The sequence below is a fragment of the Oncorhynchus nerka genome, linkage group LG10 (genome assembly GCF_034236695.1).
Source record: "Oncorhynchus nerka isolate Pitt River linkage group LG10, Oner_Uvic_2.0, whole genome shotgun sequence".
NCBI lineage: Eukaryota > Metazoa > Chordata > Actinopteri > Salmoniformes > Salmonidae > Oncorhynchus > Oncorhynchus nerka.
In genome coordinates, this window is record NC_088405.1 from 48459526 (window position 1) to 48585128 (window position 125603).

The 125603-nt window shown below is 41.9% G+C and overlaps 3 protein-coding genes and 1 long non-coding RNA gene across 6 annotated transcripts; 1 reads left to right on the forward strand and 3 right to left on the reverse strand.

Moving 5' to 3' along the window:
• Window positions 1-17371: 17371 nt before the first annotated feature.
• On the forward strand, window positions 17372-18278 carry LOC115135420 (uncharacterized). The gene is made up of 3 exons (XR_003864500.2): window positions 17372-17583; window positions 17746-17852; window positions 18083-18278. It is a non-coding gene; the product is annotated as an uncharacterized LOC115135420 (long non-coding RNA).
• Window positions 18279-26314: 8036 nt separating this feature from the next.
• On the reverse strand, window positions 26315-28861 carry LOC115136388 (transcription factor Sox-19a-like). Its single transcript, XM_029671976.2, has 2 exons — window positions 27835-28861; window positions 26315-27561 (listed from the first exon to the last, which is right to left on the reverse strand). The coding sequence occupies exons 1-2, from the start codon at window positions 28488-28490 to the stop codon at window positions 27249-27251; spliced, it is 969 nt and encodes a 322-aa protein (XP_029527836.2). The 5' UTR covers window positions 28491-28861; the 3' UTR covers window positions 26315-27248.
• A 13102-nt stretch (window positions 28862-41963) lies between these two features.
• On the reverse strand, window positions 41964-78676 carry LOC115135421 (eukaryotic initiation factor 4A-I). Of its 2 annotated transcripts, XM_029670098.2 has the most exons (11): window positions 78570-78673; window positions 68279-68336; window positions 67905-68037; window positions 67145-67284; window positions 66289-66457; window positions 64434-64543; window positions 52343-52486; window positions 48253-48390; window positions 47455-47544; window positions 47005-47084; window positions 41964-42946 (listed from the first exon to the last, which is right to left on the reverse strand). In XM_029670098.2, exons 1-11 carry the CDS (start codon window positions 78590-78592, stop codon window positions 42802-42804), a joined length of 1230 nt encoding a protein of 409 aa, XP_029525958.1. In that variant the 5' UTR covers window positions 78593-78673; the 3' UTR covers window positions 41964-42801. The 2 variants fall into 2 exon arrangements, with proteins under 2 accessions (XP_029525958.1, XP_064879551.1); XM_065023479.1 differs by lacking the exons at window positions 41964-42946; window positions 47005-47084; window positions 47455-47544; window positions 48253-48390; window positions 52343-52486 and adding an exon at window positions 53519-53947 and having other exon boundaries at window positions 78570-78676.
• Window positions 78677-98216: 19540 nt separating this feature from the next.
• On the reverse strand, window positions 98217-121256 carry senp3a (SUMO specific peptidase 3a). Of its 2 annotated transcripts, XM_065023480.1 has the most exons (12): window positions 121111-121256; window positions 120199-120423; window positions 116044-116729; window positions 115360-115539; window positions 103352-103466; window positions 102938-103085; window positions 102553-102600; window positions 102228-102305; window positions 101827-101964; window positions 101164-101247; window positions 101022-101072; window positions 98217-99495 (listed from the first exon to the last, which is right to left on the reverse strand). In XM_065023480.1, the coding sequence occupies exons 3-12, from the start codon at window positions 116678-116680 to the stop codon at window positions 99385-99387; spliced, it is 1590 nt and encodes a 529-aa protein (XP_064879552.1). In that variant the 5' UTR covers window positions 116681-116729; window positions 120199-120423; window positions 121111-121256; the 3' UTR covers window positions 98217-99384. The 2 variants fall into 2 exon arrangements, with proteins under 2 accessions (XP_064879552.1, XP_029525959.2); XM_029670099.2 differs by lacking the exon at window positions 120199-120423.
• Window positions 121257-125603: the final 4347 nt, after the last annotated feature.

The following is a 125603-nucleotide window of genomic DNA, read 5'->3' on the forward strand; positions in this document are numbered from 1 at the left end:
GCCGAGCAGCCTCACAAGCCTAAGATCACCATGCGCAATGCCAAGTGTCGGCTGGAGTGGTATAAAGCTCGCCGCCATTGGACTCTGGAGCAGTGGAAACACGTTCTCTAGAGTGATGAATCACGCTTCGCCATCTGGCATTCCGACGGACTAATCTGGGTTTGGGGGATGCCAGGAGAACGCTACCTGCCTGAATGCATAGTGCCAACTGTTAAGGATTGGTGGAGGAAGAATAATGGTCTGGGGCAGTTTTTCACGGTTCAGCCTAGGACCCTTAGTTTCAGCTTGACAATGCCCATGTGCACAAAGCGAGGTCCATACAGAAATGGTTTGTTGAGATCAGTGTTGAAGAACTTCTCTGGCCTGCACAGAGCCCTGACCTCAACCCCATCGAACACCTTGGGGATGACTTAGAACATCGACCGCGAGCCAGGCCTGATCGCCCCAACATCAGTGCCCGACCTCACGAATGCTCTTGTGGCTGAATGGAAGCAAGTCCCCACAGCAATGTTCCAACATCTAGTGGACAGCCTTCTCAGAAGAGTGGAGGCTGTTATAGCAGCCTCCAGTCTCATATCAGTGCCCATGATTTTGGAATGAGATGTTCGACAAGCAGGTATCCACATACTTTTGGTCATGTAGTGTATCTTAAGCCATCCCTTTAAATACGGTGCACCTTTTAGTTTGAGTTTTGTTGACAGACTCACTAGAATATAATGAGAGAACGGGTTCAGAATATTATGGACAAATGAAAGAAGAAATCTATACATATGCTTATACGTCTTCGTTTCAGCACCAATTGGTAGATTGAAAAATACTCTGTTCTTGTAGAGTATTTAGGGATATGAAAGTATCATACATGTATATTATCAGATTTGGAAAGCCTTTACAAACGAAATATATTGATGAATCAAAAATACAGTGGTTTGACTTATCCTGGAACTTGCCATATTCAGGTCTTCAACCCATGGTAATGTTGGAAGATTAGTGTACATATAATTATAAAAGGGAGAATAGTGTAATTCAGCCACTATACCCTCGTCTATTGCCTGCACTTGCCTGCACTAACCATCTAGTTCAAACTGTTACGGCTATGTTCTCCGCTCCATAACAATGTCATTTATGTATTATTATCAACTGTTACTAATGATCCTCACCAACAACCATGGCCGTGATGGCATTTAAAGAGGAAGCAAATGAAGTTAAACAAAACAATGTAATTCAATTGAATGATAATGTAGGCGTTACCAACTGAAGGTACCTAACAGTAAATTGGAGCATTGGCCTGTAACCAAAAGGTTGCTAGTTTGAATCTCAGAGTCAACTATGCCCTTGAGCAAGGCACTTAATCCTAATTGCTCCAGGGTCGCTGTCAATTATGGCTTATCCCTGGCCGTTACCCCACTCTCTGAGGGTGTTTTAGGGGAGGGGGATATGCAAAAACATATTTCCATTTCACACCACACACTTGTACAGGTTAAACACTTGTACATGAGTGAAACGGGACAAATATAAACATGCCCTATTTGATGTGTTGTTATCAGGTCTAATGATGGTCAATACTGATAGTGGCTAATATTTAACACAATAGAAAAAGGAAACAGAGAAATAGAGTAGACTATGATTAAGACATTTGAGAGTGCCCATCACTGCAAGCAGTGGCAACCAGTCATTCAGAGCAAGTGGGGCAAATTAATACTAATTTGTTTGCTAACAATATAACAAAAAAATGTCATTGAGTTAATAAAGCTACATACAAACATGGTCTCTTTTTTGCTTTCTTGAGTAAGGCAGCTCCAAAATGCAGGTGTTTCAGCCTAGCTCAGTGCTTTCTGTGGTGGTGGTGGTGGTGGTGGTGGTGGTGGTGGTGGGGCAAGCCAGCAGAAAATACAGAGCGTTGCGCCTGATTGGCTCAGTTTTCTGTCACTCATGGGACAGTACATCACCCACAAGCCTAAGGTTAGAGCACGAAAATGTTTGCCCCTTGCGTTCTGCCATAGAGTTATATTGGAAGTGCCCATCCAAGCAGGCTCAAGGTCATCGGCCACAGAATGACATCAAATCACAGCTTTGATTGGACTTTCAAAGTCTTAGCTAGCAGTCATTATCATAAATCAAGTCGACAATCTACTGGCAAATCCTTTCTAATCCATGTCATATGAAGATAAATAATGAAGCGAAATTATAGATAAAACGTATCGGTGCTCATCAGCCATTGGACATAAATATTACACAACAAGTTGGAAATCGCAAATTCAACGATGAGTCATCTGGAAGGAATCAGTGGCTAACTGCAAGCAGTGCAAATGAATCAGTAACAGTAGCCTCCTATTCAATGCAGCTGTGTGTTTTTTCCCACCATAGATGCAGAGAATGCCAGACGTTGATGACAAAGTTTGATGACAAAACCGTCGTGCCAACTTCATGTTTAAGTGAGCACAGCACAACAAGGTGAGTCCAAAAATGTCTTGTATGCTGCTGCATAAATGATCTAATATGCAAGAGAGATATGTATACTGTAGCTAACAAAGTAATACTAAGTGTATGTTGTGTAGTAAGACATTGTTGTTAGTAGCCCATGTGCCTCACCCTAATAATTTGGTCTATTTTCACCTCTTAATTTCGAGGCTGAATTAATTGTTTCACTGCCAGATAAGGCTCCGCTGATAGCCAGGTGCAGCGGTGGTAAGGATTCACTCCATTGTGCTGGAAAGAAAGCTCTGCCTTTGGGACAGCTTTATGTAGGGCCTAACAGTTTGTGGGCTTGCTCGTACCTATCTTTCCGATTTGGTCCTGCAGTACATACCTACACGTACGCTACGGTCACAAGATGCAGGCCTCCTTACTGTCCCTAGAATTTCTAAACCTCAACCTTTAAGTCTTTATTGAAGACTCATCTCTTCAGTAGGTCCTATGATTGAGTGTAGTCTGGCCCAGGAGTGTGAAGGTGAACGGAAAGGCACTGGATTCTTGCTGTCTCTGCCTGGCCGGTTCCCCTCTCTCACTGGGATTCTCTGCCTCTAACCCTATTACAGGGGGTGAGTCACTAGTTTACTGGTGCTCTTCCATGCCGTCCCTAGGAGGGGTGCGTCACTTGAGTGGGTTGAGTCACTGACTTGATCTTCCTGTCTGGGTTGACGCTCCCCCTCGGGTTGTGCCGTGGTGGAGATCGTTGTGGGCTATACTCGGCCTTGTGTCAGGATGGTAAGTTGGTGGTTGAACATATCCCTCTAGTGGTGTGGGGGCTGTGCTTTGGCAAAGTGGGTGGGGTTATATCCTGCCTGTATGGCCATGTGTGGGGGTATCGTCGGACGGGGCCCCAGTGTCTCCTGACCATCGACCTGCTAGCAGACTCTGCGCCTCCGCGGAGCTGCGTCTATTCCCTGTCGGTGGCTAAAACCAAGGTTCTAGAGAGGAGTACATCCAGGAGGCTTATCAACAGGGTTTTATCTGTCCATCCACCTCCCCTGCATCAGCAGGCTTCTTCTTCATGGCCAATAAGGAGGGTGGTCTACGTCCATGTATCAACAACAGAGGTCTTAACTCCTTCACCACCAAGTACCGCTACCTTCTACCATTGGTACTGGCCTTCATTGACAGCTCTGTGGGGCCTGGTGTTTTACTAAACTGGATCTGCGGAGTGCCTACAATATGATCCGCATCCGTGAGGGGGATGAATGGAAGACAGCCTTCAGCACAATGTCTGGGCATTATGAGTACTTGGTGATGCCTAATGGATTAGCCAATGCTCCGTCAGTGTTCCAGGCATTCGTGAACGAGGTGTTCTGGGACATGCTTGGGTGTCGGGTGGTCGTGTATATCGTCTACATCCTGATCTACTCGGCCACCTTGGAGGATCATATCGCCCATGTCCGGGTAGTCCTGGGACTCCTGTAGATTCACAATTTATCATGTGAAATGGGTGATGGACATCCACATATTAATAGATACCATACGAAACGGAACACACCATACTAAATGGAGTGTCTCGGATTTACGTACAGAATAATATGAAATGCTCTGAGACCAGTATGGTCCTACTCCCGACCAAAAGACTGTGACTTGTCTGATAATCAATCAATGTGATTTTGTTTCACTAAATCTCGGTCTGTATGTTTGGTTAATTGATCTCTGGTTAGACAAGCAAATGTGGTAGCTTATTTATTAGTTTGCTAATCTATCACTGGTAAGAAACATTTAGCATGGGAAATGTAGCCTAAATCAAGTGTATTATTTATCTATTGACTCACGGAGTAGCCTTATATAATCTTATATAAGGCCTAGGATATTTTCCTATACATGACAAAATACAGATATAACATTTCCCCCGTTTCTCTGCGATAACTTGTATTGCTGCCCATATGAGAGCTTCGGTAAAGAATGTGTGATCAACAAACAGTATGAGAGTAGATATGGATATTTTTTTACTAAACAGAGTTGGTCCCCGTTAAGATACCTTGATGTTTAAACAATTTTCTCTCTTCATCTCCCCGTTATTCATGAGCTGATTCGCTATCTGTATAACACAGGAGGTTGGTGGCACCTTAATTGGGGAGGACGGGCTCATAGTAATGGTTGCAATGGAATAAATTGAATGGTATCGCACTCAAACGCATGGTTTCCATGTGTTTGATACCATTCCATTCACTTCATTACTAGCACCTCCTGTGCTGTATAGGCCTAATCAAGAAATAGATTTAGCCAAATAGGAAATATTCTGTCATTTGTTATAGGTTATCTAGCAAGCTTAGCAACTTTAATCATATGACCTACTCATTCAAGGATTTGACTTTATTTGTACTATTTTCTACATTGTAGAATAATAGTGAAGACATCAAAACTATGAAATAACACATATGGAGTCATGTTGTAACCAAAAAATGGTATTCAAATAAAAATATATTTGAGATTTGAGATTCTTCAAATGGCCACCCTTTGCCTTGATGACAGCTTTGCACGCTCTTGGCATTCTCTCAACCAGCTTCATGAGGTAGTCACCTGGAATGTATTTGAATTGACAGGTGTGCCTTCTTCAAATGTTATTTGTGGAATATCTTTCCTTCTTAATGCATTTGAGCCAATCAATTGTGTTGTGACAAGGTGGTGTAGGGGGGTGGGGGGTTATACAAAGGCACTAAATGTCTTTGCTAGGTAAAGCTCCACCTTATCTCAGCTCACTGGCCACCATAGCAACACTCACCCGTAGCACGCGCCAGCAGGTATATTTCACTTGGTCCCCAAAGCCAACACCTACTTTGGCCTCCTTCCTTTCAGTTCTCTGCTGCCTATGACTGGAACGAAATGCAAAAATCACTGAAGTTGGAGATCTCTCTCACTTACTTTAAGCGTCAGCTGTCAGAGCAGCTTACCGATCGCTGAAGCTGTGTAAATAGCCATCTGTAAATAGCCCATCCAACCAACTACCTACCTCAAATCCATATTTGTTTTTCTGCTCTTTTGCACACCAGTATTTCTACTTGCACATCCTCACCTGCACATATATCACTCCAGTGTAAATTGCTCAATTGTAATGACTTTGCCACTATTGGCCTATTTATTGCCTTACCTCCTTACCTCATTTGCACAGGCGGTATACAGATTTTTCTATTGTGTTATTGGCTGTACGTTTGTTTATCCCATGTGTAACTCTGTGTTGTTGTTTTTGTCGCACTGCTTTGCTTTATCTTGGCCAGGTCGCAGTTGTAAATGAGAAAAATATTTGGTAAAAGACCAAGTCCACATTATGGCAAGAACAGCTCAAACAAGCAAAGAGAAACAACAGTCCATCATTACTTTAAGACATGAAGGTCAGTCAATATGAATCATTTCAAGAACTTTGAAAGTTTCTTCAAGTGCAGTCGTAAAAACCACCAAGCGCTAAGATGGAACTGGCTCTCATGAGCATCGCCACAGGAATTGAAGGTCCAGAGTTAACTCTGCTGCAGAGGATTACCAGCCTCAGAAATTGCAGCCCAAAGAAATGCTTCACAGAGTTCAAGCAACAGACACATCTCAACATCTTTTCAGAGGAGACTGTGTTAATCAGGCTTTCATGGTCGAATTACTGCAAAGAAACTGCTACTAAAGGACACCAATAATAAGAAGAGACTTGCTTCGGCCAAGAAACACGAGCAATGAGCAATGGACATTAGACCGGTGGAAATTTGTCCTTTGGTCTGGAGTCCAAATTGGAGATTTCTGGTTCCAACCGCTGTGTCATTGTGAGACACGTTGTAGGTGAACGGATGATCTCTGCATGTGTATATTTCCCACCGTAAAGCATGGAGGAGGAGGTGTTATGGTGTGCGGGTGCTTTGCTAGTGACACTGTCTGTGATTTATTTAGAATTCAAGACACACTTCTGCAGCAATACGCCATTCCATCTGGTTTGTGCTTAGTGTAAGGGCAATGACCCAACACACCTCCAGGCTGTGTAAGGGCTATTTGACCAAGTAGGAGAGTGATGAAGTGCTGCATCAGATGACCTGGCCTCCACAATTCCCTGACCTCAACCAAATTGAGATGGTTTGGGATGAGTTGGACTGCAGAATGCAGGAAAAGCAGCCAGCAAGTGCTCAGCATATGTGGGAACTCCTTCAAGATTGTTGGAAAAGCATTCCAGGTGCAGCTGGTTGAGAGAATGCCAAGAGTGTGTTGGCTATTTGAAGAATCTCAAAAATAAAATGTATTTAGATTTGTTTAACACTTTTGTGGTTACTACATGATTCCATGTGTGTTATTTCATAGTTTTGATGTCTTCACTATTATTCTACAATGTAGAAAATAGTAAAAATAAAGAAAAACCCTAGAATGAGTAGGTGTCCTATAACTTTTGACCGGTAGTGTATATATATTTATTGTTTTGTACCCATTGCCTAATTTATGAAGGTCAATAACCATGTATTTCTTTTGTTTGCGAGTTATTTGCTTTCCCCATGGGGATGGGATGACAAATCCATTTTACATGCTTGTTATATTCTTTAAGAGTCTAATGATGCACCCGTGCAGCATAATAAAAAAAATCCCCATCAAAATCAGTTTTAGATAGAGATATCCGTTTTAGATACAGATATCAGTTTTAGATACAGATATCAGTTTTAGATACAGATATCAGTTTTTGCATGGGCTGCGTCTAAATCCGCAGTATCCGCCTATAACTGTCGGCCTTCCGCATCCACAGTCAGACCATGAGACATCCCGAAAATCGGTCTTCTCATGAAAATGCCTGTAGCGTCTGAAGTCAGTAACGCTTGTTAAAATAGTACTATAAACTACCCAGCTAACAATTCTAGGGAGAGAGAACATTTTTGTAATGTTTCCTGTAATGTTCCTCTAATGAGTATCCAGTTTTCTGTTAGTTAAGGCAACATTCTATTTGACAATGTTAGCAAAAGCCTTCTGAGAACCTTTTTAGCATGTTTTGGCATTAGAGTTGGGGGAACATTCCCTTAATTTTAATGTCAAACAGAACATACCCAGAATGTGGTTACCATGTTCTCCGAAAATATAATATTAATGTCCTAGACTCATTTCATGAGACATTGCAAGAACATTCGTATGTCCATTTTTCTGAGGGTTAGGAGAATATTCCATCAACGTCACACAAAACATACATAGAACATGGTTGCCATGTTCTCATAATATTAAGATATTAATGTTCCAAGAATGTTGGAACGTTGCATGAACATTCCTGTGTCCAACGATGTTTAAAAACACAGGACATTCTGTCATGGTCCCCTGGAGATTTTTGTCTAGTTGTCTATTTTTTGGGACGTCGCCTGATGATCTCAAAGAAACCTTCTCAGCCCAAAAAACGAGTTTCATTACATATTGCCCCTTGTTACTGTTGCAGAGCCCATCAAGGCCCTGATTGGTGAACCACTGATCCTTTCACAGGTCTTCGTCTGTTGGCAAGGTCAGAGACACCCACACACGAAAACAGTGCTTTCAACTTACATATTTGACATATGATTACATTGTGCATGTTCATTTATACATTATTTATTTTTTCAACATTGAGCCCAATTCAGACTCAGGAAATGTATGTCTACCTGTGCATGCCTTTCCTATGCACTTCTCAATTAAGGGCACAAGGCGAGACCCAGATGCAGACACATGAGGCAGATGGTTGTAGTCTTAGATGTTTATTAATCCAAAAAGGGGTAGGCAAGAGAATAGTCGTGTACAGGCAAAAGGTCAAAACCAGTTCAGAGTCCAGTAGGTACCGAAGGGCAGGCAGGCTCGAGGTCAGTGCAGGCAGACTGGTCAGGCAGGCGGGAATGGAGTCCAGAAAACAAAGAGAAGAGAAGAGAAGAGAAGAGAAGAGAAGAGAAGAGAAGAGAAGAGAAAAAGGAAAGCAAAGAGAAGAGAAGAGAAAAAGGAATGGTTGACTTGACAAACATACAAGATGAACTGGCACAGAGAGACTGGAAACACAGGGATAAATAACCTGGGGACAATAAGCGACACCTGGAGGAGGTGGAGACAATCACAAGAACAGGTGAGACAGATCAGGGTGTGACATCTCAGTAGTTGGTATTCAGACTTACCTTACGCAGGTGCGTAACATAAGTTTCCGGCGTGGTTCCCTTGCGAGCGCTGTATAAATTTAATTAAACTAATTCAACCAAGTTCCTGGCCAACAGATTTTCTCTGTAGTTTTCATTCAGTACATTTATCTAAACCCACTCTTTAAATTTGGTGGACATTTAAAATACATTTTCTTGAAAGACTCATAAATAATAAATACATAAAAATAATATATTACGGATCAATGAAAGAAAGCCATGTAAATACATATACTCTTAGTGTACAAAACATTAGGAAACATCTTTCCATGACATACTGTAGAGACTGACCAGGTGAATCCAGGTGGAAGCTGTGATTCCTTATTGATGTCACCTATTAAAAGGGGAAGAGACAGGTTAAAGAAGGATTTTTAAGACTTGAGACAATTGAGACATAGATTGTAAACTCAGCAAAAAAAATGCACCTGTGCAACAGTCGTTAAGACACTAACAGCGTACAGACGGTAGGCAATTAAGGTCACAGTTATGAAAACTTAGGACACTAAAGAGGCCTTTCTACTGACTCTGAACGTGCCTTAGGCATGCTGCAAGGAGGCATGAGGGCTGCAGATGTGGCAAGGGCAATACATTGCAATGTCCGTACTGTGAGACACCTAAGACAGCGCGACAGGGAGACAGGATGGACAGCTGATCATCCTCGCAGTGGCAGATCACGTGTAACAACACCTGCACAGGATCGGTACATCTGAACATCACACCTGCGGGACAGGTACAGGATGGCAACAACAACTGCCCGAGTTACACCAGGAACGCACAATCCCTCCATCAGTGCTCAGACTGTCCACAATAGGCTGAGTGAGGCTGGATTGAGGGCTTGTAGGCCTGTTGTAAGGCAGGTCCTCACCAGACATCACCGGCAACAACGTTGCCTAAGGGCACAAATCCACCGTTGCTGGACCAGACAGGATTGGCAAGAAATGCTCTTCGGTGACGAGTCACAGTTTTGTCTCACCGGGGGTTTATGGTCGGATTCGCGTTTATTGTCGAAGGAATGAGCATTACACCGAGGCCTGTACTCTGGAGCGGGATCGATTTGGAGGTGGAGGGTCCGTCATGGACTGGGGCGGTGTGTCACAGCATCCTTGGACTGAGCTTGCTGTCATTGCAGGCAATCTCAAAGCTGTGCGTTACAGGGAAGACATCCTCCTCCCTCATGTGGTACCCTTCCTGCAGGCTCATCCTGACATGTCCCTCCACCATGACAATGCCGCCAACCATACTGCTCATTCTGTGCGTGATTTCCTGCAGGACAGGAATGTCAGTGTTCTGCCATGTCCAGCGATGAGCCCGGATCTCAATCCCATTGAGCACATCTGGGACCTGTTGGATCGGAGGGTGAGGGCTAGGGCCATTCCCCCTAGAAATATTCCGGGAACCTGCCAGTGCCTTGGTGGAAGAGTGGGTTAACATCTCACAGCAAGAACTGGCAAATCTGGTGCAATCCATGAGGAGGAGAAGCACTGCAGTACTTAATGCAGCTGGTGGCCACACCAGATACTGACTGTTACTTTTGATTTTGACCCCCAGACCCTTTGTTCAGGGACACATTATTCCATTTCTGTTCGTCACGTCTGTAGAACGTGTTCAGTTTATGTCTCAGTTGTGGAATCTTGTTATGTTACATATACAAATATTTACACATGTTAAGTTTGCTGAAAATTAACACAGTTGACAGTGAGAGGGTGTTTCTTTTTTTGCTGAGTTTATATGTGTGCCATTCAGAGGGTGAATGGGCAAGACAAAATATTTAAGTGCCAGGCGCACCGGTTTGAGTCTGTCAAGAACTGCAACACTGCTGGGTTTTTCATGCTCAACAGTTTCCTGTGTGTATCAAAAATGGTCCACTACCCAAAGGACATCCAGCCAACTTGACACAATTGTGCGAAGCATTGGAGTCGACAAGGGCCAGCATCCCTGTGGAACGCTTTCGACACCTTGTAGATTCCATGCCCCAACAAATTGAGGATGTTCTGAGGGCAAAAGGCGGTGCAACTCAATATTAGAAAGGTGTTTGTAATGGTTTGTACACTCAGTGTATGTATTTATGAATAATAAAACAAAAAAAATGATTTGGAGAGCTTTTACACACAAAATATATTGGTAAAACTTGCCATATTCAATTATTCAATCGATTAAATATTGGAAGGTGAGAAAAGTGTACAATAGGGGTTGAACAGTAGTCTATATATTAGTCTATAAATCTAACCTAATAATCATCACTAATCATGGAACTGTGATGACAACGGTCCAGTCGTTGTGAACCGTACACCAGGCTCCAGGTTTAAACTGCTACAAATGATCTGCGTTCCATAATGATTCAAATAGGCTACATGTCCCAAATTATTCCACAACTTGTAATACGTTTTTCCTAATATGATCCGATATTTCTAGTGATCCTCAGGAACAACCATATGAACGTGACAGAGGAAAGAAAGGTAGACTAATGATGTAATTGAATGATTTAAAATGTAAAGAAACTAACATTAAAGTGACAGTAATAAGCGTGTGTGGGTATAACTGATGGTGGCTGCCGATAGTGGCTAATATTTAACATGATACAAATTGTAAAAATCACAGTGAAAAGCCTGGGTATATAATTAAAACATTCTAAAAATCCTAAATCAACTCGGCAGGTTTAGCACCACACTGTCATTTGCGCTTGGCTACTATAGCTTGGGTCTCCAAATTTTATCCCTGCAAGTTGTAAGGCCAGCCTTTCATAAACTTCACTGTGGGAAAGGTGATATGTTGATATGCTTCAGTTGGCTGTCTCTAGTGCCGTGTGACTGGTTTCACGTCTCCAGCGATCATAAGGTAAAAATAGATCTAAAACAACTGTCATTTATATTTACAATCCCCTTATCCAAACAGCTTAGCTCTTATCAATTTGTAAATTACCATGCATTTAGAATTGTGTTATTTCTATATGAAAAAATTAAGTAGATGCTGTTCCACAGTTTTCTCAAACGTATTAATCGTTTCATCGCGTGTAAAGGTGGAATTATGAAGGAATTAAGTCAAGGTCAGAATATGTCTGTAAACACACCTCTGCCACACCTTCATTTTTTAAATCTACACCTCAAGGGACCGATTGACACGAGTTAAGCATGCATAAATGGAATGCAATTCTTTTTTTATACACTTTTCTCTGGGTATTCTGACCTTGAACTTAAGCATGAGAATAGCATGCTATTCTCCCGCTTTTCATTTGGGGTGGAGATCAAATAAATAAATGAAGGTGTGGCAGAGGTATGTCTACAGATACACTTTGTTCTGACCTTGACTTAATTCCCTCATAATTCCACTACCTTTACGTGCAAGGAAACCATGAATAAGGTTTAGCTAACCTTGTGTTTCCTAGTGGAAAAAGCATCTACTTTATTTTTACAGATAAAAATAACACCATTCACTGCCGTTTACAAATTGATAAGAGCTATTGATAAGAGCTAGGTAAATGAGTAATACATTTGGATAAGAGAATTGTAAATATAAATTACACATGTTTTAGATCTGTTTTACCTTAACGCTGGAGACAAATGTGAAACCAGTCATATGGCAGCAAACTGAAGCATATCAACTTTGCCGCAGTTGTAACATCGACACATGGGAGTCAGGAAGCAAAATGTCTGGACATGAAAACTGAACCATTGCTGCCTGAAGAGTGATGCGAGGGAGTGCTAGATAAAGGGGGAGTAAGTAATCAGGGTAGTGATGGATTCCAGGTGTGCCTCATGAAGGGGCGCAGGTGTGCATAAAGAGGGTTGCCAGGTGTGCATAATGATGGGTTGCCCCCACCCCTGACACGCAACTCGAGCTGCAGGACGAAGCCGTCGAGGAGCGGGCCGGATGGCGAAGGTGGAAATCTCGGATGATGTTGGGATCTAGAATGTCGTACACCGAAACCCAGCACCACTCCTCTGGACCATACCCCTCCCAGTCCACCAGGTACTGGAGCCGACTCACACGACATCCAGGAGTGATCTGACGGCATAGGCGGGGCTCCCCTCAGTGTGTTCAAGGGAGGCGCAGGGGTGTTGGGCCTGAGAAGGGAAACATGAAAAGATGGTGAGATCGTATAGTTAGTGGGGAGTTGTAATCTACCTCGTTGACCCTCCGGAGTACCTTGAACAGCCCCACAAACCGGGGACTCAGGTTCTTACAGGGCAGGTGGAGTGGGAGGTTCCTGGTAGAGAGCCAGATGTGATCGCCAGAATGGAACATGGGAGCCTCACTGCGGTGGCGATCCACCTGCTCTTTCTGACGGCGGATGGTGCACTGGAGTCTCAGGTGGGCATCGTTCCATACCTCTTCTGCACGTCTAAACCACTCGTCCACCGCAGGAGCATTGGTCTGGCTCGGATTCCTCAGAGCCAGGGCCGGTTGATAACCCAGAACACACTGGAAGGGAGTCAGCTCGGTGGAGTGTCGCAATGAATTCTGGGCAGATTCAGCCCAAGGAAAGAATCGGGCACGCTCCCCCTGCCGGTCCTGGCAGTGACCCCTCAGGAACCTCCCCAGCTCCTGGGTCATTCTCTCCACCTGCCCGTTAGATTGAGAATGGTACCCGGAGGTGGGGCTGACCATGACCCCCTGCTTCTTCATGAAAGCCTTCAGTCACGTGACGATATCCCCCGGAAGGCCATAGTGCTGGAAGACCTGCTGGAACAGTGCCTCAGCAACCTGGAGAGCGGTAGGGAGATCAGACAGAGGGATGAAACGCCATGATTTTGAGAATATGTCCACAACCACCAAAATGGTGGTGAAACCATCAGAGGGGAAATCAGTGACGAAATCAATGGACAGATGAGACCAGGGACGCTGAGCAACGGGAAGTGGAAAGAGTTTATCTGCTGGAGCATGCCGGGGAGATTTAGTACATACTGAACATGAGTTGGCAAGTTGTGCAACGTCCTGCGCCAAAGTGGGACACCAGTATTTAAGAAAGTGATTGAGCGGTGCGGGTGATACCTGGATGTCCAGCAGCGAGGGATGTGTGTGCCCAGGTCAGCAACCAATCTCCGATCCCCTTGGTGACGTAGATGCACTCCAGAGGGCAGGTGGCAGTAGCGGCCCTCTCCAGAGCCTGGCGGATGTCCACATCTACGTCCCAAAACACGGGCCAACGATATGGAAGGACTGATTGATGGGCTGGTGGACACTCACAGGACCCTCACCGACGTGGAACCACAGGGTGTGGGAAAGCAGGTCTTCCGACATCCTGGTCCCCGGGCGGTAATCCTCCTCTCTGACCAGGAGATGGTGGGTGGCTGAGGATGACTTTGTGTATGGGTGCGATGATGAAGAAGGGAAGGCTTTCCTGGTGCTTGTGTCCCACTGTGAGGGTGAGTGGTGCTGTGACGTGAGTAAATGTGCTGGATCCCAATGGTTGCATATCCAGAGCTTGGACAGGAAAAAGAGAGGAGAGTTTGTAAGAAGTTGTGTTCAGGGAGGAGTCAGGAGCCTGGTTGATGAAGTTCCCAGCGGCACCGGAGTCCAGTAGAGCTATAGAGACAGATGAGGGAAAGCCAGCCAGTGAAATTGAACCCAGAAAGTTTTTGGCGGAAAGAGATGATGGAATACCCTAATGACGGAAGGCCACAGGGCCGCCGCTCTGCTCTAGAGGACCCCGGGTTTGGACGCACCGGGCACCGCTGAAGCTGGTGTCCCTCCTGGCTGCAATAGGGACAGAGCCCCAGCTCTCTCCGGCGACGCTGCAGAGAGGTGCGTGACCCCCACCTCCATGGGTTCTGCCACAGGACAGTCATAGGAGCGAGGCAAGTGGCGAGGTGGACACCGACGCTCCCAAAGAAGGTTATACGCATGGATGGCCATCGAGATGAGAGCGTCCAAGGATAGGTTGCCATCTTTGACATGCCAACTCCATCTGGATCTCCTCGCGCAGTCCACTGCGGAATAGAGTGTGGAACGCCGGCTCATTATATCTGCTGGAGGCTGCCACAGTCCGAAAGGTAGGGCGCACTCCACATCAGTCTGGACACCCTGCTGGAGTTGAAAAAGTTGCTAATCTCCCTCTCTGCTCTCTGGAGGATGGCCCTGAACAGAGTCATGAACCGCTAATAGGAACCCAACTCTTCCGCTCCTCTCTCCCAGACTGACGTAGCCCACTCCAACGCCTGTCCGGTCAGCTGGGAAATGACCATGGCAATCTTGGTGGGGGCTGCCGTCTGGTAGGGGAAATAGAGGGAGCACTGGAGTAGGAAGCCACTGCATTTCGAAGGAGTACCGTGATAAGTCGGGCATCGCTGACCTGGGCGGACGGCTGGGGGACTGGCTCACTTTGACGACCGAGGTATGGAGAACCTCGCTGGTGGAGTCGAGGCGGTGGAGAACGTGGAGGACCTCCTCCATGGTTGTATCCAGTAGAGCCAGCTGGTTGCAGTGTTGGTGTAGTAGATGACCCTATTTCTCGAATGTCTGAAAGATGGTGTATTCTTCCATAATTTCTGATGCAGTATTTTGTAACCAGACGCAAGGAGTCAGGATGCAGGTGCAGATGGTGAGTTTAATAATAACGAACATTGAGAGTTACAAATCAAGAGAAATGTCTGGACATGAAAACTGAACCAATACTGCCTGTGGAGTGATGTTAGGGAGTTCCTAGATTAAAGGGAAGTAATCAGGGTAGTGATAGAGTCCAGGTGTGCCTCATGATGGGGCGCAGGCATGCGTAATGAGGGTTGCCAGGTAAGCGGGAGTAGACGTGACAGCAGTAAAGTTTAGGAAATGCTGTGGCATTATGCTGAATTTTTATTCAGACCTTTTAATAAGTTACCCATACTGCCAAAATTATTGTTTAGATAAGCTGCTGTTTTGATACAATGGCAGAGCCACGTATCAACCGGAGGGATGGTATGGTAGAGATAATTAGATAACACTTTGTAGCATACGGAATAACTAACTTTTTAAAATGTTTTATTGTTCACGTTGTGTTATTTGTGCACAGAATAATAGTAGACAGAAAACAGGCTTAGAAAAACGCACATGAGTACAGGTAAAAGATTGGATACAGTGTTTACCTATTGTGTTAATGACTATAGGAATAACCCCCGATAAAGATGGGTTATCCCCATTTGAGAAAGTATTTGGAAGACCATATAGAATGCCAGAATTAGGAAGGCCGGAACACGGTGTCGTAGAGACAGAAAATACTAGCAGAACACATGAGGAAACTGTTCAGTAAACACACCCGTTTTTTATGCCCAACAGGAGAACTACAGAAGGAGATTACACACAAGATTCTGCCAGGAGACTGGGTCTGAGTCCAATCACTAAAGAAATAGAACTGGAAGCAGTCACAGTGGGAGGGGCCATACCATGCTCCTGGTGACAGCCTTTGCGGTGAGAATAGCTGAAAGTGCTACCTGGGTTCATATAACACATTGCGGGAGGGTAAGACACGCTGACACTGTCGAAAAATCACAGAGTTAGGAGAAGAACCGAATACCAATAAGGTTCGGAGGTTACCTCTCTAACGAAGATTCGTTAGAAGTGAAAGTGTGGGTTGGTCTCTAGCTGGTGATGTATTTTCCGGGAAGGGGTGGAGCTTTACAGGAGTACTGGTCGGTCTGAGCTGTCTGGTTGTGGGAGCCATATTCTTAATACACCACGACCCACCCGAGAAAGCAGGGGGTAACTTGACCCAGTGTAGAAGATGAGGATGTTGTAATAACAAAATACAAACGATCACTTAATCTGGGTAAACAGGAAGTGAGAGTAGAGCTAGGGAAGGATGTCTCAGTTGAGTTCTATGTAGACCAAATGGGGTCTCTGACCCCTTGGCAGTCTAGAACTATGAGCCTTTATGGAAGATATCTGTGCAGGTCCCTGTGTAGTTCATGGAAACAGGTCATAGCTGCCAGAGAGAGAGAGGGCTATATAAATCCACATACCCAGTATGGAAGAAGATGGAGTATAGTGAAGGTGAAGGTTTTTTGACTATTATCCGGAGCAAGGGAAGTATTGCATAAAGGTACAAATTACCATTAAAAACATAAAGAGGATCTCGGGTTATGCCCCTTCATCCCTCTTCTCTAGAGCACAAGCTCCCTTCAGTTGTGGAATGTACTTTAGGCCAGGAGTGAATCAGGGATCAACTGGTGGTCTGTCCTACTGCAGGTCTATGCCATCACAGGTCCTGTACTCTTTTGCATCACCAACAACTTCCCCCTCGAGTATGAACAATCAATTGACAAACCATTGTATCTTTATTTGCTCCACGTCTGTCTGTTTGTTGCACCGAGCCTGGGCAGAGACTACTCATGTCGATCCAGAGTTTGGCCATGAGCTTCCTCATCCAACACTACAGTAGTAACACCCTCAAACGTATGACCACTCCCCTCTGTATACATGTGTGCTTCTAATGTGCATGAGTCCCTGCCTACAGATAACATTTTAAATCAATACTGGTAATTCTGAAATGTTTTTAACACAAGCATCCGATCAGATAAAGTTTGGCAATTCACCACCCCATTTGTAAAAGGAACAATATGTCAGCCATGGGAGTACAACATAAATGGTTCATGCCTAACAGTTTATTTTAGGCTACATTTCACAGGAATAATGTGTTTATGTTCTGTACAGTGGCTGTGTCCTAACTGTCCTTGTTTCCTGCAGGTGTGTTGTTAATCTTGGCCTACAGTGGTGTGATGTTGCTCCTGACCTCTGCGCTGACCTTTTCTCTGGTCCATAAACATTTAATCTCTGCAACGCAGGCCTCCAGCGCGCTGGCTGTTGTTGCTAGTCGGGTATGATACCATACAACGCTTTTATTGTCCATTTGCATGGAAATATAATCAGCTGGAAGGCTTCTGGCAGTTGCGGTACAGTCAGCAGATGGTATACTGTAGGAGCTGGCCTATGTGATAAGAATGCATGTGCAAATGTTAAGCAGGAGAAGAAGTACAACATTTGATTAGTTTGCTGCAAAGGAAGGCAAGGCTTTTGGGTCTTTGTCAATGGTGAGAAAACAAGCAAGGTAACTGCTTATGTTAGGTCATAATAAACATGTGTCTGTAGATGTTTACAGACTGACTGCTAAGAGGAAGCTAACTGCATGTGTTGGGTTATAATAAGTTGCCTATATTGACTTGTACAGACTGGCTGCTGAGTGTTTGTTATGTTGGGTGTGTTTGGCCAGGTGATCAAGACAGGAACTACTGCCATGGCAACAAGGGCCAGCTGTCACCTCTGTCTGTGTTCCTGGTCTTCACTGGTTCACTGGCTGTAATCTTCACCTCTCTACGGGTACACACACACACACACTTAGAAAAAGGTGAAAGCAGTGTTTCTCTGTTTGTATTACTCTTATTAAAATAATCCCTATCATCACATCCCTTTCAAATCCTCTTTGTATTTGACCCTGTTCTCTCATTTTACTCATGCGTCTCTGTTCCCTTCTCACTCTCTTCCTCATCATTTTCCTCCCTTATCCCCCTCATCTCTCTCTCCTCCCCTGGTCCTGTCCCTCTCTGTAGGAGACTGGAGACTAGATCTCTGTCTCCACTTTGACCCATGTGCCTGTCACTGCTGCAGACCTGGCGCCAGAATAAAGTGAGATCGGTGAGGGGGCAGTTGAAATCGGGCACAATTTGGGGGGATTCTTGCATTGGAATGACATTGAATTCCGCTTAATGACGCTACACCCCAATAAACAAAGTTCAAATGCTGAGACTACGAGAACATTGATTGAGTGCTTTTGAGGTGACAGGTAGGCTACAGATTTCGCTGCAATCTCCACTGCGCTGTATCAGCACAACGGTCAGTGACCTACACACTAAAGCAAGGCTGTTTTGGTAATGAATATAATGGACGGATAGGGTAATCGGATAGGGTAATTCACCTATTACAAACAACCTATGTGAATGCAGCCGTGCTTTACCAAAATAATGCAAACAAGGTGCTGAAAGTCGTAGCCTAGTTATTCATGCATGCAAACAAAAATACTGAATAGCCTTATTTGGCTTAGAATACAGACACAACTGCGAATGAATGAATGCAAACAAAACGGTGGTACCCAGTAGGCCTAGCAAACAAAATATCAGATTATGTCATGCATTTATCAATCTATATTTAGGCTAGTTACATTAACAGTAAATAAATGCAGTAAACAAAGGGTGACTGGAGATACAGATAAGTAAACTACAGTGAGATGCAGCCTTGCACAGCTTTCTTGACAAACAAATAGGCCCACTTCGAACATGGAAAACCATGCCGCTCATGAGTACAGCAACACGTTGTGATATGGCACAATTACACTCCTGTGGCTCAAATTCAACCCACGTAAATTCAACCCATCAATTAAGCAATGCCAGCCAAACATAAACACGTTTCCAATACGTGCAGTTCAATTTACAACTACGAAAACCAATAGGCTACCAAGAACTACAATAGAATGTGGCTATTCATATGCTGAAACATACCGCTATACCCAGGGGCGTAATTTGGGTTCTTGCGTTGGAATTCTGCAGTAATTCCAGCCACTCTCTTGCTAGCCTAATGACAATAACGCTTTTTACAGCTAGCTAAGAAGCTACCTAAACTCTGTAGTGGTAGGGCGTGAGGCAGAATTGAGTGAAGCAACTTCAATGGTAAACGTGACCCCCGATCTTATTAATCAAATATTATAGGCGGAGGCGTATTATTCCCTTAGCCTACCCAAGTGACTTCCCATAGCCCCTTTACGCACACTGTGGCGCGCTCTGTCCATTGTGCTGACACAGCACATCGGAGATACAGGTTTTGCGCCAACCTGTCATTCAATCATTTGAACTTATTTGCTATTTTCATATAGGTACATACAATTAAAACTGAGGGTGCTAAGCCCTCAGCTGCCTGCTCCTGGTGTTGCAAGACTGGCAGCACTAAAGACAAAACTGAGTAATAGTCAACCACAACTCAATCCAAGGACCTACTGTTATAGTAAATGGTACCAAATATTCAATGTTACTTCAATCACATTCCTTCGTGTGCGCATGCTTGTTTTGAGGTGCTTTTATGGCAAAGTTTAGTCCATAACATTTCAGGTCACAAAATATAATACTCTATATGAACCGTACTTGTTCTGTCAGTGAATGTTTTGTTGCTACGAGACAAATGTACTGCGATTCTCATTCATGCCTCTAGAGAGAGACAAAGCACAATGTTCATGTCATCTTGAGGAAAGCTTCAGCAGAAGTATAATCTTCCAATAAAAATAACACAAATATTGCAATTTTTTCTTTTCCATTGGCTCATATATGGGGATTGGGTTGTTGACTTTTCTTGTAATTAAAACTGTTGAATTGATTATCGTACTTGTCATGTTTTTCCAACTTCTATGAAGATTTTAACCCACTCAACCCTAACACATCTCCAAGTTTATACCATCATTGTAAAGCCGTAGTTATTTTCTAGCTTTGACAAGTAATTTCTGAAGATTATAATTTAATGTGATTAATTCATGTCTGTCCCTCCATTTTTAAGGTCAAACCTATTACGTGAACTAAACTCTCATTTTAATATGGTGAAACTATTCCTTTAAAAAATAAAATAATCTGAACGTAATGGTCAAATCAGTGTAAAAGCAGTTGAGCTGGTTTTACTCTTTTTGGCCAATTTCTGTTTTCTGGTGGAAAACTGAACTCGTTGAGCATAACATATCAACCCTGTTACCCATAGATAGGTTTTTAACCATTTTAAAAACATTGAAGCAAGTATTCAATTGCCCCTCCCTGTTGAACACAAGTTTCCATTTCCTCTGTCACAAGGTGATTATTAAATATATATTTTTATGGCTGTTTTTCAGATGAGAACCTCAATCGTGTTACTTTATTGGCACTTACTATAGTAATTTTGTTTATTTAAGCCCTTGAGATGGGAAACCATGTTTTTATGAAGTGGTACATGTGCTCTTTATGACAATGTTAAAATTAGGTCAAATTAAAAGTTTATTTTGACCAAGTTACTCTAACCAAACTGTACTCTATTACTGGACTGACCCTACAGCAATCAGGTATTTGGCATCATGGCCAGCTTTACATTTGAATGCGCTAACATCCTAGGTCCAGTGACGTGGAGGAGTAGTAAGGATCGGAGGACCAATGCGCAGCGTGGTACGTGTTCATGCTCTTTATTAAATCAAGCAAACACTGAAACAAAACAATAAACGACACTTGAAATAACTAACCGAAACAGTTCCGTGTGGAACACACAGACACAGAAAATAAACACCCACGAAACACAAGTGGGAAAAGGCTACCTAAGTATGATTCTCAATCAGAGACAACTAACGACACCTGCATCTGATTGAGAACCATACCAGGCAAAAGCAAACACAACATAGAAAACGGAACATAGACAAACCCCCCTAACTCACGCCTTGACCATACTAAGACAAAGACATAACAAAGGAACTAAGGTCAGAACGTGACAGTACCCCCCCCCCCCCCAAAGGTGTGGACTCCGGATGCAAAACCTGAACCTATAGGAGAGGGTCTGGGTGGGTGTTTGTCCGCGGTGGCGGCTCTGGCGCGGGACCTGGACCCCACTCCACCATAGTCTTTGTCCGCCTCCTCAACCGCCTCCGTGGCATCTCGGCAGCGCCGGAGTGAAGGACGACTCCGGCAGCTCCTGACTGACGAACGGAACTGGCAGCTCCTGGCTGACGAACGGAACTGGCAGCTCCTGGCTGACGAGCGGCTCTGGCAGCTCCTGACTGACGAGCGGCTCTGGCAGCTCCGGACAGACGGGCGACTCTGGCAGCTCCTGACTGACGAACGGAATTGGCAGCTCCTGGCTGACGAGCGGCTCTGGCAGCTCCGGACAGACGGGCGACTCTGGCAGCTCCGGACAGGCGGGCGACTCTGGCAGCTCCGGACAGACGGGCGACTCTGGCAGCTCAGGACAGACTGGCGACTCTGGCAGCTCAGGACAGACGGGCGACTCTGGCAGCTCAGGACAGGTGGGAGCACCTGCAGGAAGGAGATGGAGAGACAGCCTGGTGAGGGGGGCTGCCACCGGAGGCCTGGTGCGTGGAGGAGGCACCGGATAGACCGGACCGTGGAGGCGCACTGGAGGTCTCGAGCACCGAGCCTGCAATAGACCGCACTGGGCTGTGCTGGCGAACCGGGGACACCATGCGTAGGGCTGGTGCCATGTACCCCAGCCCGAGGAGACGCACTGGAGACCAGATGCGCTGAGCCGGCTTCATGGCACCTGGCTTGATGCCCACTCTAGCCCGGCCGATACGATTTTTGGGGCTGCCTCTCATCCCTGTTGCGCTGCCGTGCTAGCTCCTCATAATGCCGCCTCTCGGCTTTCGCTGCCTCTAGCTCTGCCTTGGGGCGGCGATATTCCCCAGCCTGTGCCCAGGGTCCCTTGCCATCTAATATCTCCTCCCAAGTCCAATCCTCCAGGTATCGCTGCCTCTCGTCACCACGCTGCTTGGTCCTTTCTTGGTGGGTGATTCTGTATCTGCACTAGACAGAACTGTTTCGGTTGCGTTCGTTCACTTTGTTGTTTTTGTTCAGTGTTCATTTACTTTATTAAAAAGATGGACACTTACCACGCTGCACATTGGTCCTCACCTTCTTCCACCACCAATGGCCGTTACAAGCTGGTTTTTTATTATTATCTGAATATCAAATCATTTCTGGGCAACAATCTTACTGTGATTGTTTTCAATTACAATGCTAAAAAAGAAACAAATAGCTACTTAGCAAAGAGCAAAGACCAAGTAATACTTTTGCTGGGACTATCTGAGTGGGGAGGGGGAAAACTGAAAAACAGCTGTTTTTGGCAGCGGGTTGGAACTCTCTTTCTTATTGGTCTAACTGATTTACCGCATGGGTATGTCACCATAGAAGGCCAAAACTCCCTCCCACCAAAACAAGCAGAAATTTCAGGCAGTCTTTTCAAACAGCTCTTACACTAAATTTTCACAGTATTATTCCAACCTCATAGTGTGGAAATATATATAAATCATGTTTTTGACTGCACTAGGCCTTTAATGAGAAAGGTAGTGTCACTGTGTGGGTGCAAACATGTAATGATCTTATTTGTTTGTGTGGAAGGCTGTGGCAATTGTTGTTTTTTCCACCTGGGGAGGTCATCTTGGGAGGTCTTCATTTGAAGTTAAGCTTCATATCTAGACTGGCTCATATCTGCTGGAACTCTTGAAGCCCAATGTGTTGTCCTGTCCTTATCTACCTGTACAAGCTCATGTGTCTCCAATCTCTCTGACGCATGAATGCGTCAGTGAGTTTCTATGCCCTTTGCGCTGCTTTTTGATGTGCTGTGTACAGACTCACCCTTCACAGCTCTGATCTAAGGATCTTTGTGTCCATGTCCCTGCGGCCAATACTTGTCCACGTTTTTGTTCAGTTAGGGTTTCCAAAAGAATATTCTATTTTCAGGACTGTAACGCGTTAGAATTCAATTAAGAGACAATTCCATGAAAGTGTGTATACAAAAGAACATCTAAGCACAGCCAGCCTTTCTAAGGAATCAGTTGAGTGCTGTGAAAGTTTTTGGAGGGATCAACTCAACAAAACAAAAAAAGGATCTGTTTGCGTGCCTGAACAAAACGTGGGTTTACCGGTGCATTCATTTGAGGAACACCTGTGCTAACTCCCCGCCATGTTTCTTGGGCGGGAATTGTGAGTTGTTGACCTCGATGTGTTGGCTTTGTGTGGTGTGGCACGTCATGGGGAGACTGAGAACTGGATAGACCAGTCCAGCCCAACCTTAGGGTGGTCCCTCTCTCTGTGAGAACTAAAGTGTGGTGGTGGTGGGAGGGGAGCAATGACTTTACACTGGAAACACACCTTACAATGCTTATAGAATGGGGGTAGAAGATAATTGTCAGAGTGATTCATTTGAACAAAATCAGCCCAGTTTTGGGGGTAAGAGATTGTCAACAGTACATCGTTCCAGCTGGTTATTCCAAACCAAAATCTTAACCATCATAAATTTAGTCAACCCGACAGTCACCAGCTTTCTCTGAAATCATTTACGTAACAGGAATCGATTTATTACTGCTTCGACACATCTCATCAGTTGCCAGTTGATTGCCAAATGACGTGTAATTTAGCTATTTTGTGGAGTGCTTGAGTGTTTTCACCTTGTTCTTGTAGAAAATGGAGATGACTGTTTGCTTTGACCAGCTAATGACTTCTGAGGCAAAGGATTACTATGTGGGAGCCAGACACAACATCTTTCCCTATCTCCACACACACACACACACACACACACACACACACACACACACACACACACACACACACACACACACGGCTGCCCATGCCACTTGTCACACACACACACACACCCTGATCTTTGGTGACTGTTCACACAAACACACATCCACCCCTCTTGTGACACACACACACACACACATTCTACTAACACACACACACACACACAAACATTCACACACTCTCACCTGCCACACACACACACACACACACACACACACAAACGGCTGCCCATGCCAGCTTGTCACCCGTGACAGAGCACAGCCCTGATCTTTGGTGACTGTTCACAGTTGTGGTAAAATATGCTGCAGATCCAGCCCCCTCTTGTGACATAGCACTGAAGCGTGGCAGCCATTCTACTAACGCAAGAAGACGCCCACTCAAAGCATTCACCTGCTCTCTGCCTGCCTGCCACCAAAACATTGTTCATTATGACTTGGGTAAAACTACCTTGTCTGCCCAATGCACATGGAAGTGGCTCTTGCTTTTACAAGTTTTATTCATTTCCTCACTCTAACCCCCAAAAAATGTTTAAAAAAACAATTGAACAAGTATTTGAAATTAAAAATGTACTATAATAAGTGTCTATTAAGAACCAAATATATTAACAGGGTTGATAACTTCATCTTAAATCAGCCATGAATCCCCTTGTGACAGGGGGAATGGAAGCTTGTCGTATGCAACAGGGAGGGGCAATTGAATGCAAGCTTCACCAAAAAAACCACATTGTTAAAACATTTCTAGCCTGTCTATGGGTAACAGGGTTGACGTGTTACGCTCGACCCACTCAGTTTTCCACCACAACAACAAAAAAACAAAAAAAAGAGTAGAACCAGCTCACCTGCTTAACACTTATTAGCTCCTTTTGTAAAATAAATGTAAAAGGAATATTTAACCATATTAAAATTAGATATTCAGTTCATGTAACAGGGTTGACCTTTAAAATGAATCACATTAAACAAATAATCATCAGAAATGACTAGGTCAAAGCCACAGGATAACTAGGGCTTTACATTGATGGTGAAAGTTGGAGAAATGTTGGTGTTAAGGTGGGTTAAAATCCTCCTAGAAATCAGAGGATGCACAGAGGGACATGTCTAAATGCAGAATTTTGGCACTTTAGCAAGTCTTTATTCATATTTTAAAAAATCACATATTGAATTTTTCCATGTGGTTTATATTATAATTCAAGGTAGCCTAGTGGTTAGAGAATTGGACTAGTAACCGGAAGGTTGCAAGTTCAAAGCCCTGAGCTGACAAGGTACAAATCTGTCATTCTGCCCCTGAACAGGCAGTTAACCCACTGTTCCTAGGCTGTCATTGAAAATAAGAATTTGTTCTTAACTGACTTGCCTAGTTAAATAAAGGTAAATAACAGGCTTTTAAAATTCAATATTTTTTGCACAATTTCTACTTTGCACTAATTTGAAAGAACAGACCAAATGTGAAGAAAAAAATTGAGAGCAGATATGAATGCCTTCTGTCTAGATCTTAACCGTATACCCCCTTACACACACATTGTGTTTTAACATCATCTGTTTGCGAGACTCACAGATCAATGTTTAACTATCAATTACATATTATAACATTTTTGTATTGTGCCGTCTAGGCCTACATAATTTTACATCTACAAACGAATGTTGGGTTGGTAGATTTAGAGGTGTTTTGCTATGATGCAAGAGGACAAGAGTGTCTATGGAATGGCATAGTCATTTAACTGGAGGGGGTAGTTTGGTGACAGGGGTATCCCTTGGTAACAACAACCTGTGGAAGACTGCTCGTTGCTAAGAGATTTCTTCAGAAAAGTGGACCCCCCCTTCCTCCAAGAGTACAGATTACATGCAGAATCGCACTCCGTTAGTTGACATGTTCCTAGTTGCCCCAATTAAGACAATCTTTTTCAAATAAACTAACTTTGTCTTCAGCTAAGGAAATGGTTTTGTCACAAAAGTGTGTTGTCCGTTAATATGAATCCATGTCCTACCCTACGACATTCCCTAGCCTAGTTCGACTAGTCAGTCAGTGATGTGATGGCAGACCTTATTTCCATGAGAATGGTGAGGGGCAGGGAAAGGGTTAAGCCTGGACTGTGGGATAAGGAAGAAGGGGCACTCAATGCAACGCTAATTTTCTGCCCCATGGGGCACCCAGAGAAAAGAGGACAAAGCCAGCCATAAGACACGCTGAGAACCACGGTTTACTGTGTGCACCTGCATGCTCTAAAGCAGCGAGGGAACAATGAGATTTACCGAAACGGGTAATTATGCTCGGGAGTTGGATGGCTTTCCACTCTCCTTTTCTGTTGGGAAAGAGAAGCGGGCAAAGGCCTGGTGAAAGTTTAGACTATCTCCATGTTAAATCATATAGGCCTTGAGTTTATTCTACGGTTGCATTGGAAGACATCAGTTATGTTTTATGTAAATGGTGTTAGTTTTAGGAATTTATCATAGGCACATTATGTGACAGTAGAAAATAGAAAAATAATAACACTTTATTACTTTTTTTTTGTTTTACATCATTCTTGTCAAGTGACTTGAAATAACAATACCCTTACTATAAGGGTATTAATAAAACATGAATTCAATACATTTCACAACGGTAAATAAGGCCTAAACCTCAGAAAAGCAGCATCGATTTAAACTAAACAATAACAAAAATCCTCAAATATCAGTTCAGTTTTGTGTTTCAAAAAGTTGTGGGGAAAAACAACTGCTATTTAACTTTTATATAAATTACAGGGTGTGTAGACCCATTTAGAGGTAAATTCATTTTCTGAACGGATACAGAAATGGCAGTTGTCTGAGAGAAACATTTGAGATTGTCAATGTCGAAGCCATTTTGTTCAGAATTCACAAAAACAAAATGTCATACTTCCACTTCAACTTTTCGAGTTCCCATTGCAGTCATTAATACTCTTTTAGATGGTAGGTTTAGAGAAATAGCAGAATGGGACAATATCTGGGGTTTGGAATCACTCATAACCATCAAGGCATTCCAACTGGAATGTACACTGAAACCACTCAACCATTCAACGACCAATGATGACGACATCGTCATCTTGTCACAAAATATTGTCTGTGTCAGTGAGGGATCTCATCTTTGTATTAAAATTACTATTATTTTCTTTCTTCAATCCCGGCACATTTACTGACCCCATTGGGCTGCCACCAGTCAATGCCAGCATATCAAGTCAGATCACGTTGTTTGCCAACATCCATCTTACTGGACTTCCACAATAAGTGTCAGACCCTGTAGGTCAGATGTGGATAAGGGACCAACAAGAGTCAGGAGGGGAGTCGACAGCACTTCAACCAACATGATACACGGTTGATTGAATCAGTATAATGTCTCAGTTCAGAGGTGTGCGAGTTGGTGAGTGAGTTCATCTTAGAGGTGTGTGAGAGGGAATTCAAAGGTGGGTGAGTGGAGCTGACCCTCCCAGGTAATGCTGCTGGATGTTTGCTGCAGAGACAGAGTACCCTCTCTGGGCCTCTGAGGCATCTCCCCCAGGCATGTACATGCTGATCATGTCCCTGAGATGGTCTCCCTGGACCTGGATACCACGCTGGGTCTGGTGCTGCTGGTGGGCCTGGTGGTGGTGCTGCTGCAGGGGGCTGTGGGGCCCGGTGGGGGATGGGGACATGCTGTGGCCATCAGACTGCTGCTTCACCATGGACATCACTGGGCTGACCTGCTGGGGGCTGCTGTTGTAGGACATGGGGCTGAGGGAGAGAGATTGGGTTACTGATCAATTGAGACAAACTAATGAGAGTAACTATTTGACTTCAAAAAGTCACAAAAGGGTCACTGACCAAAAATAAATGGACAAGATGGAAATAGACTATTAGCGCCAATAAAACCACCTGGCCATGGGTTTTGTATATCCAAAAACAGTTTAGGCCTATAACTGCCAATGGTACATAGGAAAGAAAATATTTCTGAATAAACTGTAGACAGCCATTAAAATCATAGAAAAAGTAACAATCTAGACTCACCTGTATGCGTTGGCACCATTCATGTAGGCTTGGGCCTGGGCCATGCTGGACTGATACTGAAGTGCTGACAGGTCATAGCGGTGAAGCTGCTGGCTGTAGCCGAGCGCCTCGCTCTGCATCGCCGCAGTGTAGCCCCCTGTGTGGCCCCAGCCATATGCGTCCATTCTGGGGTTTCCAACTTGTCCCTGAGCCGCGGACGCACTCAGCAGGTGGTTACCGGCCGACATCTGATACTGGGCGGCTAGAGTATTGTTCTTCGGCATCGGTTTGGTTTTACGACGGGGCTTGTATTTGTAGTCCGGATAATCCTTCATGTGCACCGCGCGGAGGCGCTTAGCCTCGTCAATGAAGGGCCTTTTCTCGGCGTCTGTTAGAGATTTCCACGCGACACCCAGCCGTTTGGATATCTCAGAATTGTGCATTTTGGGATTTTCCTGAGCCATTTTCCGTCGCTCACCGCGAGACCAGACCATGAAGGCATTCATGGGCCGCTTGACTTTGTCCATTGGGTCAGGTTGGATTGTCGGTAATTTGGAACCTGTGTGGCCGCCCTCGTGCCCCCCTAATCCGTTCGCAGGTGGCATTCCTGTTCCAGGATGATGTGAAGGAACAGAGGACTTGAGTTGGTGCTCTATAATGTTATACATATTTACCATAAACGAAATATACAAAGTTTGAACAGAGCTTTAAAATTACACCGGCTGTGTAATGTCAACCAAGCATCCCAAGCAGAAGTTGAAAACAATAATGATAAAACAAATTGTCAGAGATGGAAACAAAATCGTCGCAAAAACATCCTGCTACCAACTCACGACTTCAGATGGGCTTTAAACTACAATGAGAAGAGAGATACTGCTGTAGAGTTCCTTCTTGAAATAACTCCCTATCCCACTGGTAGCTGGTGATTATAAAACTTCTTCACAAGCAAATCTGCTCCTAACTTCCCTCCCTCCAGCCCACTCATTTACATCACTATAGAAGGGGTGCGGTGAATTTGGAATGCACTTGAGTGAATATGAAGAGAGGCGGAATCGCTGTGGGAGGGAGGGAGGCAGCCCCCCCCCCTCTGCAACGCAAACTTCAAACTTTACTTTGTAAAATGTATTATATAGTTCTTGTTAATTTAAGATAAAGAATACTTTTGTTTCAGGCTTCTCCATAACATTGGCCAACAGACATGTTTAAGACAAGGGTGGGAGAAGGCAGGGAACCCCTCACCCAATTCTCTCTCCAATACAAACTTTAAAAAACGAGTTTACATTTTCAGATTCATCATTCTTATTTACTTAAGGTATATAATTATTTTATTTCAGATATGTCTCTATAATATTGGCCACCACATTAATGACACTTGTTGACAGTAATCAAAATAAGTTTAGGCTTTTCATATCAATGTAATGTCAGAATGACATCTGTAGCATATTTGAACGACCTAATACCATATTACAATGTACAATCCATTGGATTCCATTGTCAAAAGCCTGGTAGGCTTATGTTTTCAGAGAGAAAGTATGTCAACAAAACAAGACCCATTTCACAGTATATACCCCATGCATGGTCCATGCCTCCTCTATCCAGTAGCAGCTCCCTGCGGTTCTAAAATGAGACTAGGTGTGATATTACTAGTAGCTACCCATTACACCTTTTTCTAGTTTCTATGGTCACCACTTTACACCTCCACTGGGGGCTAGGTGTTTGCCCATAGCCATCAATCAGTAAATAGCTCATTCATTATGCTTTGCAGGATTAAGAGTCAGTGCTTGAATTGAGCTGATGCCCACAGGTGTACCGGCACCTCTTACAGGCAATAAAATATGATGACTATTGACACCTACATATAAAGACTACTGGGCCGGCACCCAAAATGAGTACTAGCTGGCACCTACTATTTCAGTCCACTTCAAGCACTGAGTAGTGTGATACAAGTTGAATGTTAGAGTGATATAATCAAATGGGATAATGACAATGTAACAAAAACTATAAACTGGTGAATTACATTGGTATCCAGTTTATAATAGCAATAAGGCACCTCAGGGGTTTGTGGTATATGGCCAATATACCACAACTCCACTTTGTGTCGTGCCTAGGAACAGCCTAGCCGTGGTATATTGGCCATATACCACAACCCCCAGAGGTGCCTTATTGCTTAATAAATAGACCGCAATGTGCACAATAATACCAGTCCCCCTTAGCATCAAGGGAGATTTGGTTGGTTGAGAGATCGATCTGTTAATTTGGACTGAAAGTCCACAATAATATATACATTATCCAATCTATTTGGATGAGCTAGTTCCAATGGCCACAATAACACAGCCATTAACCAATTTATTTGGACTGGTTCCAATGACCAAGATAATATAGCCATTATGCAACTTATTTGACTATTTGTACTTGGAGTATGCCTCTCCCATTGTGCCAGGGTCATTATTTTTGTGAGTAGAAGATAAGGGAAATAGAGGAAATACAAGTATGTTTCCTGGTGTTGTGGTGGTGACAATCAATTCAACATTAAAGTGGGCAAATAAAAGACCGACAAGACAGAGGGGGTGAGATTTGAAAGCCTCTATCTAGCATTATATACATAGGGGGAAGAAAAAAAACAGAGATTGGCAATGACAGATTTGAGGCAAAGGAAAATGAAGTGGAGAGGTTGAGGAGAAGAAAGAGGGTAGAAAGAGAGGGAGGCCAAGAAACAGAGAGTAGCACAAACAAAAGGTTGGTGATGGGGGTTGGTGGTTGGAAGAGAAAGTCCTCAGAGACAAGCAGATTGAAAGTCGCTCTATTCATCGCTCTCTCCTCCGGCTCTTCTCATGTAAATGGGCCCTGCAGTCTCCCAGCTATCCGTCACAGGGCAGGGGGACCCAGGCAGGGCCCTTTACGAGCCTCCCGCACACACAATTGCTCTACCAACAATTGGGGTGCCAATGGGGGGTTGGGGGGTCACGGTTGGGAGGCCAATCTTGGTGAGAGAAATAGTGAAGGATGGATACCGGAGAGAGGGGGGGTGGGGGTGGGGGGTGGAATTGGAGGAATGACCACCTACACTGAGCCAGAGAAGTATACATTGGTTTAGGTTGGTTGCATTTAATAACATAAGGAAAAGTTATGAAATGATAACAGGAACCGTGTGTGAGAATGACAAGAGGCTGTTCGATGCCAATTCTCAACTGTAAAAGTTTAAAGGGCGAGGATTTGTTTCTTGATAAGAAATAGGACGCTGACATGCTGTTACCTTCTAATAACTCTGATTCATGTAGATTTGTTCAATTGACACGCTGAGAGATCTTTAAAGGGGGCTGTAGCCTATAGACCTACAACATTTCTAAAGAGCACTTAGGCCTATTCCGGACAAACATAAAGACACACAGCAGAGATAATACAAATTGTAGAAATATACTAGAAAATAATTTCAGAAAAACATGGACTTTATTCACCAGATCCACTTTATGACTGTCAGTAACTCCATTAGTAACTAGTCCAGTAAAACAACGTAAATTTGTAAAAATTCTTACTCCCTTCAATACCTTAAATACCTTCCTGGTGTTGTGGTGGTGACAATCAATTCAACATTAAAGTGGACAAATAAAATACTGACAAGACAGAGGGGGTGAGATTTGAAAGCCTCTAACATTATATACATAAGAAAAAAACAGAGATTGGCAATGACAGATTTGAGGCAAAGGACACTTGAGACAAAGCTGTTGTTCAAAGTCTTTCTGACCTATCTACCACCTTGGGTCCATCTCTCTTTTTTTTGTGGGTGCATTTAAACATAAAAAGTGATTTATAATGTTTTAAAATCTAAATGCCTGAAGGATAGGCACTGCTGAGTGAAGCAGCAACACTGGATGGAAGGCACCCACAATTGGACAGTATTTGGAATCCATCTGGTGGCAGACACAGGTATTTATTTATTCTTAGTTTAACTAGGCAAGTCTTAAGAAAAAAATCTTATTTTCAATGACGGCCTAGGAACAGTGGATTAACTGCCTTGTTCAGGGGGCAGAACAACAGATTTTTACTTTGTCAGCTCAGGGATTTGATCTTGCAATCTTTCAGTAACAAGTCCAACGCTCTAACCACTAGACTACCTGCCTCCCATTGAAAACCCCATTGTCATAATACATTTGTTTTTCCTCTGTGTAATGTCAAACAAGCAGTAACATTCTACATTCTATCCATAAAATGGTACTGGTCAAGCATACTGCTTGTGCATTTCAATGAACCAAATGTGATTAAGTGCACTCTGTGGTGATCAAATCAGTTCCAACTGCAAATATCCAAAGAAGCTGAACATTTTTATTAAATCAAAGACATCCCCACTTACATAGAGCAGAATACAATGTAGAAATTATTTGTTACATTGTTTCTGTAAAAATTATTTCAGCTAGACTACATTTGTATGATAATTGCTGTTGTTTCATTATGTTTCAGCTAGTCTACAACGTCATTATTGTTAACTATGTTTGAGCAGAAATCTTAAAATGCTTGCAGGCAGACTAATTCTGAAATTTTGCCAAATTATTGTCAAACGAGCTGATCTGATTGGTCAAAATACCAATTTGGTGGAAAAAGTTCCGAATTTGGCTGCCTGTGTAAATGCAGCCTAATTTTGCTCACAGTACAACATTTGCCTAGTCCTAGAGACAATCCAAGAATGCATCTGAATACAAAATATATGGGTTTATACAAGACAAGAATGCAATTATTTCTATTTATGCAATAAATCCCCCCTGCATGACCATTCGGATGTTCCAAAAAACAGAATCATTACATCTCTTAATATGGGTCATATTGAGGCAGATCGATTAAGCTGAACTGCAGTGCACAGGTCTATAGCCAGTGACGTAAATGGGTAAAAGCAGTCAGGGAGGAGCACCCTTCTCAAATTGAAGAGTAATCTGCACCGCTCGGTCATGTTGTCAACAAGGCAGCATGATGCATCGTTTAGAAACATACAACATCTCTTTTACACAAAAAACACTATATATACAAAAGTATGTGGACACCCCTTCAAATGAGTGGATTTAGCTATTTCAGCTACACCCGTTACTGACAGGTGTATAAAATCGGCATGCAATGTCCATAGACAAATATTGACAGTAGAATAGCCTAGCAGCCGCACACAAGCCTAAGATCACCATACGCAATGCCAAGCATCGGCTGGAGTGGTGTAAATCTCACCGCCATTGGACTCTTCGAGCAGTAGAGACGCATTTTCTGGAGTGATGAATCACTCCATCAGGTAGCCCGACGGACGAATCTGGGTTTGGTGGATGCCAAGACAACGCTACCTACCCCAATGCATAGTGCCAACTGTGTAGTTTGGTGGAGGAGGAATAATGGTCTGAGGCTGTTTTTCATGGTTCGGGTTAGGCCCCTTAGTTCCAGTGAAGGGAAATCTTAACGCTACAGCATACAAGGACATTCTAGATTATTCTGTGCTTCCAACTTTGTGGCAACAGTTTGGGAAAGGCCCTTTCCTTTCCTGTTTCAGCATGACAATGCCCCTTGCACAAAACGAGGTCCACACAGAAATGTTTTTTCGAGGTCAGTGTGGAAGAACTTGACTGGAGAGCCCTGACCTCAACCCCATCGAACACCTTTGGGGAGAATTGGAACGCCAACTGCAAGCCAGGCCTAATCGCCCAACATCAGTGCCTGACCTCACTAATGCTCTTGTGGCTGAATGGAAGCAAGTCCACACAGCAATGTTCCAACACCTAGTGGACAGCCTTCCCAGAAGAGTGGTTGTTATAGCAGCAAAGGGGGGACCAACTCCCTATTAATGCCATGACTTTGGAATGAGATGTTCGACGAGAAGGTGTCCACAAACTTTTGGTCATGTAGGGTCATGTAGGGTATATGTTTGAATTTTGACATCCGGTTCCGTTGGCATGCATTGAAACGTGTGGCCTTATCGTGGCTTTCTTTTGCAAATTACCATGAATTAATGGACTTATTTCCTAAAATGTATTATTTCCTAATTACTAAACAAAATATTAAGGTGTTGGACATTCATTGTGTGACAAGAAATAACTATCAGGTCTATTATGCTCCAGCAGCTAGAATTTGTGTGTCCACAATTCAACTGTGGGAACATGGAGGCTCTCAACACCAGACAACAGAAAGAGCTGTCCGCTACTATACCAGAGATTGTTCATGAGGAGATTACCTCTGCCCTCGATTTACCACTAAAAATGTTAAATGAATCATTGGCAGTGCTCACTGCTGAAGTGGATAACTTTTTAACTAAAGCGGAAAGTCTGGACATAGCAGCCAATGCAACAGAGGTGCTACTCCGTGACCTGGAAACAGCGCAACCTAAATTGGAAGGGATAATCATACTCCTTAAAAGAGAAAACAGAATAAAACAAAAATGATTTCCTTAAATTCAATGTGCGGGTCACAGGACATGAAACTGCTGTGGAAGCAGGCAACCCAACTTCCTTCATGAGACTGCGGTAAAGTCAGCTTTATATTAAAGATGCGGACTTTGCTCATCAATACCTCTTTAACAGAATATGCCAGGATGAAATAAATGTAATATTCTGAATCACCTGACGATAGTGAACAAGCTACACCCCTTTTCTCGGTTCCGTTCTGTTTTCAGTCCATTTACAGTAATTTCTATGGCAGGGACCATCTTAAAATTGAAATTGGAACCTAGAAAAACAATCACATGACATAGAACTCTCAAGTCAACTGTAATATATCATTTTTTACGATAGTGATTTTCAATCAATTAAAATTTACTTAAAACTTTAATAGCTTCAAACCCATAATACCTTCATGAATATACACATTTTTCTATACATTTTATATAATTGTATGTCTAAAATACTTCCTATACTTCAATAGCTTTCACCCAATACTGACTTGCATGAACTATTGGTCCAGGGACCTCTTCCCTCCAATCCACAGCAATGACTTTTTGACTTTGTGACGGTCTATTTTTTAAAATAATATTAACTGTTTTTACATGACAAACACTTTCCTAAAACTTGAAATGACTTCCATCCCATATGACTTCTACGAATTAAAAAAAGAGGCCAGCTTTCCCTCCGATGGCCATTATAGAGCAGTGTGTCACCATTTGGCTCCACTAAGAGTCATATTAACTGTCGTTTTCCCCCGCTTCATTGAATGTCTTCACTTTGACATGAGGAGCACCGCTTGTCTCCTTTGAATATAATCAATTTGTTATTCGGGTTGAGCCACATGGTCAAGTAGACCCTTTTCCGGCTTACAGACTGGCCATCAGTCGACCTATCTAGTCATCAACGTGCTACGCAATACTTACCAGGAGAAGAGAGAGCCAAGGAATAGCGCTACTATCCGGCATCCTTCACCTGGGGTGGGCATCCTTTTCCTACTGCTTGTATCTGTCCAGCACTCTGAGACACCTGAGAGCAACACAAGAGGGATTACTTGGCTGGGAATCGGATGGTAGCGCCCTCGGCCAATGTATGAAAGCATGAGCTTTGCTGGTTTGAGTGTGTGATCGTGATACTTGTTACTGTTCTATATCTATATCCACAGTAAAACGAGTACTATATCGACATAACCTGAAAGGCCGATCAACAAGGAAGAAGCCACTGCTCCAAAACCGCCATAAAAAAGCCAGACTACGGTTTGCCAGACTAACTGCACATGGGGACAAAAATCGTACTTTTTGGAGAAATGTCCTCTGGTCTGATGAAACAAAAATAGAACTGTTTGGACATAATGACCATCGTTATGTTTGGAAGAAAAAGGGGGAGGCTTGCAAGCCGAAGAACACCACCCAAACCGTGAAGCACGGGGGTGGAAGCATCATGTTGTGGGGGTGCTTTACTGCAAGTTGGACTGGTGCACTTCACAAAGTAGATGGCATCATGAGGTAGGAAAATGATGTGGGTATATTGAAGCAACATCTCAAGACATCAGTCAGGAAGTTAAAGCTTGGTCGCAAATGGGTCTTCCAAATGGACAATAACCCCAAGCATACTTCCAAAGTTGTGGCAAAATAGCTTAAGGACAACAAAGTCAAGGTATTGGAGTGGCCATCACAAAGCCCTGACCTCAATCCTATAGAACATTTGTGGGCAGAACTGAAAAAGGGTGTGTGAGCAAGGAGGCCTTACAAACCTGATTCAGTTACACCAGCTCTGTCAGGAGGAATGGGCCAAAATTCACCCAAATTATTGTGGGAAGCTTGTGGAAGGCTACTCGGAATGTTTGACCCAAGTTAAACAATTTAAAGGCAATGCTACCAAATACTAATTGCGTGTATGTACACTTCTGACCCACTGGGAATGTGATGAAAGAAATAAAAGCTGAAATAAATCACTCTCTACTATTATTCTGACATTTCACATTCTTAAAATAAAGTGGTAATCCTAACTGGAATTTTTACTAGGATTAAATGTCAGGAATTGTGAAAAAATTATTTTAAATGTATTTGCCTCTGGTGAATGTAAACTTCCGACTTCAACTGTATGTGTGAGTATGGGTGTATGTGTGTTGCGAGCAGAAGTCACTTTAGACCGTCCCCTCACCCATACCCAGGCGCGAACCAGGGACCCTCTGCACACATCAACAACAGTCACCCACAAAGCATCGTTACCCATCGCTCCACAAAAGCCGCGGCCCTTGCAGAGCAAGGGGAACCACTACTTCAAGGTCTCAGAGCAAGTGACGTTACCGATTGAAACGCTATTTAGCGCGCACCGCTAACTAAGCTAGCTGTTTCACATCCGTTACATGTACTTCAATAGATATAACCCAATATGACTTGCATGAATACAACCAACTGTTATTGGTCCAGGGACCTCTTCCCTCCAATCCACAGAAATACATTTTTGCAGGGTATTAGAATTGGGGTGACATAAAAAAACAAAAAATGGATAAACACTCCAAACAACGTACCTGACCGCTCGGAGGCATCTGCATGGTCCTAAAGCACACCGTTAACCCAATGATGAAGCTGGGGGGGGGGGGGATGACAAAAATGCATATTTCAGAATGTGGGGAAGGACATGTCCCCCCAACCCCAGTGAAAGTTGCGCCCCTGCATTTTTGCCTTTTTGACTTTGTCTATTTTTATCAATGTTAATCGGTTTTACATTACAAAAACTTCCTAAAAAACCTCAATTACTTTCATCACATACAGTGGGGCAAAAAAGTATTTAGTCAGCCACCAATTGTGCAAGTTCTCCCACTTAAAAAGATGAGTGAGGCCTGTAATTTTCATCATAGGTACACGTCAACTATGACAGACAAAATGAGAAAAAAAAATCCAGAGAATGACATTGTAGGATTTTTTCTGAATTTATTTGCAGATTATGGTGGAAAATAAGTATTTGGTCAATAACAAAAGTTTATCTCAATACTTTGTTATATACCTTTGTTGGCAATGACAGAGGTCAAACGTTTTCTGTAAGTCTTCACAAGGTTTTCACACACTGTTGCTGGTATTTTGGCCCATTCCTCCATGCAGATCTCCTCTAGAGCAGTGATGTTTTGGGGCTGTTGCTGGGCAACACGGACTTTCAACTCCCTCCAAAGATTTTCTATGGGGTTGAGATCTGGAGACTGGCTAGGCCACTCCAGGACCTTGAAATGCTTCTTACGAAGCCACTCCTTCATTGCTGGTGTTCTTTGGATGCAACTCAGCATTCTTTGTCCTCCAAACACGACGAGTTGAGTTTTTACCAAAAAGTTAGATTTTGGTTTCATCTGACCATATGACATTCTCCCAATCTTCTTCTGGATCATCCAAATGCTCTCTAGCAAACTTCAGACGGGCCTGGACACGTCTGGCACTGCAGGATTTGAGTCCCTGTCGGCGTAGTGTGTTACTGATGGTAGGCTTTGTTACTTTGGTCCCAGCTCTCTGCAGGTCTTTCACTAGGTCCCCCTGTGTGGTTCTGGGATTTTTGCTCACCGTTCTTGTGATCATTTTGACCCCACGGGGTGAGATCTTGCATGGAGCCCCAGATCGAGGGAGATTATCAGTGGTCTTGTATGTCTTCCATGTCCTAATAATTGCTCCCACAGTTGAATTCTTCAAACCAAGCTGCTTACCTATTGCAGATTCAGTCTCCCCAGTCTGGTGCAGGCCTACAATTTTGTTTCTGGTGTCCTTTGACAGCTCTTTGGTCTTGGCCATAGTGGAGTTTGGAGTGTGACTGTTTGAGGTTGTGGACAGGTGTCTTTTATACCGATAACAAGTTCAAACGGGTGCCATTAATACAGGTAACGAGTGGAGGAAAGAGGAGCCTCTTAAAGAAGAAGTTACAGGTTTGTGAGAGCCAGAAATCTTGCTTGTTTGTTGGTCACCAAATACTTATTTTCCACCAATATTTGCAAATAAATTCATTAAAAATCCTACATTGTGATTTTCTGAATTTTTTTCTTCTCATTTTGTCTGTCATAGTTGAAGTGTACCTATGATGAAAATTACAGGCCTCTCATATTTTTAAGTGGGAGAACTTGCACAATTGGTGGCTGACTAAATACTTTTTTGCCCCACTGTATGACTTCTATGAATGAAAAAAAATAACACACGAGACCAGCTTCCGCTCCATTGGCCATTTTATAGCAGTGTGTCACCATTTGGCTACCTCAAGAGGGTCATATTATCCGCCGTTTACACCACTTCATTTGATTTTTTAACTTGACATGAGGAGGGCCAGCGAAACGGGCCTCGTCTCCTTTGAATATCATCAATTTGTCATTCGGTTAAGCCACATGGCCGGGTAGACTATTATTCATTTTTTGGACTACTTGCAGACTGACCGTCAGTCGACCTTCTAGGGAGGAGGTAAAGGCATTCAGATGAATTCTGTCGGGCTGTATCACAGCCTAGTACGACAACTGCACCGCCCTCAACCGCAAGGCTCTCCAGAGGGTGGTGCGGTCTGCACAATGCATCACCGGGGGCAAACTACCTGCCCTCCAGGACACCTACAGCACCCGATGTCACAGGAAGGCCATCATCAGAACTATGAAACAACACATATGGAATCATGTAGTAACCAAAAAACAAATCTAAATATATTTTATATTTGAGATTATTCAAAGTAGCCACCGTTTGGGGTGATGACATCTTTGCACACTCTTGGCATTCTCTCAACCAGTTTCATGAGGTAGTCACCTGGAATGTGTTTCAATTAACAGGTGTGGCGTGTTAAAACTTACATTTGTGGAATTCCTTTCCTTTTAAATATGTTTGAGACAATCAGTCAGGCGGGTATACAGAAGATAGGCCTATTTGGTAAAAGACCCAATCCATATTATGGCAAGAACAGCTCAAATATGCAAAGAGAAACGAAAGTCCATCATAACTTTAAGACATGAAAGTCAGTCAATGCGGAACATTTTAAGAACTTTGAAAGTTTCTTCAAGTGCAGTCACAAAAACCATCAAGCGCTATGATGAAACTGGCTCTCATGAGAACCGCCACAGGACAGGAAATCCCAGAGTTACCTCTGCTGCAGAGGATAAGTTCATTAGAGTTACCAGCCTCAAATAAATGCTTCACAGAGTTCAAGTAACAGACACATCTCAACATCAACTGTTCAGAGGAGCCTGAGTGAACCAGGCCTTCATAGTCAAATTGCTGCAAAGAAATCACTACTAAAGGACACCAATAAGAAGAGACTTGCTTGGGCCAAGAAACACGAGCAATGGGCATTAGACTGGTGGAAATCTGTACTTTGGTGAGACGAGTCCAAATATGAGATTTTTAGATCCAACCACCGTGTCTTTGTGAGACGCAGAATACGTGAACGGATGATCTCCGCATGTGTGGTTCCCACCGTGAAGCATGGAGGAGGTGGTGTGATTGTGTGGTGGTGCTTTGCTGGGGACACTCTGATTTATTTAGAATTCAAGGCACAATTAACCAACATGGCTGCCACGACATTCTGCAGCGATACGCCATCCCATCTGGTTTGCACTTAGTGGGACTATCATTTGTTTTTCAACAGGACAATGACACAAAACACCTCCAGGCTGTGTAAGGGATATTTGACCAAGAAGAAGAGTGATGGAGTGCTGCATCAGATGACCTGGCTTCCACAATCACCTGACCTCAACCCAATTGAGATGGTTTGGGATGAGTTGGACCGCAGAGTGAAGGAAAAGCAGCCAACAAGTGCTCAGCATATGTGGGAATTCCTTCAAGATTTTTGGAAAAGCATTCCAGGTAAAGCTGGTTGAGAGAATTCCAAGTGTGCAACACTGCTATCAAGTCAAAGAGTGGTTACTACATTCCACATGTATTATTTCATAGTTTTGATGTCTTCACTATTATTCTACAATGTAGAAAATAGTAAAAATCAAGAAAAACCCTTGAAATTAGTAGATGTCCACATTTTTTGACTGGTACTATATAAGAAAAGGTTTGAGCTTTGCCGATATGAGTGTGTGTGGGATACTAGTTACCGCTCCATCCCTTCACACCTTACCTTGTGTTCGTCTCTGTTTGGGTGGCTGTGTGTTGTGAGCGGAAGAGAAGGCACTTTCATTACCAGGCCATCCCTTGTTTACTTGATTCGGGCCTGCACAATTGTCAGAGTGCCCCCTTGCTCTGACGACCGCCAAAGTGGTCTCCCAATCGTGGAAGGGGTTTTCGTTGTCAGGAGTACCAAGGAATGTCAAACCCACTTGACCTGATGTAGCCCCGGGTGGTTTAAGCACCCTCGTCACTCAAAGCCTTTTCCTCGAGCAGATCTATGGAGTACAGCAGGACTCTCTGGCTTACCAGCTTTGCGAAGGCTGCACTTGGTTGTTACGAGTGGGCCACATGGCCCTGGTCCCTACCGGGACTCCCGGAAACTTTTCTAGGATTTCTGGGGCAGTATGGAGATGGTGCGTGATCTTTTTAGATCTAGCCAACTCAAGAGTGTCAAAGGCGAATTCGTATGGCACTGTAACATTGACCACCAAAGCTGCAGCTTTTTTCATTTTTTCATCCCATTCTGTGAAAATAAACTTATCTCCTTGATAACGTTCCATCCGTTGCTTTCGGCTTCTACTAATAGGTCACATACCTTGTTGTGCCTATTTATGCAGGCTCCTTGGATCGACGGGCATCGACCCAGGATGTGTGAACAAGATTCGTACGGGTCTGGACAGCGCCTGCAATGAGGAATCCCTCTCTGGCCTTCCTCTTGCAAGCATCTCCGGGGTGGGATAAATGTTGGCCGTCAACTTAAGCCCTTCGATGTACTGGCCTTGCTTGAATCACACAGAGTATTAGCCAGCCAAGTATTGCTTGTTTTGCCATTACCAAAGGCCTGCGTCCCTATACCTTGAGTTACCAGGCTGATCCATTTCCGCATTTCCTCTCTCCTCCAATCGTACGGTATTGGGCATCGCGGCGTCACTAAGCCGGTTGAGTTGTCTTCGAGGGAGGGCCTCCCTGTGTCACTCCCACCGGCTCTCAGCCATGTTCCCTTGAATACCGATTCCTCAACCGTGCTGCCAGTTATCCTCCGGGTGCACTCATCAGAAGAGTGCCACAGCCAGTTGATCCTTCTGGCCTGGATCGATGGAATTTGGCAGACCAATAATATTTTTATTTGTCAAACGGCAGCCAAGCATCGATGATCATGTCACCAGAATAACTCTCGATATTGGAGAGGAGCATCAAGCTCATCACATTTGCACTTTCACCACCCTGTGAAGTTCATCGTCATTTATTTCACATGTAGCCTAATAAACTGCACACTTTCCCAATGAGTCGTTGTGGGAGGACAACACGTCATCGCGTGACACCCAAGTTTACTTCAATATGATGGTTATTTGGTAGACACTAAAAGATCCCACCTTGTCTAGCGTATTTTGTTGTCTGCATTTGGAAAGTTAACCGGAGAATGTTCTGTTTCCATCAGGCCTGTCATGACATTTTTTATGCAACATGTACTTTACTCGCATAATAAGGTTGGATGAAAACCTGGTTAGTGTCGACACAAAAAAAATCACTGGACAAGTTCATGGAAACATAGCTACTGATTATATTAACATGATAAATAACTGGCAAAACACATTTTTTATTTGGTAACTTTATTGAAGTCACCACCCTTCCCCAATTTGTAAAATGAAACCAAACTAATGAATAAAAAAAGGTGGAAAATAAATAAAATGTTTATACTGGAATTTTATTCCATGTAGTCCATCAAATGTCTTTGCACTCAAAGCAAAACTCCCAATAGCCCCCTCTGTACACCTTCAGTTTCTCCCCCAAAATGCCAACCTTTGTGAAATGTAAATTATACACTTTAGAATTAAATATGGGTAGTTTTATATATTCAATGAAAATATCTACCAACAGCTTGTCTTACCACTCATTAACGGTGTTAAAATTAATAGCTCTACTTTCAAGGAGGCACATGGAGGATTTTTTAAAACATTTTTATAAACAATGTCATCCTTTGTTTGTTTAAAAACTCTCCTGCAGAAAATCTACTGCATATCAGCAATGGAGAGTGATAGAATATAACAACTTCAATGCAAATAACAAAGACTGCAACTGCATAGTGCAATCCCCATTCCCAAAATAAGTTACCATTTCCTATTGAAATGGAGTCCCAAGGGGTCCTTGTATACAACATAAGGACATGAATTCTGCTGCTAATGCAAACATACTGATCCTCGTCTGTGGCCAAGTAAACATACAATTCTAGGTTTTTATAATGCAAGGCTAGCAGGAGAGGTGGTCTCTTTCCTTTAAGCCATAGAGAACCAAATGAATGGGGCTGAGCTGAGGGACCGCAGAGGGCATGGAAAAGGAGGGGAAACCGGGGGTTCCCCTACCCCATTTAAGAGCGCAAAATTGGGATACACGGGAGAGGCTTGGATAGGTGGGAATATAGGTGGGTGATAGGTAGGAAATGGGAGATTTTAGAGAACAGTGAGATGATGATAGTGGTATGTAGACCACCAGCAGGCAGGGCGCCAGGGGCAGGGGGCTCTACTCTAGATCAGGTCAGCCACATTCATGGGCATCTCTTCTACTGTGGTGTTGTAGAACGTCTCAATGTCCCGGAGAGTGCGCTTGTCCTCCTCTGTCACCATGTTGATGGCAACACCCTTTCTGCCAAAACGGCCTCCTCTCCCGATCCTGGCACACAACATTTAAAGACAAGGTTAATATGAACCCTGCCGATCTGCATTTAGAATTAAAACAGTAGTGAAATAAACATTACATGAAACAAACCAGGAGGAATGTGAGCAGATCAATATAGATAACTCTGGAAATGTAAAAAAATAAACAGGAATTCCTGATTCATTCGCTTTATAACTAGGGTGGCAACAAATTCTACAGGTGGAATTCAAACCTGAGTTAAGCACACGGAAATTATACATGATTCCCTTTTAATGCACTTCTCTCTATGCATATTCTGACCTTTAATTTAAGCATGAGAATAGCATGCTATTCACACGCTATTCATTCTGGGGTGGAGACCCAATAACTTAAGTTGTGGCAAAGGCGTCTTTATACGCCGTATTCTGACATCTACCTAATTCCCTCATAATTCCACTACCTTTACGCACGATGAATAACGTCGAGCAACTTGTCGGTTCCAAGTGGAACATCTTTCTTTTATCCAACAGAAATAACACCATTCTCCATGCACTATTGATTAGAGCTAGGTAAATTAGTAAGCCGTTTGGATAAGGGGATTGTAAATAAATCTAAATAAATGTGAAACCAGTCAAAGGGTAGCAAACTGAAGCATATCAACATATCACCTTTCCCACAGTGAAGTTCATGAAATGCTGGCCTTATAACTTGGGGTGAAATTTGGAGACCCGAGGTATAGGCTTCTGTAGCCATGCACAAATGGCAGTATAACGCCAAACCTACAGAGTTTATTTATGATTTCTAGAATGTTTTAATTAGAGTGAGCTCCAAAAGTATTGGGACAGTGACACATTGTTGTTTTGCCTCTGTACTTCAGCACTTTGGAATTGAAATGATACAATGAAGTTAAAGTGCAGACTATCAGCCTTACTTTTAGGGTATTTTCATCCATATCGGGTGAACCGTTTAGAAATTACAGCAATTGTTGTACATAGTCCCTCTATTTTAAAATTCACCTGTGCCTTGATTACTTCTGGAAGTTCATTTTGCACAAAGTTTGTTTTGCATTTCTGGCATTGTTCACTAGCCAACATCAACTTCTTTTTGTTCTAACCTATTGTACAACTTTCTCACCTTCCAGTATTTCATGGATTGAACAATCAGAGTATCAAGATCAAAGTATTTTTAAATCTACCAATTGGTGCTGAAAAGGAGACGAATTTGTGTATTTACATGGCTTTCTTTCATTGATCCCTAATATTCTGAAGCGTTAGTGAGTGTTGAAAAAAAAAAAAGTACAGCAAATTTAAAAGGATGGATTTAGATAAATGTACTGATAACTTTATTGACAATCGTTTCAGCGGTTGAATTAAATTTATTCAGCATTTATTCAGCATGCGCAAGGGGGTAGACAAGTTTTTTTCTTCTGGTTAGGCCATCTTGATATCTGGCTTCCTCGAGACATTTGTGGGCCTTAATTATTTAATCAAACAGCATGCTTAAAGCATCTGACAAGTTCAAATCAAAATCAAATCAAATCAAATTTTATTTGTCACATACACATGGTTAGCAGATGTTAATGCGAGTGTAGCGAAATGCTTGTGCTTCTAGTTCCGACAATGCAGTGATAACCAACAAGTAATCTAAACTAATCTGAACTAACAGTTCAGTAGATATAGTTGATTTTATTAAAGCACAAAGTGTGTGTCTATATATGGAAAAGTACACGTTTAAAAATGTCAACCAATCGATTGGTCGAAAGAAGAGGCTACGTTTGGTCAAGCAATATTTTTGGGGGTCGGGGACAACCCTAATCCATACACCCAGTCACTACAAAGAAACAGGCGTCCTTCCTGACTCACTTGTCAGGGAGGAAGGAAATCACTCAGGGATTTCACCAGGATGACAATAAAGATGTTAAAACGGTTACAGAGTTTAATGGCTGTGAAAGGAGAAAACTGCAGATGAATCAAAAACATTGCAAGAGCTTTGCACACCTGGATTGTACAATATTTGCACATTATTCTTAAATTCTTCAAGCTCTCTCAAGTTGGTTTTTGCTAGACAGCCATTTTCAAATCTTGCCATAGATTTTCAAGCCGATTTTTAAGTCAAAACTTTAACTAGGCCACTCCGGAACATTCAATGTCATCTTGCTAAGCAACTCCAGTGTAGATTTGGCCTTGTGTTTTAGGTTAATGTCCCGCTAAAAGGTGAATTAGACTTCCAGTGTGTTGGAAAGCAGCCTGGACCAGGTTTTCCTCGAGGTGCCCTTCTTTGCGATGCATTGAAAAACGGGGGTGTGAAAAAAGGGTTGTGAATAGCTTACGTTCTGAAGGCACTGTAAATGTATGCGGGTATACCTGACAGTGGCTACTGATAGTGGGCTAATATTTAACACAATACAAATTGTAAAAAATACAGTGAAAAGTCTGGGTATAATTAAAACATTCTAGAAATCATAGGTTTGTTGCTATACTGTAATTTGCGCATGGCTGCAGAGGCCTATAGCTTGGGTCTCCAAATGCTATCCCAAGGCCAGCATTTCATATAAACTTCATTGTGGACATTGCTGCCATATGACTGGTTTCACATTTGTCTCCATCGTTAAGGTAAAATAGATCTAAAATAATACTAATTTATATTTACAAATGCCTTATTTAAACATCTCACTCATTTACCTAGTTCTTATCAATAGCTCTTGTCAATTTGCTTTTATCAATTACAATGCACGGAGAATGGTGTTCTCTATATAAAAATAAAATTCCCCATGGAACTGACAGGTTTCATCGTCCGTAAAGGTGGTGGAATTATGTTGGAATTAAGTCACGGTGAGAATACAGTATCTGTAGACGCAGATCCGCCAAACCATTTCTTTGATATTCAGCCCAAATGAAAAGCGGGTGAATAGCATGCTATTCTCATGCTTAAGTTTAAGGTCAGAATACACATAGACAGAAAAGTGCATAAAAAGGGAATTCCGTTAAATTTACACACGCTTAACTCGGGTCGGAATTCCCCACTAAGGGATTTCAATGGGGCTTTCTCCATTCTGATTGCTTAATATCAAACTAAATACTCAGCATTTTAATCAATTTCTGCACTCCTTTGAGATCATTTCCACACTGCTACATAGGGCTGCACGATATGTGCCCAAAAAATCTCATATTTACCAAAACATTGTAATTGGGATTTAGATCAAAACACTTGGGGGTGAACTGTTGGGATCAAGGCAATAGAATGATTATTCAAATTCTATGGTTACAATATAATAGTGAGCACTTTGAATACACTGTTGTTTGACATGACAACGAATGAAAAAGCCCAGGGAGGAATTATTGTGACAGGATAGGAACCAAAGTGTTGGTCAGTGTTACCTAGGGGACCCTATAATCTAGCTACATTAAATGTTTTCTCTTAGCTACATCATATAGCTAACATTTCCATGCTTCACCTATTCCTCTTTGATTTAGAAGATACTGTTGCACAAAAACAATGATGACTTAGGCCTACACCAGCACTGGTATCAGGCTGTATTAGCTAGTTACGTTTGCTCCGACTCAGTAAATGTATTAGCTAACTGGCGATTAGCATTAGCAGCTAAAACTATACAATTTTAGCAACAACTTGCTAAAAAAGGACACTAGCTGTTTGCACACCGCAAGACACACAACCTAATAGTGTAATTATAGAACGCTTGTGGATTTATATTAAGAAGCAAAGTGGAAATGAGCATCGTTTTCATCAACATCTTGTCGCAAGTGCTGTATTACCTTTATTTATTTAACCAAGCAAGTCAGTTAAGAACACATTCTTATTTTCAATGACGGCCTGGGAACAGTGGGTTAACTGCCTGTTCAGGGGCAGAACAACAGATTTGTACCTTGTCAGCTCGGGGGTTTGAACTCGCAACCTTCCGGTTACTAGTCCAACGCTCTAACCACTAGGCTACGCTGCCGCCCCATTAACCATGCAGACTGAGCGCAAGTGGTCGTAGCATATCACATTTAACAAACCAAACATTCAGGCCTCTGCATCAATACCAGTATATAGTAAAATACGCTATACCGCTCATCCCTAAGGGTCCCTCCTACCTGTGAATGTAGTTCTCACGGTTGGTCGGCAGGTCATAGTTGATAACCAGAGACACCTGCTGAACATCAATTCCTCGGGCCTGAAAGGAGAAACATGATCAGCATTCCTGCAATGCCTGACCTCTAGCTGCCATTGCTTTATTACCCTGAACACTGGTGCAGGCTAGCATAGTCCTGTGTGGATCAGTTGGTAAGAGTGTGGTGATAGCAATGCCAAAGGTTATGGATTCAGATCCAACAGTGATCACATACTAAAAATGTATACATGTTGCCACTTGATTCAAACTTTGTCATCACTGTTCATTAAGAGTAGGCTAATTAAATAAATCATATAGAGCCCACTTACACATTCAATTAATATAATAAGATATTAACATAATTTTACATCCAACATATGAAAAGATTCAGGGCACAACGTGCTCTACCAAGGTAGTCCTGAACTCAACTCACCAGCAAATCTGTGGTGATGAGAACACGGCTGGAGCCAGAGCGGAACTCCCTCATGATCAGGTCCCTCTCCTTCTGGTCCATGTCACCGTGCTGGGGAGGAAGGATGACATTACATTTAGCAGACACTCTTATACCGAGCCACTTATAGTCAGACAAGATAGTTAGCCTGGATCTGACATCACCTTAGTGAATGAACGCCACAAGCATTTCATGAATCTCGATACCGTACCAAGATCAAACAGTTACAAAAATCATAAAAAAGACACAACAAATGCTGATCTATGGGAATCATACAAATGCTGATCTATGGGAATCATACAAAACTGCTGTTCTATGGGAATCATACAAATGCTGATCTATGGAAAATATACAAAACTGCTGTTCTATGGGAATCATACAAATGCTGATCTATAGGAATCATACAAATGCTGATCTATGGAAAATATACAAATGCTGATCTATGGAAAATATACAAATGCTGATCTATGGGAATCAGACAAATAATGATCTATGGGAATCATACAAATGCTGATCTAACCAGATCAACGGGATGTTTTCTGCACAAAGTCTGCTAAATGACTTAAATGTAAATGTAAAGAGGCACTAAGAAGTACAGGAGGAACTTTGTGACAAAGATAGGAACTATCTTTGTCACTAAGTGGGAGAACTTGCACAATTCATGGCTGACTAAATACTTTTTTGCCCCTTTGTATATCCATCACCAAACACATACCTGGGTGTTAGGTATGACAACACTGTGGGACATGGACACAGAGCTGGAGGTGCAGGAGCTCTTACCAGGGCAGAGACAGTAAAGTCCCTGGCATGCATCTTCTCAGTCAGCCAGTCCACCTTCCTGCGGGTGTTGATGAAGATCACAGCCTGGGTGATGGTCAGGGTCTCGTACAGATCACACAGGGTGTCCAGCTTCCACTCCTAACAATGGAAAGGGGGTTGAATTGAGACTGAAGACATGGGAGTAACGTTACTTTATAGCTAAGTAGTGGAGAGGGAGATCCCAGCCACGGTGGAGAGCAGTCTGCTTTCTTGCCAACGAACACCGTTCCTCTAACAGCATGGGAGACGGAGGGAACTCGGGACCCCAAAAACATTTAAAAGGGTGCTTAAAAGGATATAGCTGCACATTATTAGTATCACTGTCGAAAGATTTTTTCAATCAAAATCAACCATCTTGATAATCAAATAATCAAGTACTACAAGTTTAACGAAGGAGAGGCAATCTCTAAACTCCTCACTAGCTATGTTTTCATGAACCTTTCCAGTGATGGTCAACATTTAGAATGCTTGCACAGAAAATACATGCGACAATTGCCTGCTACGGTGCGTTTTCCATTGAAATATCTTGTATCGATAAACTCAGCTGGATGTAATGACGTCACACTTTCGCAAAAACCCTACAGTGTCAAAACAAAATGAAGTGATTAAAAGTGTTACCATTAAATTGCGCATTAATACATTGCCGACAGCCTGTATGCCCTCACACCAGCATACATAGAATGCAAAAATCGACTAATATTTGCCATATTCTAATCATTCTCATGTGTTAACATATAGCCACGGTTCGTGGCATGGTGAAACTTGCACTCCTGTAGCGGTGAAACTTGCCAGCCAACCAGAAAAGAAAAGCGAAGCAATTCCGGCATTCTTTAAAGTCAGTCAATGTCCTGAAAAAAACATTTGTATAGTTCGAAAAAATGATTTTGCAAGCAGTATAATTTAGAACTAAATGTTGAGCTTTATAGTTACGTGATGACACCACGTGCCCCACAAATTCAAAATGGTTCAGCAAAAACTGTTTCCAGCATCATTTGTCACAACAAAGGTTCCACAAAATAAAAATCTACCCCTGTTGAACGTATGTAAAAAAGTATATATATTTTTTTGATCTTTAGAAAATGTTTTCTATCTGCCGTTTCCATTACAGATGTCGCAAAGATTTTAGCTTTTGTCTAATAGACCTGGGTCATTGGAAACCTGCTTACTGATTAGTATTCTACAGTTGAAGTCGGAAGTTTACATACACTAAGGGTGGAGTCATTAAAACTCGTTTTGTAACCACTCCGCACATTTAATGTTAACAAACTATAGTTTTGGCAAGTCAGTTAGGACATCTACTTTGTGCATGACACAAGTAATTTTTCCAACAATTGCTTACATACAGATTATTCACTATCCCAATTCCAGTGGGTCAGAAGTTTACATACACTAAGTTGACTGTGCCTTTAAACAGCTTGGAAAATTCCAGAAAATGGTGTCATGGCTTTAGAAGCTTCTGATTTACATTATTTGAGTCAATTGGAGGTGTACCTGTGGATGTATTTCAAGGCCTACATTCAAATGCCTCTCTGCTTGACATCATGGGAAAATCAAAAGAAATCAGCCAAGACCTCAGAAAACAATTGTAGACCTCCACAAGTCAGGTTCATCCTTGAGAGCAATTTCCAAAACGCCTGAAGGTACCACGTTCATCTGTACAAATAATAGTACGCAAGTATAAACACCATGGGACCACGCAGCCGTCATACCGCTCAGGAAGGAGACGCATTCTGTCTCCTAGAGATGAATGTACTTTGGTGCTAAAAGTGCAAATCAATTAACAGCAAAGGACGATAGAGGAAACAGGTACAAAATTATCTATATCCACAGTAAAAACGAGTCCTATATCGACATAACCTGAAAGGTCACTCAGCAAGGAAGAAGCCACTGCTCCAAAACTGCCATAAAAAAGCCAGACGACACTTTGTAACTGCACATGGGACAAAGATTGTACTTTTTGGAGAAATGTCCTCTGGTCTGATGAAACAAAAATAGAACTGTTTGGCCATAATGACCATCGTAATGTTCGGAGTAAAAAGGGGGAGGCTTGCAAGCCGAAGAACACCATCCCAACCGTGAAGCACGGGGGTGGCAGCATCATGTTGTGGGGTTGCTTTGCTGCAGGAGGGACTGGTGCACTTCACAAAATAGATGGCATCATGAGGGAGGAAAAGGATGTGGATATATTGAAGCAACATCTCAAGACATCAGTCAGGAAGTTAAAGCTGGTTCTTCCAAATGGACAATGACCCCAAGCATACTTCCAAAGTTGTGGCAAAATGGTTTAAAGACAGCAAAGTCAAGGTATTGGAGTGGCCATCACAAAGCCCTGACCTCAATCCTGTGGAAAATTTGTGGGCAGAACTGAAAAAGTGTGTGCGAGAAAGGGGGCCTACAAACCTGACTCAGGTGCACCAGCTCTGTCAGGAGGAATGGGACAAAATTCACCTAACTTATTGTGGGAAGCTTGTGGAAGGCTACCCAAAACGTTTGACCCAAGTTAAACAATTTAAAGGCAATGCTACCAAATACTAATTGAGTGCATGTAAACTTCTGACCCACTGGGAATGTGATGAAAGAAATAAAAATCTGAAATAAATAATTCTCTCTGCTATTATTCTGACATTTCATATTCTTAAAATAAAGTGGTGATCCTAACTGACCTAAAACAGGGAATTCTTACTAGGATTAAATGTCAGGAATTGTGAAAAACTGAGTTTAAATGTATTTGGCTATTGTGTATATAAACTTCCGACTACAACTGTATGTGGTCAGAACAGTTACTAGTGAGGGGGGTGTTGCAAAATTCGATAGTTACATACAGTATCAGAACTGGAGTTCTAACCAGTCATATTTTTATGGTTCCCCCCGTTGCCACTCCTTCTCCCGACAGTAGGGCCTGCTCTGCTCCTTCTCCCGACAAGTGAAAGTGCATTTCCCAGCTGATAATCACCCCGAAACTCAACCTAAACAAAAATAAGTTTTGTTTACTGTCTCAATACATTTGGAGCCCATTATAATGCCATTATTGCTTTTGTTCTGATTTTAACAAGGCCACTTGGCACTTATAATGATGTTTAGGTTAGAGATGTTTTCATCATTAGACGGCTCGTGGTTGGGGTATTTAAAAAAAAAATGTTGTCATTATAAAAAGCTGTTACCGTGTTCCAACACATATGCTTTCTGTTTCATACTGTAGTTGTAACACAGGCATTCAACCAATAAAATAGATTGAACACTTTTTGTTGTTGTTTGTTTTTGAATTTTACCCCTTTTTCTCCCCAATTTCATGGTATCCAATTGTTTAGTAGCTACTATCTTGTCTCATCGCTACAACTCCCGTATGGGCTCAGGAGAGACGAAGGTTGAAAGTCATGCGTCCTCCGCTACACAACCCAACCAAGCCGCACTGCTTCTTTAATGAATTTGTTTGTTTGTTTTTACATATAGCCTACAGTAACAAACTAATGAAAACACTATTGTGTTATTTTAAATTAAATACAAATCGTATTCCAATGCTATCCAAGGCCTTCGTAAACACAATCAAAAAAATGAATATTTTGGGATAGCTTATATGACATTTATTAATTACACTGTTAGAATGTTGCAGTCTGGTGTTAAATAGGGAGCCAATTTGATTTGAGCACTTATTTCCATAACTGATCAAAACTTGTTTTCTCACGGCTCTCTCTTGTCCCTCTGAAGCAGACGTATGGTGAGCAATATGTTTGAAACCTCAATTGGCAATATAATCACAGAATTGCATATCGTATCTTGAGATCCCAGGCAATTCCGAGCCCAAAGAGTTACTGTGTTGTATTGACAAAATGTGTCTACTTCATGACCTTTGTTCTTCTTTTAGATACATTTTTAAAAATGTTAAAATCAACTGTTTTACTTACATATAGGATGCTCCATGAGTTGATTTATTATTATTTATTACTAGTAGAGCAAAGAGCCTCACGAAACTCTTGTATCACAAGCATATATAAAGAGCCTTATATTTGATCTATATATACTTTTCTAGAACAAGCATCTAGAACAGCAATACCTCTTTCTCCACGTTAATGTAGAACTGGCGAATACCCTCCAGGGTGAGCTCCTCCTTCTTCACAAGGATACGGATTGGGTCACGCATGAACTTCTTGGTGACTTCCAGCACATCCTGAGGCATGGTGGCAGACAGGAGCACCACCTGGAAAATAGGGTTGAGAAAAGGTATTAGCTAGGCTCTATAGAACAAAATACTTGACAGAGGAAAGTCTCTCTCTCTCTCTCAGATATAAATATTCTATATTCGCCAAGATGATGCTTAATTCTGTTGCGACATTTGTCAGCAAAACAATCTTAATTAAAAGTCCTGAATTTCCAGAGAGGCAGCAGGAAGAGCATGAAATCAAATCAAATGTATTGGTCGCATTCACAGATTTGCAGATGTTATCACAAGTACAGCATAATGCTTATGTTTCTAGCTCCAACACTGCAGTAATCTATATATCAGGAATCAAGGTAAGACCCAAATGCAGTCTGTGTGAAGTAACAATGTTTATTGTAACAACAGGGGTAGGCAAACGACAGGTCAAGGAAGGCAGGGGTCGATAATCCAGAGTAGAGGCCAAGGTACAGGACGGCAGGCAGGCTCAGGTCAGACAGAGGTCGGTAATCCAGAGGCGGAGCAAAGGAACAGTACGGCAGGCAGGGTCAGGGTCAGGGACAGGCAGAGTGGTTAGGCGGGCGGGTAGAGGGTCAAGAATGGCAAGGGTCAAAAACCAGGAGGATGAGAAAAGGAGAGACTGGGGAAAAACAGGAGCAGAGACAAACGCTAGTTGACTTGAACAAACAAGACGAACTGGCACATACAGACAGAAAATATAGGTATAAATACCAAGAGGCTAAGTGGGGAAGATGGGCAACACCTGGAGGGGATGGAGACAAGCACAAGGTGAAACAGATCAGGACGTGTCAGTACCCCCCCCACCCCCCTAGGGACGCCACCTGGCGTTCCACCTGGGCGGATACCTGGTTGACTGGGGGTGCCGGCGGTGAAAGTCGGCAATGAGGGCCCGGGTCCAGGATGTCTTTAGCGGGAACAGAGCACCTCTCCTCCGGGCCATAACCCTCCCAGTCAACCAGGTACTGGAAATCCCTGCCCCGAACCCTCAGGAGGCGTCTCACCGTGTACGCTGGCTGGCCACCAATGACACGGGGGGAAGGGATGGGCCTAGAAACAGAAGACAAGGGGCAGTCAGACATGGTTTTAGACTCTAGACACAGAAAGGGTAGGAAAAATACGGAGAGTAAGGGGCAACAGAGGATGAACAGCAGAGGGGCTAATGATCTTGGAGCGGGGGGGAAAGGCCTCGGCTTCCGGGGGTGTAGTCGCGGCACGCCAGCGCCTCAGGCTTGACCTTCTTGGATACCGGAATCGAAGTGGCCCGGGCCTTACTGAACCCCTCCCGGAGGTCCTGGTACTCTGCGAAGCTGGCGGAGAGGTCGGGGCAATTTTCAAGCCCCCAGGAACACTTCCCGGGGCAGGCAGAGCTGACTTCAGGCAATGAGTGTGGCAGGACAGGCTCCAGCCCACAATGGCACCAGTAGCCCAGTCAATGGAGGGATTGTGTCGCTGGAGCCAAGAGAATCCCAATACCACGGTACCCTGCGGAGACTCAACCATAAATTGGTATAAATGTACGGATATAAAAGTACGGATAATCCTGATTTGGACAATATAGATTAATGAGACAAATCTCGTTTTCGTCCACTTTCATATTCAAAAGGATCCACCTTCCTTGCGAAACATTCCTGACTATTTGCACATTCAGATCGTAATATTTGTTCATTAATATCATCACATCTTTTGACTTCTTTTGTCCATGACAGAAAATTATTTCACCACCCCATTCCTTTTTCCACGCAACTTCATCTAAGGATGTAGAGTGAGTTTCCTGTAAACAGTAATTGTTACATTCCTTTTCTTTTAGCCATGTAAAGACGGATCTTTTTTTAATAATCTGCTAAACCATTTGAATTATTACTGGCTGTACTTATTTCACCCCTTACCATAACTAGATACTATTCTCAGTCTAAATTGACAATAATTAGTGCTTGTAAAGTTACTGCCATCGGACGTATTATGACGGTCAAAAGTAGAGCTTTCAAATGTTTGATATTTAGAATTCAAGAAATAGGTTCTAGCAATATTTGTTTTATTCCCTTGCCTGTTTGTTTTATTCCCAATGCCGCAGATGTTAGAACATTTACATTTTTACATTTAAGTCATTTAGCAGACGCTCTTATCCAGAGCGACTTACAAATTGGTGCTTTCACCTTATGACATCCAGTGGAAAAGCCACTTTACAATAGTGCATCTAGGTCTTTTAAGGGGGGTGAGAAGGATTACTTTATCCTATCCTAGGTATTCCTTAAAGAGGTGGGGTTTCAGGTGTCTCCGGAAGGTGGTGATTGACTCCGCTGTCCTGGCGTCGTGAGGGATTGAGACAAGAAAATTGAGACAAGATATTATGTGTGTAGTAAATCTGAGTATGTTGATGTGTATGATATTGGATGTGATTTAGTGAGAGTGTGTACGATGTCTGTATAAGAATAAGACTATAATGTGTGATGTCCAAATAAATAATAACTTCTTGATGGTAGCGGGGTGAACAGGCCGTGGCTCGGGTGGCTGAGATCTTTGATGAGCTTCTTGGTCTTCCTGTGACACACGGTAGATGTCTGAGTGCAGGCAGTGTAGTTGCCGTACCAGGTGGTGATACAGCCCGGCAGAACATCTTTAAAAGTTTGTGAGGGTTTGTGAGGGTCTTAGGGGCCAAGCCAAATTTCTTCAGCCTCCTGAGGTAGTACAGGAGGGGGCTGGGCACACACCCCTGTGGGGCCCGTGTGTTGAGGATCAGCCTGATAAAGGTGTTGTTGCCTACCTTCACCACTTGGGGTCGGCCCGTCAGGAAGTCTAGGACCCAGTTGCACAGGGAGGGGTTCAGACCCAGTGCCCTGAGATTAGTGATGAGCTTGGAGGGCATTATGGTGTTGAACACTAAGCTGTAGTTGATGAAAAGCATGCTTACATATGTATTCCTCTTGTCCAGGTGGGATGGGGCAGTGTGCAGTGCAATTGTGTCATCCGTGGATCTGTTGGTGCAATATGCAAATTGTAGTGGATCTAGGGTGTCGGGTAAAGTGGAGGTGATATGATCCTTAAATGCACTTCATGAGTTCAGTAGCCTTTGCTTTCTTGTTGGGATGTAACGGTACACGTATTCGTATCGAACCATTCGGTACGGACACCTCGGGTCGGTCTGCACTGAACCTGAATGATTACATTAAAAAAATATGTAACATTTTTTTTTTTTTTACTCTAGGAATAGGCTATGACTACACTGCGGTGTATGCCTTGAGTAAATCTGAGCTGAAGTAAACATGGTCTATTCCGTTAAATCAACTAAAGCCTATTGCACATGATGTAATGAGAATTAAAATCTTAATTGGCGAATTCCAAACTGTACTTTAGAGAGGCGCAGCCGGGAACTAGTTCTGTGCAATGACTAGTGTTGGGGGTCGATAAACCAGGAGGATTTTCCCTCATCGTTTAAATCTCCAGTTTGAAAAACATTTTGGCTTCCCAGTAGATTACAACGGCGATGGACAGATAGAGTATGTCGCCACTGCTCAACGAGAATAGCCTATGCAGCTGCCAACACCTCAAACATGTTGACACATTTACGCCAACACCACCCCAGTATTCATACCAACGGAGCAGGACGGAAACGCAAAGAAAACAACCTTGTCTCCCGTCTGTATTCAAGCAGCCCTTCACAGCAGATTCTGACCGGGCCAAAGACATTTGAGAGCGATAAGTATGTTTATAGCCGCAGATATGCTCACATTCTTGTTCATTGAGAACAACATTGTGTTTTCGAGCCACGTTACGAACTTCGCCCTCTCACACCCATTTCAGCAAATAGGTAATACAAGCTCTACAGTGCCTTCAGAAAGTATTCACACCCTTAGACTTGTTCCACTTTTGTTGTGTTAAAGTGGGATTCAAATGGATTTGATTGCAATTTTTTTTGTCAATGATCTACACAAAATACTGTCAAAGTGGAAGAAAAATTGTAAAGTTAAACAATATTTTGATTAGATAAGTGGTCAACCGCCTGAGTCAATACATGTTAGAATCACCTTTGGCAGCGATTACATCTGTTGGTCTTTCTGGGTAACTCTCTTAAGAGCTTTGCAAACCTGGATTGTACAATATTTGCCTATAATACTTTTTTTTTGTTCTTAAAGTTCTGTTAAATCATGCCAAAATTTAAGCAAATTTTAGTCAAACTGTAACTAGGCCACTCAGGAACATTTAATGTTGTCTTGGTAAGTAACTTGTGTATATTTGGCCTTGCATTTTAGGTTATTGTCCTGCTGAAAGGTGGATCTGGTATTTGGTATTTTATTAGGATCCCCATTAGCTGTTGCAAAAGCAGCAGCTACTCTTCCTGGGGTCCACACAAAACATGAAACATAATACAGAATGACATAATACAGAACATCAATAGACAAGAACTACTCAAAGACAGAACTACATTACAAAAAGGCACACGTAGCCTACATATCAATGCATACACACAAACTATCTAGATCAAATAGGGGAGAGGAGTTGTGCCGCAAGTTGTTGCTTTATCTGTTTTTTGAAACCATGTTTGCTGTTTATTCTGTTTATTTTTTATTATAATACTGTACGCTTTCTTGAATTTGTTCTGGATTTGGGGACTGTGAAAAGACCCCTGGTGGCATGTCTGGTGGGATTAGTGAGTGTCAGAGCTGTGTGTACGTTAACTATGCAAACAATTTTGGATTTTCAACACATTGTTTCTTATAAAAAGAAGAAGTGACGCAGTCAGTCTCTCCTCAACACTTAGCCAAGAGAGACTGGCATGCATAATATTTATGTCAGCCCTCTGATTACTATTAAAAGCTAAATGTGCTGCTCTGTTCTGGGCCAGCTGCAGCTTAACTAGGTTTTTCCTTACAGCCCTCGACCACACGATTGGACAATAATCAAGATTAGACAAAACCAGAGCCTGCAGAACATGCTTTTTGTAGTGTGGTGTCAAAAAAGCAGAGCATCTCTTTATTACGGCTAGACCTCTCCCCATCTTTACAACCATTGAATCTATATGTTTTGATCATGACGGTTTACAATCTAAAGTAACACCAAGTAATTTAGTCTCCTCAACTTGTTCATTACCAGTCAGCTGAGGTCTAGAACTTAAGGAATGATTTGTACCAAATACAATGCTCTCAGTTATAGAGGTGTTCAGGACCAGTTTATTACTGGCCACCCATTCCAAAACAGACTGCAACTCTTTGTTAAGGGTTTCAGTGGCTTCATTAGTTGTGGTTGCTGATGCGTATATGGTTGAATCATCAGCATACATGGACACACATGCTTTGTTTTATGCCAGTGTCAGGTCATTCGTAAAAATAGAAAAGAGTAGAGGGCCTAGAGAGCTGCACTGCGGTACACCACACTTTACATGTTTGACATTACAGAAGCTTCCATTAAAGAAAACCCTTTGAGTTATATTAGATAGATTGCCATATGCAGAAGAAATTTGGCTTGTCACCAAAAGCACTCACAAACTTCTACAGATGCACAATCGAGAGCATCCTGGCGGGCTGTATCACCGCCTGGTACGGCAACTGCTCCGCCCACAACCGTAAGGCTCTCCAGAGGGTAGTGAGGGCTGCACAACGCATCACCGGGGGCAAACTACCTGCCCTCCAGGACACCTACACCACCCGATGTTACAGGAAGGCCATAAAGATCATCAAGGACAACAACCACCCGAGCCACTGCCTGTTCACCCCGCTATCATCCAGAAGGCGAGGTCAGTACAGGTGCATCAAAGCTGGGACCGAGAGACTGAAAAACAGCTTCTATCTCAAGGCCATCAGACTGTTAAACAGCCACCACTAACATTGAGTGGCTGCTGCCAACACACTGACTCAACTCCAGCCACTTTAATAATGGGAATTGATGGGAAATTATGTAAAATATATCACTAGCCACTTTAAACAATGCTACCTAATATAATGTTTACATACCCTACATTATTCATCGCATATGTATATACTGTACTCTATATCATCTACTGCATCTTTATGTAATACATGTATCACTAGCCACTTTAACTATGCCACTTTGTTTACATACTCATCTCATATGTATATACTGTACTCGATACCATCTACTGTATCTTGCCTATGCCGCTCTGTACCATCACTCATTCATATATCTTTATGTACATATTCTTTATCCCCCTACACTTGTGTGTATAAGACAGTAGTTTTGGAATTGTTAGTTAGATTACTTGTTGGTTATTACTGCATTGTCGGAACTAGAAGCACAAGCATTTCGCTACACTCGCATTAACATCTGCTAACCATGTGTATGTGACAAATCAAATTTGATTTGATTTGATATCATGGATTCAGAGCTGAGGTTGAAAAGCCATAACACATATGTTTTTTCAACAACAGGTTATGGTCAATAATATCAAAGGCTGCACTGAAATCTAACAGTACAGCTCCCACAATCTTATTATAAATTTCTTTCAACCAATCATCCATCATTTGTGTCAGTACAGTACATGTTGAGTGCACTTCTCTATAAGCATACTGAAAGTCTGTTGTTAATTTGTTTACAGAGAAATAGCATTGTATTTGGTCAAACACTATTTTCTCCAACAGTTTGCTAAGAGCTGGCAGCAAGCTTATAGGTCTGCTGTTAGAACCAGTAAAGGCCGCTTTACCACTCTTGGGTAGCGGAATGACTTTGGCTTCCCCCCAGGCCTGAGGACAAAGACTTTCTTCTAGGCTCAGATTAAAAATATGACAAATAGGAGTGGCTATAGAGTCAGCTACCATCCTCAGTAGCTTTCCATCTAAGTTGTCAATGCCAGGAGGTTTGCCATTATTGATCGATAACAATAATTTATCCACCTCTCCCACACTAACTTTACAAAATTTAAACTGGCAATGCTATTCTTTCATTATTTGTTTTTTTAATGCATGAATACAATTGCTCACCGTTCGTTGTTCGCATTTCCTGCATAAGTTTGCCCACTTTGCCAATTAAATAATAATTAAAATAATTGGCAACATCCAATTGTTTTGTGATGAATAAGCCATCTGATTCGATGAAAGATGGAGTTGAATTTGTCTTTCTGCCCATAATTTCATTTAAAGTACTCCAACGTTTTTTTCATTGATCTTGGCTTCATAATACAGTTTCTTCTTCTTTTTGTTGCGTTTAGTCACATAATTTATCAATTTGCAGTAAGGTAAGTATGCCAGTCAGATATGCAGCCAGACATATTAGCCACTCCTTTCCCACCCCCATTTCTTTCAACCATACAGATTGGTCTCCCAGTGTCTGGTGAAAAGCAGACTGAACCAGGTTAACCTCTAAGAATATGCCTGTGCTTAGCTCCATTCCTTTTCTCTTAACCCCCCACCCAAAATAAACTCTAGTCCTTGCCGATTACAAGCATACCCATAACGCAATGCAGCCACCCCCATGCTTAAAAATATAAAGAGTGGTAACTCAGTGATGTATTGGATTTGCCCCAAACATTATGCACAAAAAGTTAATTTCTTTGCCAATTCTTTTGCAGCATTACTTTAGTGCCTTGTTGCAAACATGATGCATGTTTTGGAATATTTTTATTCTGTACAGGCTTCCTCCTTCTCACTCTAATTTATGTTAGTATTGTGGAGTAACTATAAATGTTGATCCATCCTCAGTTTTCTATCACAGACATTTAACTCTCTGTGACTGGTTTAAAATCCCCATTGGCCTCATGGTAAAATCCCTGGGCAGTTTCCTTACACTCAATCAACAGGATCCCTGTAGATCTTTGTAGCAACAGGGCATATTAATAAACCATCCTAAGTGTAATTAATAACTTCACCATGCTCAAAGGGATATTCAATGTCTACCCATCTACCAATAGGTGCCCTTCTTTGCGAGGTATTGGAAAACAAGCCTGGTCTTTGTCGTTGAATCTGCGCTTAAAATTCAATGCTCGACAGAGGGTGTCACGACTTCCGCCGATGTCGGCTCCTCTCCTTGTTCGGGCGGCGTTCGGCGGTCGACGTCACCGGCTTTCTAGCCATCGCCGCTCCATTTTTCATGTATCCATTTGTTTTGTCTTGTTCCCTGCACACCTGGTTTTCATTCCCCAATCAATCTACATGTATTTATTCCGCTGTTCCCCCTCGTGTTTTTGTGTAAGATTGTTTTTGTGATACGTGTTTTTGTACGCACTAGGCTTGCGTGCGTTTTCCCTCGTGTTATTTCACGAAGCCTGTTTGTATACATTTGACGGTTGTGACTGTTTTTGCACGTTTTACACTTTGCCTTGTCGGTTGGAGGTTTTTGGACGCAGCTGCGTCCGTCGGTATATTCTCTCCTGCCGAAATAAAGTGTGCGCCTGTTCACAATTCTCTGCTCTCCTGCACCTGACTTCAGCACAAGTACGGACACGCCTGACTGAGGGACCTTACAGATGATTGTATGTGTGGGGTACAGAGATGGGTAGTCATTACAAAATGATGTTATACACCATTATTGCACACAGAGTTAGTCCATGCAACTATCTGACTTGTTATGCACATTTGTACTACTAAATTATTTAGGCTCGCCATAAAAACAGGTTGAATACTTGACTTAGTTTTTCATTTTTTATTAATTTGTAACTCATTCTAAAAGCATTATTCCACTGACATTATGGGGTATTGTGTGTAGATCAGTCACACAAAATCTAAACTTAAAATTCTTAATCTAAACTTTAAATTCTGGCTGTAACAAATTGTGGAAAAGTCAAGAGGTGTGAATACTTTCTGAAGGCATAAGCAATGAGCAAGCTAAAGCCGAAGTTGTCAATGAGTTGGCCACTACAAGCTTACTACAGATGGATAGACCCCCAAGGCTACAGAAAGCTACTTAACAGTGACAAGCCCATCACATTAGCCTGGAGTGGGAAATGAGAAGTAGCGTACTACAGACATGCCCTTTGAGTCACACAAGTATGCATCTTTTTCTCTTTGTAACAAAACATAGCATAAACCTATACAATGTCTGAAACATGTTTACATATTGATTTCACATGGATATAGCACTTTATTTGAGTGTTGTTGTTTGCGTAATCGTGTGTTTTATTTAAGAAAATACAGTGCTGGTATTCCTTATTGTGCTCTCATGAGGCATTATATTACATGATCATATACTGTATGGAATCAGGAATACCAACACTTTGTATTTTCTTAGATAAACAAAAATGAACTAGTACCGAAACTAAGGGTGGGAATGTTTAAACATTAAAAATGTTTAAACAAAGTTGGGATCCTTAACATTAAGAAAAATCCCAAACCGAAAAACACATTTCTTTGTTTTTTCCCCCCCACTTAATTAAAATCACTGTTCATTTATCACAAAACATTTTCCGAGATACAGCCAATAGGTTGTGAAGGCCTGGGGAAGTTGTGTAACTCAAATAAAACTAAAGAGGAAGAGGTGAACTTTAGGCTACTTGGTGAATTTGGAAGTCATGCAAGACAAGACATTGCGAGATGCAGATTACCAAAACATAAGAGCAAGCTTCTGCCTCTCTCTTCCTCAAGCTGGCATGCCTGCTCTACTTGCTCTGTCTCATTGCTAAGGATGCAAGTGTGTGTTCAGTCTGTTGCATTTAGAATATCCTAATCCAGTGGTCGCCAACCGGTCGATCGTCGATCTTCAAGGCATTCCTAGTCGATCACCAAATATTTCTGTAGAAAAGCCAACGAACAATAAAGGCTTGCACTCCTTTATTTAAATCATGTTGAGCTGTTGCCAGTAGGTGCACTTGATTCAAAAGTCCTGCGCACCGGGTAAGCAAAGCGTTCCCATGAGACAAAATACGCTTACGGACCGGCAATTCTGTGACTAAATGGTGTGCACCTACTGCGCTGCCCAATCGGATTGCTCAAATCACCGTGGCTACAGAGCTTCCATGACCCTGGCCACAGCCAAGTTAAATAGGCTACTAGCCTACGTAAGATTTAATAACTTTTAAAACCATGACCACAGAGAGACTGTCAACGAATACAGCAAAGAGCTGAGTGAGTTCATGTTTAAGTTTATAATCAGCATGGTCACTGTTTTTATTCAACACGCTTTCTCCGTACTCGCTCGGGCTGCAATGAATGACTAGCCAAGTATCGATAGCCCTGCGTTTTATTATTATTAGCAGCTCCCACTCATCGTCAGTAGCTGTGCGAAGTTGCTGGATATTGACCTGTGTAATGATCATGCTGTTTAATCAGCTTCTTGATATGCCACACCCATCAAGTGGATGGATTATCTTCACACAGGAGAAATGCTCACTAACAGGGATCTAAACACATTTGTACACAAAATTTGAGCGAAATAAGCTTTTTGTGCATATGGAACATTTCAGGGATCTTTTATTTCAGCTCATGGGACCAACACTTTACGTGTTGCATTTATATTTTTGTTCAGTATATAACTTCATTGCTTCGCCCTAGCGGTCAAACAAACGTAACAGGACCATTATACTGCATTGTAAGTTCACCTGGAATTGTATGACTTTTTCTTATCATTTAACACACTTGAAGGCCTTACTCACGTTGGCCACAGAGATAGGGAGCACACAGTCCTTGTTAGCCCAATTTGCTTGTTTTCCTCAAAATGGGCAAAGAAAAGGTGTTTAGCTTGCCCAGGAGTGAGGCATCGGTGTTCGCGATGTGGTTGGCTTTCCCATTATAATCTGTGATTATCTGTCTGGAGTCCCTGCCACATGTAATCTAACAGCTCAGACACTAGATGCAACTCCACTTTGTCCCTGTATTATAATTTTGCCTTACGGAGGTCATAGCTGTTCCCAGTCACCATGTCGTGATTAAATGTGGTGGTTCACGCTTTCAGTTTTGCGATTGCTGCCATCTATCCACGGTTTTTGGTTTGGATAATTGCTAATCGTCAAAGTAGGAACAACATACTCTATGCACTTCCTGATGAATCCAGTCACCAAGTCAGTGTATACGTCAATACTATTCCTAGAGGGGAACCGGAAACATTTCCCAGTCCGAGTGATCAAAACAGTCTTAGATCAGACCAACATTGAACAGCCCTTACCACCGGCGCTTCACGCATAAGTTCCTGTCTATAGGTGGGGAGGTGCAGGATGGAGGTGTGATCTGATTTGCCAAAGGGAGGGCGGAGGAAGGCCTTGTTCTCTCCACGTGTAGCACAGGAGATGTGCTGGTAGAATTTTGGAAACATTTACCTCAGATTTCCTTTATTAAAGTCAACAGCTACGATAAATGCGGCCTTGGGATATACGGTTTCTAGTTTGCACAAAGTCTGGTGTAGTTCCTTGAGAGCCATTGCTTGGGGGAATATACATGACAGTGACAACCAAATAAAATTCTCTATGAAGGTAATACGGTTGGCATTTAATGGTCAGGTATACCAGATCGGGAGAACAAAAGGCCTTGAGTTGGTGTACGTTACCACAATCACACCATGAGTTGTTAAATCATGAGACATACCCCTCCACCTTTGTTTTTACCAAATGGTTATTTCTTCCTGTCCTCGCAATTAACAGAGAACCCCGCTGGCTGTATGGAGACAATAAATCCATAGAGCCATGATTCTGTAAAACTGAGTATGTTACAGTCCCTTATGTCTCTCTGAAAGGAGATCCTCGCCCTGAGCTCATTAGCAAGTAATATACTCTGAAGCAATGGATGATTTTCTCGCCGACTGAGCCTCATTAGAACCCCACTTCTCCCTCTCCTCCAATGTCAACGGTTTGGTGTAACACCCAGGATGAATGGGGCTGCCTCGGGAAGGATCCAGGTCAGAGAAGTGGCCACCATTCGACAACAACACAGCCGATCGAAAAGTTATTTTCGGCTGTAGGAAATAATACTACAAACATTCTGTGCAAATAATATAAGAAATATAAGAAATAACAGGGTGACCGTGTCTGTCGGCGCAATAACTTTCTAACGGACTGTTTGACAGTCTGTGCCCTTACTTGTGCGTGTGGTCCTCTTACCTGTGTGCTGGTGCCGAGCTTCTGGAAAATCTCATAGATCTGGTCCTTGAAACCCCGGCTCAACATCTCATCAGCCTCGTCCAGGACAAACATCTTGATGTACTTAGCAGCTGTAGGGGGAAGATGAGCACTTAGTTCAGACAATTTGAACACAAAATAGTCCAATCCCAATACTCCATTCAGTAAACAAATAATTTAATAAAACATACTGATGTAAACAACAACTTGAGAAAAGTATGACAAACAGTTATGTTATCTCCAGGGGTTAGAACCGAGATTATTTTCCAACCAAAAAAAAGTATGTTTATATCGTTCCTTTCAGTTCCTTTTTAAACTTGTGAAATATCCATTTTTTTAAACGTTTAGTTTGCTATTACATTACCTTACCAATCAGTGGGGAGAGAGCAGCTTAATTGCTATGGAGCAGGCAAGCTATTTACATGCATTGGACAGATGAGTGTAGGGTGCGAGATGTGCCAGAAATGTTGTGGGTGGGGAGAGAGCGAGAGAGGGTGGAGGAAGAGGCTTGAAGTGCTGTGGATGTTGTTGTTGTGACAAGCATTTATACAATTATACCAACGCAGGAGCAGCTTCTGTGAAGGAATTTTGAATGTCTTTGAACTTCAGGGTTGGCTTAACGTTGGACCAGCTAGCTAGCAAGCAAGCATGTGTGTGCAGAGCAGCACCAGAATTTTTATTTAAAACAAGTCTTACCTTTTTGTAGTTAATAAATCCAATGTGAAACATGAAAACGATAGTATCCTTAACTAGCATTGAGTAGGTTAATCTATTCTCGAATTAAAAATCTCTCACCTCGTTTCTGAATCACGCTTGAAACGTCAATAGGCTACGAGACTATGCTTTGGAGGGGGAGGGGCAGGTTGTCTACACGCACTGGAAAAGATTTTCAGCTGGCGGGCGGGCAGGCAGGCAGGCAGACACGGGAATACATTTATGAGTGGCAAAGTGTGGGCTTTGCATAGGCACTTTGTTGCGTTTTTTTGTGGGACTGAAAAAAATGCCTGAGAACGTAAAATAACATTATTTAAAAAAAACTAGAGTCAATTGACGCACCCGTGCTTCACAACTGTAAAACCTAATATGTCACCAATAACGAAAGTGGAGATTCCCACGAACACGACAGTCTCTGTTGTTTGGGTCTATGATATCCACAAGCTTTACGGCAGTTGTCTGAACTCTGTCGCGGATGTCCTCATTTCGAAGAGGTCTTCTCAAAAAACTGACTGTCCAGGCCGAACCGTTGGAGCTACAAACTAATATGCCACCAATATCAAAAGGGGACTCTCACAAACAAGGTGTCGGTTGTTCTGCACTACGCCAGTACCGGGCTGTAAAAATGGCAAAAAGTGCATTAGGGGGTAAAATGTGCCAAAAGGTATAAAAACACTTCAAAACCGTGTTTTTTATGATTTATTTTTTTACTTTGTGTTTTGCCATTTATGAATGGTGTTATTCAAAGCGTTTCTATGGGTTATAGCAGTAAAGTCTAAATTCAATGTTTCATCAAATATATATTTTCTATACCTACAGAGGTCCTAAAATTCCAAATCAAATGGCTAAATTATACATTTTATGATTATCTTAAAACAATTTCATATGTTAGCATAGTAGATATTGCGATCTAAGGGCTTAGACCTACAGGGTTAACCAGTACCCATGCTTTTAAAATAACCGTTCTGTTCCGGAACACTTTCGTTTGCTGTTCTGATTCTGTTCTTCGGGAATAAAAATCCAATTCCAATCTCTTGTTATCTATACAAATCTGGTTACAAAAAAAATATAATTAATGCAGAATAACACAAAAGTAAACAAAGACCCTGAGGTCATTACTCACAGAGGAACTTGCGGTTCAACATGTCAAACACGCGGCCTGGCGTTCCAACCACTATGTTCGGAGCCTCAGCCTGGAGCTTTGTCACCTCGTTACGGACGTTTGTGCCGCCAATACAGGCATGGCAGGAGGCTCCCATGTAGTCACCGAGGGCCAGGATCACCTTCTGGATCTATTGAAGAGGAGAGGGAGTCAATACAATTTATTAAAACCCTTTTTCAAATCCGCAGTTGTCACAAAGTGCTTTTAGAGTAACACAGCCTAGACCCCAGAGAGCAAGCAGAAGCACAGTGGCAAGAGAAAGCTCCCCCTCTGGCACACATTTTACTACATTTACATGCACACAATACTCACGAAGACCCACATTACAATTCTATTCCATATGTTCTTAGTCGAGGTAATTCCATGGTCAAGATACTTTTAGCTTTTTCATACAAATTTGTATTACTTTGGCAAGCAACAATATTCATAAGGAATCAGATTTTTGCTACTCAATTATGAGTTTGTGCCCTTAGCATGAACCAGCACCGAGTCGGCTGGGATGAATATGGCATTGTCCCTTTCCCCTTGTCAGATATAACACTTGGTGCCACTCAAAGACACTTCCTTTCCCAGAGACAGAGATGGTACAATATAGTACATGGTTTGATTCACAATATGGAGCAGAGCCGAGCCACGCTTTACCGTGCTGGTCTGGTTACTCATCCACCATAGTTGCTAGAACCGTACTGGAAAGGACCATGTCATATTAAAATACCAGAGGCACCATGGTACAGCATCGGTGCGACTGTGTAAAAGGTGCAGGAGTTGCATTCACAGTTAACTGTTTTTAGGCCAATTTAATGTTTGTGCAACCTGCCTGCTGAGCCAGCTCTCGGGTGGGAGCGAGGACCAAGGCCTGGGTGCCCTTCAGCTCGATATCAATCTGCTGGAGGATGGAGATGGCGAACGTGGCAGTCTTCCCTGTGCCTGACTGGGCCTGTGCAATGACATCATAACCTGGTGGGAAATGAAAATTCATTTGTTTACACTGTAGCAAAACATTTTGTAACGGAAAACAAAAACAAGTGTTTCTTATTGGACAAATTCAGGTAGGTCCCTACCCGTTTCATCCCATTTGGTTCCTAGTTGCTAAGACCAAGGATACGCTTTAAAGGCATTTGGGTCACTCTGTTTTGAAGCTTAGGAAATGTGTACGCTTAATCATTAACTTGCATGAAAATAATAAAAAATTAAAGGCAAGATTGAGAAGGTCTCCAAACCTGACCGGTAGGATACTCTGGAATAAATAAAAGCCAGTATAGTATGATCTCTTAAGAAAACCTTTTGTTCGACACAGGAATTAAGAGGATTAAGTAATTAAATAAAGGTTAAATGTTTTTTTAAATACAATTTTTAAGTAAGTATAGATGCTCATGCAACTTCAGTCAGCAACAATTTAGGCTAGATCATCTTGAAGCAAGAAGCAATGTTCAAGAATCAACACATTAATAGGCATTTTGGAACCTTAGCTTATACCCATCTTGAAAAAGGTCTGACTGAAACGTGAACAAAATAAACAACATGCAGAGGTTATATCCTGTGTGTGTGAGTTTATACTTTAGGAAGCTTGTACTTACCCTTGATACAAGGGAGGATGGCCCTCTGCTGAATGGCAGACGGTTTCTCAAAACCATAGGCATAGATTCCTCTCAGGAGAGTCTCACGCAGGGCCATCTCATCGAAGCTGTCCACGATCTCATTCCAGTTACTCTGTGGAGAGAAAAAAATGATCGTAGAGCACGGTCAGTATAAATAGCACCCCAGTACTGTACTTCTTATACACAAACCCCAGTACTGTTTTTTTAGCCAGCGGAGACAAAAAAAACAAGTGTGAGATACATGCATCTTTTCTTCCATTCCATTAGACAACATGCCATTCGATATTCAACAATGCAACCTGTCCTTTATCCAACATTTAACAAAGTGTAGCTTGACACACACACACACTTACCTCAATGATGCCATCTGGCTCCATGCCCTCTGGGCCATTGTCTCTGTTGGAGAGGTCTCTGTAGGAAAACGTTCAATGTTGATACATGTCATGTTGCATACATTTGCTGAATATAATGATATCTTGGGGGGAAAAAAACATTTCTGACCAAAAATCTATAAGGGGTCTGCCAGAATGTGATTGGCTCATTACAATGATTGCATTGAGGCAGCCATGTTCAATAAACTTGCATATCGTTGCTGACAAACAGCAATGCAAAAGCTGGGGCACACACACCTAACTTGTGTGATACATTCTGAGGACGAGATGAAGCAAGAAGCTCCACTCCCATCAATCTGTCAATGCGAAAATACAGCGATACGCAGACCAATTGAGGATTTTATTTTTTATGGAGGTCTATGAGTGTCAGATATGGTCAACAACATTTTTTATTGCTAATTTGCTAAGTGAGGCTTATTTGATCTAATATATTTTTCGTAATGTTTAGTTCGTTACGAATGCACATGGTGGACGCACATGGTATCTCCACAACTTTGAGAAAAAATATTTTATATCGTAGTTGTTTGTTGTGCACAACCGTTATCTGCCCTCTCATTGGCTAGAATGTTCATGCCTGATCTCTCCTCCTTCCGCCTGACTTCCCGCCAACGACTCCCATTGTTAGGGCACAGATAAGACGGATCTTGTCATTACATAAAGCAGGGGTGCGTGCACAATCAGAATTCAAAGAAGTCCAGTGATTCACAACAGGTCCAAACCATTAAAATGTCTATGGTGGCATATGTAGTTCTTGTATATGTATGGCTAATAAACAAAGTACTACATTTCAATAACATTTCAACAATATTTATTGCACATTTTCAATGTAGACACTTTAAACAGGTAAAATAAATATGCAGCGTAAATCATAAATAAAAGTAGGCCTATCACAAATGTTTTCACTTCAAGCAAAACAAGGCCGCATCTTCACAAAAAAATAACAAAAGTGCCTGTTTCTGAAAAAAGCGCTTTGATTTTTGAACAAATAAGAAGCCACAGGTTTAATATGTATCTTTACAACACTCTCTCCCACCGCTCTTCTTTAGTAAGAGAAATAGGCTTTTGCTTGCACTGCCAGTCATTTGAACCTTGGCTGGAATGGAATTTCCCCCTTCTGATGACCAGGTGGCGAATCGCATCTCTGCATGTCTGGCAGACATATCAGTGTGGATGACGGATCACCACCTCAAGCTGAACCTCGGCAAGACGGAGCTGCTCTTCCTCCCGGGGAAGGACTGCCCGTTCCATGATCTCACCATCACGGTTGACAACTCCATTGTGTCCTCCTCCCAGAGCGCTAAGAACCTTGGCGTGATCCTGGACAACACCCTGTCGTTCTCAACTAACATCAAGGCGGTGGCCCGTTCTTGTAGGTTCATGCTCTACAACATCCGCAGAGTACGACCCTGCCTCACACAGGAAGCGGCGCAGGTCCTAATCCAGGCACTTGTCATCTCCCGTCTGGATTACTGCAACTCGCTGTTGGCTGGGCTCCCTGCCTGTGCCATTAAACCCCTACAACTCATCCAGAACGCCGCAGCCCGTCTGGTGTTCAACCTTCCCAAGTTCTCTCACGTCACCCCGCTCCTCCGCTCTCTCCACTGGCTTCCAGTTGAAGCTCGCATCCGCTACAAGACCATGGTGCTTGCCTACGGAGCTGTGAGGGGAACGGCACCTCAGTACCTCCAGGCTCTGATCAGGCCCTACACCCAAACAAGGGCTCTGCGTTCATCCACCTCTGGCCTGCTCGCCTCCCTACCACTGAGGAAGTACAGTTCCGCGCAGCCCAGTCAAAACTGTTCGCTGCTCTGGCCCCCAATGGTGGAACAAACTCCCTCACGACGCCAGGACAGCGGAGTCAATCACCACCTTCCGGAGACACCTGAAACCCCACCTCTTTCAGGAATACCTAGGATAGGATAAAGTAATCCTTCTCACCCCCTTAAAAGATTTAGATGCACTATTGTAAAGTGGCTGTTCCACTGGATGTCTTAAGGTGAACGCACCAATTTGTAAGTCGCTCTGGATAAGAGCGTCTGCTAAATGACTTAAATGTAAATGTAAATGAGTCAGTGCCAAGTGTCATGCACATATTGTATGTAGGTGCTCATTGGTGAGTCTAGAACGGTAGTTATTCTTAATGATGTTCATAGTGGAGAAAGAAGACTCACAACTGTATGTGGAGACATGCATGGTCAAGGTGTGTAGTGCTACTTTGGTTAGACCAGGGAGAACAGTCTCAGACATTGCCTGCAGCCAGAAAGCGTCATGATCAGTTAGTTGAAAATGCTCTCTTAGTGCAACATTTGCTTGCAGATCAATCAGTTCCATCTGTAGAGATCCAACATGTGCCCACTTGAAGGTCTGTGTCACCTCCTTTGTAAATCCCCTGACATCTGTGACGATGAATGGATTCTCAATTAGAAGGAAAGGCTGAAGCATTTTACCCCTATCTAAGGCTGAAGCTGTCAAAGCGATTGCTGAAGTTTCCAATCAGCTTTATCTATGAAGTCAACATGAGGAGAAGCATCTCTCACCCTGAATCTGTTTCTGCACTTTTGAAAAGTGTGCAGTCTTCTTGAAGATCTTCATTGAACAATTTCAGTTCCCTCTGGAAGGAGAGGACAGATGTCATCAAATCACAAACTGAATTGTTCTTGCCCTGTAGTTTCACGTTGAGCTCATTAAAGTGTGACGTGGTGTTTACCAAAAATGCAACAATATCCATTTTGCTCGTCTTGCAAAAAAAGTGAAAACTGTGTTGCCTTCTGACTCTTGAGCTGTACTAGGTAAGCTGTTATCTCCTTTCGAATGGACCAAAAGCGTTTCAACACCCTGCCTTTACTGAGCCATCTTACGTTGTTGTGCAGCAGTAGGTCTTTGCATTTGCCTCAACTTCTTTCAGGAATTCTCTCAGCATGCGATGCTGATGAGATGGGGATGCCCTGAGGAGGTTAATGAGTTTCATCATTGTATACATCACTTCAGCATACTCTTCCGACAGATTCCTGTGAGGTCAGGGTTTTCCTCTTTCGGCCGTGCCACAGCTCCCCTCTCTCTTCCTATCATGGCAGGGGCCCCATCTGAGGTGATAGAGACCACTTGTTTTAGATCTATTCCCCTCTTTCTCTGCATGTCCTTTATGGCCATGGATATGTCCTTTCCTCTTGTATGTGTCTCGAGTGGTGTTACACCTAACAGGTCTTCGCAGAATTTCGTCTTCTCTGTGTGGTAAAAATCTAACATACACCAGAAGCTGGGCCTTATCACTCACATCAGTAGATTCATCAACAGCTAATGCTCTGCGTGGTGCACTCCAAATAGCTTCATCACGCTGTGTTAATACATCCTCTGTTTGTATTTCACTCTTTCTTGCTGTTGTTGTACGCGACATTGGGATTTTCTTGACCTTTTCACACAGCTCGTCTTTTTGTTAACCGTCAAGTAAAGTTTCAGCAACAGCATTCGTGCACTCCATCACCACTCCCCCGTCAGTAAACGGATTTTGGTGTTGACCCAAAATCCAAGCTATTTTTAGTGAACATTCACTTGCACGTTGTTGGGCAGTGAATGCATGGGAGAGGACTCTGGTGGACCGATCATACTGGGCTTTGAGTTTGTTTATTTTGCGTACCCTCACCTCAGACTGCTGTGGATATTTTTGCTCAAAAGATCGTGCTTTGTCTCGTAGTGGCGCTTCACGTTGGCACTTTTTATTAGAGCCACGGTCGCTGAACATATCAGGCAGAGTGGTTGGACACTCACTGCGGGAAGGATAAAGGCATATTTGTCTGTCCACTCCTCTTTGAAAGCTCCATTTTCTGTATCGACTTTCCTGACTTTTGCGCATGCCATTCCATCATTTCTCCTCTCGCTTCCGCCTTTGCTTCATTTGCGGTCTCTCTCTCTCTGACAACATCAGTCTCCTAACATGCATTGTAATCATTTGCTTTGATTGGCTGAGTTTCGTGAAGTGATTTAAGTAACGCACGCGATTGGACAAGTATGGGGCGCTGTCTGGGACCTTCCAAGCTGTGCTGTATGTGTTAATTGAAAAAAAGGGTTGCTTCATCAGTATTTAATTTAACAATTATTTATGAGAAATGTGTCGAGGTCCAGATAGAACCTTCACTCGGTCCTGACCCAGACCGAGGTCCGCCAATTGTGCACCTCTGATATAGAGTATCACTAGCTAGGTTGCCATGCAATTTACGACTATCAGAAAATGTGCATTACATTTTTTTTGCATTTCCCCACCAGAGGTGTGTTTCCATCAGATACAAGGCTTTGTGTGATGACACAAAATAAGGGCTATGAATACATAGGCCTACCGGCAGGCTGCAAAGTGAGGCTTGTCTATCTGCATTTACCCCATTGGAAACATCCTTATTATTATTATTATTCGCAAAAAAAATGTAAAGTATTCCCATTGTAAATATTCTAACTTTTTAAACATAAATGGTAGAGACATGGGGTTTGGATTATTGTTTTTCTAACCTAATGTTATATTGAGTGGGCATATTTTTTATAAACCTTGAATGAATTTAACATTTTATGGGTGAACACAATACAAAGTATGTCACTGCCCTTCTAAGACACCAATGTCCCTTTAAGAGCTCTGTTGGCCCGAAAAGCCAATATACAGATCTCTCCGTGACCGTTCGGGTGGAGTCCGTTTTTGTTGGAGCAACGCGCAACTTTTGGTAACATACCCTAGCCGGTCCATGTTTCCTAGACTCTTATTCACAGGGGGGTGATATCTTTGTTATTTTTTGGTCTTCTCATTTGTGGTAAAAGCAAGGAAGAGTCATCTTCCCTTGTCAGTTGTAGTTAGCTGGCTTTAGCCTTTTCAGCTTCCCACATCTCAGATTTATAATTAAATAATATGACCTGGCAAATATTCGTATAGTTGTCAGTGTAACCTACAACATGATCCTAGTTTGATATGCTGCTTGTATGCATTCACTCCCATATTAGCTAAAAATAGAATGTCATGTTTTGGTCAGAGAGGAAGAAAAAGCACACGGCAACAGCAGTTTTTACCGTTAGTAAAAACAAGTTATTAGTTCAGAGACTTGGCCAGAACCCACTCCTGCGTTGTCTTGGTTGTGTGCTTAGGGTCATTCTCCTGTTGGAAGGTGAACCTTCACCCCAGTCTGAGGTCCTGCGTGCTCCGGAGCAGGTTTTCATCAAGGATCTCTCTGTAACGCTTAGCATTCAGCCCAAAGAGTTCAATCTTGGTTTCATCAAACCAGAGATTCTTGTTTCTCATGGTCTAAGAGTCTTTACGTGCCTTTTGGCATACTCCAAGCGGACTGTCATGTGCCTTTTACTGAGGAGTGACTTCTGTCTAGCCACTCTACTATAAAGGCCTGATTGGTGGAGTACTGCAGAGATGGTTGTCCTTCTGGAAGGTTCTCCCATCTCCACAGAGGAACTCTAGAGCTCTGTCAGAGTGACCATCGGGTTCTTGGTGACCTCCCTGACCAAGGCCCTTCTACCCCGATTGCTCAGTTTGGCCGGGTGGCCAGCTCTAGGAAGAGTCTTGGTGGTTCCAAACTTCTTCCAATTAAAATTTATGGAGGCCACTGTGTTCTTGGGGCCCTTCAATTCTGCAGAAATGTTTTGGTACCCTTCCCCAGATCTGTGACTCGACACAATCCTGTCTCGGAGCTCTACGGACAATTTCTTCGACCTCATGGCTTGGCTTTTAGATCTGACATGCACTGTCAACTGTGGGACCTGACATAGACAGGTGTGTGCCTTTCCAAATCATGACCAATAAATAGAATTTACCACAGGTGGACTCCAATCGAGTTGTAGAAACATCTCAAGAATGATCAATGGAAACAGGATGCACCGGCCTCAATTTCGAGTATCATAGCAAAGGGTCTGAATACTTATGAGGAAATGTTATGTAATTCATTTTTGAATAAGGCTGTAACTTAACAAAATATGAAAAAGTCAAGGATTCTCTGGTCTGATGAAACCAAGATTGTACTCGTTGGCCTGAAAGCCAAGTGTCACATCTGGAGGAAACCTGGCACCATCCCTATGGTGATGCATGGTGGTGGCAGCATCATGCTGTGGGGATGTTTTTGAGCGGCAGGGACAGGGTCAGGATCAAGGGAACAACGAACGGAGCGAAGTACAGAGACAGGACCTCAGACTGGAGCATAGGTTCACCTTTGTACAGGACAACAACCTTAAGCACACAGCCAAGGCAATGCGGGAATGGCTTCGGGACAAGTCTCTGAATATCCTTGAGTGGCCCAGGCAGAGCCCGGACTTGAACACGATCAAACATCTCTGAAGAGACCTGAAAATAGCTGTGCAGCAACGCTCCCCATCCAACCTGACAGAGCTTGAGAGGATCTGCAGAGAAGAATGGGAGAAACTTCCCAAATACAGGTGTGCCAAGCTTGTAGCATCATGCCCAAGAAGACTCGAGGCTGCAATCGATGCCAAAGGTGGTTCAACAAAGTACTGAGTAAAGGTTCTGAATACTTATGTAAAATTTGATATGTTTTTTTTTTAAATAAATTGGCTAACATTTCTTAACCTGTTTTAAGCTTGTCATTATGGAGTATTGTGTAGATTGATGAGGGAAAAAATCCATAACAAGTCATATATATATATATATATATATACACACACATACATATGTATATGTATATATACAGTGGGGCAAAAAAGTATTTAGTCAGCCACCAATTGTGCAAGTTCCCCCACTTAAAAAGACGAGAGAGGCCTGTAATTTTCATCATAGGTACACTTCAACTATGACAGACAAAATGAGAAAAAAGATCCAGAAAATCACATTGTAGGATTTTTAATGAATTTATTTGCAAATTATGGTGGAAAATAAGTATTTGGTCAATAACAAAAGTTTATCTCAATACTTTGTTATATACCCTTTGTTGGCAATGACAGAGGTCAAACGTATTGCAGATTCAGTCTTCCCAGCCTGGTTTTCACTCAAAATCTCACGATACATGGCCCCATTCATTCTTTCCATTACACGGATCAGTCGTCCTGGTCCCTTTGCAGAAAAACAGCCCCAAAGCATGATGTTTCCACCCCCATGCTTCACAGTAGGTATGGTGTTCTTTGGATGCAACTCAGCATTCGTTGTCCTCCAAACACGATGAGTTGAGTTTTTACCAAAAAGTTATATTTTGGTTTCATCTGACCATATGACATTCTCCCAATCTTCTTCTGGATCATCCAAATGCTCTCTAGCAAACTTCAGACAGGCCTGGACATGTACTGGCTTAAGCAGGGGGACACATCTGGCACTGCAGGATTTCTTCAAACCAAGCTGCTTACCTATTGCAGATTCAGTCTTCCCAGCCTGGTGCGGGTCTACAATTTTGTTTCTGGTGTCCTTTGACAGCTCTTTGGTCTTGGCCATAGTGGAGTTTGGAGTGTAACTGTTTGAGGTTGTGGACAGGTGTATTTTATACTGATAACAAGTTCAAACAGGTGCCATTAATACAGGTAACGAGTGGAGGACAGAGGAGCCTCTTAAAGAAGAAGTTACAGGTCTGTGAGAGCCAGAAATCTTGCTTGTTTGTAGGTGACCAAATACTTATTTTCCACCATAATTTGCAAATAAATTCATTAAAAATCCTACAATGTGATTTTCTGGATTTTTTCTTTCTCATTTTGTCTGTCATAGTTGAAGTGTACCTATGAAAATTACAGGCCTCTCATTTTTTTAAGTGGGAGAACTTGCACAATTGGTGGCTGACTAAATACTCCCCCCACTGTACATACATATACATAGATACATATATTTGTTACAGCTCAACTAAAACAATCTCAGTCAACCAACAGCCAAACGACCAATCGATGACCATTTGACTAATTGGGGTAAGCCCCACCGGCATCATATGAGATGTGAATAGGCAACATTTCATTCCTTCGTCAGAGTATATTTTATCTCGCTTTCAGCTCAAATAATGGCACCACCGATTTCAAGAAATATTGCCTTGTTTTTTACATGGTTGTGTCATAATTCTTTGCATACTTTCCGATGAAGCGTGCATCCATGCAAGCTTCAACATATGTACAAACGGAGTATGCATTTGAGGACTGCCCTCCATGCTCCGTTTCGCCCATTTTGATTTGGACTCATTCTCCAACCCTCCAGTGCTCCAATTTGCATGATTGTAGCACAGTAACATGCATTTTGAGAAACACCCAATGTATGATGTAAGATCACACAGCTCCCGTTATGTTATGTGCGCGAGTGTTGCAAAATAAATGTACACATACATGTTATTCAATCATTGCTTCTAAACTGCTCCGCGCATCAACGAGCATCCGCGTTGCCAGGCACTACAATATAAACTTAGTTCTATTTGTGATGCTTCATGCGCTGCAAGTTCTGCCCCTCACATCTCCTTATTGGTTTTTAGGAGCATGTACCCACATGGATGATTGAAATATTTCCTGAGGTCCACACTCAAGTCCAGTTGGGTGGTAATGCACATTAAAGTTTGTTGCCAACCGCCATATGAAGTCCAAAGAAGACTGAAGGAGAGATTATTAGAAACTAACTTGGTTTACCCTTTTATCTGTGGATTAATTGTCGGAATAGAGGACCTGGTGCATTTCAGGTAAAATAACATGCCAATGTTTATATCCCAGGACAAATGAGCTAGCAACAGCAAACTAGCTAAATTGCCATGAATGTTTAATGATTTTCGACCTGTCTCCAAATTAATATAGTTTGTTCGGAGTTCGTTTTGATATTTCAACCTGTGTGTCCTGATCGCGTCTAGACAGCATGTTAGAAGTAGTTTTCACATACAAACTTTATGTCTAAACTTAATCAAATATGCTTCCCAAAAATAGGATGGTCGCTGTTGTAGAACGTTTATTTGCACCAGCATCCATCATGAAAATCTGAAAAGACGAGTCCATGTAAATAGGATTATTATTATTATTATTATTATTACTCGTTCTTGCAAAGCATGTAAACGTTTTAATCGAAATATTATATTAATCCGACTATCCACAATAATCCCACGGTGTGCATGTAACCGTACACAGTGACAGAACCATAATCCCTGAAATGTACCTACACATGGTTATTCTAGCAACAATTGTGAAAGGAAACGATTCCACCGCAATTCGTCACATGATACATTTTGCAGACACAAAAATATTGGTCGTCTGTTGACATTTATAACATTGTACCAACACTTCCTGTTTCCATCACACTTTTCATGACTTTACTCACATAAAAACGGTGGATGGAAACGTGTTTTCTGATACATTTGATCACGTCTTCCCAATGCAGACGATTTAAACAAGCCAATACAAATACAGTTTATTGTGTTCAGACAGAGGTTTTGAAGACAACAGCACGAGTAGTCATTGTGGATAACAAAATTGGTGGGGGTTCGCTGGCTATGCGCTAACGTCAGTGGAAATTAAAACCCCGTGATTAAACGCCTAGCCTACTACTAGTAGCTAGCTAGCAAAACGGCACTACTACACATTCAGCAGGGATAACCATACTAATTTAGCTGGAATTAGACAAAATACTAGCAACAGTCAATCAAATGCCCTTTCCGATGCAAATCCTTCCATTTTGCACAAGCTCGTACACATAACGTTAACATTTGGGGTAGCTAAGAAATGTAACGTTAGCCAGCTAACGCTAGACACTAAATTAGCTCGCAAATTAGCTCGAGTTTTGGGATTGTTAGACAACGTCCGTTAGCTAATATAGCTAAACATGACTAAAGACACTCACTGGGGGCAGAACATAAATTGTGCACGATTGCGGGGCTCGCTGGTGGTGAGACAGGCCACCATTTTCCCGCAACCTCTGTCTGGTGTTCGCCTGCCAAATTATAGCTAACGTTAACTAACTATTTTAGTGAACCGGTTAGCAGTTCGCCTTCAAAATCAGTCAATTCGTGAGCTGACCAGCAAATCAGTTTTTACAATTTATGGCACAATATTCGCTAACTAGCTAGTTAACATGTTATAACGTGATAAAATGTGCAAACGGCTTGGCGTTAGAGACATGGCTAGCAACTCCAACTACCAGAAGCTAGTTTACAGTTGCTAACGTTGCACTAAAAAGACAGCACAAGGAAATCGCTAACGCAAAGCTAGGTAAAATTGCATGCTGCATTTTATAACGGGGGGTGAATCACGGAATTGCTGGACTGACAGTGTTATCATATCAACGTATAACTGGTTATAATAAAAAATTAGCTGGGCTCTTTACCTCTCTTCGTAATCTGCCGACATTGTCACAAAGGGCGAATACGCCGCAAAAAAAATGTTTTAGGTACCACAACGTGATCTGGAAAGTACAGTTTTGATTGCAGAATGGGACTATCGTTCAATGTTGGCCACACCCATTGTGATATTTTATTGGGTATGTAAGACGTCATTAAACTTGTGGTCTACGCCTTTTTCAACATAATAGGAGTGAAAGGATGCGTCTTTTCGTTCCTCCCCTGCAACAACACCATTGAAGAAACGTAAGGGAAAATGAATTAATCGAAGTTATTAATTATGACGCAGAAGACATCATTTCGGCTCCGGTGAATGACAAAATACAGTGTTGCCAGTACTGAACCTGGTAAAATATATTCAGATGCTGAAAACAGTAATGTTCTGGCTAGATTTTTTTCTCCAGAATAATGAAATAAATATTTTAAAGCCACACCATGAGAGATGTGCATACTATCAAAGAGTGGGCCACCAATAAAACCGAAAATATGTCAGAAAGATCCGTGAATACGATTCATTATTTGGAATTCTACTCAAAACAGAGAGTGGAAAAACGGAAAACAACTTGTTTTCTAATTTATTGTTTTCAAAATTGGAAATGTAATAACGGAAAACAAATAACTATATATATAATTGTAAAAAAAAAAATATATATATATATATATATATATATATATATATATATATATATACATGCTCCTAATAGAACATTTACTGGGTTTAGGAGGTGTGTTTCCTGCCTAGGTTGGCAGCACAAAGAAATAATTATAAACTGGGTGGTTCGGGCCCTGAATGCTGATTGTCTAACAGCTGTGGTATATATATACCACCTATGACAACATATTTATTTTTACTTCTCTAATTACACGATGGTAACCAGTTTTTAATAGCAATAAGGCTCTTTGGGGGTTTGTGATATATGGCCAATATACCATGGCTAAGGGCTGTGTCCAGGCACTCCGGGTTGCGTCGTGTTTAAGAACAGCCCTTGGCTGTGGTATATTAGCTATATACCACACCTCCTCTGGCCTTATTGCTTAATTATACCGTGAGTGTGACAGGACAATAAAAATTATAATGGTAGCTAAGATACATAACTGATATTGAAGTTAGCATGCCAATAGAACAAACTCAACAACAACTGAACAAAGTTGGCTAGCCCTACCTTGTTTCTGGTTATAGACATGCTAGTAGTAGCTAGTGGAAGTAAGTTAGTCCCTCAACCTGCTAGAAGATGAAGCTGCCCGACCAGAGCTACAGTGCGTTCGGAAAGTATTCATACCCCTTGACTTTTTCCACATTTTGTTACGTTACAGTTTGAATTCAAAATGGATTAAATCGTTTTTTTCTCCTCATCAATCTACACAGAATATCCCATAATGACAAAGCAAAACAGGTTTTTAGAATTTTTGCAAATGTATTAAAAATACAAAAACTGACTTAACTTTTACTTAAGTATTCAGAACCTTTACTCACTACTTTGTTGAAACACCTTTGGCAGTGATTACAACCTTGAGTATTCATGGGTATGACACTAACAGCTTGGCACACCTGTATTTGGGGAGTTTCTCTCATTCTTTTCCGCAGATCCTCTCAAGCTCTGTCAGGTTGGATGGGGAGCGTCGCTGCACAGCTATTTTCAGGTCTCTCCAGAGATGTTCGAAGGTTTTCAAGTCCGTGCTCTGGCTGGGCCAGTCCATGACATTCAGAGACTTGTCCAGAAGCCACTCCTGTAATATCCTGGCTATGTGCTTAGGGTTGTTGTCCTGCTGGATGGTGAACCTTCACCCCAGTCTGAGCTCCCGGGCGCTCTGGAGCAGGTTTTTATCAAGGATCGTTCTGTACTTTGCGCCATTGATCTTTGCCTCGATCCTGACTAGTCTCCCAGTCCCTGCCACTGACACAACATCCCCACAGCATGATGCTGCCACCACCATGCTTCACCTTAGGGATGGTACCAGGTTTCCTCCAGATGTGATGTTTGGAGTTCAGGCCAAAGAGTTCAATCTTGGTTACATCAGACTAGAAAATCTTGTTTCTGGTGGTCTGAGAGTCTTTAGGTGCCTTTTGGCAAATTCCAAGCGGGCTGTCATGTGCCTTATACTGAGGAGTGGCTTCCGTCTGGCCACTACCATAAATGCCTGATTGGTGGAGTGCTGCAGTGATGGTTGTCCTTCTGGAAGGTTCTCCCATCTCTATAAATCAAATCAAATGTTTTTGTCACATGTGCCAAATACAACAGGTTTAGACCTTACCCTGAAATGCTTACTTTACAAGCCCTTAACCAACAGTGCAGTTAAGAAAATAGAGATAAGAAAATATTTGCTAAATAAATTCAATATATATTTTTTTAAGCAGCACAATAAAATAACAATAATGAGGCTATATACAGGGGATACCGGTTCTGAGTCAATGTGCGGGTGTACAGGTTTGTCGCGATAATATGTACATGTACAGTGGGGCAAAAAGTATTTAGCCAGCCACCAATTGTGCAAGTTCTCCCACTTAAGATGAGAGAGGCCTGTAATTTTCATCATAGGTACACTTCAACTATAACATACAAAATTAGAAAAAGAATCCAGAAAATCACATTGTAGGATTTTTAATGAATTTATTTGCAAATTATGGTGGAAAATAAGTATTTGGTCACCTACAAACAAGCAAGATTTCTGGCTCTCACAGACCTGTAACTTCTTCTTTAAGAGGCTCCTCTGTCCTCCACTCTGTACCTGTATTAATGACACCTGTTTAAACTTGTTATCAGTATAAAAGACACCTGTCCACAACCTCAAACAGTCACACTCCAAACTCCACTATGGCCAAGACCAAAGAGCTGTCAAAGGACACCAGAAACAAAATTGTAGACCCGCACCAGGCTGAGAAGACTGAATCTGCAATAGGTAAGCAGCTTGGTTTGAAGAAATCCTGCAGTGCCAGATGTTTCCCCCTGCTTAAGCCAGTACATGTCCAGGCCTGTCTGAAGTTTGCTAGAGAGCATTTGGATGATCCAGAAGAAGATTGGGAGAATGTCATATGGTCAGATGAAACCAAAATATAACTTTTTGGTAAAAACTCAACTCATCGTGTTTGGAGGACAACGAATGCTGAGTTGCATCCAAAGAACACCATACCTACTGTGAAGCATGGGGGTGGAAACATCATGCTTTGGGGCTGTTTTTCTGCAAAGGGACCAGGACGACTGATCCGTGTAATGGAAAGAATGAATGGGGCCATGTATCGTGAGATTTTGAGTGAAAACCTCCTTCCATCAGCAAGGGCATTGAATTTGAAACGTGGCTGGGTCTTTCAGCATGACAATGATCCCAAACACACCGCCTGGGCAACGAAGGAGTGGCTTCGTAAGAAGCACATTTCAAGGTCCTGGAGTGGCCTAGCCAGTCTCCAGATCTCAACCCCATAGAAAATCTTTGGAGGGATGTTAAGGGATTTTTTTAATCAATGATGACTAATTATGTATACATTTCAATCAGGACTGACTAATCAGAATACTATTATGTTACTGTATATGAACTAATCATAATACTATTATGGTACTGTATATGTATGAATTTTCTTTTTAATCCCAGTACTGAATATAATGTGTGTAAATATAATCAAGAATTAGAACAATGACTGTGTGTACCATGGTAGAAATGAATGAACTTATAGCCAGTCTGGCTAGAAGGCTTATCTACACAAGCATGACCTTGGCTCGGTCATATATTATCTTAATAGGGAGAGACATGTGAGAGCCATACAGCCATTGTACTAGAGCGGAGATGACACGGGCTGGTACTGAAACTAATGACGTCATTTTAAGTTTATAACCTGTGGTAAAATGTGTAAGGAGCAGTACTCTCGTGAATAAAAGCTGCTGGTTGACTTTAAGACTGGGCTCTATCAATTTTATACAAATAAGGGTCATACAAATCCTTATGAATTGACAGAGTGTTTGATTTTAATTGGGTTTTAAAACAGAGGAATTTAATTCCTGCAACAAGGGAGTTGAAAGTCCGTGTTGTCCAGCAACAGCCCCAAAACATCACTGCTCTAGAGGAGATCTGCATGGAGGAATGGGCCAAAATACCAGCAACAGTGTGTGAAAACCTTGTGAAGACTTACAGAAAATGTTTGACCTCTGTCATTGCCAACAAAGGGTATTTAACAAAGTATTGAGATAAACTTTTGTTATTAACCAAATACTTATTTTCCACCATCATTTGAAAATAAATTCATTAAAAATCCTACAATGTGATTTTCTGGATTTTTTTCTCTCATTTTGTCTGTCATAGTTGAAGTGTACCTATGATGAAAATTACAGGCCTCTCTCATCTTTTTAAGTGGGAGAACTTGCACAATTGGTGGCTGACTAAATACTTTTTTGCCCCACTGTAGGTATGGGTAAAGTGACTATGCATAGGTAATAAGTAGTAGCTAGTAGCAGCAGTGAAGTATAGTTCGGGTGGCCATTTGATACATTTTTCAGCAGTCTTATGGTTTGGGGCAGAAGGAGGATCAGACCCTTTTTTTCAATTTTCGCCTAAAATGACATACCCATATCTAACTGCCTGTAGCTCAGGACCTGAAACACAGATATGCATACTATTGATACCATTTGAAAGTAAACACTTTGATGTTTGTGGAAATGTGAAATGAATGTATTAGAATTTTTTTTTCTTTTTTTTTCAACATTGAAATGCAAGAGAAAGGCCAATATATGATTTAGGAATCTAGACGCAATTTAGATTATCGTGTCTGAGCAAAGTTTTAGACTTATCGAATTGCATTTCTGTTCAAAATGTTGTATCAAGACTGCCCAAATGTGCCTAATTGGTTTATTCATACATTTTCAAGTTCATAACTATGCACTCTCCTCAAACAATAGCATGGTATTATTTCACTGTAATAGCTACTGTAAATTGGACAGTGCAGTTAGATTAACAAGAATTTAAACTTTCTGCCCATATCAGATATGTCCTTGTTACTTAAAACGTTATGCTAATCACATTAGCGGACAGGGACTAGGGTGGTCTGATTGAAACATATAGGTATTACAGACTCGGTCAGGGAGAGGTTGAAAATGTCAGAAGACCCTTGCCAGATGGTCCGCTGTCAGTGTGATCATCGGGATCTTGGTCACCACCCTAGTCCCTGTGCCCAAGAAAGCGAAGGCAACCTGCCTAAAAGACTACTGCCCTGTAGCACTCATGTCGGTAGCCATGAAGTGCTTTGAAAGGCTCGTCATGGCTCACATCAACACCAGCATCCCGGAAACCCTAAACCCAGTCCCATTCGCACACCGCCCCAACAGCTCCACAGATGATGCAATCTCAATTGCACTCCACACTGCCCTTTCCCACCTGGACAAAAGGAACACCTATGTGAGAATGCTGTTCGTTGACTACAGCTCAGCTCAACACTATAGTGGCCACAAAGCTCATCACTAAGCTAAGGACCCTGGGACTAAACACCTCCCTCTGCAACTGGATCCTCGACTTCCTGACACAATCCTGTCTCGGAGCTCTACAGACAATTCCTTCGACCTCATGGTTTTTGCTCTGACATGCACTGTCAATTGTGGGACCTTATATAGACAGATGTGTGCCTTTCCAAATAATGTCCAATCAATTGAATTTACCTCAAGTGGACTCCAATCAAGTTGTAAAAACATCTCAAAGATGATCATTGGAAACAGGAAGCCCCTGAGCTCAATTTCAAGTCTTTCAAGGTCTGAATACTTATGTAAATAAGGTATTTCTGTTTTATTTATTTTTTTATAAATGTGCAAACATTTCTAAAAAACGTTTTTTGCTTTGGCATTATGGGATAATGATTGATGAGGAAAATGTTTTATTTAATCAATTTTAGAATAACGCTGTAACATAACAAAATGTGGAAAAAGTCAAAGGATCTGAATACTTTCTGAATGCACTGTACATCTAACCCTCAATTAGATTTCCACTCCCCCATGGAAATCTAATTGATATTAAATATATTTATTTTAAACTGTTGATCTATTTTTTTGCATGGGCTGCATCTAAATCCACCATATCCACTATTGGTGGCCTACCGCATATGCGGTGGAAGGTGTCCGAGCTACAGAGGTGTTTGTCAAACCATGAGACATCCGAAAATCGGTCTTCTCGCGGAACTGCCTTTTGCATCTGAACGGGTTGGCCTATAAATGAATATGACCACTCTATGGAAAGATGAGACTCTCTACAACCCCCACAAGCCTCAAGAGTCGCCTGAAGGCAGCTCGTACCAGTTTAAGTTTAAGTATATAACCACCTAAAAAAGTTGTTAAATATGTATATTAAAAATATATAGTTTCCTGATCTTTCTTATATCTCTCAGATATAGGACAGACACTTCAAAACAAACATTTTTAATATGTTCTTTACTATTAGTTTTTCCATGTATGAATCTGTTATTCAAGGTGTTTCTATTGGCTAATAGCAGTAACACCAAATTCAATCTTTCATCAAATATTTGTTTTATATTTTGGGGGGATACGTAAAGGGGTCCTAAAATTCTAAATCAAATAGCTAAATGATCCTTGCTATGACCATCCTAAAATGATTCCATATATTAGCTGGAGTTCTTGGTAAGCGACTCCAGTGTAGATTGGCCTTGTGTTTTAGGTTATTGTCTTACTGAAAGGTGAATTAATCTCCCAGTGTCTGGTGGAAAGCAGACTGTACCAGGTTTTCCACTAGGATTTTTCCTGTGCTTAGCTCCATTCTTTTTATTTTTTATCCTGGAAAACTCCCCAGTCATTAATGATTACAAGCATACCCATAACATGATGCAGCCACCACTATGCTTGAACATATGGAGAGGGGTAGTCAGTAATATGTTGTATTGGATTTGCCCCAAATCTAACACGTTGTATTCATGGAAATAAGTGAATTGCTTTGCCACATTTTTTGCAGTATTACTTTCGTGCCTTGTTGCAAACAGGAGGCATGTTTTGTAATATTTGTATTCTGTACAGGCTTACTTCTTTTCACGCTGTCAATTAGGTTAGTGTTATGGAATAACTACAGTACATGTTGATCCATCCTCAGTTTTTTCCTTTCACAGCCAGTCAACTCTGTAACTGTTTTAAAGCCACCATTGGACTCATTGTGAAATCCCTGAGCAGTTTCCTTCCTCGCTGACAACTGAGTTAGGAAGGACGCCTGTGTCTTTGTAGTGAATGGGTGTAATTAATAATTTCACCATGCTCAAAGGGATATTCTATGTCTGTTTTGTTTTACCCATCTTCCAATAGGTTTTCTTTGCGAGGCATTGGAAAACTTCCCTTTGTGGTTGAATCTGTTCAACGGAGGCATTTTACAGAAACTTGTTTGTGTGGGGTACAGAGATGAGGTAGTCATTCAAAAATCAAGTTAAACACTGTTATTGCACACAGAGTGAGTCCATGCATATTATTATGGGGCTTGTTAAACAAATGTTTACTCCTAAACTTATTTAGGCTTGCCATAACAAAAGCGGTGAATACTTATTGACTCAAGGCATTTTTTATTAATTTGTAAAAATGTACAAAAACATAATTCCACTTGACATTATGGGGTAGTGTGTTGGCCATTGACACATCTCAATTTAATCTATTTTAAATTCAGGCTGTAACACAAGTTGCCGAATTTGTTTCTCGTCATCTCTCCTCCTGTTACGGTTTTCTTGTGTCGAAAGAGAGGAGGACCAAAATGCAGCGTGGTTGAAATTCATGTTTGTTTTTAATAAGAAAACTATACATGAATAAACTACAAAAACAACAAACGTGTAAACCCGAAACAGTCCCGTGTGGCACAAACACTGAGAGAGGAACAATCACCCACAACATCCAACACCAAACAGGCTACCTAAATATGGTTCCCAATCAGAGACAATGACTAACACCTGCCTCTGATTGAGAACCATATCAGGCCAAACACAGAAACAGACAAACTAGACACACAACATAGAATGCCCACTCAGATCACACCCTGACCAAACAAAACATAGAAACATACAAAGCAAACTATGGTCAGGGTGTGACACCTCCTTCTGTTAGGCTTCTTTTTCTTCTTTGGACTTTATATGATGGTTGGCAACCAACATTATAGACTGGATTGTGGACATCAGTTCATCTTTCTTTCACCCATGTGGGTATATGCTCCTAAAACCCAATGAGGAGATTTGAAAGGCAGGACTTGCAGGCGTTGAGCGTCACAAATAGAACCATGTTCTATTTTAGTGCCTGGCCATGCAGACGCTAGCTATCTTGCCGAGCCATGATTGAATTACATGTATGTGTAAATTTATTTTTGCAAACCACGTTCCCGGTCTGGTCAACATGTAAGAGTCAAAGGCAGCCTTGAATAGAACAGACTATATGGGATTTTTTATTTATTTTTAGAAATGTAGCTTAATTCATTAATTAAATTGATGAATGTTATTCTATCCCAAGAAAAACGAAAATGCTTTCCTTATTGCAGCTGTTTTAGCGTAACTTACTTATCGGCATAAAGGCCTACTTCAATATACAGTAAATCAATCACTCATTAATTTGTCCACGTCATCAAACAGCATACAAGTCATCCATGTCTTTAAATACAGTCAAGCATTTTAGTTCTAAAACTAAATAACAAAGGGAGCCTTGATTCATTTTACAATCACGGCTAAAGCGATTTAATTAAGGGTTTCAGTTAGGGAAATAAGGCACTGTACAAGGTGACCGGTAGGGAGTAGGCCTAGGCTACTAAGTGACTGCGAGTGAAGAGCAAAATAATCCTTACATTTCCACATAAAAATCTGATTGATTTATAAAGACCAGTCCCCATGCTCTGTCATTCAGTTCTATTTATTCCCATAGTAATTCGTTATGGATCCATCCAGATGTGATTAGAAAACAGTGCATTTGGTGGGCTATGTAAAAGAGATCGGAGAAGTGACATGCCTCGCAAACATCCATTAATACTCTCCATTTAAAGTCCCTAAACTTGGCAAGAGTCTATTGTCCTGCTGATAGCCCATCAAGGGTGGATGGCTTCTAGCCCATCAAGGACACGTTGTTTGCAGAGTTCACAAACAGGAGGTGGAGTTCCAGAGAGGTGTGCCTGGCATGGGTTGCGACTCCATCTCGTTCCCCGCCTTTACACTTGTGTGTGTATACGGTAGTTGTTGTGAAATTGTTAGATTACTTGTTAGATATTATTGCATGGTCGGAACTAGAAGCACAAGCATTTCGCTACACTCGCATTAACATCTGCTAACCACATGTATGTGACAAATAAAATTTGATATGACTCGGCAAGAGTCTATTGTCCTGCTGATAGTTGAAATAAACATCTGCATTTTGAAAAAATATTTGTGTCATTATTTGATTAACGAAAGCATGAAGATGTTGATGAACAAATACTGTACAGTACATATATGCTTCATCCGACATTTTGTGGTTGCATGAGATTTGGAGTTATAAATGTACATCTTTAGAGTACTTAAGACATTGCAAGTTGGGGGGATTCTTTTTCACACCTAGCCAAGCTATTAGACTATCCTTTTGTAAAGGTATGTAGAGTATATTGTCCTGCAAATAGCTCATCATGGAAACATTGTTTTCAGAATTCACAGCCTGCTACGCGTGTGAAAACAAAATGCCTCCAGCTGTCCACCACTAGTGTAAATAAAAACAGCATCTACACTGGTACAAATATATGATTGAATTCGCTTCTTTTAATACTAACACGTGGTTACCATGGTGAATAATCCAATAATAATTGGTATGACGCGGCTTCTAAATTAAAATACTTGCAGATCAATAAAAAGTTCCTGTTGATGTAATTCAATTTAGAGGATTGGAAGATTCTAAATTAATATCTAAGAGTAATTTTTCATTAGGGCAAATCTGGTCTGTGATATTGAGTTAGAAATGTAAAACCTTACAGAGAATATCTAAAGGATGGTATATAATTATAATGCAGGCTTAATAGTAATAATAATAATCTTCGGGTAACAGATCGGCCCTCAGAACTCATTAAGAGTTTATATCTTGAATATAATAATTAATTCAGAAGGCTAAACCCATAGCTTTTAGGCCTGCAGTCGGTTATAATAATCCACGCATTCTGGGAATGTTAAGAAGTCCAAAAGTTGTGGGTGGAGTTAGAATTGTGGCAGTCAGAAGTATTAAAATCAACCAATGTCAGCCTTTAAATGCTTTATTATCCAAACGTTTAAAGTGCATGTGGGCGACGGAGAGAAAGAAAATTTTGTAGTTAAGGACACGAGGCAGAGAATGATGCGGGCGCTGGAGATAAAATAAATGAGTACATAAAAAAGATAAAATAAAGCTTGCAACACACATCCTATTATTCATTATGAATAGGATTTATTTTGTTTACATTCTTCATTGTAACCAAAATGTCACAAATAATTGAACACCAACATGAGCAGATTAATTTGGTCAGGTCAAAACAGTTCTTTATTAAAAGACTATCAGAAAGAATGTGTACTATATATCCTACCAACGGGACTTTAAAAACTGTAATATCTTATGTTTCACGGAGTCGTGGCTGAACGATGACATGAATAACATACAGCTGACAGGTTTTAAGCTTTTTTGGCAGGATAGAACAGGGGCCTCTGGTAAGACAGGGGGTGGCGGTCTATGTATATTTGTAAACAATAGCTGGTGCACGAAATCTAAGGAAGTCTCAAGGTTTTGCTCGCCTGAGGTAGTGTATCTCATGATAAGCTGAAGACCACACTATTTACCAAGAGTTTATCTGTATTTTTCGCAGCTGCCCACCTACCACCACAAACCGATGCTGGCACTAAGACCACACTCAATGAGCTTTATACATCCATAAGGCTCCAAAACACCGGCTCCGACGCCCGTTGGATGTGGCAGGGCTTGCAAACTATTACAGACAACAAAGGGAAGCACAGCACACTCTACCAGACAAGCTAAATTACTTCTATGCTCGCTTTCGAGGCAAGTAACACTGAAGCATGTATGAGAGCATCAGCTGTTCTGGATGACTGTGTGATCACACTCTCCGTAGCGCGTCTGATTAAGACCTTCAAACAGGTCAACATTCACAAGGCCGCAGGGCCAGACGGATTACCAGGACGTGTATGGCGAGCATGCGCTGACCAACTGGCAAGTGTCTTCACTGACATTTTCAACCTGTCCCTGCCTGAGTCTGTAATACCAACATGTTTCAAACAGACCACCATCGGCCCTGTGCCCAAGAACACTAAGGTAGCCTGCCTAAATCACTACAGGCCCATAGCACTCACATCTGTTGTCATGAAGTGCTTTGAAAGGCTGGTCATGGCTCACATCAACACCATTATTCCAGAAACCCTAGACCCACTGTCTGCAGCAGGATGGCCCTTCGTGGATGGACTGAGGGGTGTGGTGCTCCTCCAGCAGCTCTCTCATGAGGTTATCTCTGTACTTTTGGTAGGCAATCACCTCACTTATGGGGGAGAGGGGGTGGAAAGGATAAGTGAGTGGGCAGGTGGGTGAGATTGTCAATATAATTGTAAAATGGAACTGTATGTTATTTGTATGTGAATTGTATATCCAATTACAAAAAATACCATGTTCAGTAATCATCTCACCTGTTAGCTGACTGTAAATTATGTGGCCATTGAAGACAGCAGTGACGATCAGATGGAAAAATATATTCTTATACTACCTGGCATTTTCCAAATGGCATTCCACAAAGCTGTTTATCATGTCTGACATGGTTGCTGTATGGACAGTGGAAAGAACATGGACTCGTTTGTCATGCCACTTTACTGCCAGCTGACGACCTTCGTCCTTGAACTGGAAGATGCTGGAAGAGTGTGGATCTGCTGTACCAATTGTCGTACGAGGCTTAGCTACAATGCTACAGTTGTCAACAACTGTTGTCCCTGACGCATCCACTAGATGGAGCCATTTTAGGCCTAGCTACTCCATCTAGCCACAACGGTAGAAACATAAACCAACCATCTGTTGCGTCAAATCATCAGTAGAATAACAGCAACACGCACCACTTGTATCAATAAATTACTATCAAAATGGTTTGTGTGGTAATCATTACTTTATTTACTGTTTTTTATTCACATTTTCAAGTAGTGGTGATAAATCATGCATTCCGATTCTTGCATAGATTGTCATGGACACGTGTAAAATACTTAAAAGGTTGTATTGATTACGCTAAGATATTTGCCGGATATGTGTGGAGTCATGTTGGTTGCCATAATTCAATGCATTCTGGATATCACCAGAGAGGAAGAGGCAAAGCAGAAGGTTTTACTATCCATCTCCAAAACTGTCCAAAATAAGCCCAATGTGTTTCTATTGGCTTATTTTGTACCTAAGGTTATTGCCTGCCTTCCCGCCTTTGGGACAACGTTAGGGCAGAGACATGAGCAACCTCGTTGTTATACAGTGCATTCGGAAAGTATTCAGACCTGGACTTTTTCCACATTTTCTTATGTTACAGCCTTATTCTAAAATGAGTTCAATTGTTTTTTTCCTCATCAATCTACACACATTACCACATAATCACAAAACAAAAACAGGTTTTTAGATATTTTTGCAAATGTATAAAAAAAATTCTAAACTGAAATATTACATTTACAAGCTTGGCACACCTGTATTTGGGGAGTTTCTCCCATTCTTCTTTGCAGATCCTCTCAAGCTCTGTCGGGTTGGATGGGGAGCGTCGTTAGACATCTATTTTCAGGGCTCTCCAGAGATGGCCGATTGGGTTCAAGTCCTGGCTCTGGCTGGGCCACACAAGGAAATTCAGAAACTTGTCCTGAAGCCACTCCTGCACTGTCTTGGCTGTGTGCTTAGGGTTGATGTCCTGTTGGAAGGTTAACATTTGCCCCAATCTGAGGTCCTGAGCGCTCTGGAGCAGATTTTCATCAAGGATCTCTCCGTACATTGCTCGAAAAACCTGTTTTCACATTGTCATTATGGGGTATTGTGTGTAGATTGATAAGAATAAGGTTGTAAGTTAACAAAATGAGGAGAAAGTCAAGGTGTCAGAATACTTTCAAAATGCATTGTATATAAACTCAGCAAAAAAAGAAACGTCCCTTCTTCAGGACCCTGTCTTTCAAAGATAATTCGTAAAAATCCAAACAACTTCACAGATCTTCATTCAAAAAGGGTATAAACACTTTTTCCCATGCTTGTTCAATGAACCATAAACAATTAATGAACATGCACCTGTGGAACGGTCGTTAAGACACTAACAGCTTACAGATGGTAGGCAATTAGTCATAGTTATGAAATCCTAGGACACTAAAGAGGCCTTTCTACTGACTGAAAAACACCAAAAGAAAGAGCCCAGGGTCCCTGCTCATCTGCGTGAATGTGCCTTAGGCATGCTGCAAGGAAGCATGAGGACTGCAGATGTGGCCAGGGCAATAAATTGCAATGTCCTAAGACAGGGAGACATGACGGACAAGCTGATCGTCCTCGCAGTGGAAGACCACGTGTAACAACACCTGCATAGGATCGGCACATCAGAACATCACACCTGCGGGACAGGTACAGGATGGCAACAACAACTGCCCGAGTTACACCAGGAACACACCATCCCTCCATCAGTGCTCAGACTGTCCGCAATAGGCTGAGAGAGGCTGGACTGAGGGCTTGTAGGCCTGTTGTAAGGCAGGTCCTCACCAGACATCACCGGCAACAACGTCGCCTATGGGTACAAACCCACCGACACTGGACCAGACAGGACTGGCAAAAAGTGCTCTTCACTGACGAGTCGCGATTTTGTCTCACCAGGGGTGATGGTCGGATTCGCGTTTATCATTGAAGGAATGAACATTACACCGAGACCTGTACTCTGGAGCGGGATCGAATTGGAGGTGGAGGGTCCGTCATGGTCTGGGGCGGTGTGTCACAGCATCATCTGAGCTTGTCAATGCAAGCAAATCTCAACACTGTGCGTTACAGGGAAGACATCCTCATCCCTCATGTGGTACCCTTCCTGCAGGCTAATCCTGACATGACCCTCCAGCATGACAATGCCACCAGCCATACTGCTCGTTCTGTGCGTGATTTCCTGCAAGACAGGAATGTCAGTGTTCTGCAATAGCCAGCGAAGAGCCCGGATCTCAATCCCGTTGAGCATGTCTGGGACCTGTTGGATTGGAGGGTGAGGGCTAGGGCCATTCCCCCCAGAATTGTCCGGGAACTTGCAGGTGCCTTGGTGGAAGAGTGGGGTAACATCTCACAGGAAGAACTGGCATATCTGGTGAAGTCCATGAGGAGGAGATGCACTGCAGTACTTAATGCAGCTGGTGGCCACACCAGATACTGACTGTTACTTTTGATTTTGACTCTCCCTTTGTTCAGGGACACATTATTACATTTCTGTTAGTCACATGCCTGTGGAACTTGCTCAGTTTATGTCTCATTTGTGGAATCTTGTTATGTTCATACAAATATTTACCCATGTTAAGTTTGCTGTAAATAAAACGCAGTTGACAGTGAGAGGACATTCTTTTTTTGCTGAGTTTAAATCTCTGGTGTCACGTAAACGACTGTCAGACCAAAGATGTCGAGTAAACTTCCAGAAGTGAATGATGTAGACTTCACACCCCCTTCGCCTCAACATGCATACTGCAAACAGACCCATCTCATCTTGTCACCTATTCTTTTCTTGACGCAGAAACACAAACACAAACATGGCGGCATGCACAAGCTCTACCCACCGTCGGATTAATTTCGACCTGTTTTACTCAATTATTTTGATCACTGGTGAGCTCATCCATCATATAACTTGATAATTTGTAAATAGTCATTGCTATTAGCTAATACATACTATGACTTCTGTCAGCCAAGAGTTACCTAAATATTACAGCAGCTTTCCTCAGAATAATGTAGCCTACATTTTCCGATTTGGATGAGAACTGCTACGTCTGAACATCTGCATCCAAAAATAAACAACTCACATTGAGGACATAAAGTTGTAAAGACTGTTACTGCAAAATGTTTGTGAAAAAACTGTGTGGTCAGCTCAAATGCTGACTGATGTGTCAATTGTAACGAGACGTTTCTAATGTTCTAATCACACCGGTTGAGCGTACGCTGCATGGATCACGGTAGAATCATCACACCCGTGTGTTTGTACATGTCATTAAGCTACTGTAGCAGTCAGTGTTTGTGTTAGTATGTGTGTGTGTTAGTGTGTGTGTGTGTAATCATTATTTTTGGACCGATGTAATGTATGAATTAAATTAAAGAAATGCACTAGAAAATGAATATAGTTGCTTGAAACAACATTTAATTAACAGCCTCAGGAGGCTGAAGAAATTTGGCTTGTCAACTAAAACCCTCAAGCTTACTATCACCGCCTGGTACGGCAAACGGTAGCAAAGAGGTAATAACAAATTGTTAGCGAATATATTAATGCAGCAAACATACATACTGTGGCCACGTAATGCATTTTATAAAGGACAGCTACTGTGAGTTGCCATGTATAACACCGCACTGCGTGCATACCATTCTAGCACTGCTGAGATGAGAAGGTCTCTACTTGGATCCAGGAAATGGGCTATCAGGAAGAACTTCAATTCCTGGTAGCTGAACCGGTTTACTCTCAAGCATCGCATTATAGATTGTGACATAAAACTAACACAGTAATGCTAACGTCGTGGTTTAGCGGTAATGTGCCAGACATCAAGGCATATGCTATTAGTGCCACCCAAAGACCTGGGTTTGCCACCCTGTCTCCCTGTCACTCGTTTTCCTCCTGTCTTGGTAATTGTAAAATAACCCAATAAAAATTATCTTAAAAATGTAAGAAAACATGCACAGCCGCATATCATACTGTAGTTTGTTGTTATAGTGGTTGCATGTAAAATGAACATAAACCATCAACACATTTCACTGCCTTCAGAAAGTATTCACACCCCTTGACTTGTTCCACATTTTGTTGTTACAGCCTGAATTTAAAATTGATTAAATTGATATTGTGTGTCACTGATCTACACACAATACCCCATAATGTCAAAGTGGAATATTTTTTGAAATTAATTGATAAAAAATGAAAAGTTGTCTTGAGTCAATATGTATTCAAACCTTTTGTTATGGCAAGCCATAATATATTCAGGATTTCACCATGAGGCCAATGGTGATTTTAAAACAGTGACAGAGTTGAATGGTTGTGATAGGAGATGGATCAAGGATGGATCTGAGGATGGATCAACATTTTAGTTACTCCACAATACTAACATAAATTAAGGTGAAAAGAAGGAAGCCTGTACAGAACAAAAATATTCCAAAACATGCATTCTGTTTGCAATAAGGCACTAAAGTAAAAACGTGGCAAAGAAATTAACTTTTTGTCCAGAATAAGTGTTATGTTTGGGGCAAATCCACCACAACATCACTGAGTACTACTCTTACATTTAAATGGCAAGCATTGGGGTGGCTGCTAGGGCTGTTGCAGTGGTGTAAAGTACTTAAGTAAAAATACTTTAAAGTTCTACATAAGTAGTTTTTTGGGGTATCTGTACTTTACTATTTATATTTAACCATTTTTACTTCACTACATTGCTAAAGAAATGTATGCGCTTTTTACTCCTTACATTTTCCCTGACACCCAAAAGTACTCATTACATTTTGAATGATTAGCGGGACAGAAATGGTCCAATTCACACTTATCAATAGAACATCCCTGGTCATCCCTACGGCCTCCGATCTGGCGGACTCACTCAACAAAAATGCTTTTACATTTTTTTAAATGATGTCTGAGTGTGTATGACCCTGAGTATGACCCTGGCTATCCGTAAATAAAAAATTTAAAAACAAGAAAATTGTGCCGTTTTACTGGGTGACTTTCACTTTATCATTTTTTTTTATTAAGGTATTTTTACTTTTACTCAAGTATGAGGTTGGGGTACTGTTTCCACCACCAGTCATGACCACAGTAAAATTCCAGGTGACCAGTTGAGTCATGATAATCTTTATGCACAATGGACATGCGTTGGTAGTACCCAACTCGTTAACAACCATCAGGTCGCTAAAGGCCTGGTACTCAGGGCGCTATTGTCCCTCTAACCACGGACATCAATCCAAAATGCATCGAAAATCACAAACACTTATCATAACTGTTTTTAAAACTCAGCTCACTCTGATTGATCAATGTGAAGAATTATGTTCAACAGGTTGAAACTGAGTGAAAACATGGTCGTTGTGGATGTTGTTTCAATGCCTAAAACAACTAAATGGAATGAGCTTCCTAAGGTGATGATTAATTCAAAACCCACATACGCATATTAGGCCTATATATGAACACAAGCCTGGAAAAACAGTGAATTTAAATAATGATTGTGCAGTTATACAATCCATAGGCCAACCTGTGGTAGGCTATGTAACCCATCTGCGGAAGGCATAGGTCCTAAATCAATGTAGCATTTGAGACCAGCCTCAAGCGGGCCAGATGTACAGTTCTCAATATGCCTATGGATGCATTACCGCTTGACAGACACCACTGGTATAGAGATGGACATGATATACTGCATAAACCCCATCCTCAATCATTAATTTAATTAAATGGATAGGCTATAGGTATGGCCTATTCAATAGTAGCTTTTTCGTATTGTAGGCTAATCGCCCAGTAGCCTATATTTCCACTAAACATTTACCTGACAATCAAGGCTAGGCTACTGCAAAAATACCAACATCCCAAATCCCTGGAAAGTAATTTATCTGACATCCCCCATCCAGCAATGTGGCATCTGCACCCATGCATTGTAACGGCACATTTGAATAGATATATATTGTAAACCATATCCTAATAGCATTGACAACTTGGCTGTCGAATTGTGAGGTACTTTTCCCCAGAACTATCACTGAAGGTGACGCAGTCCAGGAGAGACCCGACGGGTGTGGTCGGAGGGCCATGTGGATGGTGTGACGAAAATTGCGTCCATATTGCATCCATATCACCGTAAATGCTGCACGGCCAATGCAGATGTTGGATTGACCATGCAGCGCCTTAAAGTTAAATAAAAGGTTTAAAAAATATGTACATTTTTAAAAAGCAAATTTATGCTTGCAATATGGACGGGGTGACGCAATTGCAGAGCCTCTGGAGGCATACAGATACCAAATTGAGCTCCGTACCGCATCGCTGTGCGCCTCTCAAATTTTGTAACAATGCAAAGGGCTCCGTATATCTCCGCATTGACATGGTTGGTTGATGGTAGGTGAGAGCGGGAGGTCCTGTATAAACACAAGCTCACTTCCTTGACAACTTCCTTCACAAAAGCTCTGCTATGCTCCGCGAAGTGCAAGAAGTATGATTGCCCTGACTTCTGCAGAGGCCATATCACCTTAAATGCTGCACAGCCAGTGCAGACATCAGATTGACAATGCAGCGCCTTTTAAAAACGCTTGGTGGCGCATCGGAGTTTCAAAGGACACGTCATATGCTCATTGGTCCGTGGACAGAGCTCAGTTTTTATATCATACCTAATTATTGATGTATACTGAATGAAAATATAAACGCAACATGTAAAGTGTTGGTCTCATGTTTCATGAGCTGAAATAAAAGATAACAGAAAGTTCCATATGCACAAAAAGCTTACTTAACTAAAATTGTGCACAAATGTGTTACCATCCATGTTAGTGAGCATTTCTCCTTTGCCAAAATAATACGTCAACCTGACAGGTGTGGCATATCAAGAAGCTAATTAAACAGCATGATCATTACACAGGTGCACCTTGTGCTGGGGACAATAAAAGGCCACTCTAAAATGTGCAGTTTTGTCACACAACACAATGGCATAGATGTCTCAAGTTGAGGGAGCGTGCAATTAGCATGCTGACTGCAGGAATGTCCACCAGAGCTGTTGCCAGAGAATGTAATGTTCATTTCTCAACCATACGCCACCTCCAACATAATTTGTGAGAATTTGGCAGTACGTCCAACTGGCCTCACAACCACAGACCATGCTTAACCACGCCAGCCCAGGACCTCCATATTTCTGTCTGTTATAAAGCACTTTTGTGGGGGAAAACTCATTCTGAGTGGGTGGGCCTATGCACTCCCAGGCCCACCAATGTCTGTGCCCCTGCCCAGTCATGTGAAATCCATAGATTAGGCCCTAATGCATTTATTTAAATTGACTGATTTCCTTAAATGAACTGTATCTAACTCAGTAAAATTGTTGAAATTGTTTGATGTTGTGTTTATATTTTTGTTCAGTATAGTTTATAAGCTCATGAGAAATGTCCAGATCCTGAAATGGGCAAAACTAGAAACTGTTCCCCATGGGTCATGACCACAGTGTAGACCATGGACTCGCAAATTTCACCAGACCGCGGCTGCCTTCCCACGATTAAATGTCTCTATAACGGAATATTGAATGACATTCGTGCTTTCCTGTAAAATCGAGCGGTTATGTCTTCTAAGCTCATTAGGCACTGAAGCTTGTGGTGATCAGCTGCATGTTATTGAGCCTATCCACAATTATATCGACTACAAGTTGAAGTGCTTAGGGTTGTAAAAGTGGCTTTCTCACTGACCTAGGCCAATTTGGACTGGGCACATGACCCACTATAGTGACTGTCAATCATCAAATCAATGGAATGAAAATAATATATTTACAAAATAAATAACGTTTATCCATTTATTCGATTACATATGTCAAATCAAAAACATGAAGAACGACCCATTTATAATTTGTGTTGTCAGCAAGCCACGACTATTCATTGGCCAAAACGTACTGGTGCACAGGCTGAACCAGAACCGATAATTAAAAACACAACATTTGAATAATCAAATCATTAATTTTCTCGTTAATTAATATTTCCTTTAGACAAAACAAAACCGTTTGTGTTGAATGATTTCAGATTCAAATAAAAATAAATCAATTATCTTGTCATCTAATAGGAAATATTAATTCACCAAAAACTAAATGGACCACAAACCATGTTCCCTAAAAATGAATACAAATCAACTGAAAATAAGGTTGTGATCCATCAACACTTCATCAAGACTTAACTTTCATTTATTTTATTTTCAACACTATACCCTGGCTATCCCCCAACAACATCAAGGACCAAAAAATAATCTTGCGTGGCCTCACAAGTGGTGCAGCGGTCTAAGGCACTGCATCGCAGTGCTTAAGGCGTCACTACAGAGCAGTGTTCTATCCCACGCTGTGTCACAACCGGCCGTGACTGGGAGTCCCATTGGGATAGCACAATTGGCCCAGGGTCGTTCATATTAGTGGAGGGTTTTGCCAGGGGGCTTTAATGGCTCATCACGCTTTAGCGACACCTTGTGGTGGGCCGGTCGCCTGCAAGCTGACTTTGATCATCAGTTGAATGGTGTTTCCTCCGACAAATTGGTGAAGCTGGCTTCCGGGTTAAGCGGGCGGGTGTTAAGAAGAGCAGTTTGGCGGGTCATGTTTCGGAGGACGCATGACCCGACCTTCACCTCCCCGAGCCCATTAGGGAGTTGCAGTGATGAGACAAGAGGGCAATTGGATATCACGAAATTGGGGAGAAAAAGTAAAATATGGTCAAATATATTTTAAAAAATATTATAATAATCACACCCTAAGTGCAACAACCGTTCTTTTGTTTAGTGTCCTCATAGGAGTACAGTTTACTTGTATCAAAAAGGAAAATAAACAGATATAAAGAGTGAGTGGGTGTGAGCAAGAAAATAAAAATGCAACAACGTCCATCTTGTAAAAAACATATCTGCCAAGAGAGCTGGGGGAAGGGTGAATAGTCTACGTCTTCTTTCGTTCTACGATAGTTCTTTCAGTCAAACTCACAGTGAGAGCTTGCAATGACACAACTCTTTGTACATGAGTCTCCTTAGCTTTGGCATATCCAGCTGGCCAAAACGGAAAGGCTGCTCTAAGGCTAGGCACTTACAGTACTGTGGGGAAAAAAACAGAAAAATGAAGCAAAGTTAATGGCAATATCAATGGCAAATGTAATGATATTATCTCAGCAAAAAAAGAAACGTCCCTTCTTAAGGACCCTGTCTTTCAAAGATAATTAGTAAAAATCCAAATAACTTCACAGATCTTCATTGTAAAGGGTTTAAATACTGTTTCCCATGCTTGTTTAATGAACATGCACCTGTGGAACGGCCGTTAAGACACTAACAGCTTACAGATGGTAGACAATTAAGGTCACAGTTATGGTCACTTAGGACACAAGAGGCCTTTTTACTGACTCTAAAAAACACCAAGAGCCCAGGGTCCCTGCTCATCTGCGTGAACGTGCCTTAGGCATGCTGCAAGGTGGCATGAGGACTGCAGATGTGGCCAGGGCAATAAATTGCAATGTCCGTACTGTGAGACGCCTAAAACAACGCTACATGGAGACAGGACGGACAGCTGATCATCCTCGCAGTGGCAGAACACGTGTAACAACACCTGCACAGGATCGGTACATCCAAACATCAGAACTGCGGGATAGGTACAGGATGACAACAACAACTGCCTGAGTTACACCAGGAAAGCACCATCCCTCCATCAGTGCTCAGACTGTCCGCAATAGGCTGAGAGAGGCTGGACTGAGGGCTTGTAGGCCTCACTAGACATCACTGGCAACAACGTCACCTATGGGCACAAACCCACGGTCATTGGACCAGACAGGACTGGCAAAAAGTGTTCTTCACTGATGAGTCGCGGTTTTGTCTCACCAGGGGTGATAGTCGGATTCGCGTTTATCTTCAAAGGAATGAGCGTTACACCGAGGCCTGTACTTTGAAGCAGGATCGATTTTGAGGTGGAGGGTCCGTCATGGTCTGGGGCGGTGTGTCACAGCATCATCGAACTGAGCTCGTTGTCATTGCAGGAAATCTCAACGCTGTGCGTTACAGAGAAGACATCCTGCTCATGTGGTACACTTCCTGCAGGCTAACCCTGACATGACCCTCCAGCATGACAATGCCACCAGCCATACTGCTCGTTCTGTGCATGATTTCCTGCAAGACAGGAATGTCAGTGTTCTGCCATGGCCAGAGAAGAGCCCGGATCTCAATCCCATTGAGCACGCCTGGGACCTGTTGGATCGGAGGGTGAGGGCTAGGGCCATTCCCCCCAGAATTGTTCGGGAACTTGCAGGTGCCTTTGTGGAAGAGTGGGGTAACATCTCACAGCAAGAACTGGCAAATCTGGTGCAGTCCATGAGGAGGAGATGCACTGCAGTACTTAATGCAGCTGGTGGCCACACCAGATACTGACTGTTACGTGGAAGGACGTTTCTTTTTTTTGCTGAGTTCAGTAGAGTACTGCATTTATGTAGAGTACCTCAAATTACTTTTCTACCGGTTTGTGTGTAGCATACAATGAAGTATGAAAACTGTTACCAACACACAACATGATTAGATAGACAGATTGCACTTTAGGTTCTGTTATTGAAATATGAATAATGATATTTAAGTTAACCCACCTGGAGGACAAATGCTCCACAGTCGCTGTCATTGTTCTGCCTGCCCACGTTCTGGGAAACACATGGGACCAGAACAATCACATAAACATGGTATCAACTGACAAGTAAACATTGCCCACCAAAAATCCAAAGGCCCTCTTACCATTTTGAAGAAACCCTTCCACCCTGTGATAAAATCCTTCTGCTCTTTCTTGATTGCCTCAGCTTGTAAGTATTTTGCAATGTGCTAAAAAACCAAGAGAAATACATGGGTGAATATGAATCCACTGAGGGATAACAAAAATACAAGTATATCCACAGAGGAGCAGATGTGTAATCCTATAGATCAGTGGTATTCAAAGTCAGGGTCGCGGGGGAACAAAACATTTTATGAACAAAAAAAATTAAGAGTACAGATTATTGTATGGGACAGTATACAAAAGTTTGAGACCGATCATGTGAAACATTTACTCAAAAGTGTATTTACCGGCTTCTTTTCATTTTGATAAGATATAAAAATGCAATGAATTGAAGTTATTTGTAAAAAAAATCTGTAAAAATCTAAATGTAAAGATTTTAAGGTTGTATCATTAGATTTGGGTTGGGGTCTTTTTTTGGGAAAAAAAATAGGGTCCCCCGAAATTCTGCTGAGAAAAAAAAGGGGTTTCCCCTGAAAAAGTTTGAATACCACTTCTATAGATCGAAATTACAGACTGGACTGTTTGGACTGGCATAAAAGGCAGATTTATACTTTCCACATTCGTATAACTGCACGGGTCTGACTGCACAGATAGGCTTTAAGCCCAGGGAATTACACTACACAGACCTTTGGGCAGCGGCGGTTGAGGGTGCGCTGGGAGTCAAAGTATGTGATGGCGCGCTGTGGGACGTCCACACACACCAGAGACCAGTGCACCTCCAGATGGATAGGGATCAACAGTAGCCTCTTCTGGAAAATGTTCACCTGGAAAAAAAAAGATATGTAAAAAAATATAATTACAATTCCATCCATATTTTTTCCCTCTACTTTTCTTTACTCTCCAGGGACTACAGTGATACATGTACAGAAATGCTGATCAGTGTGCATTGTTCACGTAAAATAAATAACACTTCTGGCATGGTGATTCAAAAACAAAAAACGTATACAAACAAACCAACAAACACACTTGACAACATTAGTCAACCATGGAACTCCTGCGAAATAAAATTCCGCCAGTGATAACTCACATTTTTTGTCCACCGTTTGACCCCGTCATAGCCCTTTGTCCTTAACTTGTCATAAAAAAAGCTGTTGAAAAAATGAACCTGAAAGAAAGAGGAGAGTAGCCACGGTGTGAATAGGAACACATAATACACAAGTTGAGTTTGTGCGCACACACAATAGTGGGGCTTTCCTGTGTTGGCAGGAAAAATGCAGGCAAATGTCAAATGAGGAATGGGGCATAACATGACCGATGAGGTAAGAGGATGCCAGCACCTAAATGTGATCAGAATTTCTCTCTCCGGAACATATATTTTACATTCCTATTACTAGGCATGATCATTTTCTCACCTCTTCTGGGACTGTGTCCATAACCATATCCCCATACATGTTCATGATCTGTGGTTCAAGACAAGATATTATTAAAGACAAAACTTTAATATAATTTCTTAAAAACACAAATATTTATATTATTTAGTCACAATGTTTACATAAATCACACACTGAAAAATAAATGAAAATCTCACACTCTGTTCTATACTGAATCATATATAGAATTGGAAAATCATTAGTACATTTGAAATATTTCATAAACTGCTAATGTAAAAAAGAAAAACTCACAAAATGTTAAAAAAAAGTGAGGTGATTTGGCCTGACCAAGACAGACCAACTGAGATGTGCTATCATGGCTCAGAGAATACAGTGTTCTTTTCAAAATGTTAAAGAGTAGAAGTACCTGGTCGTTGAGCCAGTTCTGTCCGTACAATGTGCTGAGGTCATCCATTGTGAGGGTGTGGCGCTTGTAGTTGACACGGAACCCCCTCACCATGGCAGTCCCAGACAGACGCTGGTAAGACTGGAGGAGGTGCTGCACAACAACTTTCCTTTGGAAGGGACACAACAACACTTAATGAGACACTATTCAACGCGGAAATACAAAAACACATGTTCATTAGACAGACACCAAATGTTTCGAACAGCAGTGTGACGGGGAGGGACTACTTGGACTTGTACAATAAGAAACGCTTGTTTTCATTTCCCACTGCAAAACACTGAAAAGTAATTCCCATCGTGTGCCTAATGAAAATGACCCAGGATGCTGAAATGCAAATGAGCATGATGAGGTTGAAGGCCAATTATCACGACAAACCTGTGGGGCTCGGAGAAGCTCTTGCTGGGGAAGATTTCCTGTAGCTTGTCCACCACCTCATCCACATGGATAGGGATCATGCTCCCGTACTGGTGCAGGAATTCATTCAACATACCTGGGAGAGATGGCAGACGGTTACAAAGCCACACAAATTAAATAACACCTTTATTATATAAATCACCAAATTATACATTTGGTTTTAATCACCTTGTTATATTGTGTCTATGGTTAAAGCTTCAGTCTGGAGATTGAGCTCAATCAATGCACAATTTCTGGTATAAATAGTCAAAACAATTTGCCCAGTCAACGTTGACCCTAACCCATTAATGGACCATTTAGGAATCTTTCTTCATTAGCCTACCACATCTGGAGTGAATTAATTAAGGGCTGTACCTAACTAAAATAAATCTTGGTCGACCGAGAGACGTCCAGTTTTTTCCATATAGACAGACACCCTACGAGTTTGAATAAAATCAACTACATAAGCACTGAGCTTGTCTGATGCTTTAAGCACACTGTTTGAGTAAATAATGAAGACATGCAAATGACTCACACGGTGGCATTTTTTTTTTTACAGCGAGTGCATGTGTGACTGGTGCTGTCGTCTTACTCTCCTAACTACTGCAGCGAAAAGGCACCACGGCACAACAAGTGTTCATTGCTCTGTCCGTGCTGAAGCTGCTACATCATTACAGCCATTTCTGACTGAAATGTTCTGTTACCGAAATCCCTAATTTAGGAAAAACATTTCCTATTCCCCTCAACCCTTGCTCTCTTTAAGTGAAACATGTAAGCATCGCATGCATGTGACCAATATGGCCTGACCTATAGCCTATCATAATCACGTCAATAAATTTGGTAATACAAAAAAACCCACTCAGAACACAGTAACAACAAGGAGGACGTCAAAAATAAAAATGGGCAAATGAAATGGGCAAATGTTAGTTTATTGGTTGCTGAGGAGGGAAAGGGGAAGTCAGGTCTGTGGAAGACATTTGACTTAGTTGGGGAAACTACTGGAGATCCAGAAAAAAGGAGGGTATAGGAGCAACAAGCAAAATTTAAAGCCTTTATTACAGCAGACTAAAAACAGTTGCATGCATTCGTGAATTGCGGTTTATTTATTGTTTAGGCTAATTATTCAAAAGCTCCATTTGTTATTTAATTTTAAAACTAAAATGTTGGATTTCATTTCACAGCATTCAATGTCTTGTATGCTGTGTGATAGCATGAACAGAATTCATGATTGATTGATACACTTAGGCCTATATTTCAATATTTAGACTAAGTAAGTTATGGTATTAAGACTAAACAGGATGTGCTCTTAGGCCTACAGCTTGATGGTGGTTATACAAGGATACTATACAAATCCTACTAATGACAACAACATTACTTATTATTATTATTATTATAATGATCATAATAATAATTTGAACAACAATAAGGAGATCAATAAAAAGGAGGGTAAAGGAGCGAGAGCTGTGTGCATATTGTGTGACAAACAGGTGCTGTTAGATTACAATATAATTTTATGCCTGTTTGGAACAGTGTACATAAGTAATACCAGTCTGTTCTAACAGGAAGACATTGTAAAGCTTTTATTACAGCATAGCAAAGATTAAAAATAGACGAATCTGTGAAATTGCTTTATCCGCCATTTTGCCGATGCAAGAGGCTTGGTGCTCACAGAATCAGAAGGCTATTAAACAAACACCTAGACTTTTTCCACATTTTGTTATGTTACAGCCTTTTTCTAAAATGAATTAAATTGTTTTATATTCCTCAACAATCTACACACAATACCCCATAATGACAATTTTACGTAATTATGACATAACATTGAAGGTTGTGCAATGTAACAGGAATATTTAGACTGATGGAAGCCACCCGTTAGAGAAAATACGGAACGGCTCCATATTTCACTAAAAGAATAAACGTCTTGTTTTCGAGATGATAGTTTCCGGATTACTGCGTTTGCCAGCAGCTCTTATCAATGCTTGACCACAGGCTTGAAGTCAAACAGCGCTATCAACTCCTGAGATTAGGCAGGCAACACTAAAGTGCCCATTAGAACATCCAATAGTCAAAGGTATATGAAATATGAATAGTATAGAGAAAAATAGTCGACGCATCATAATTCCTATAATAACTGCAACCTAATATTTCTTTACTGGGAGTATTGAAGAACTGGGAATATTGAACCACCAGCTTGCATATGTTCTGAGCAAGGAAATTAAACGTGAGCTTTTTTACATGGCACATATTGCACTTTTACTTTCTTCTCCAACACTGTGTTTTTGCATTATTTAAACCAAATTGAGCATGTTTCATTATTTATTTGAGACTAAATAGATTTTATTTATGTATTATATTAAGTTAAAATAAAAGTGTTCATTGTTCATTCAGTATAGTTGTAATTGTAATAATTTCAAATATTTATATTATATATATCCAATAATCGGTATCGGCGTTGAAAATCATAAAATCGGTCGACCTCTAATATTTAACCGTTACTCCTAGACTGAGGCTCCTCCTACACATCTGAACAGTCAATGCATTTCTGTTGCTAGACAGAACCTTAGTGATATCGGTTCTTCCTCACGTCATCTGACCTCTACCCCAGTGCTCACTCCTCCCCAACTCACGGCTGTCATGGTGCCTGGTACCAGGCCGTGTCTCTTCTCCTCCCAGAAGATCCCTGATGGCTAACAATAACATATCCTGACATAATGTAAACGTTATACATTACCCTCTCTCCCTCAGTAACATGAATAAGTATATTTCATATTCTCTGAACCAAACAAAAGGATTCCTAAATCATTGCTAAGAATAATGACAATAACTGCAGTTTCTACTGGTCATTGTTTTCAGGCTGGTTGTATTGGTGCTAGTGTAAGGAATTGCTATTTCGTATGCAGGTGACTAACTTACTGCTAATTACATGGCTACAACTCACAGTAAAGCCTGTGGGGTAGCTCCCACATTACACACATAATCTCCTATGTAACCGAACACTGTGTGCCCGAAGAAGATCCTACGATGACGGACAGACAACTGAGCCAATGGCGGAAGACTACAGACTACAACCAGCTGAACCAATCCGGAGATCCGATCTTCCTAGGGTCAACCTACTTTCTGTGACGTATATAAGGGCTGTGCTGACTGTTTACGCTCTCTGCCTGCTGTTCCAACACGAACTAACGGAAGAGCCGTATTTACGTGTACCAGATATTCTCCCTCTGAAATAAACTGTCGCTTGTCGTACAATTTTAACACCTGGTCTGAATCGATCCTTAACCGGCTCACCCTTCTAATATCCTTTTATCAACAAAACATGGTAGCAGAGGATGGTTAAATAACGGTCCGGTCGAAGTGAGTTGATTGGGTGTGAGAAGGAGAGTGACGGAAGGACGGTTCCAAAAAAGAGACGGGTGAAAGAAATTCGGGGGAGGACAATAATTCTGCTCAACTCGGGAAACTGATCTAAAAGGTGCACCATAAACAAGGTAAGCAAAACCTGTTAAATCAAACTTTGCATATTGTCGTATAGTCTGTCTAAATTCTGATCAGTATTTCCGAGTAAGTATGAATTCTTGTGTAAATGTATAATTTGCTGACGAGTCAAAGAACAGTAGAGTGAACATATGTGGTACAAACCGGCGACGGCCGGGTGATTAAATCATTGATGAGATATCAGTAAGGGGATAGCTGATTACTATTCATTAAATCTGGCGCCGAGGGGATAGATTGTGTAATTTTGTCCCGTGACCCGGTCAGCGCAGTCTGATAGCTTTCAATTGATGAGAGATCACTTAGTCCAATAGGGGTTGGACATGTATGTGTATGAATTCTGATAGGGGTTAGTGTGATATAAATCAGGAATAGAGATCGGTAAGGGGATAGTTAATTACTATTCATTAAATCTGGCACCGAGGGGGGAAAGGGTAATTTTCTCCTGCGACCCGGCACGGCCCAGTCCGATAGAAATTCACTGATAAGGATCGGCTTTCAGGGGTCAGAGAGATAACGTGTATTAATTTTGATATTGTTAATTCGATAGGGGTCAGTAGGGGATAGAGTTGAATTCTAGAGTTGAATTCTATCCAGTAAATCCGCTTAGTTCGGTCTGATAGGGGTCGAGTAATAAGAGGTCAGAGGTATAACCTGTAATTGTGTGTTTTGTCTTGTTTTGTCTATTTGTAACTGTTTATATGAAAATGCAAGGTGGTTGTAATGGTTTCCATTAAGATTGTTGGTGGTTACATAGAGAGAAAGAGGCAGAAAAGAAAAAATCACGTAGGGGTCAGATACGAAGGGAGCGAGATTGATGAGAATCCTGATTGAGGGAAAACTTTGGGCGTTTAGGTTGGTGCTGTTTTCTGTTGTTCAGATGCCGGAGTAACAAATGCAGATAACTGAAAATTGGGTCTATTTGCGGAGAATCTCAGTTCCATAAGCATTGGTGGTTCAGTGGTAGAATTCTCGCCTGCCACGTGGGAGGCCGGGGTTCGGTTCCCAGCTGAGTTGTAAAGAATAGTTATATATATCTGAGTTTTTGGTTGTAATTGAACTGGTTGTTTTGCAGAGAAAGTTATAGTGAAGATGAAGTTTTTAAGCACTATTAAAATAATCTACAAAATCTGGGAAATTGAGCTCTAGAAACTGATTAGAGTGTGTCCACTTCTGGTTATCTTACCCTAACGATGTAACTATAGAACGCATATTGGATTATCTCCGTCTGGGTGAAACATGTTAAATTAAACTGCCCTTAAGGTCTGAACATGTTATAATTTTTCTTCCAAGTATGAGAGAAGTTGCGGGATTTATTGAATAAACTGTTTTCCATAAAGTTAGAGAATTCGAGGGATGCTCGATGTAATTTATAATGTTGTACAAAGCCTAAGGTTTTCCATCAAACTAATTATCATTGCGTGATTAATGTGATGTAGTAAAGTAACTGAAATACGTTGCATAAGTAAACAATCTACTTTCAATTAAAAGGCGCAATATCTGTTTCCTAGTCATTAGTGTCGATTTTATTCTTTGATTGCTAATATGTGCAATTTGGAATTTGAGAATCATAGCTGGAGTAACGTTCGTACTATTAAAATTGGGCTATTATTTTTCTGGGAATTACCGATAGTGACTTGTTTAGATTTTACTTTGTAAATGGGGTTTATATCCGGAGTAATTTTAGTGGTAGAATTCTCGCCTGCCACGCGGGAGGCCCGAGTTCCATTCCCAGTCATGGCGCTGGCTGAATTCAGAGTTTTTGATTGTAAATAATCTATTTGAATGATTGCCTGGAAAGTTATGGTCGCTAGTGTTTGTATAAGAGATAAATTGAACGTTTTCAATAGATTGTTTAGGTTAAATTGATAGACTATTTCAATTTAAAATAATAACGAAGCGAATTCCGATGCAAGACGATGTCTGTTCACTAGATGATCTGCTGGAATAATGTATTGAGAATTGGGTCGTATTTAAATTACTGTATCAATAGAGAAGACAGTGACTTGAATCAAATTAATTCTGAATAATAACGAGGGAACAATTACGATAGATTTGTGTCCATCGAAATGTTTTTATAAGATTAGCGAATTGAGAGATGTTGATTGATGTTGTAAACTCTAAATCAGGATTCAACAGATGTGATACATTTTTGGTTTATCGAACCCGAAATACTGTTGTTGCAGAAGGCCAACCATTATTTACAATGAGTTGAAAATCGTTGCGAAATGAGTCAAGATTGAGCGCTTGTTGATGACATCACTCGCGAGGTTTCCGTCGCCACGGAAATGATGTCTTGACTGGGGGTGACAGAGAAAATGGTTAGTGTCCTTTAAAAGGAGTATGTAAATCGTCAGGAAAGATGCTAAAAACTAGCAGCTGATTCGCTGGGTGGGTATCATTGATTTGTGGCGTTTATTTGGGACTGTAATTGGGCCGTGAGAGAGAGGGATTGGATGTCTGAGTCATAAAGCATCGTGATGGTGGATTCTGATGGTTGTTGATTCTTGGTTTGATCGTTTGAATAGCACCAGTGAATTTGAGCACTGTTTCCATTATGTGGAACGGTGTCAGGGTATTAATGGTGAAAAGCAACCTCTATGGTAAAAACATTGTACATGTTTCGGTAAACTAGCGAGGTTGAATTTGGTTATTTGAACATTTCCCTTGATACGTAGACATACGTAACAGGGGCAAGTTGTTTTTCCTTGAGGAACACGCAGATGGTGTTTTGTTTTATTGAGATGTAAATGTGAGTTGAAGGAGCCAAGGGAAAATACGTTATTTTTATTAAATATCAGGGATTATAATATTGGGGAAAATGAGGCCATAAACGACCAAATTGGAAAGGCCTGGAAGTTTTGATTAATCATTAAGGTTTGCAAATATATACACATAAAACATTTGTTAGGACTATTTGTTTTGGTGCAAAGGTATTTTAAAGAGACACGCTCAAATATGGAACTTTATGAGTTTTTATTTTATGAGTTTTAAATTACACAAGTGAATTTGGATTTTAAGGATAAAGGGTTCTTTAATATGTCTAGTGTAGTATAGAACTTGACTATAAAAGGGTGGGTTGACTCATGGACCTTATCATGACTGTCTTCTAAGGTCTGATCAGCCTTGGGGAGAGTCATTGGTATAATGAATGTGGTCATATTGAGTACTAGTTTTAAGGTAAATTCATTATAAAGGAGTTTAGGTTAGGAGGTTAGGATAGGATATATATTAAGCCAATAGGGCAGGGAATTACATAGAAAAATAAGTTTCAGTTCTTAGGGGTGATAAATCACTGTAGACAAGGAATTCTGCACTCTGCAACATATATTAAATTCATGTTATTGTCAGATAGAATACTGAGAGTCCTTGAAGGAAGGATTTTGATATGATAAGCATTTGTTTTGATTTTTTTTTTTTACCATTAGGGGTTTAAAAAAAAAAAAAAAATAGTATTAAATTTAACAGGTATATAGGACATCTGTGATGATTTAGGATTATTGTTAGGTTGATTAAGGAAATGTAAGGACTTTAGAGATTGACACTCATAGACATGATTTTGGATAAAGTCAAACAGTTAGAAGCTTAGTGGTATTTGAGAAATATGAGAGAAAAGGTTTAAATTGGTAAATATATATTTAAGAAAATATATAAGTAGCGCAGATAGTTCTTAAGTAGATAAGAAACTTGACAGGGAATTGGTACTGGATTGACGCCCAAGGAGAATTGGACATGTGGAAAACTAAAAGGGGCTCCTTCATGATGTCAGACATAAGGATAATATACTAATCTTACCTAAGTCAGTATTTAGAGTAGGTAAGGTTGATACCTGGGCAGAGTCAGGTATCAAAAGGGGGATGGGTAAATTGTGGTCTAGGATAGGATGGGGCTTATTGGATAGGAAACTAAAAAAAAAAAAAAAATGTAAGCTAACAATTGGGAATAGAAGTTAAAGATATAATCAGATAAAACATATGAGAAATGGTTTGTTAACCAAGCCTGTATGTCCAGGATTGTATGCATTACAGGTGAACTACAGGTGAAGTCACTCAATCCAGTCCCAGAGGCTTGGGGACCATAGAAGACCCCTGGTGACAGCTAGCTGAAAGAGCTACCCAGATTCATATCGCACGGCGGAAGGGTAAGACATTTTTTCACTGTCGGACAATAAACAGAGTTCGGGAGAAGAACTGGAATTAACAGAATTCCGGGGGCCAACTCTCGAATGAAGTAACCCTACCTGTCCTATCACCCCTGTTTTTGTTCATAGAAGTGAAGATGTGTCTGGCTCTGGCTAAGTGATGTGTATTTTGTTCCAAAATAAGCATAAGAATCCCTAGATCTGGGTAGACAAGAAGTTAGAGTAGAGATTACATGATAACCGACTTCGGACAGTTCTAGGATTGGAGAAGAGGGTATCCTTATAGCATGGAGGATCCCACAAGGGTGGATAGGTTTTCCATGATATGGGGAAACCTGGGAGCAATGTTGAACTTTGTAAAGGTGATGAAATCCTACTAACCATCAAAACTATTAAGCTCTCTGATGCAGGCACTCACACCCTCGGACTACAAAGGACGAGGACAGACATGATGGGTGTGTTTTCTATCAAGGTACTGCCAAGACCAGAGGTAACCGGACACACTCCTCTACCACCACTGTGTTAAAAATACCATTCAGGTAATTAATGTTAGAGACTATTCGGCTATTGATCAATTAGAAACTGAGACTGGTTTTGATAGTAGGGACAATTTGTGGCTGTCTTATATGAGGTACACAGCTAAAACCCTGAGAGGAAAGGACTGTATTATTTGAAGTTATGCTAGACCTGTTCTGGCTACACCCATTTGCTGTAGGAGAAGGAGAGGGGTGGTTGTGTATTTTGAGAAGTTTTTACCAGGTTAAGCCCAATTCAACCCTCTGTTCCTCTTTGAGCCTTGTGTTTCCTGCAGTACCTCCTCATCGGGCCTCTTGGGGTGTTGAGGCATATGGGGGCAATTACGAGTGCATCACGGGTACAGGTAATGGCATTGATTATGGGAGATTGCCTGAAGCTGATTGCAGGAGTAACATAACCATTAATTCCACTTGGCCAGTTACAGGCCTAAACCAAACTAGTGGTCTGGCTGATGTATGTTGGATGAGTGGAGCCAAAGAGGGCTGAGACCCATTCTTAGAGGAGAATGGCAAGGTACGTGTGGTCTGACCAGTTTGATAATTCCACGGACCATTGTTGATGTTGTTGCTGAACAGCTGCTGAGTTCTGTAACCAGGGGACCTGAAAACATTCCATCCCATGGGAGACAGATGTAGTAGTGCTCCATGGACAGAGGATGTAGTTGACATACACACTAACCTGTTGGGAGTGCCAGTGGGGATTCCTCATGAGTTTCAGGCCTTGGGTAGGAATGATGGACTCTGGCACTTACTACCTACTATGGGTCCAGCCATGGTGGATGCTAGACAGACTGCATGGATTAATTATATCTACTATGATCAACAGCGTTTTGTGAATTACTCCCGTGATGCACTCACTAGTATGTCTGAACAGCTTGAGGCCACATTTGGGGTTTCCAGACAGAATAGACTTGCCTTGAATATGCTTCTTGCCAGTCAGGGGGACGTCTGCAAGATGTTCGGTAAACAATGTTGCACGTATATTCCTAATACCAGTCCAGATGATAGTTTTTAAACTTCACAATCTAAGGCGGGCTTGATGCACTGTCTGCTAAGATGAGGTCCACGGGGGGTGGAGGAGTCTGTTCTCTTGGCCTGGTTTGGTAAGTACACTGGTATGATGGTTACTGGATTTCTGACCCTAATTCTTGTATTATTTGTTATTGATGTGATGTGCTGCTCGCATCATACTGTGTTTGGACAAGTCTGTTACAGATGTGGTGAGGGCTTCAGGCATGATGCCTTTGCTTGATGCTCCAGTTGGCGATGCCGATACGGAAGCATGCTTTCAGGGGAGGATGGGACTGACTGATGATGACACATGGTTTGGAGTCCCTGGGTGGCAAGGAGCCCACTTGGTACAGGATAGAAGTAGCTGAGAGGACCAGATGGTTTCTAATAATTCTTTACTCTGTTTTCCATGACCAAAGTTTTATCCTACATCTTACATGTCAATAACAATAAAGTTTTATCCTGTTTTTGATAAGTGACACCCTTGGGGGGGAACAAAGGCATACAACAAAGGCATATATAACTTGTTATTAGTAATAAACTTTTTATTATTTTCATGAAATGCTATGACTGCTGAAATAAAGGATAATTGAGTGACACCCTAGCAGGAGTAAAAAGGGGGATCCAGTTGCTTTTATTGATTAAGCTTCTCCATTGTATGTCGTGTCCCATCTGGGATGGGAAGAGGGGGAAATTATTTTTCTTTGTGGGCCATTTCCGGATAGACATATCTAGTTTAGGATATTTTTCCTTTTTGGATTATGTCTTCGTTTTTGCTTGGAGTAATGTATCTGGACTATATCACATCTCTTAGGAGATGTGAAGAGAGGGTATCACAACTTTTTCCTGCTGGAAAAAGTGGGCCAATGTGGACAATCATTTTACTTTTATTTTGAGCTGTTCTCCGCTCTGTTAAATGAGGGTTGTAAGCCAACTTAGTACATAGTGGGATTGAATGGAGAACATGATGGTAATACATAAATATCTATTTCTGTTTAATACCGTGCCTTATTTCATAGTCCTTTTGGGAGAAGTTTCTCTTTGTGTCTGGATCCAGTTAGGTTGTGTCACGTCTCTGGTGAGACATGAAGAGAGGATTTTGTAAGGAATTGCTATTTCGTATGCAGGTGACTAACTTACTGCTAATTACATGGCTACAACTCACAGTAAAGCCTGTGGGGTAGCTCCCACATTACACACATAATCTCCTATGTAACCGAACACTGTGTGCCCGAAGAAGATCCTACGATGACGGACAGACAACTGAGCCAATGGCGGAAGACTACAGACTACAACCAGCTGAACCAATCCGGAGATCCGATCTTCCTAGGGTCAACCTACTTTCTGTGACGTATATAAGGGCTGTGCTGACTGTTTACGCTCTCTGCCTGCTGTTCCAACACGAACTAACGGAAGAGCCGTATTTACGTGTACCAGATATTCTCCCTCTGAAATAAACTGTCGCTTGTCGTACAATTTTAACACCTGGTCTGAATCGATCCTTAACCGGCTCACCCTTCTAATATCCTTTTATCAACACTAGCTAGGTCCAGAAGTTGCGGTCGAACAAATAATGCTTTATTACCAGTGTGGTATTTAAAGCACATTGTTCGTGGCCGGTGTTTGCAGACTTTTTTGTACAGCTTTGACAGTGCTTCCGATTGTAGTAGTGGCGCTTGGCTTGCACGTGCAAATTCAGAACAGACAACATTCTATAATAGAACTGTGTCATTTGACATGTATCTTTTTTGACACGCAAAGACCCAAACAGCGTTCCATAGTATGTCGTGAAGCTAATTGCAGTGACGCTGTTACTCCGCTAGGGCAACATCTGCAAAATAGTGCACTTGGTAGTGTGTACCAGTGCTCGACCAGTCGGCGAAAGCCAACATCACCCACGACAGAGAACAGTTGATTGTCAAGGGCAATGAATTCCATTATCCTGGTGTTAATGGATTCGCCTTTGAGTTGTCTCGCTGAAATTGTTACTCTTTCAAATGACTGCTCGACTTGTTGACTGCTCGATCCACACTGCAGACATTGTGGACTAGGATAGGAATGCTGTGTTGCAAGTGTAGCGCATAATTTTACGTGGCGTCATTACGTCATTTACCTACCGGTTTTGCACACCGGCGTTAAACTGGACATCCCTAGTTGTAACGTGCATCCCTAGTTGTAACGTAACAAAATGTGGAAAAAGTGAAGGGGTTTGAATACTTTCCGAATATACTGTATATGGATGATTTATAAAGCCAGGCACATTTAACAGTTAAGCTATTGATTATAGACCTAATTAAGTTTGGGTTTCCCATCTCCTCAATTTTCTTAGGCATGGGCTGTTTTCTCGTCTCTGCGGCTGCTGCCTCCGCCGCATTGTTCTCAATCCTAATACGCTGGTTAACTTTGCTTTTATGCACATAGCAACATAGGGAAAGGTGCCAATTCTACGACGCACCTAAGATTATGATTCAGAACCGCGGACAGCGATCGTATCCAACGCGGGAGAAAGCACATGTTATAAAATAATATTCAATTTCTTAGTGTTGCACCATTATTTTTACATAATATAACCACATACAACTTCAGTATTACATGTCATACGAGTGATGGACTGTGCAATCCCCGTGGGCCCCCACAATGGATTAGACAGGAGCGAATCAGACAGGTGTCTTGCGCACCATGAATTTGCTCAACTAAAGAAATCTCAGTCCAAAGAATCGACCAGTCGGCTAAATAGGTTCAGCCCTACATTGTGTGGTTTTCCATTTGTTTTTAACAGAAAAGTAGACTAGTATTCAAAGCTGTTTTACCTTGTACACAGGAGATGTGTTCACTGCTGAGTTGCTGCTGAGGTGGTGGTTTATCCCTGTGGATGGTTGGCAGGCTTACAGGAGATTCCCGGAAGCCCAGCCCGACCCTGTCCCCAACCTTGGCTGCATTACTCGCCACCTCATTCCCTATGTGTCCATTTGTCCCACACACCCAAGGGTCTGAGGAAAAATAGGAGATGGGTGCAGATCATGTAGGACAGCGGAGTCAATCACCACCTTCCGGAGACACCTGAAACCCCACCTCTTTAAGGAATACCTAGGATAGGATAAAGTAATCCTTCTCCCCCTCCCCCCTTAAAAGACCTAGATGCACTATTGTAAAGTGGCTGTTCCACTGGATGTCATAAGGTGAAAGCACCAATTTGTAAGTCGCTCTGGATAAGAGCGTCTGCTAAATGACTTAAATGTAATGTAAATGTAAATATGTAAAAATATTAACATTTATTAACCATTTCAGCTCTACAGAACAGTCTGTGATCATTCTTTCTTTCATGAAATGCTACTGCTCCTTTTTTTAAACAAAAAATAAATAAAGGGGGTAGAGGGAAACAAGTCATTCTGATGCAACTTCCAGTTTACATGTTGGCATATATTAATATATATTCATGTTTCATGACACATGCAACATTAAATTTGGTCCAAAAACAACAATATTATACATACCATCTCCAGCCTCTATATCTTCCCTTCCCTTAAAGCAGCCCTGAGTTCCCCCATGCAGATAGGATCTTCCTGGCTTCCGTCTGTTGTGGAGATGTTTGTTCCTGCTCCCGAGGTGCCACCTCCTAGGCCTAGCTCGCCTGTACCCCAGGCCCAAAGACCCAGCCCATTTAGCCAGCTGGCACCATGTCCGCCAATGCAGGGCCAAGCGAGTGTGGCGGTTCACAGTCCTACTGAGTCTATACCAGCGCAGCAGCCTCCGCATCCTGAACCCATTGGGCTGTGTTTTTATTTGTGAGGGGCTACCAGAGTCACTGGCTGTGGATCTACTCTGATGATGTGATGGCGATAGAAGTGGTGCAGTCCAATCATCCTCTCCTGGTTCTTCCCAACTGAAATCCTCCTCCTTATCCTCTTCGGGGTCCATATCCATACGTTCTTCCATGCCCCACATGCTAGCTTCCTCCTCAGGCCGCCCTAGCTTGAAATGCATGGAACTTCTATGGACATGATGAGGCGTTCTGGAGTCCACCAGATATCCTGGTCCAGTGGCCTCCTGTCTGACTGTCTCAGGTTCCCCTGCCAGTGTCAGCTCATTGGTCCAGTGGTTCTGTGCCAAGCTGTCTCCACTGTCTCGCATCACTCTCTCCACGGGCCCTCCACCAACAACACCTGCTTATAGCCTCTGCCTGGAATACAAAACAAGTGGTGGAAATTGTAGTTAAGGAACAGGTGATACTTAAACCATTCATTCCCACATTTTTCCCAGACAAGTCACTATGCAAATCGTATGCGATTAGTAACCCTAACATGTGGTAATCCATATTGCTTTTTAGAGAGAGAAGAGAGTAGAGAGAGTGAAACATAGTGCTCTGCCTATAATAAAATTAACTGCCATTTTCCCCTAATCCTTAGCCCCAATACAGTACATTCGTAAAGTATTCAGACCCCTTTGACTTTTTTCACATTGTTACGTAACATCCTTATTCGAAAAAGGATTAAATAAAACATTTTCCTCATCAAAGTGAAAACTGGTTTTAAAAAACTGGTTTGCAAGATCGAATCCCTGAGCTGAAAAGGTACAAATCTGTCTGTCAAAATCATAGGCCGTCATTGAAAATGAGAATTTGTTCTTAACTGACTTGCCTAGCTAAAAAAAAAGGTTACATTTTTTTTTTTTTTTTAAACAGGTCTACTGCTACATCAGCCCCAATTGTAAAAATAGGTGTACTCCTGCATTTCAGCCCTAATATTCATACGAAACAGGTCCACACCTGTACTTCAGCTCCAATTTACATACCTACAAAGTCCGCACCTGTGCATAAACCCAATTAGTCAATTGGTCCTATGTGCATCAGTTGGTAGAGCATGGCGCTAGCAAAGGCAGGATTGTGGGTTCAATTCCCCTTTGGGGACCAGTTAGAAAATATAGGCACTCACGACTTCGAGTAGCTCTGGATAAAGAGCGTCTGCTAAATGACTAAAATGTAAAACTAAGCCAGGTCTAAATGTCCTCCAAGCCTGAATACTCAAACTGTAAACCACCCCTGCACCTCAGCTCCAGAACTTTTACAAACCAGGTCCACACCTTTGAGTCCCAATGCTAATATAAAGACCTACACCTGCATATTCCAGATCAAATACCCCTACGAACCAGGTTTACACCTGTGGCTATGTCCCAACACTGATAAACCAGGTCTACCCTTGTGATTAATTCAGCAAACCTCACATAAACCAGGTCCACCATTGATCGAGAGAAACCTAGACATTAAGTACTTGTTAAGTTATTAAACTAATTTAGTTTATGATGTATCTATACATGGCCAATTCCCCAAAATAACAAAATATGAAGTTTGTCGAAGAATCACTGATTTAACACATATGTAAAGGCTAATGGAGAATGGAAAAATAATCTGTAAGATCATATTGGTCAAGTATATCCATAAACCAACTCAAATCTACTGAAAAAATAAATACATCTGCTATAATTAAATATGTATAATAAATTGGAGCAAATGTGACCGCTATACACTATATATACAATAATATGTGGATTAGAGATCGACCGATTAATCGGAATGGCCGATTAATTAGGGCCGATTTCAAGTTTTCATAACAATCGGAAATCGGTATTTTTGGAGGCCGATTTGGCAAAAAAAAAAAAAATTTACACCTTTATTTAATCTTTATTTAACTAGGCAAGTCAGTTAAGAACACATTCTTATTTTCAATGACGGTCTAGGAACGGTGGGTTAACTGCCTCGTTCAGGGGCAGAAAGACAGATTTTCACCTTGTCAGCCCGGGGGATCCAATCTTGCAACCTTACAGTTAACTAGTCCAACGCAATAACGACCTGCCTCTCTCTCGTTGCACTCCACAAGGAGACTGCATGTTACGCAAATGCAGTAAGCCAAGGTAAGTTGCTAGCTAGCATTAAACTTATCTTATAAAAAACAATCAATCATAATCACTAGTTAACTACACATGGTTCATGATATTACTAGATATTATCTAGTGTGTCCTGTGTTGCATATAATCTGACTGAGTATACAAGTATCTAAGTATCTGACTGAGCGGTGGTAGGCAGAAGCAGGCGTGTAAACATTCATTCAAACAGCACTTTCGTGCGTTTTGCCAGCAGCTCTTCGTTGTGCGTCAAGCATTGCGCTGTTTATGACTTCAAACCTATCAACTCCCGAGATGAGGCTGGTGTGACCGAAGTGAAATGGCTGGCTAGTTAGCGCGCGCTAATAGCGTTTCAAACTTCCCTCGCTTTGGGGTGGTTGTTTCCCTTGCTCTGAATGGGTAACGCTGCTTCAATGTGGTGGCTGTTGTCGTTGTGTTGCTGGTTCGAGCCCAGGGAGGAGCGAGGAGAGGGACGGAAGCTATACTGTTACACTGGCAATACTAAAGTGCCTATAAGAACATCCAATAGTCAAAGGTTAATGAAATACAGATGGTATAGAGGGAAATAGTCCTATAATAACTACAACCTAAAACTTGTTACCTGGGAATATTGAAGACTCATGTTAAAAGGAACCACCAACTTTCATATGTTCTCATGTTCTGAGCATGGAACTGAAACGTTAGCTTTCTTACATGGCACATATTGCACTTTTACGTTCTTCTCCAACACTTTGTTTTGCATCATTTAAAGCAAATTGAATGTTTCATTATCTACTTGAGGCTAAATGTATTTTATTTATGTATTATATTAAGTTAAAATAAGTGTTAATTCAGTATTGTTGTAATTGTCATTATTACAAATACATTTTTAAAAATGTACTTTTTAAATCGGCCGATTAATCGGTATCTGCTTTTTTTTTTGGTCCCCCCAATAATCGGTATCGGTGTTGAAAAATCATAATCGGTAGACCTCTAATGTGGATGCCCCTTCAAATGAGTGGATTTGGCTATTTCAGTCACACCCGTTGCTGACAGGTGTATAGAATCGAGCACACAGCCATGCAATCTTCATAGACAAACATTGGCAGCAGAATGGCCTGTACTGAAAAACTCAGTGACTTTCAACTTGGCACCATCATAGGATGCCACCTTTCCAACAAGTCATTGTCAAATTTCTGCCCTGCTAGAGCTGCCCCGGTCAACTCTAAGGGCTGTAATTGTGAAGTGGAAACATCTAGGTGCAACAACGGTTCAGCCACGAAGTGGTAAGCCACACAAGCTCACGGAACGGTACCAGCAAGTTCCAAACTGCCTCTGGAAGCAACGTCAGCACAAGAACTGTTCTTCGGGAGTGTCAAGAACTGGGTTTCCATGGCAGAGCAGCCGCACACACGTCTAAGATCACCATGCGCAATGCCAAGCATCGGTTGGAGTGGTGTAAAGGTTGCCGCCATTGACTCTGGAGAAGTGGGAACGCATTCTCTAGAGTGATGAATCACGCTTCACCATCTGGCAGTCCGACGGACGAATATGGGTTTGGCGGATGCCAGGACAACGCTACCTACCCCAATACATAGTGCCAACTGTAAAGTTTAGTGAAGGAGGAGTAAAGTGGTCAGGGCTGTTTTTCATGGTTCGGGCTAGGCCATTTTGTTCCAGTGAAGGGAAATCTGACCGCTACAGCATACAATGACATTCTAGACAATTCTGTGCTTCCAATTTTGTGGCAACAGTTTGAAGAAGGCCCTTACCTGTTTCAGCATGACAATGCCCCCATGAACAAAGCGGGTCCATACAGAAATGGTTTGTCAAGATCGGTGTGGAAGAACTTGACTGGCATGCACAGAGCCCTGAACTTAATGAATTGGTATGCCGACTGCTAGCCAGGCCTAACATCAGTGCCCGACCTCACGAATGTTCTTGTGGCTGAATGGAAGCAAGTCCCCGCAGCAATGTTCCAACATCTAGCGGAAAGCCTTAACAAAAGGAGGTTGTTATAGCAACAAGCAGGAGTCTACATACTCTTGGTCATAGATTCAATGTATTGAAAATGATGGCAGATATGTAAACTAGACACTTTAAACATTATATTTACAAATTCAACATAAGTCAACAATGTATTTATTTTTAAAGCTGTGTGGTACCAAATTCGTCAAAAAAATGTACACGTATGAGATTTATACTTAGGGGTCTTTTGACCATTTTGAGAAATCATGAAACTTCCCTGAATCCTACTTGACACCTTAATAATGCATAATATATAACTTATTTGTTAATAAGTACAACTTGAACTTCTCTTGACTCTGTAAAGTACAAATGTAAATGTTTCAACTATTGTGACCGATGAGATTAAATGGGTTAAGTGTTTATTTATCACGGGAGGCCATGGTACGGATTACTGAAATATTAGTGCTTAGTTTAGTTTCGGCAAATGTTTATAGCAAACTGGGATCCGCTAAATGTATGTCGTGAATAAGAACCTTCGTTGTGATAAGTGAAAATAAAATGAAACACACGATACTTCATCCAACCGGATAGGAGGTCAGAGGAGAAGTATCTTGCTGGCCAAATTGTCTTTCATATGAAGCGCGCGCAGAGCACATAAAATTGGATTCTCAAGCGAGGTGTCGGTTGGATGAGTGAGGGAGAAAACAACTACTTACCGTTTAGATCTAGTGTTTCTCCGAAAGCGATTACTGTCAATGGTCCATTTTGTGCGTATTTCCGTTATTTGAATTGAATACACCGAATAAACTATAAACGCTTTCCCATTCAATGAAAACGGGCGCTTGCTTATGCCACTGTGAAACAGACAACAATAACTAAGTACTTCCGGGTCACGGATTTTTGGAATCCTCCAGAATAAGTGTCCCATGAGGTATACTTTGTGAATTAATAATTAGGACAAAAATGTACACAATTGTCGATATTTTATACTAGTTATCACACAAAGAATAATTTAAAGTATTTCTAAAAGATATGTATCACACAACACAATTCCAATGTTTTGAGAGAGTGTGCAATTGACATGCTGACTGCAGGAATGTCCACCAGAGCTGTTGACAGAGAATTTCATGTTAATTTCTCTACCATAAGAATTTGGCAGTATATCAAACCGGAGAACCACGTGTATGGCGTCCTGTGGGCGAGCGGTTTGCTGATGTCAATGTTGTGAGCAGAGGTCCCCATGGTGGGATTATGGTATGGCAGTAGCGGTAGGTGTGTAAAATCACTGAGGAAGCCAAGCCAGTAAAAAATACATATTACAACCTATGGTGTGATAATTGCATTGTTTGCTCTATAACCCATTTGTTCATACGACACCTAGATATAAAATAAGGCTGTGCCAACAAAAAGACAACAGTCACAGTGGTGGAATAAATTCTACTACACATTAATTTGTTTAATCACAAAACCGAAAAGCAACATCAGTCCGGTGAAGTCCACAAAGCAAATATTGCATAGAAACAGTTATATCACCTGTAGCATGGTCAAGCAAGTTCATGTTTTCAAAAGTTTACTAAACAACTACTATTTTGAACCACGTAGTTACCGCAAGTCAGCACAAAGTCAATAGGAGCACTGCCTCCGCTATTCCAGTACTATTTTAACTTAAACATTTAAACATCAAATAAAAAAGGCTATATTTGCTTAGTTTAATATACCGAAAACCAACTTAAAGATACCAAAAACAATTTAGTCCAATCAACGTTGCTAAATATCATATGGCTGTCCATGGTACTGATTTCTGTGTGTGTGTGTGTGTGTGTGTTTGCTTGCGTGCGCAAGTAGAACTAAAATGTCGACTCACCTTACTTGTTGACAAGTTGAACAGTAATGCCATCCACCTCTCTTAAATGTTGGCAAAACGGTCTATGGCTCTGTCAGACAGTAAGTACAATGAACCAGCGAAGTTAGCTAGCTAGCTAGTTAATGTGAGCTTACTATCTACAGTGCATTCGGAAAATATTCAGACCCTTTGACTTTTTCCACATTTTGTTACATTACAGCCTTATATATATAAAAACATGTCTCATCAATCTACACTCATTACCCCATAATGACAAAGCAAAAATGGGTTTTTAGAAATTGTTAAACATTTATTCAAAATAAAAAACAGAAATACCTTATTTACATAAGTATTCAGACCCTTTGTTATGAAACTCGAAATTGAGCTCAGGTGCATCCTGTTTCTATTGATCCTCCTTGAGATGTTTGTACAAATTGATTGGACATGATTTGGAAAGGCACACACGTGTCTATATAAGGTCCCACAGTTGACAGTGCATGTCAGAGCAAAAGCCAAGCCATGAGGTCAAAGGAATTGTCGATAGAGCTCTGAGCCAGGATTGTGACGAGGCACAGATCTGGGGAAGGGTAAAAAAAAACATTTCTGCAGAATTGAAAGTCCCCAAGAACACAGTGCCCTCCATCATTCTTAAATGGAAGAAGTTTAGAACCACCGAGAATCTACCTATCTTACTAACAGCCTCACAGCCAAATTAAGCAATCGGGGGAGAAGGGCCTTGGTCAGTCATCCCTAAAGCCAACACCACATTTGGCTGCCTTTCATTCCAGTTCTCTGCTGCCTGTGACTGGAACGAATTGCAAAAATCGCTGAAGTTGGAGACTTTTATCTCCCTCACCAATTTCAAACATCTGCTATCTGAGCAGCTAACCGATCGCTGCAGCTGTACATAGTCTATCGGTAAATAGCCCACCCAATTTTACCTACCTCATCCCCATACTGTTTTTATTTATTTACTTTTCTGCTCTTTTGCACACCAATATCTCTACCTGTACATGACCATCTGATCATTTATCACTCCAGTGTTAATTGTAATTATTTGCCTACCTCCTCATGCCTTTTGCACACAATGTATATAGACTCTTTTTTTCTACTGTGTTATTGACTTGTTAATTGTTTACTCCATGTGTAACTCTGTGTTGTCTGTTCACACTGCTATGCTTTATCTTGGCCAGGTCGCAGTTGCAAATGAGAACTTGTTCTCAACTAGCCTACCTGGTTAAATAAAGGTGAAATTAAAATAAATCAAAAAGCGACGTGAACCAAAACCCTTCTGGAACCCGATGGTCACTCTGACAGAGCTCCAGAGTTCCACTGTGGAGATGGGAGAACCTTCCAGAAGGACAACCATCTCTGCAGCACTCCACCAATCAGGCCTTTATGGTAGAGTGGCCAGACGGTAGCCAATTCTCGGTAAAAGGCACATGACAGCCCACTTGGAGTTTGCCAAAAGGCACCTAAAGGACTCTCAGACCATGAGAAACAATATTCTCTGTTCTGATGAAACCAAGATTGAACTGTTTGGGCTGAATGATAAGCGTTACAGAGAGATCCTTGATGAAATCCTGCTCCGGATATTGAACTATTTGGCCTGAATGCCAAACGTCATGTCTGGAGGAAACCTGGCACCATCCCTACGGTGAAGCATGGTGGTGGCAGCATCATGCTGTGGGGATGTTTTTCAGTGGCAGGGGCTAGGAGACTAGTCAGGATCGAGGCAAAGATGAACAGAGCAAAGTATAGAGAGATCCTTGATGAAAACCTGCTCCAGAGCGCTCGGGACCTCACCTCCCAACTGACAATGACCCTAAGCACACATCCAAGACAACGTGGCTTCGGGACAAGTGGCTTCGGGACAAGTCTCTTTGACCCACTCAGAGGCCGATTGAAAATCGAAAATCTCTGGAGAGACCTGAAAATATCTGTTCAGCAACACTCCCCATTCAACCTGATAGAGCTTGAGAGGTTCTGCAGAGAAGATTGGGAGAAACTCCCCAAATACAGGTGTGCCAAACTTGACCCGTGTCTGTCCTGACTCTGAGCCCACATGCCACTCTGCCTGCCCCTGAGCCTGCCTGCCTGCCGACCTGTACCTTTGCCCCATCTCTGAATTGTTGACCTCTGCTGACCCTGCCTGCCGACCTTTACCTTTGCCCCATCTCTGGATTGTTGACCTCTGCTGACCCTGCCTCCTGTCCGGTACCGTTGCCCCATCTCTGGTTTACTACCCCTGCCTGCTTTGACCTGTCTAATGCCAGCCCCTGTTGGAATATTAAATCATTGTCAATTCGACATGTCTGCGTCTGGGTCTTACATTGATTCCTGACACACTGCTGCAATCTAGTGGCCAAAGTCTAAATTGTGCTTGGGCTGGAATAATACATTATGGCCTTTCAAATGTATTTCAAAGATGATGGTACAAAAGAAATATAAAAAATAAAAAAACTTTTTTCTTTGTATTATCTTTTACCAGATCTAATGTGTTATTTTCCTACATTAATTTCACATTTCCACAAACTTCAAAGTGTTTATTTTCAAATGGTATCAAGAATATGCATATCCTTGCTTCAGGTCCTGAGCTACAGGCAGCTAGATTTGGGTATGTCATTTTAGGCGAAAATTTAAAAAAAGGTGCGGATCCTTATTAAACAGCATGATCATTACACAGGTGCACCTTGTGCTGGGGACATTAAAATTCCACTTTAAAATGTGTTTTGCATATACAATTGGCATACTGACTGCAGGACTGTCCACCAGAGCTGATGCCAGAGAATTGAATGTTAATTTCTCTACCATAAGCCACCTCCAACGTCATTTTTGGGAATTTGGCAGTATGTCCAACCGTTCTTACAACCGCAGACCACATCGGACTTCTTCACCTTTTTTGATCCACCCGTACGTACAGCTGATGAAACAGACGTATTTATGTCTGTAATATAGCATTTTTTTGTGGGGGAAAACTCATTCTGATTGGCTGGGCCTGGCTCACCCAGTGGGTGGGCCTGTGCCCTTCCAAGCCCACCCATTGCTGCACCCCTGCCCACTGGGGCCAAGCTTCCTGCCATCCAGAATTTCTATTCCAGGCACTGTCAGAGGAAGGCCTTCAAACTTGTTAAAGACTCCAGCCACCCGAGTCATAGACTGTTCTCTCTGCTACCGCACAGCAAGCGGTAACGGAGCGCCAAGTCTAGATCCAAAGGCTTCTTAACAGCTTCTACCACCAAGCCATAAGACTCCTGAACAACTAATCAAATGGCTGCCCAGAGTATTTGCATATATGCAAACAGACCATAAATGTCTCAGATTTTGTTTTCTTGGAAAGCTGTTAGTGCTATTATATAATAACAT

Excerpts from the sequence above, each read along its gene's own strand:
- LOC115135421 (XM_029670098.2), bottom strand. The coding sequence starts at position 78,592 with ATGTCGGCAGATTACGAAGAGAG. Across the intron at positions 68,038-68,278 it reads AGCCAGATGGCATCATTGAG|AGTAACTGGAATGAGATCGT; the intron begins GTAAGTGTGTGT and ends TTCTCTCCACAG. Across the intron at positions 64,544-66,288 it reads GTTGAACCGCAAGTTCCTCT|CTGCTAAGTACATCAAGATG; the intron begins GTGAGTAATGAC and ends TTCCCCCTACAG.
- LOC115136388 (XM_029671976.2), bottom strand. The coding sequence starts at position 28,490 with ATGGTAAATATGTATAACATTATAGAGCACCAACTCAAGTCCTCTGTT. Across the intron at positions 27,562-27,834 it reads AATGGTGCCAACGCATACAG|CCCCATGTCCTACAACAGCA; the intron begins GTGAGTCTAGAT and ends TCTCTCCCTCAG.
- senp3a (XM_029670099.2), bottom strand. The coding sequence starts at position 116,680 with ATGCGAGACAGTGGAGACAGCTTGGCACAGAACCACTGGACCAATGAG. Across the intron at positions 103,086-103,351 it reads AGCTTCTCCGAGCCCCACAG|GAAAGTTGTTGTGCAGCACC; the intron begins GTTTGTCGTGAT and ends TCCCTTCCAAAG. Across the intron at positions 101,965-102,227 it reads TCAAACGGTGGACAAAAAAT|GTGAACATTTTCCAGAAGAG; the intron begins GTGAGTTATCAC and ends TTTTTTTTCCAG.